Source organism: Diabrotica virgifera, chromosome 8 (assembly GCF_917563875.1).
Source record: "Diabrotica virgifera virgifera chromosome 8, PGI_DIABVI_V3a".
In the NCBI taxonomy this organism is placed as follows: Eukaryota; Metazoa; Arthropoda; class Insecta; order Coleoptera; family Chrysomelidae; genus Diabrotica; species Diabrotica virgifera.
The window spans coordinates 41909001-42053177 of record NC_065450.1 but is presented as its reverse complement, the minus strand read 5'-3'; the positions used below and the strand labels follow the sequence as shown (position 1 = coordinate 42053177).

Below are 144177 nucleotides of genomic sequence, written 5' to 3'. Positions count from 1 at the left end.
AAAAAACCCAGTACCTTCTGCTCTATCACATATACGGGCAAGATAACAACAAAAATAGCCAGATACATAAAAAAGAAAGGAATAACACCAGCTTTCAGAATTAGCAACAACTTAGGCAAATACATTAAGAATGATAATAGCCGAAAGAGAAAGCAATTACACAGTGGTGTTTACAAATTGACATGTGGTGACTGGCACAACCTTTGACAAACGGATAGCAGAACACAAAAGGGCTTTCAACAATAGAAAGACGCATTCTACATACACACTTCACCTTATAGATCATAACATTAGTCAACAAATTAACAAAAAAAGTTGCGACTGATGTTAAAATGGCTGTATCGGGGAGTTTAAAGCATCCTGAATGCGAATTCAAACACCAAAATGTTCCACCACGTATATATTTTGAGTTATCTTCTTCTTAAAGCGCCGCGCATTTCTGCTTATGCATCAAATATGGCTGTTTATTATAAAAATTCTTATATACTATATACTGTTGTAGAATTGTTTTTTTTTTTGTAAAGAAATTCAGAAAAATTAAATTGATCTCAACGACCATAAAATGATAGTTTTTCATCACCCTGTATTTTCATCACCAAAATTGTTTAGAATTTAATTTGCCATTAAGCAAGTGTTTCGGGAAAAAGTGAAACGACTAATAAGTGATTCGACGAAATGCATGGGACATGAACAAACATTTCGGTGATTAGAAAGTGGATATCGTTGACGAAAACAAAGACGGCTTTAAGATCCTTTCCGGGAAGGTTTTTAATGTGGTATACAATTGTATGAGGTTTTAGATGTTAAAGTAGAAAGTAGGAAATAACTAATTATGATACCTCTTGAAAAATGACAAATTGGAAAAGTTCTGTGGAAAAATATTTGTTTCAGAAGAAATGGGTATGAATGGTTTTGAGAGAGGCGTGTTTTTGATAGAGTGGGAAAGATGAGGTAGAAGTGAGAAGAAATTAGGAGTCACAATTTGGCGAGAGACGAGAGGTCACTGTGTAATTAACATCGGGGGAAGGCAGTCCAGTTTTTTTGTTTTAAAAAGTTTAGTAATCAGTGTAGTGTGTGTAATCGGCCTTTGCGAGCAGAATCAAGTTGAAACCAAATTGTCGACCGGTTGAAGAGTCAATTTTCCTTTGTTTTGTCTAGAACGAGTAGCTGATTAATATCTTTTTGCACAAGATATCGAACAAGGAAAACTGAGTAACAGAATTCGAGCAAATCCTGTATGATTTTTGGAAGCAGTCGTGACGAGAGGGACTTTTTCGCAACATCCAGAGAGTACGTGTTTGGAAGAATCAAGGTCGGCGCAATCCAGAGAACGAGGCAGTGAAGAAACAAAAAGGTCAGTCAATTTGTTTATATCAAACCCATATTTGTTTATTGAACTTTTCTTTTACGCAGTTAGTCATTTAAAATTTAAGAAATCAAGTCAAAAGAAGAAAAGTAAATTCTATTAAATTTAGTATGAGTAAATAATAAATTAATTAAATAATTTTTTGTCAAAACAATGAGATATCAGAGTTAGAGTTTGATTAAGTAAGAGATTGTTGCAACAAAGTTTAAATTGAATATTTTTTGAATCACATGTACACGGCTTATTTGATAAAAACAATAGATTACATTTATATGATATTGAGTGTTTTCAATTTCCCTGTTTCCACCCTGGAAGAAGTAAGCAATCAGAAATATTAGAAGCCACAGATCACAGGTATTGTATACAATACAAAATTAGCCCTGAGAATAAAATTGATTGGAAAATTTAATTTGAATTTAGTTTTTGGTTTACATAGGCAGTAAATAAAATAAACGAATAATTAACTAAAGTAAGAATTTGCTAATCAATCTAATTAAATAGATATAATAGAGCATAACAATACATATAAGTTCAACAACACTAGAAACAAAAATTATATTAAGTCTTTTGTACACAATTTTTTGCATATCCCAATTTTCCCATATCACTATTTGGATTAACATAAACACACTTTTATCCTGCATTGTAAAAAACGAGGATAGCTCCTGGTTACAGTTCTTAAATGTTATAAGTTGTCCTGGCTAGTAAATTCCATTAAAAAAATCCATTCTTGTAATCTAGAGCCTATGGGTTAAGCATGTCCTTTGGACAAGTGAAGGTCTCGAACTAAATCATGTAATTCGGCTTTTTGGATGCAATAAGGTGCTTTTATGTCGCTTTCGGGAAAATAAGAATCATTATTTTCTGATACATCATCAGATTCACTTTTGTCACCATACATTTCCAAATCTTTCTCCTGATTTGCCGAGGTCCTGGAACTGGTAAATCTTCTCCATGAAAAACCGGTTTTATTGCTGAGGTAATATCTGGATATTTAATTTTATGCTTGTTCTTCCTTGAAAACCCAGACACTTTTGTCATGCAAGAGTAACAGTCGTTAAAATGGTTTAGAACTATATAAGATTAAATGGTTAGGTTTACTGATTAAGGACTACCTTTGGTTTGTTCTTTATTTAAATGTTAATGTGTTATTCGTAGACATTAGATATTCCAGTTTGGCCAAATTATTCACAATTTTTAGGAAAAACTTTAATTTGATAAGATAACTTAAAAATCATCTCTTTTTTTTTTGAAAAAATCATAACTCAAAAATCTTACGTGTTGGGAACTTTTTACCATCATAATCATATTTAGAGAGCATAAATTAATAAAAACACCATTTTGCATTTGTAAACTAGTGAATCATTCTTTTAATGAACAGTTTCAAATTCTTTATATTCAAAATAAAGGCCTAAGTTATAAAAATGTTGAATGGGTTGCATATGTGAGTCCATATTAAATGAAGTAAAGAAACACAGACTTACTCACAATCATTTAATAATACTTCGACGACCGGTTTCGATCTCTACACTATTCAGATCATCTTCAGGTCGGCGTTACAAGTAGTTAAATGATGCCGTTACAAGGGATGATTTGGGAGTTCATCGATAACATGTTTAAACGTCCAACTTATGCTAATAGGATAGCTAGGTGAGGGACTGGGCAAGTGGACATGCTTCGTAGGTCAAAACAGTAAATTGGAATGGATCCTGAAGGCAAATGTGTGTTGTGAAACAGAGACAGATGTATTAGTTATGGGAAGACAACGTTCGGGTGGGAATGTTCATAAATGTAGCTAAGGTGTAAATAGACTTATTGTAAACACTTGCACGATTGTGAAGGTCTTTGCTCTTAGGTGTTTTGCTATGGGCAGAGGTCGAAGTAAAAAATGACAAATAGGAATAAATATTCAAGTTAGTATTATTCTCAGTCACAGGACTACGGGATGTCATTTATTTTGTATTATTGTAGGTGCCTATCACTTGGAAATCTATGAAATGTAGAGGATTATAAGAAATTAATTAGATAAAAATGATAGATAAGATTGTCAAAATAAAATTGATTGAAAAACTGTAGAATATTAAAGGTGATCTGAGAAAAGGAAGGGGTTTGTTAGAGCTATTGTATGATAGTGTATGTTCAGAAAAAATATTGAATAAATAATTATAGGGTGTAGGCACTTACATTGAGAAATTATTAAAATAAATAAATTAACACATAACACACAGGATTTTTATAACTACACAGACAAAACAACAAGTGATATAAATTTGGATGGGAATAAGTGGCACTACATTTGCAAAATTCACTTAAATAACCGATTTTTAAATTTTCTAAAACTCAAATTTAGTTTTTGTGTTTCATCTTTGAGAGGGAATTTTGACAGTCAAAGAAGTTTGAGATGGGAAAAACGGAAAGGTCTCCTGAGGTACGCAACAAATACCCAAGAACAATCCATTCAAAAAACTAATTAGCGAATCGGACGGAGAGAAGTTTATGACGACCAGGCAAGGACATGGAACATCCAGTACTACGAAGGAACAAATAAAGAGGACAACTAATAACAAGGAAAATAATAGAGAGAAGAACAAAACAAGAGTGACAAAAGCTATTAAACTAGGAACCTGGAACATCAAAACTTTGTATAACAAAGAGAAGGAACTAGAAATGGAATTTGAAAAGGCAAATTTAGATTTTCTTGCATTGACAGAAACTAAGAAGAAAGGCAAAGGAGAAATAGAGCTAGAAAATGGACATTTGCTATTATACAGTGGGGTCGACACAATTGAAAGAGCTGCATCAGGAGTAGGATGCATAATACACTCCAGAAACAGAAAGTTTGTAAAAAAGTGGGAGGCCATATCCGACAGAATAATGGTAATTTAATTTAAACGCAATGAACAAAACAAAAGTATAATAGTGGTGTATGGGCCGAACAAAGACGAAAGAGCAGAACGAAAAGATGTTTTCTGGGAAGAACTATCAATAGCGACCGAAGGAAGTAAAGGATCCATATTAGTAGCGGGAGACCTTAATGGGAGAGTAGGGCAGAGAGATCATGAGTACAAGACAGTAATTGGAATACATGGGGAAAAAAAGAGAAATAATAATGGCAAGAGACTACTCGACTACTGTCAAATACACAATTTAATCGTCACAAATATTTTCTATGAACACAAAGATATTCATAAGTATACAAGGGAAGAACCTAGCAGAGGTGAAAAATCCATAATAGACTATGTGCTGATAGAAAAAGAAAATAGAAGGAAAGTCACTGATGTAAGAGTAAGACGAGGTCCAGAGATAGGTAGTGATCATTATTTACTTGTGGCAACAATAAAAGACGAAGTAACAGAGGATCACAACCAAAGAGCAATAACAAAAGAATTTAGAACAATCAAATCAAACAGATTAAGACACAAAACTTTAGCGAACAAATATGTAAATGTTTTGAACGAAGAATTAGGAGGGAAAATTGGGAAAACTTACAAGTGGAACAAATGTGGCAAACATTCAAAGACACAATTGAATCGTTTATTTCAGAAAGGGGTCAAGTGACTAATTTTGACAAAACGAGTTTTTGGTGAAATTTTTTAATTTAAACGTAAATACAGCTTTTGTTGCAGAAAGGAATCAATTGCTGCCATAGTGTTGCTTTGGCGGCGCAGAGAAATTAGCGTTTAGTGCAGAAAGGGGCCATGCAATGCATGACTCCTTGCTTAAAAATTGTGTAACCACCAACTTTATTTCAGAAAGGGGCCAAGTGCAAAAAATTATTTATTTTTTATAATTAATGTTTTTATAATTATTATAAAAACAGCAGAAAGACTTTGTGGAATACACAAAAGCAACAGTAAACAGAAACTAACAGCATGGTGGACAGAGGAAATCAGAAGACACACGCGCAAGAAAAAGGAGATGTGGAGAAAATATCTAGGTAACCGAACAGAAGAAAATTATAAACAATATAAAGAGCAGCGGAAAAGAGTTAAAAATATAGTAGTAGCAGCAAAACAAAAGCCCTGGAAAGATTTTGGAGACAAATTAGAACACGATAGCAGAAGCAATCAGAAATTATTTTATACGGTTATAAAAGGAATAAGAGGTAATAAACATAAAGAAGTAACATCACTAAAAGATCAGAATGGAGATCTACTGACTGATTACGTGAGCATTATGAAAAGATGGAAAGAATATTTCCAGAAACTACTACAACACGAACCACACAGCACAAGTGAAGAAGATGAAGAAAGAACTGGCGAACAAGAAGTTGAATTTATACCAAACATTACAATGGATGAACTAACTGACGCGATTAGGAAGATAAAAAATGGAAAGGCACCAGATCATGATCAAATTACGGCGGAAATGATCAAAAACATGGGTGATATGGGACTACAAAAGTTATTAGAACTATTTCAAATGATTTGGAGAGACGAACAAATACCTACAGACTGGGAGATTGGTCTGATTGTACCTATACATAAAAAGGGTGACAACAAGAATTGCAATAACTATAGAGGAATAACTCTGTTAAGTACAGTGATGAAAGTTTATGAGCTAATAGTAGAGAGTAGACTGAGAAAAATAATAGAACCAACTTTAGAAGAATCGCAAAGTGGTTTTAGACCTGGTAGATGTACACAAGATCACATTTTAACGTTAAACGATGTAATAAATAAAAGATTATCTAGGAAGAAAAAAACGTACCTCAGTTTCCTTGATATGGAAAAAGCATTCGACAAAATACCTAGATCAAAAGTATGGAAAAGTCTGAAGAACAGAAACATACCAGAGAAACTTATACAGGTAACTAAATCAATATACAGAGACACTAGAAACCGTGTGATAAGTAAAAATATGATATCTGACCAATTCAGAACAACTGAAGGTGTAAGACAAGGGGGAAGCTTGAGCCCGTTACTATTTATTACTTTTATGGACGAAATAATAAAAGAAACAAAAACAAAAGTCAGACCATTACACATAGGGTATAGAAATCTGAAAAGCACAGAGATAGCAGATTGTACATTTGCCGACGATGTAGTAATTTTAGAAGCGACTGAAGACGAGCTACAAAGAAGCGTCAAAACATGGAACACAGTTTTAAAAAAGTATGGTATGACTATGAACAAAGAGAAATCGAAGGTAATTGTAATAGCTAAAGAAAGAGAGGATGTACATGTTTAGGTAAATGATACAGAGATTAGACAGGTACAATCATTTGAGTACTTGGGAGTAACCATTGAAGAAACAGGTAGACAGGGAGCTGAGATCAATAAAAGAATTGATAAAGTGAATAGACTGTACCACGCAATAGGAAAAACAATTATTAACAAGAAAGAAGTATCGAAACATACGAAAATCAAGGTATTTAAGGCTATATACAGACCAGTACTTACATACAGATGTGAATCCTGGGTACTAAATAGACAACAGAAAAGTAAGATACAGGCAGCAGAAATGAGGTATCTACGCAGAGTTCAAGGAGTCACTAGAAGGGATAGGGTAAGGAATAACTACATAAGAGAAAAACTGAAAATCGAGACAATGATGGAGTATGTTGAAAAAAGACAATTAAGTTGGTGGGGGCATCTACAACGACTACAGAAAGAAGTACCAGTTAAAAAGATATGGAAAACGAAGGTGCAGGGAAAAAGAAGTAGAGGAAGACCGACAGAGACATGGAAGGAAGTGATGGCAAGGATTCTTGACAAAAAAGGAATATGGAACGAAGCAAAGGCGATGGCACAGGACAGGAAACAATGGAAGAGATTTGTGCACTGTTAACAGAGCACACGTTAATACATACACCCGAGAGGGTAGAAGGTCTAAAGATTATACAGTGTGTCCACAGTTGGGGTGCCCAAGAGGACAAACTTTTTTATTTTCAATTTTAGGGAAAAATGTCATTCTTGATAAAAAGTTTTGCTTGTTCTAAAACCCCATAAAACGAAATAAAATTCAAGTTTTTCAAACCCTGCTTAATTTTGTAGCCAATTTTATGTAAATCCCTATAAATTTTTGCACTAAGTTCGAAATCGTAACAATAATCTAGTGTTGCCAAGCCATAACGTAGCTTAGTAACTGTCATCTCCGATAAATAATTTGCGAATTGTCATTTTTTTCGACATTGTTAAGCGTTCAATAAAGAATTTATCTTGTGTTAAATTTCATTATTAAAATTATTGGATTAATAATTATTTAATTAATAAATAATTTGATGATTCAAGGAGAACGACGTTAATTTAGTTTAGTTGTTAATTAGCAGCCAAAGCGGACGGTTGTCTACAAAGCTGTGATAACCAAATCTGGTTTCGTTATTCGAAAAACAACAACTATTTTATTGTGTCCAAAAGTGATGAGTGTTATTTAAAGTGTTTGGAGAACTTATCAATTTCACGCGAATTAGATGTACTTGAACATGCAAAGTTTCCGTTTAGTCTCATAAGAAACATTTATGTCATTTTCAAGAGTGTTTTTGTTCCGCAAAAAACATTATATTCCTACATATAGTGCTAATTAGTGAAAAAAAACTCGAACTTTGTGTCAAAACATTCTTCGTTTTGTTGTAAGTGTTGACGGCAGTATAAAGGTGGGAATCACCGCTCCAAAGTAACGTATTATTTCATTATTATTATTTAAATAAATATTGCAATTTTATAAATTTAGAGATTACAAAAGCATTAAGAAAACCGACGGGGGTTAATTTTCCGCAGAGTTGATCTGAAATTAACCCTCTCGCGGTTTTTTTACATCAAATCAAGAAAAATAATAAAAATAAAAAAAAATAAATAAGAAAAGTAGAACAATATTTTATTATACCAAAAACTGTTAACTGTAAATAAGAGGTTTAGTGTTTAGCTTCAAAATTATTGATAATAAAAAATATTATTTAATAACGCATGAGAATATGCTTCAGATCTTAACGACTTTAAACCGTGAGTCAAAATTATAATATTCAGTATGTACAGTATCCACAACAGGACATTACTATAAATCCATCACTAAATTCACTAAACCAATGTGCAGGGCCGTACGCACACATTCAATATGTACCAATTCAACAGTCCTTATATAATAACACAGTTCAGAGTATTCAAAACGTGCAACCGCATTTAGTTCCACAACCGATGCAGCCTTCTACTAGTGCAGCACAATATTATCCTGTAGTACCTGTTCAATCGCAATCCCAAGCTGAATCTGCACCAGATGATTGGAAACACGTACATAACAAAAAAAGAAATCGAATTGATAGCCCGGAAAAATATATTAGAACAACAAAACAATCCACAATAGATGATTACTGGTTAAACTCACCAATATCGACCTCCAACAAATTCTCAGTATTACAAAAAGAACAAAACGATGCAAATCAGGATACAGCTACAGAAGAACAAAACGATGCCAATCAGGATACAACTACAGAAGAAAACCAGAGCCAAAATGCAAATACAACTACTAAAACGCCACCAATATTTGTCTACAGTGTTAAAAATATTACTCCGCTTACCAAACTACAGTGGAACCCCGATAAGTCGGCCCCCGATAACCCAGAACTCCGGCTAACCCGGACCGATTTTTATCAGACAAACATTTCAACAATAAAAATGTATTGCTGTTACAAAATCTCGTAAACCTAATTCATTCATTTGGTGACGTCAATATACGAACGAAACGATTGATGAATCCGACATTACTGAAAATATCAGGGCAATCAGGGTGCAGATGGGACCCTGTCGCGCAATTCGCAGCAAATAAAATAGTCGTATGTTTTTGGCTTCATTTTATTTCGTTTATACATACGCATTTTCAAGGTTCACGAGGTTTTGTACCAACTCTATGTAATATAATATTTGAGAGATAATGGAACCGGATTGAACTACATATAACATAGTAAAAATGACTCATGGTACACCACATTCATTGTCGAAAACAACATGCATCTGTATTATCCTTTATTTTTTTGAAACTGTCTGTGTTAGCATTGTTTAGAAAAGACTATTAAAATTCTTTTTTTAACAATGGTCTTAGTCATCACTTTTATTAAATAACATAACATCAGAGACGGTATTATATGTAGTAAAGTCGTATTATTGTTCGCTTCCGTTTTGTAATCGTTCGTAAATTTATTCAGATTTTGTGTTTGTGTGTCTTTTGTCTATAAGGGCAACAAAACGTAAAAATGTTGTAGTGACAATGGAAAAGAAACTAGAAGCATTAAGTAGAATTGATAAAGGTGAATCTTGCAGCATTATATTATGGTGTCGGTACATCTACAGTATCGGATTGGAAGAAAAATAGAACTAAAATCGAAGAATTTTTTTTTTCAAAATGATAACAAAAGACAGTTTAATCGGTGCAAAGCTAATAAAGCTAAGAATGAGACTTTTGACGACGCTTTGTATGTGTGGTTTTGTGTGGAATGCGAACGTGGTTTACCAGTGTCTGTGTGACAATTATAACGGAGTTTATCTGTAAGCATACCATATTTTATTAATTTTTACCATTTTCTCCGGATAACCCGGATTTTCGATAACCCGTATCGGCCGCGGTCCCAATTAATCCGAGTTAACGGGGTTCCACTGTACTACAAACGATTGCAAAAAATGATTATGTATTAAAGACTCTCGCTAATGACCAAGTAAAAATAATGCCTCAAAATAATGAAGTCTACTCTGTCATAACAAAAGCACTAGAAGACAAAAATACTGAATTTCATACCTACCAACTCAAAGAAGATCGCTCATTCAGAGTTGTACTAAGAAATGTACATCCATTTACAGATATCAACGAAATTAAGGCGGAAATCCCAAGCGTAGGGCACGAAGTCATAAATATCAATAACATTCGTCAATCAGGTACTAAAAAGCCATTACCACTGTTCTACGTTGAACTAAAACAAGCCGAGAATAACAAAGATATATATGAGATCGATTCATTGTTGAACTATAAAGTAATTTTTGAACCTCCACATAAAAAGCGTGTAGTACCTCAGTGCATAAAATGCCAACGCTACGGCCACACCAAAAATTTTTGCTACCTTTCTCCAAGATGTGTTAAATGTGCGGGTAACCACAGATCTGATCAGTGCTCTTACAAAGAAAGAAACAACCAGGTGAAATGCGTGCTGTGTGAAGGAAATCACCCAGCAAACTATCGTGGGTGCTTAGTCCACAAAGAGCTACAAAAAAGAGAATTTCCACAACTGAGAAGCAAACCAACAAGTCAGCCTGTCCAATCAAACCAACACTTAGTAGTCCCGAATGTAACCTATGCTCAGGTAGCAACCGCTGGTAATCAAATACCATCGAATACAGCTCCCAGTCTTCAACAATCCACTGACATGCTCGAACTTAAAAATATGATCAAACAATTGGTAGAACAAATGAGCACAATGTTAAACCTCTTAACCGCTCTCATTGCTAAAAAACCCTAAGATGGAGGCGTTTCTAAAACTAGCTTCATGGAACGCCAATGGCTTATCACAACATACACAGGAAATCAAATACTTTCTACACCTTCATAAAATAGAAATACTGCTGGTATCCGAAATTCACTTTACACAAAAAAGTTACCTTAAAATTCCAAACTATACTATATATACTACTAATTATCCAGATGGATCAGCGCATGGAGGCTCTGCTATTATAGTTAGAAATACAATAAAACATCATAATGCTGGCGAGTACCAAACAAATCATATTCAAGCGACAAATATTGTGGTTGAAGACTGGCATGGACCACTTACAGTATCTGCGCTGTATTGCCCCCCACGACACTCTATCACAAACGAACAATTTAAAGATTATTACAATTCACTTGGGAGCCGCTTCATAGCAGCAGGGGACTATAATGCCAAACATACCAGGTGGGGATCAAGACTAATCACTCCGAGAGGTGAGTTCTCTTAAATATCATAGAGTCAAATAATATGGATTATTCATCAACCGGCGAACCAACATACTGGCCCTCGGACAGAAATAAAATCCCCGATTTGGTCGATTTTGCTGTAGTTAAGAACATCCCTAGGTCTAATATAAAAGCTACATCATGCTACGAATTATCTTCTGATCACTCGCCTATACTATTCACAGTTGGAACCCAGGTACTTATTAAAGAAATATCCTCCTCACTTCATAACAGATGCACACACTGGCCAAAATTCAGATCTATCCTGGAGAACAAGGTGTCTCTAGACATTCCACTAAAAACCAAAGAGGACCTTTTTCTTGCTGTGGAACAACTAACTACAAATATCCAATCAGCTGCCTGGCAAGCAACACCAACAATACAAAATAAATGCATAATAAATGACTGCCCACAAGTTGTCAAAGAAAAAATTTTGCTAAAGAGAAGATTGAGGAAAAGATGGCAACAGACCAGAGATCCTGCTGATAAGCGTAGATTCAATAGTGCATCAAGGGAATTAAAAAAGCTCTTCGAAGATCTCAAAAACCAATCACTTCAGTACTACTTGGAAAATTTAGATTCCACTAAAGATACCGATTATTCGCTATGGAAAGCCACGAGAAAACTAAAACAACCCCAGAAACCGTCACCTCCAATTAGAAAATCGGACAGAGAATGGGCTCGTAGTGCACAAGAGAAAGCAAGTTGTTTTGCAGAGTATTTCTCCGAAGTATTTACTCCCAATCAAGTGAATTCACCTGTGGAAGTAGACATATTCTCATTTCTTCAAAGTCCATATCAAATGAGTTTGCCTATTCCGAAATTTAAATCGTCCGAAGTCATCTTAGCTATTAATAATTTAAACGATAGAAAATCTCCAGGGTACGATCTGATCAGTGGAAAAGTGTTGAAAGAATTACCTATCAAATGCATAAAACTTATAACGTTTATATTCAATGCCATATTAAACTTAGGTTACTTTCCTGATCAATGGAAAGTGTCTCAGATAATAACCATCCTAAAACCGGGAAAACCTCAAGAAGAAACTATATCGTACAGGCCAATCAGCCTCTTGCCAATCACGTCTAAAGTTTTCGAAAAACTATTAGTAAAAAAACTCGAACCCTGGATCAAAAATCTAATTCCAGACCACCAGTTTATATTTCGATCCCATCACTCAACAATCCAACAAGTTCACAGAGTGGTAAAACATATAAATGCTGATTTTGAGGACAAAAGGTACTGTTCAGCGGCATTTCTTGACGTTAGGCAGGCATTTGACAAGGTATGGCATGAAGGCCTCCTATACAAGCTAAAAAGGACATTACCGCACAGCTTTTACATTCTTCTTGAGTCATATTTGTCAGGTAGGTGTTACTTTATTAAATACCAAGATGCAATTTCCAAACTCTATTCTATCAAAGCTGGCATACCACAGGGTAGCGTGCTCGGACCTACCTTGTATCTCTTGTTTACCGCAGATATACCTCCAACTCTTCAGGAACCACTAGACGAGAGACCACCTACAGAAGAAATGATGCTAGGAACATTTGCCGACGATACTGCAATCCTAGCCTCACACACACACACGACCCTATTTATGCCTCGCATCTCCTTTAAGTGTATCTAGACAGAGTACAAGTTTGGTTTTTGGAATGGAAAATTAAAGTCAATGAAGGAAAATCTATTAATGTTACATTTACAACACGAAGAGGAACTTGTCCTCCTGTAACTTTAAACAATCACCAATTACCATCAGCCAACGAGGTAAAATATCTTGGTATTCATTTGGACAGAAGTCTCACATGGAGGAAACATATCTGGACCAAGAGAAAGCAACTAGGTCTCCAATTCAGAAATATGTATTGGTTAATGGGCCGTTCATCAAGACTATCTCTGGATAATAAATTGCTGCTCTATAAGGCAATACTTATGCCAATCTGGACATATGGGTTGGAACTATGGGGAACAGCCAGTCACTCCAACATCGAAATCATCCAACGCTTCCAATCAAAAACCCTCAGAACCATCACTAATGCACCTTGGTACATCAACAACAGAATTATTCATCGAGACCTTAAAACTGATATGGTACAAGAAGTCATCACAAAACGTAGTGCTGCATACATTGCCAAGTTGGAGGATCATGAAAACCAGTTTGCACTTAACCTCCTAGACAATTCCCAAGAACAGCGTAGGTTAGAGGTTCAAACCATTGGACTTACCATTTAGAGTAAACTTTTAAACTAATTAGTTAGTAGTTATAAAATGTAATTATTTTGTACACAACTTTATAAATATTGTACTTTGATTTTGCCAGTGGGTAAAATCTTTCTTGTCCTTAGTCAATGTAATTACTTTTGTTTATTGTTGACACTCAACAGATTGCAAAATACTTTTAAATAAAAAAATAATAATTATTTAATTAATAAATAATTTGATGATTCAAGGAGAACGACAAAGTCTGGCTTCATAATCCAGAGAAGCGAAAGGGTTGTTCTCCCAAGTTATTATTGTTACAATTTCGAACTTAGTTCAAAAATTTATAGGGATTTACATAAAATTGGCTATAAAATTAAGCAGGATTTGAAAAAGTTGAATTTTATTTCATTTTATAAGGGTTTTAGAACAAGCAAAACTTTTTATCAAGAATGACATTTTTCGCTAAAATTGAAAATAAAAAAGTTTTTCCTCTTGGGCACCCCATCCGTGGACACACTGTATATATAAAGAATATATTAGTGTTCTTAGTAAATGTATTATTTATTATAATTTTTGTGTCTTTGGATTTGTCTTCCTCAGGAATAAGATATTTTATAATAATAGTAAGTATATTTAAAGTATTTTTGTATGCTTCACTTGGTCTATTAAATTTGTCAGTATGTATGAGAAATCTTGTAATATGTCAAAGCAAAAGGAATATAGCTCAGTGGTAAAGTGTGTGACCAGAGATCAAGAGGTCCTGGGTTCAAATCCCAGACGATTCATATTCTTTTTTTTGTATTTGGTATCGTTTTAATAAAAAAAATTTAAAAGTGGTAGGTAAAGAAAGTTAGTTTAGCAAATAACCGGTTTATATTAATTTCGTTGAAATCATAATAATAGAAGTATAACTTCTTACGTGCGTACAAAATACACACACATTCTTTTTTTACTATTAGTGTTCACTATAAAAAAAATAGATGTCATCTTCTAACTAAGCAATAAAAAATTATAAACACGAATGAAAGATGGGAAAATAAATGAAATAAATTTAGTATATCACTCTAACAGAAGTTCTGCATTGTTCAAAACTGTTGTTCTTACAACTATTACTTGAATAACTAAATAGGCATAAATTTGCATTGATTAAATGCACATATTATTTTTTATTTCATTTTGGAAATAACAGAACATATTCTACTGAATTATTAATTTATATACTTTATTTTTTAAGTAGCAGTAAGTAATTTTAAATATTATGAATTATTCTTTACCAATTAAAGGAAAATACTGATAAAGAGTGCCTATAGCCGGCAGTGACTTGGGTCCTGGAATACTCTTGAAATCATGTACATATCTTCTTATCACAATATGCCTTCGAACTTTAAATAAACAATTTACTATGAAAACATTTTTCTTAAAAATACTCATAATGAAAACGAAATTTGATGATACTGAAAAAAATTATAACCTAAAATAAAATTCTACTTCTATTCTTTATCATTTAGATTGATTGTTTAATAAAAAAAACTTGTTAAATTAGAGGCCGAGGCCAAGATAGACATTACCCACTATAATAGACGATATTTCAAAGAGCATTAAATAATAAATATTTTTAAACAGAAAAACTTATTTGGAGTAGCTCCTGATGTTCTTAAAGGGATAAACAATTAAAAAAAATAAAAATATAAATAGTTCCCTAGCTGCCTAACCTGAAACTCGTGACTTAAATACTAATAATTAAAGCCTTTACAGTAGTTGAAATAATTAATTACAAATGCTTTTTTCCTGCAATATTAAAATCCATTCAAATAATCCCCAAATTAAAGTTTATTTTATAAAATTAATAAAATGACCTTGACTTTTATTTTATCATGATCATGTCATGTGCTTTGACATTCAATTAATTGAAGTGAACGGTTTGACGTTTGAGAGAAGAAGACGGAGACGAAACAAATGATATGGCAACGCTGAATAAATAATTTCCTTTTTCTAGAACATTGCTGGAACTTGTAGGAAGCCCGTTTTCGCCGGCATTCATTGAAAGAAAATCAAACCAGAGTGTTAAGTGCAAGTTATTATATAAAGGTAATATATCTTACGTATTTTCTAATGTATGAAAGCATTATTAACATAATAATGAGTTAGTTTTTTTGATAAATCTGAACGTTAGGGTTCGACTAACCCGCCATGTGCTTTTTCTAGTACTTTAGTATTTCGTAATAGGTTTAATCTGTACTTATTACTTTTGAAGTACCAGAAAGTAGAATTTCTTTTCTATAAATTATTATATGGCTTTGTTAAATGCCTGTTTAACGTCAATCTTTGAATAACACGTCTATCGAATTTTGCTAAAAACTATCCAGTGAGCTCTGCTGAAATTGAATGTAATGTCACAGAAAAGTTCAGTCACTGATTCTGTTTCTACAGTTGTATTCATTTAGAACATTTTATAAAGTATTTTATTAAATTGTTACAGATGTACCGTCTACCTAACACTGTTCGCTCTGTGGCACTCCGCAAGGCCCACATAAATAATCAAGTTCAAAGATGGTACGCCAAAGATGTAAGGTTTGGATCAGAGGTCAGAGCCCTGATGCTCCAGGGGGTAGATGTACTTGCAGATGCAGTGGCAGTGACAATGGGTCCAAAGGTTTGTATGAAACCTAACCTAAAAGATAGACTATAAAGTCATTAATGATAAATATATTCAATTTACATTAAAAATATTGTTTGAAAATGTTCCAATGTAAATCTTCTAAATTTTATGACATGTGATGAAATTCTTTCATTCCTTCATTATTTTTTATTTGCTTTATTTTTCTCTTCTCTCATATGCAGTGTTCTCTTTTTTATCAGTATTAAGTAAAGTTTTAAGATTATTTATATCATCACCCTCAGTTTGCTTTAATGTTAATCAGTAGTCGTAAACATATTCATCATTTTTAATTACTTGCATTTACTTTTATTTTTCAACTGTAGAATGACCTCCATGATATACTATAAAAAAATTAAGTACTACTTAATTAAAGATTCTGCCAATGATAAGGTTGAAGTTGAAATAAATGAGTTAACGAAGCAAATACCAGAACCTGTTGCCATTTAAATTGTCACTTTTGGCTTCTGGTGAATGATTATGATGTAAGATAGAGATGTAGATTCGTGAAATAAATAAAAACATAAATCAGTTAAAAAATGATCGAACTAAAAAGCTATGGTGACTAGCCCATTAATATCAAAATACAGCTTCTGGACCGAACCATAACCAGAGAGAGAAACACTGCCTGCGTAAAGATTAGGTGGGTGTAGGACGGATGATACAGTGTTTGTCACCAGCTACAATTCGTTCCAAGAGCTCTATATTTTTTAATTTAAAAATTTTACTTTACATAAGTATCAGGCAATATTGTTCTTGAAGTTATTTTTATATATTTGAATCATTTATTGTTGAAAGCGGGTAAGCGCCATTTTCAAATTATAGTAAAAAACCCTTCTCTCTTTCTATATCCATGTCATTTGGTGTTAAAAGGAAGCAAACACTGATGCATTCCATGGATATAGTTTATACTGTGAAACTGCATTTAACACCAAATAATGACAGATGTAGAAAGAGAGAAGGGTAAATGCATTAACAAATATATTCAAATTCTTGCCAAAAACTAACAATTTCTGGATTATACTTATGGCGTTTGGTATTCGATGGTAACTTCTTGATGTCGAATGGTACTGCTGTTTCTACAACTGGCACTGGGGTTCTACAGGCTGTATTCCACCAGCCCTACAGATGTTGGTCGTTGCAGTCTAGGTGATGTGGTTGCAGTCTGCATGACATGTCCCTCGTTGTTGTATTGCTAGCGATTGAGGATTCTTGAAGGTCCCGGAGGGAGGAAGGTGATCTTTATCCCAAAAACTAGAAGATAAAACGCATATCAAACATCAAGAAGTAAAACCAAAATGTACCTTTGCCAAATAGTATCCAAAAACTAGCAATTGGCAAAGGAATAACATAAAATTAATACTGACGGGACTAGTTAAATAATCTGATTTACAAGTGCATTTATTATGTAAGTTCTTCTTTCTCGAAACTCCTTATGCTCCTTAGGGGCGTCGGAGGTTTTATTCATCTTCTATCCATCTCTTCCATTTCTTGCAGTCCTTTGCTAACTCTTTCATTTGTTGATCTGTTTTTCCTTTTTCCTGTCCAATTTCTATAATCTGATCGATCCATCTCTTCCTTGGCCTCCCTTTCCTTCTTTTACCATATCTTTTCGATTCCATCACCTGCTTTGGTAGTCTTCCCTGGTCCATTCTGTTAATGTGTCCATACCATTTTAATTTTCTTTTTTGTATCTTGGTTATTATCGATTCCTGTTTCAGTTTTTGTCTAATATCTTTATTTCTTATTCTGTCCAATTTCGTTTTTCCTGCTATTTTTCTTAGCTGCTTCATCTTTGCTGCGTTTATTGTACTGTCTATTTTTGCATTGTTTACCCATGTCTCACTTGCATATATTAAAGTTGGCACAGAGATTGCGTTGTATACCTTCAGTTTTATTTCTTTATCTATTTCTTCCTTTCCAAATATTGTTTTATTTAGTGCATAGTAGATCTTAATTGCTTTTTTCGCTCTGTATGAGATTTCTTGATATATCTTTCCATCCCCTGATATTATTACTCCAAGGTATTCAAACGTTGAGACTGTTTCTATTATTTCATTTTTGCACCTAAATATCGTTTGGTTTATTTCTTCCCTTTTCTTTTGGGTTACTATCATGGTCTTTGTTTTCTTTACATTTACCTCCATTTTCAAATTTTCTATTTCCTCCACCCATATATTGATTAGATTTTGCATTTTCTCTTTATTGTCTGCTATTATTACTAAGTCATCTGCATATAGTAATCCCTCCATTCTCACTGGTACTAAATTCCTGTACCCTATTATTGACTGTAATTGCCTTGACCTTATTTTAGCGCTCTTCATTACTCTATCCATTACTAATATAAACAAAACTGGGCTTAGAGTGTCCCCCTGTTTTATTCCTCTCCTTAGGTTTATTTTTGGCGATCTGTTTCCATTTATTTGTACTTTAGCAAGTACGTTTCTATACGTTCTTTTTACCACACTTACTATCTTTTGCGGGATTTGCAGATCTTCCATTACTGACCATATTACTTCTCTATTTATAGAATCAAAAGCAGCTTTAATATCTATAAACGTAATATATAAGTCTTCTCCTATTTCGTTTTTCCTTTCAATTATATTTCTCAGTATGTATATATTATCTGTTGTTCCTCTTTCCTTCCTAAATGCCGCTTGTTCTTCTTCTAGTTTTCCTTCCAGTTCTTTCCTGAGCTTCCTTTCAATGATCCCGGTGTAGACTTTATATGCCACTGATGATAAGCATATAGCCCTATAGTTATCACATTCCGCTTCATCTCCTTTCTTGTGTATTGGTATCAATAAATTTTCTTCCCAGTCTTCCGGTATCTTTTCTGTTCTCCATGCTTCCCTCATTATTTCCAGCAGCCAAAGCTTGCCTCGTTCTCCCACGTACTTCATCTCCGGATCGATGTCATTGGCACCTCCCGCTTTTCATATTATGTAAGTTAAAAAAAAGAAATAGGTATTTAAAACTGACCATGTGCTCGTAGACATGGAAGGTTAGGTATAGGAAAAAATGATTATAAAAAATTAATACAGGCTTAGGAAAATTTGTACTTAAAAACTTACCCCAAGAGATGTGAAAGTCTGGAAATAAATGAAGATGTTATGGTCTCATCTCTTTAAATAAATTAATTTTGCCCTCTCCATTATTCTCACTGTCATTGAAATATGACAGCGCAAAGTATAAGGAGATGGACAACCATGTTCCATATTAGAAGACATATCTAGAGAGTAAGAATATATCGTGGGCATACTGGGAAAATCCACTAACTCACAAAACTAAAGTTTTGAGAAAAACGCCTTTAAACATTATTATACCTTATAGCTTACCTCTTAAAAATAGGGTACAGTGGCTGTTCAAGTTTTGGTACCTGGATATGATTTTGAAGGATGTTAACAGGTGGTGTGCACATACATGTACATAAAAATATTTGGAAAAACATTATTTTATTCATGAAAACTTAGAAAATATGGAGGTAGTTGATTTTCTTTGTCATTGAATGTACAGATTTAAGCACGGTGGATGACGAATTTGGAGATATACTGTTTTTCCTGTCAATGTATTGATGATTGTGGATTTGATGGTATTAAAATGTCAAAATTGAAAAAAAAATGGAGTTAGTGGATTTTCCCAGTACGCCCACGATATGAAGTACGTTCAGTATGATGATTTAGATGTTAGATGAAAAGAGATATAGTATATAGAGGATAACAAAAGAGGGCGCCAACAAATTTTTAACGAAGAAAACAGGTAAAACAAAGGTATTAGAGAAAAAAGAATAAAATAATTATTTAAAAATAAAATAGCAAAGATGTACTATTAACAAATTTTCAGCTTGCTATTAATCAACTTTTTTTTGGTACATGGAATCCAGGCTTAATCATCACGCTGAGATGGATGACGTCACTAGTATGATATATGTATACATATGCCAAAAAATCATAATTTAAAAATAAAAATCATTTGGCTTTGCCACTCTATATACTGATTTTATTACTGGCCTTTGTAATACACATTATTTATTTATCTATTTATTTCTAGGGTCGTAATGTAATTATTGAGCAATCATGGGGATCACCAAAAATTACCAAGGATGGTGTTACAGTAGCCAAAGGAGTAGAGCTCAAAGACAAATTCCAGAATATTGGAGCTAGACTAGTACAGGATGTAGCAAATAACACAAATGAAAAAGCTGGAGATGGAACAACAACAGCCACAGTATTAGCCAGGTCGATTGCAAAGGAAGGATTTGATAACTTAGGCAAAGGTGCCAATCCTGTTGAAATTCGCAAAGGTAAATTTTATTATAAAAATATATTAATATGGCATTAACATCTGTTGTGGTTTTGTTTCGTTTCCTACTAAGTTCTATATGATTATAAAATGGATCCAATTTATGAATCAGATCTGATTACGCATTTTGTATGATACAAGAAATAAACTATTTCATGATCATGCCAATATGTTAACACCAGAAAACTAAATATTTAACTTTATTTCAGGTATTATCTCGGCTGTTGAAGAAATCGTTAAATCCCTTAAGTCACTTTCTAAACCTGTCACCACACCAGAAGAAATTCGTCAAGTTGCCACCATTTCTGCAAATGGTGACGAATCAGTTGGTAATTTAATTGCAGATGCCATGAAGAAAGTTGGAAAGGAAGGTGTTATCACTGTCAAAGATGGTAAAACCCTTCATGATGAATTAGACATTATTGAAGGTATGAAGTTCGACAGAGGATATATCTCACCATATTTTGTTAATACACCTAAAGGTAAAAGAGTATAAGTCAAGTTTTATTTGTTTTTAAATAAATTTTAATTTCTAGGAGCCAAAGTCGAATATCAAGATGCTTTGCTTTTGCTCAGTGAAAAGAAAATTTCTTCGGTACAAAGCATTGTTCCAGCTTTAGAGTTAGCAAATGCCCAAAGAAAACCCTTGATAATAATTGCTGAAGATGTTGATGGAGAAGCACTGACCACACTTGTAGTGAACAGGTATGGTTATTACAATATTGTGATTTATAAGTACAATACTAAAGTACTCTGCTTATAGTAAATAGTACCTAGTCAAACTCTTTATCTGTAAAGAATGCTCATTTTGCTAGAGATTCTGATAAAATTGTCTCTCCAGCTAAGAACATGGCGAGTTAATATTAATATATTCATACTTTTTTTTGTCCTATTAATACCTCTTTTTCTGTTTTTTTTTTGTGATTCAAATATTTAAAAACAGTGGCACCCATTTTTTTAAAGAGTTATTGTCTTTACTGTTCTTTTTTTGTTGTTTTATTTCATTTTTGTGTTTCTCACCTTTATGAAAGGCCCTGTCCGACGTCCGTAATCTACCAGGACTGAGCAACCGTACCTTGAGTAACATAATGTATCAGCATTCTAAGTTTACTTTTCATAATTTAGTTCATATAAATATGGTAAAATGTGCCAAAAAAACAATATTGGTTATTAGTTATCTATATTTGAAATATAAGGTAAAGCTTTATAAAGTAAAGCTTTACACATTCCAATGTGATACTTACTGGCGAAAGCACATATTTTTCTGCTCTGTTAATGATGTACAATTTAAGTGATATTTATTAGTGCTTAATGTGTCATTTTGTATCAAAAAATACGTAAAAGTTCAGACCCTATTAATCTGTAAGTTATCTTTCATTTTTATTAGTGAATGTTCCAGAAATTGCATTTATTTGCAATTAGAAGCACATATTCTCCTAATTGAGTGCAACAAAAACTTAAGTACTCTTCATAAAAAGTTATCAGTACTTCTACAAATAATATATTTTGAAGATAGGCCAGTGCTTGATCTAAACTTTTAAATATGTCATGCACAAAATGTTTGTTGGATGTCAGTGGTGGTGAATATTGGGTTTGTGATGGTTGCAGTCAAAATATTCATCATCAATGTGCCAATCTGACTGCATCAGAAATCAGGGTGTTGGAGTTGAAGGGTAGAAGAGTCCTTAAACTTTTTTGCGAATCCTGTGAGGATGGAATTAAAATGATTCCTATGATGAAGAAACAAATAAGTTCTCTTGAACAAAAGGTGGAACAACTTATTGATAAACTTAGCTCACTAGAGCTGCCTAGAGATAATAAAGCCACAGATCTTGATACCATCATCCAGGAAGTTGAAGAACGTAAATTTCGTGAGAATAATATTATTATTTATAACCTTCATGAAACCAACTCTAGCACAGCACCAGCAAGAATTGAAGAAGATATGAATAAAGTTAAACACACTTTAAGCGTGATTAACCCCAACATTCAAGTTAAAAAAGTCATTAGACTTGGTAATGTCAAGAATAATATGTCACGTCCGCTTAAAGTAGTCCTGGAAAATAAGAATGTAGCACTGTCAATTTTAAAAAATAAAAATAAACTTGCTGCATCCAATATTAAGATTAGCTCCGATTCTACCTATCTACAGAGAAAGTACCTAAGTGAACTTCGTACTAATTTGGCAGATAGGGTTTCAAAAGGTGAAGAAAATCTTACCATTAGGTACATTCGTGGCGTTCCAAAAATAGTAATTCAGAAAAAAAACTGAATTCCAGGGGTACCTCCCACATTGTGTCTGGTGAACTAACAGTGTATTATCAGAATGTTAGAGGAATTAGAACCAAGCTTACTGCTCTTGAAGAAAGTGCTGCTACAACTGACTATGATGTGCTTATATTTACTGAGTCGTGGTTGTGTGATGGTATCAGTAATGATGAATTGGGACTTTTAGATTTTAATATATATCGAAAGGACCGCTCTCCATTAACTAGTGATAAAGTAATTGGAGGGGGTGTCCTTATTGCAGTTAAAAAATGTTACTCATCGAGGTCTATTCTGTTACCACATGTTCACTTGGAGGAACTGTTTGTTGAAGTTTGCACTCTGAATGAATGTTATAGAATAGAATAGAATACTTTATTGGTATAGCTTTACAGCTGCCATCATAAAGATGGATATACACGTCAGATATACAACACAATATAGTCACAGACACATAATCAAATACCTATACATACACTTAAATTTTAGATTTAACATAATGTACATTGATAAATATGAAAATTATTAATATTAGACAGAACTCATAACAGCAATCTAGTTGCTAAGTATTCTTCTACACTGTAGAATGCATGTTTACATAGTATACTTTTCACAACTCTTTTGAATTTCACCGGATGCAAAGATCTAACTTCATTTGGAAGATGATTATATAGCCTGACCCCCACATAATCTGTGGACTTCTCAAATTTGGATAGTTTGTGACCAACAGTAACAAACTGATTGGCATTCCTAGTTGAGTATGCATGTAAATCAGAATTTCTCTTGAATGAATGTAAATTATGCTTAATATACAATATGGATTTCAAGATATATATGGAAGGCAACGGTAAGATATTGTTATTAATGAAAACTTGCTTACAAGTATGCCCAAAAGGAATATTGAAGATAAGTCTAATAATTCTCTTCTGTTTAATAAACACTGTGTCTGATTTTGTGGAATTACCCCATAACGTAACATTATAAGTAAGGTGACAATAAACCAAAGAATAATATACATTAATGAGAGTTTTAATACTGAGTGTTCTCTTCAACTGTACTAAAGCATAGAATGAACAATTTAGTTTCTTATTAACATATTCAACGTGAACATCCCAACTCATAAACTGGTCCAAGAATACACCTAAAAATTTTATGTTTGGAATATTTACAATTTCAGGAATAGACACAACTGGCATATTTCGTTTGCATCTAAAATGTATATACGATGTTTTATCAATATTCAGTTGTAGCAAGTTTTGTGTACACCATGTTTGGAATAATCTGATAACCCTTGACACTCTATTTTGAAGCTCTACGTATGTATGTGCTGATACAATCACAGATGAGTCATCTGCGTACATTACAATGTGGTCATGAGTAATATGATCGGGTAGGTCATTGACAAAAATAAGAAATAGCAGTGGTCCCAACACAGATCCCTGCGGCACTCCTACATCTACACTGAAGATGTCTGACCTTTCCTTGTTCAATTCAACATAGAATTTCCTCTCCAGAAGATATGAGTTCAATAAATTTAACATGTTACCTCTTATTCCGTGGACATACAATTTGTTAAGGACAAATTCAAATTTAAGACTGTCGAATGCTCTGGAAAGATCAAAGAAGATACCCACTACAAGAAGACCATCATCAAGATGCCTATAGACAGATTCCATAAATACTTCAGTAGCCCCCTCTGTTGATCTTCCGGATCGAAAGCCATGCTGTTCTGAACACAGTGCATTATTTTTGTCCAAAAACTGTATGATCCTAGTGTAGTAAGCTCGTTCAAAAATTTTTGAAATTACATTTAACAAAGAAATAGGTCTATAATTATCAATACAAGTGTGATCGGATTTTTTATATACTGGAACAATTTTACTTAATTTTAGGTTTTCAGGAAATTCACCTGTGTTGTATACTAGGTTAATTAAATATGCCAGCGGTTCTGATATAACATCCTTGATGTGTTTGATCATTCTTGTGTTTAATTCATCATTTCCAAAAGAATGTTTATTTTTAAGACCACAAATAATATCAAGAACTTCATCAGATGTTACTGGAAAATAAACAAAACTGTCTATAGTCCACCTATGTGATAAAGTACAGTTTTGAGGGTTATTGTCAAGCCTATTTTTTAGTGCATTATTTTTGTCATTGAAATGGCATGCAAAATATTGAGCTAAATTTTTATCATCTGATATTAGTTTGTCTTCAATTTTGAGTTTAATTTTATTAGTACTTTGCTTTCTCCCTATAGTTTTATTTACTATACTCCACATAGTTTTTTGTTTATTATTACTACTTATAATTTGAAGATAATTGAATTCCCTTTTCTTTTCAGCAATAAGATTATTGTATTCCTTCTTGGTAGCTTTATACTCATTCCAGATGTTACTATTATTAGAGTTTTTAGCTTCATTAAATAGGTTTTTTAATTGTTTACTCCTAGCATATATGTCATGATCAACCCAACCTTTACTTTTATGCACGTCCTTACCTATTTTACTTTTAAGGGGACAGTTTGAAGTAATAGCAAAGTTTAAAGTATCCATAAATTCGATAAAAGCGTTATTAATATTACTTTCATTGTATACCTCGTAAAAACCAATCCTCATTAAGTCTTGTTTTAGGATGTCTAAATTATTATCATTTAAACACCTAAAACACTGCTGTTTTATATTAGATTCCATCCTATCCTGATTACGACCTACAACAATGTCAAAAATAATGGCAAGATGGTCACCCATATTGGGTTGATTGACTTGACAAGTATGATTCATAGTGATATTATTAGTAGCAATGTAGTCAATTTTTGTTTTTGTTACTTTATTGTTATTCATGAAAATACGTGTTGGTATATTTGGGATATTAAGAGACAAACCAAACGATTGAAAAAGATCATCTAATCGAAGTTTTTCATTGCTCTGAATTAAGTAGTTGATATTAAAGTCTCCACAGAGATAAATTTTATCAACACGGTTGTGAAAATGACCTAAAATATTAAAACAATTATTTATAAAAGAATCTAGATTGCTGTTAGGCGTTCTGTACACATTAATGACTAGAAATTTACAGTTACTGATTAAAATAGTCACAGCACAACATTCAAAGCTTTCTTCCTCAGAGAATTTACGGCAATCAACGACTGAGACTGCATACTTGTCTGTCCCAGATTTAGATAAAATAAGAGTTCCACCATGTATTTTATTTTTTCTAGTAAAATGGGTTACTAAAGTGTACCCTGGGATATAAATAAGATTAATATTATCCTCATTACACCAGTGCTCCTGAATACATAGAATGTCAGGTTTTTCAGCATTAGAAAAAAGCTCAAGATTTAAAAGTTTGTTTGTTAAACATTGTACATTAACCGAGATTAACTTCAATTTAAAGTCATTTACTATACGTGAAATAGTTGTATTGCTTGAGGACCCACCTAATGCGACAGCGTCCTCCTCATCTTGAAAAACGAGACTAATGCTCCGCTGGGCCAGATTTCTCGCTTCCATGCATTCTTAATTAAGTCTCGTCTAATGGTCACTTTCATGGATGCATATATGTCAGGTTTTTTGGACTGATGGATTTCGCATTTTACGCCATCTAAATGATTTTCCAGGAACTTTTCTAATTGCTCCGGTTTTGTGTCAGGCTTTAGGCGAGTCACATGTAGGTTGATCATTTGTGGAACAGCCTCAATGTTGCAAGGTGACTCGGTACTTCCAACTAAGAACTTCCTCTTTTTTCTATGAGCTACCTGTGTCCACGCACCGTTGCTTGAAGACTCTGAAAGAACCGGAGCATTATTTTCAGTGTTCAACAGATTATGTAAAACAGTTTGAGTTTTGGCTTCTTGCATTGCGGCACTCATTTGTCTTGATGTAATGTATTTTTTTTCATTTGGCACTTCATTTCCAAAGTTTGTCGATGTTGAGGATCGCGCTAGCGTTCCGTCTGCAGGAATTTTAGTCACTACTAATTCAGTTTGTTTACTATTAGTAAGGTCATTAACATTTTGTAGTTGTTTATCATCTTTACCAGGGGAAGTCCAGTTTTTTCTTTTGTCAACGTTAATTACCTTGAATTCAGGTTCTTTAGTTTTTTGTTTTACTTTTTCTTCAAGGAGCTCGTTAGTTCTTTTTAACAATTGATTATTATCAAATAAAATTTTATATTTTTCCTCTTTTTCACTTAAAATTGTTTTTAGAAAATCAATTTCCAACTGTAGGATATGTGCATTTACCTCTTGAGTATGACTTACTGAGTTTCCTTTGGGATTTTCAGATTGTTCACATGTCTCACATACAATTCTAGTATCACATAACTTTATACATTTCTGCTTTTTTCTTGATGAACAAGATAAATGAAAAATACTTCCACATTTTATGCACACTATAACGTTAGTAGTTTTCTGGCAACATTTGAATGCTTTTTCCTTAAAATTCTCATCATTTACAGAGAGGAGTAATTTCACGTGCGCATCGTTCGGCGCCATCTTGAATATCGAATCAGTACAGTTTATCTTCCTCCTAATTCAGCCTTAGGGCCGGTTGTTCGAACGCTAATCAAGAAGTTGATTATAATCAATCATTTATTGTAATCAATTTTCTTGATGGGAATCAAATCGCGACATGAAAAATACATGTAAAACACTAATCAGTTATTGATTGTAGGTAAAACAGTAATTAAAATATAGCCGCAGCTCTTAAATTATTAAAAATTGCTTATTATTATTATTGATTTGTAAGTAAAAACAAGAAATTATCATCAGAAAGAGTTTAATTATGTTTTATTTTAAATTAAAACCAAAATCAAAAAATAAATCAGTCAACATAACCTCAAAATGCGACATCTGTCAGAAGTATGCTTAATCAAATATAATTGTAATTAAATATTTGATAATGATCAGTTTTGATTAGCGTTCGAACAACCGGCCCTTAATATCCTATGAGAATCATTGTATCAGTATAGAATCTGTCTGTAACAATTTTCCTGAACACAAGTTCATTCTAACAGGAGATTACAATCTGCCAAATAGCGAATGGTACCATGATAAAAGAGGTGTCTTTAGTAATAATAGTAACACTGCTACTGATACTTTAGTTGATACTTTTGCATTTTATAACCTATTTCAGCTTAATCACATCACAAATTGCAACGGAGTTTTACTTGACCTGGTTTTTGCTAATGATAATGAAAATGTAACAGTTGAAATTGCTAATGATTATTTATTGCCTTGTGATCGTTATCATCCTGCGTTATCTATTTCTTTAGCTATTAAAGATAATATGCCTGAGCTTCAATATGATAGTTTTGCCTTCAATTTTAGGAGAGGAGACTATGTTGCTCTTAATATGTATCTTGCTAGTATCTCCTGGGAGAATGTTTTAGGTATTTGCAGTGATATTAACGAGGCCACGGAACTGTTCTACTCCATATTGCAGTTTGGCATCCATTGTTCAATACCACGTGTAAGATTAAAAAATCCCAAATTTCCTCGTTGGATGACTAATGACCTAAAATCATTAATATTTAGGAAAAAAATTGCTCATAAGATATATAAACAAACAAATTCTTGGGACGATTATCTACTTTTCTCTTCCTTGAGAACCACATGCAAAGAATTAAGCAGGTCATGTCATGATATTTATATAAGTCAAACTGAATCTAGAATTAGTTCAAACGTAAAGCACTTTTGGAAGTTTGTTAACAGCAGACGCAAAAATAATGGTCTACCAAACACTATGTTTCTTGGAAACACAGTGCTTAATAATGGTGCGGATATTGTTAATAATTTTGCGCAATGCTTTCAAAATATTTACAGAGTAAATGATGATTTAATACAGCCCACCTTAGAATATGAAAAAACAGTGAGTCTGAATTCTTGTAATGTATCTATTGAAATCATATTTGAAAAATTAGCCAATTTAGACATTTTTAAAGGCTCTGGACCTGATGGAATTCCACCCATACTATTAAAAAATTGTAGATGTACTTTAACCCGTCCCTTATATTTTCTGTTTTCTCATTCACTTGATTCAGGTATTTGTCCAAGTTTGTGGAAATCTAGTTTTATTGTTCCTATTCATAAATCAGGTGACAGGAGTAATATAGCTAACTACAGACCAATAAGCATTCTTTCTTCTATTCCTAAAATTCTAGAGAGTATAATATGCGACTCTATTAAAACACCTTTATGCAATGTACTAATTGAAGAGCAACATGGTTTTCTTTCAGGTAGATCAACTTCTACAAATCTTTTACTTTTCACGCAATACATATCTGATGCTTTGGAAAGGAGACTACAGGTGGATGCTATTTATACAGATTTCTCCAAAGCTTTTGACACTGTGAATCATAAATTGTTGTGTAACAAGCTTAAAGCTATTGGATTTACGGGCAATCTGTACAACTGGTTATGTAGTTACCTAACTAGCAGAATACAACTTGTCAAAATTAAACACTTTCAATCTAGTGAAATTTCCGTAACATCTGGTGTTCCACAAGGAAGCCACTTAGGGCCTTTCCTTTTTAATATATTTGTTAATGACATTAAATCTCAAATTAACTCTAAATTTCTGCTATTTGCTGATGATTTAAAAATCTATAGAATTATCGAATCCGTCTTAGATTGTGAAAAACTTCAAGATGATATTAACAAAATTATGGCATGGTGCAATTGGAACCAAATGAGCATTAATGTTGGAAAATGTCACTTTATTAGTTTCTGTAGAAGAATTAACAACCTCTTTTATAATTACAAATTAGCTGAAGAACCACTGAAGGCTGTATCAACTGTAAGAGATCTAGGTGTTCAATTAGATTCCAAACTAATTTTTTGCGCTCATTTTGATTATGTGAATAACCAGGCATTTAAAATGTTAGGCTTCATTATTAGAACTTCTAGATGTTTGCATAACATTAGTTCCATCAGACTGATTTACATTTCCCTAGTTAGATCTGTTCTTGAGTATTGCTCAGTTGTTTGGTCACCCACTTATGAAGTCCATATAGCCAAGCTTGAAAAAGTCCAAAATAAATTCATTAGGTACTTGAGTTTTAAATTACACAAACCTTTAAGTGACCATTCCTACTCAGAAATTAGAAATAAATTAAACCTTCCTAGGCTATCTTCCAGACGGATGTATGCTGATGTTTTGTTCTTCATAAAATACTGAATTCAAAAATTAATTGCAATGATTTACTGTCTCTAATTGACTTTAATGTTCCCTCTAGAGTTACTAGAACATCCCAAAATTTTGCAATTAAATTTTATCGCTGCAACTTTGGTAGGCATTCTCCGCTGAGTAGAATCATTCTAAATGGAAATAGAATAGACCTGGATTTGTTGCTGTGCGCTTCGGAAAATGTTTGTAGACAGTGTTTAAAAAAATATTTGTAATCTTATGTGATTTATATTTGTTATTTACTTTGTATTATTTTAATATTTGTTTTTTCTATATAGCTACATCGCCAATTTTTGTCATACATATTTACTATATCTTTATATTTATTGTATCACTAGATAATTATAATATTTTGTGTATATATTAAATTGGGTGGTACCCCGTTAATAAATAAATAAATAAATAAAAGAGATGGTACTCGGAGATGTTAATTTTGTTTGGGCATATATTTTTTATAAACTAAATTCATTTGAATCGAGCTGTAGCAAAAATAATTTATAATTTCAGACTCCGTATTGGTCTACAAATTGCTGCCGTTAAAGCACCTGGTTTCGGTGACAATAGAAAAGCTACCCTGCAAGATATCGCCATTGCCACTGGTGGTCTGGTATTTGGTGACGACGCCAATATTGTTAAACTAGAAGATGTAAAATTATCAGATCTAGGTAACACTGGAGAAATCGTTATTACAAAAGATGATACTCTCATTCTTAAAGGTAAATATTTTTAGAAGTTTGTTACAATAATTTGTATTTTTATTATTTTTTTTTTATTTATTTATTTATTTCGACGGTAGAACTATTTACAAACGAATACAAAAAAGTAAAAATCATGTACAAAAAACATCAAAAATCAAGGAATAAAAGACAATTAAACAATAAAATTTGTAAAATAACACAGTAGGTATATCCAGTTACAGAAGATGAAAAATATCACATATTTAAATCATTAAACTACCAAGCTGCCTTTTGAAGACATTAATGCTTGGATAGAATGGATCAAGTAGCATCTCATTGCATAAACTGAGCATTCTCGACAAGGGAAAATTTTTTTTTTTTATTTATTTATTTATTGCTTATTTACAATCTACTTCAATACAGTAATAAGTAAATATAATGTATGTTCTTGGCTTGTGGCAGGTGTCGTCCATTGACGACTCTCTGGAATTTACCTAGCAGCTAGGTCTTCTGGCCAAAGTCTTTTCAGACGTCTGTCAACCAGTGGGGGGTTGAATAATTCATCTATGAGATGGTTTGGATGGTCTGCGCTGCGATTCATGTACCTTCTGGAGTGGTCAGCAATCACATCATTGATGAAGGGGATGTTGAGGTCTGCATGAAGGGTTTGGTTTGACACATACCATGGGGCTTTAGCTAACATACGAATAGTTTTTGACTGGAATGTCTGTAGTATTTTGGTGTTGGATGGTTTGCTACAGCCCCACAGCTCGATTCCGTATGTCCACACTGGTTTGAGTATTGTTTTATAGATGGTCAGTTTGTTTTCTAATGAAAGTTGCGATCTTCTGTTGATTAGCCAGCTCATATTTTTAACTTTTAGGTCGAGGTGTCGTCGTTTGGCTGCAATATGTGATTTCCAAGTAAGTTTTTCGTCTAGATGAAGGCCCAGGTACTTTACTTCTGTTTTTATTGGTATAGGTGAATTATTTAGGTGTAGTTGTGGACATCTAATTCTTCGATTTGTGAAATTTACTTGACAAGACTTGTTTGTGTTGACGTTTATTTTCCAGCATTTAAGCCAGTCTTCTAGTTCATTGAGATGATTTTGCAATTTGTTAAATGCTAATATTTCGTTGATGTCTGATGCTAGTATACCAGTGTCATCCGCAAATGTTGCCATTAGTGTATTTTCGCTAATAGGAATATCAGCAGTGAAGATTTGGTAAAGGAATGGGCCAAGTACACTGCCTTGAGGTACTCCGGATTTTATTTGGTGGTAGTTGGATAGAGTACCTTCGTATTTAACTTGGAAGTATCTGTCGGACAAGTATGATTTAAGGAGGAGGTAGATTTGGTCAGTTAGCTGAGTTTTTATTTTAAAGAGAAGACCCTCGTGCCACACTCTATCAAATGCTTGCTGTATATCGAGAAATGCTGATAGACATATTTGTTTCCCTTCTAGGCTCTCTTTTATTTTGTTGACTAATCTATGGCACTGTTGTATGGTTGAGTGATTTGAGCGAAAACCAAACTGATGATCTGGGATAAGGTTTTCTATAGGTATTATTGTTTCTATTCTGTTAAGGATTAACCTTTCGAATACTTTTGATAAAGTCGGAAGGAGACTTATTGGTCTGTACGAACTGGCTTCAGTTAGAGGTTTACCAGGTTTAGGTATCATTATAATTTGTGCATACTTCCATTGCACTGGAAAATAACATAGTCTCAGGAGGCTATTAAAAATAATGGTTATTAAGACGACACCTTTTCTTGGGAGTTTTTTTAAGATTTCGCCAGTTATGAGGTCAAATCCTGGAGCTTTATGAGGGTTAAGCAGGTTGATTTCGTTACGGACTTCATTTGGTGAGAAGTATTTTAGTGGTAATGATAGCTGACAGGGTGCATTGAGGAAGTCTCTAATTTTCTCGTCGTTAATATCGTTGGCCTCTGGGGTGGAGAAGACGGTTGATAGATGTTCTGCAAATCTGTTGGATTTTTCTATATCTGATCGAGCCCAGGCTCCATCATTTTTTCTAATTGGTGATTTCATTACTACCGGCTTTTTGAATTTCTTTGTGGCTTTCCAAAGAGAGTTGTCGTCAAGAGAAAGGTTTGTGACATATCTTTCAAAGGATTCGTTTTTGGCTGTTTGGATAGCGGAATGAAGTCTGTGTGTGAGTCTGTTAAGATTTGTTTTATCTATCGCGTTTCTTGTTCTTTGCCATTTGTGACGGACTCTTCTTCTCTCTTCTACTAGTGTTCTAATATGGAGGGGTATACTATACCTTTATCACCCCGTGTGGGATGCGGGCCGCCCAAGTAGAATTCACCCACAGTATCTCCTGACTTGATCGTAGAAGGCGACTAATAGGAGCAGCATTCCGCTGTCCTCTTCCTTGAAATCCTGTCGACACCTAACCCTCAACGACCAAACCCCGATACCCACCTCAAACTCACCCCGCGTGAGATTGGAGTCCTTTTGCCCGTGGGTGAATGGCAAGGGCCGTCTGGACGTGGGGGAAGCGGGGCATGTATATGTCGCGCAACCTATCAAACTGCGTTCAGAACGTCCAAACCAGACACGCACTCCTATAATAAACACGCACTAGCACGAAGGAAATGTCGTTGCCACCTCCAGGACCACTACCCCCTGAGGCTTGTCTGGAAGCTACAGTCGGCAGCCCCGGCACCAGACTCGGGTGCGGAAGGCCAATAACCTACCCATCTTAAATTTTATATTATTACTGAAACTTTGGTAGAAACAAACCGGACGGATCAAATGTTGACAACTTTGGCATCACCGAAAACACGGACACGATTTGGTTGCTGGAATGTAAAAACACTGTATGAGATTTCTAAACTGGCTCAAGCAGTAAAAGAATTAAACAGATATAAATTAAGCTTTGTTGGTCTATCGGAAGTAAGATGGTTGGGCAATGGTGAACACCATACCCAAACAGGAGAACTTCTATTATATAGTGGTAAAGAAAATGGAAGTCACGAGAGCGGAGTGGGTCTTCTACTCAGTAAACAAGCCAAAAAAAGCCTCATTTCATGGAAACCCATTAATGACAGAATTATGACTGTCAGATTTTATACCAGATACCGTAAGATAACAGTTATTCAGTGCTATGCTCCTACGAACACATCTCTCCTCGAAGATAAAGACATTTTCTACAAACAACTAGAACAAACAACCCAACAAGTAAACAAAGGCGATATCCTAATAGTGATGGGCGATATGAACGCCAAAGTTGGAGAAGATAATATTAATTTAGAAACCGTAATGGGCAAACATGGCCTGGGAGTGATGAATGAAAATGGAGAGCGCTTTACAAATTTTTGCTCCAATCACCGTTTAGTTATTGGTGGAACCATCTTCCCACATAAAAATATTCACAAGGTAACATGGACTGCCCCTGGTCAGACCAGAGAAAACCAAATAGATCACATCGCCATATCAAAAAGATGGAGATCATCTCTTCTTGATGTACGAAATAAAAGAGGAGCAGACATCGCAAGTGACCACCATTTGTTAATTGGTACCATTAAAATCAAGATGGCAAAAAACAAAATCACAAGAAACACCAACAGACCCACATATAACCTGAACAAATTAAAAACTCTTCCAGGAAAACACATGTTTAGGGAGGAGCTTCAAGTAAAAACAAGAGAACGTGAAGTAAATAGCTGGGAAGATTTGGCAAATGTTCTGACAGAAATAGCTGAAGACAAACTGGGTAAAAAAGAGAAAGATAGAAAGGAATGGATATCAGATGAAACTTGGAATCTTATCGAGGAAAGAAAACAATGAAAAAAAGATATCTTGCAAGCAAGAACTGTAGAAGGAAGAACGAACCGACAACAAGAATATGAAACACTAAATAAAGCAGTTAAAAGGAATGCAAGAAGAGACAAAAGAAGGTGGGCTGAAGAACTGGCAAAACAAGCAGAAACAGCTGCACAACACAACAGGACTAGAGAGCTGTACCAAATTACCAGACGATTAACAAAAAATGGGCCCAACTGTTCGAACATTGTAAGATCCAAGACAGGTGAATTATTTACTACCCGCATCTAACCGCTGAACTTTTGCTCCCCATAATCCGAGAGGTGTGGGAAACAAACCGCATTCCAGCGGGCTGGAAAAAAGGTAATATTATTAAGCTTCCAAAAAAGGGCAACCTCACACTGTGCAAAAATTGGAGAGGAATAACCTTGCTTACCGTCATAAATAAAATTTTTACGATCATCATACATAAAAGATTAACAAACAAGGTTGAATTTCGAGCGAATCAAGCAGGTTTTAGACCAGAATCTTCCTGCATAGATCACATTAATACAGTGAGGGTAATAATGGAACAATCGGTTGAATGGAACACACCTCTATACATGGTCTTTGTCGATTTCGAACGTGCCTTTGACAGCCTGTCTCATGCTGCTCTATGGAAAATTTTAGAGCTAAGAAACATTCCTCATAAAATAATTTCCATTATAAAGTCACTGTACACTGAGGCGACGTGCAGCGTGACACACAATGGGGTCAACAGTGACGAATTTGACGTACTTACTGGAGTCAGACAGGGATGTGTGCTTTCTCCGTTTCTGTTTAACATAGCTCTGGACTATGTTCTCTCCAAACTAGACTTCGACACAAAAGGGATACAATGGACGTTAACCACACGCCTAAGTGATCTGGAATACGCCGACGATATCTGCCTGTTAGGACAAAGGTTCCAGGATGTGGCCGACCAATTGGAAACACTATCCACTGAGTCCAATAAAATAGGTTTAAAAATCAATATTGGTAAAACCAAGTCGATGAGAATAAATGCAAGGAACAACACGCTATTTAATATCGACAACAAGCAGATTGAAAATGTGGAGAACTTCACGTACCTTGGAAGTGTCATAACAGAAAGCGGAGGTACAGAAGACGATATTCGTATGAGGATACGAAAAGCTCAACAAGCTTTCAGCATGCTTAACCCTGTTTGGAGGTCTGGAGAATATACTACAAGGACAAAGATCCGAATATTCCAGTCAAATGTTATGTCTGTTCTACTCTATGGATGTGAAACCTGGAAAGTGACAAAATACCTTACAGACAAATTGCAGGTCTTTGTTAACAAATGTCTACGAAGAATTGTTCGTATTTTCTGGCCAAACACCATCAGAAACGAAGATCTGCTACACCTGACCCAACAAAAGAGGGTAGAAAATGAAATCAAATACAGAAAGTGGGGGTGGATAGGTCACACACTCCGAAAAGATAGTTCCAGTATTGCAAAAAATGCCCTAGAGTGGAATCCCCAAGGAAAGAGAAAAAGAGGTCGCCCAGCACAAATTTGGAGAAGATCCATCATGGACGAGATAAGAGGTCAAGGAAAGTCTTGGAATGAGGTGAAGGCCCTAGCGCAAAATAGAACCCGATGGCGCGTTTTCACTGAAGCTCTATGCTCCACTTAGGAGTTCAAGAACATTATATATATACTATACCTTTCATCGATGGTTTTTTCCTTTACAGGAGTAGCTTTCCAAGCGGCCTGTTGTATTTGTTCCGTTAAATATTTTACAGCTTCTTCAATATCGTTTTTGTGCTTGAGTCGAATGTCAAGAGATATTTTATCATTTATTTCTTCTTTGAATTGAACCCAATTCGTGTTACTGGAACATAGCCTTGGTGCAGGAGTTTTCCAAATTATATTGGTACTTAAGGTAATCAAGATGGGACTGTGGTCCGAATGGAGATCAAAACTGGGGGTGATGTCGCTGTGTATTTCAGGTATTCCCTTAGTTATAGCAAAGTCTAACAGATCAGGAATTTTGTTGTTATCAGTGGGCCAGTATGTGGGGGTACCAGTTGTTAGGTATTTCAGGTTATTATCTTGTATGATCTTTAATAGATTTCTGCCTTTTGGAGATATCAGTCTTGCTCCCCAGGTTGTATGTTTTCCATTCCAGTCCCCTGCCACTAGGAAATGTGAGCCAAGTTGTTCAAAAAACTCTCTGTATTCCTCCAGATTGATGGTGTGGCGTGGTGGGCTGTAGATAGAAGCTATTGTTAGTGGAAAGGTGAGCGCATGTACTTTTATGATAGTACTCTGAATTTTGTTGGTGATATATGGAGCAAGTTCGTAGTGTTTTATAGCTGTACGAATTATTACAACTGAACCAGCATGGGCTGTTCCATCTGGATGGTTTGCGTAATAGACAGAGTAGTGTGGAATTTTTATAAAAGACCTCTCAGTTGTGTGACTCTCGGATATAAGTAGGATGTCTATTTTGTTTAATTTTAGAAATAGTATAATTTCTTGCACATGGTTTGTTAGACCATTTGCGTTCCACTCTGCTATTCTAAGTGAGTTAGCCATTACGACGTTCTATTTATCACTGTTGTAAGCATGCTTAGTATCATGCTGTTTTGGTTTATCAATTGTGCAAACATATTTTTAAATTCGTTGAGGAACTCTGTAAGTTTATTTGAAAGGTCTGAATTATTGTTGTTGTCTTGTGAAGAAGTATTAGTTGCTGCAACTTGAGCATATGTTACATGTGATTGGTGTATGTGGTGAGTATTAGTGTTATTATTATTTAGGCTTGCAACTCTAGGTATAGGAATGCTGCTTGTTATATTTTTGTTTTTCGAATTGACTAGGTCTTTATATATAGCACATCCTTTATAGTTTGCTGGATGATTGCCATTACATAAGGCACATGTTGCTGGTGTGTCGCGTGCTTTTTTGCAGGTTTTTGTGTCATGTGATCCTCCGCATTTAACACAGGCGAATGGCCTTAGGCAGTAACTTTTTGAATGCCCGTATTTTTGACACCTTGTGCATTGAACTATTGTATTTTTTATTCTAGGTGGTTCTACTGTTATTATGCAGTTTCGTAGGACTTGTAGGTTAAATATGTTTTTGTTGTTTTCGTTTGGCTCTATATCGACAAAGAATAAGGGCAATGGTTCTTTGGTAACTCTATGTCTAACATTAATTATGTTGCGAACTTTAAAACCCTTATTATTTAATTCATGCGAGATATCTGCTGTGGGTATTGAATGGTGTAATCCTCTTATGACAACTCTATAGGCCCTCTCTTGTTTCGGTTGGTAAGTGTGATGTACAATGTTTTCTTTTCTAAGGTGCTGTATGAGTGTCCTGTAGGTGTCTGAGTTTGTAGGGTTAATTTTTACTGTATTATTTGAAATGGTTTTGGTGTAATAGGTTTCTGCCGCAGTTGCAGTTGAAAGGTTTGCTATCATAGCACTATAGTCAGTAACTCCATAAATATAGATTGGTGGCGGTGAGGGATCTTTTTTGGTGATATTTGTGTTTTGTGTATTTGATAAATTGTCTGTTTGTTCATCTAGATTTTCTTTTGAGAGGGAATCAAATCTGTTTTGTGTTTGGATTTGGTTGGACTTTTCTGAAGTTGTTTGTCTTTTTATCCTTTTTCTCTTATTGGCAACTTGTTGCCAAGGATGTTTATTTTGGTTTTCTGTTTCGTTAAGTTCTATGTCGCTATCGCTATCTGTGTAGTTATTGGTGTTTTGTGTTGATGAGAGTGAGCATTGAGGGTTTGTGGATAATGTTGTGTATTGTGACTGAATAGGGTTTTGAGTGTTTTGAATATTTTGTGCAGTTGATTGACTAGGAAATTGTACTTGGTTTGGTATAGCTATTTGGGTTGGAATAGGTATTTGGTTTGAGCATGACATTTGATTTGTTATCTGGTTAGATGGTGTTTGATTAAAATACAAAAATGGTACTTGCGGTTTTACTGCTGTTTGGTTTGACTGGTTCTGGTTATTTATTGTTGGGACATCCTGTATAGTATTCATTTGTTGATAAATTGGTTGGCCATTATTATCAAATCCTAATAAGTTCCCCGAAGGGAACATATTTCTTTTGTTTGTTTCACTAATCACTTGGTTTTTGTTACTTTTCACTTTAACAATTTTTTGATGCTGATAAGATAATTACTAGTTAATTAGGTAGTTTTACGATAAGGAAGTTCTCTAGCGCTTTTAATGACGGTACATGTTCACGCTTCGAGAATCAGATTGCTACTCGACAAGGGAAAATGGCGAGCATACTCAGTCCTATGAAGAGGAATATAAAAGAGTGCAGTGTGTCGAGTTCTATGTATTGTGTTTAGGTACACATTATCCAATAACGAGGGACAATTAATAGCATTGTTTAGAATTTTAAATAGAAACAACATATCCGCTCTCAACCTGCGGTTCTTCAGTGTAGCAACATTAAATTGAGACATTATTCCAGAATAAATTATATTACTTATTATACTACTGATCTTAGCTTGTTCTCTTATGTTTTTTAATTGTATTCCATTTATTGTTCACGTCTTAAATGTTACCAGAGGATTATAAAGGAAAAATGTTTATTATGGTTCATGCAGTTCTGCCAAAGAGATAAATCAAAGAATAGTTCTGGTTCACGGAGTCACAAATTGTGAAATATCGACTAAATGGATTTAAACATACCATGTCACTCCTAATTTGGAGAATTCATCTTAATTGTAATTTTCAGTACATATAGAGAAATTAAAAATAAAATAAACAAAGTTTAAACAAACCAGCTATAATGTAAATATAATTCAAAACTCAACTACTCAAGGTCGAGATATATGTCGAACAAAAGCCCTTCATTATTGAATCCTAGATGTCCTTCAATTTTTCTAGTGAGTGGTTTCCGTGCAAAAAAACGCCCCACCAAGGTTTGAAGTGTACACCCAAATTGATCTGCTATTTAGGTTAGGCTCAATATGAATATGAAGGGTGCTTAACCATTATTCCAATCGAGCTAAGAGGTCTATTGTGTGGAGAGAGTCAAACCAATTTGATTCCAGTGTCTTGAATGTTGGCTGGCTATCAGTTATAATTTTTATAGATCTCTCTGTAGTTTATCTTCATTAATTTGTGAAAGCACATGACTAGAGCATTAAGTTACACTTGAAAGATAGTAGAGTAATTAAATTACCTAGTCTTTCACTAATACTTGGCCTTGGTTTCCTTCCGTCTACCCCAGCTCCAACGCCTTCATCGTTTTTAAAGCCATATATATTGACCATTATGAGATTCCCTTTGTTTGACTTCCATTCGTCACTTCCTTGAAAGAGGATGGTCACATGCCACATACCCTTGACCTTGAGAGATTATTTCATTATTTTTTTCTATAAATATATCAATATATTATAATTAAAGAACATTTCTTTTGTGGACAGTATACTAATTTTCTTATTTTTATTTGAATTTGTAAAAAAAAAATTTAACACGATGGACAGTGTGTCAAATGTATAAGCAAGTATTATGGCACTATATGTATTTTGCAAAGTAGAATAGGGAAAAATTCAACGTCTATAGATGTTGTGTCACATTACATCAATGGAAATTAGACGTCTATAGACGTTCTGTCCGTCAACGTGTTAAATAATGTTCTTTGTATATATTATTTTATGTTACAATTTCTTATTCTTAATAGGTAAAGGTAAAAAGGAAGACATTGACAGAAGAGCCGATCATCTCCGTGACCAAATCGAAACCACAACTTCAGAGTATGAAAAGGAAAAGCTTCAAGAACGTCTTGCCAGGTTAGCATCAGGTGTAGCAGTATTAAAAGTCGGCGGAAGCAGCGAAGTAGAAGTAAACGAGAAAAAAGACAGAGTAACAGATGCTTTAAATGCAACAAGAGCAGCTATCGAAGAAGGTATTGTTCCCGGAGGTGGTACTGCACTTTTAAGATGCAGTCCTAGTTTGGATGCACTCAAACCTGCAAATAAGGACCAAGAAGTCGGTAAGTACTCTTATTTTTCTTGACATAGCATTATAACCTGAGGTGGGTCTTGGCTGACTGCACAATAGGGTGGGTCACTTGTATATGGGAAAAAAAATGTGTGCAATATTGTTTTGTAATACTTATAAAAGAGTGCTAAATGTAATGCTAATTTGACAGTGAAAAATTTATTTTAATTGAAAATTATCTTCTGCCTCCGGATTGACCTTGAAATATCAGAATTATGTGGAAAATCATTCATTTATCGTAAACGCGTAAAAAAAATATGTGAAAGTTATCAACTTTAATAGTGCTAAAATGGCACGTTGTTGTACCTAAAACTCACCTTTAAAAGTTTTTAGTTGTTCGATGTTATCTTCTGCCTCCGGTTTGACATTAAAATTTCATAATATTAACAAAAACGGAGTAAACAATTAAAACCAAAATTTCAAAGAAAATGTGTGTATTAATACAAAAAAGACAGATATTCAAAGAGATACTATAACTAAGTAGTAGCAAAATCCTTTTTGCTATCAAACTGCGGCATTACTCTGCGAGACTCACAACTTCGCCTTAATTAAGCCTTCTCATTCCGATTTTGTACACAACGTAGTGGATGCTTCTGTTACAGTCTTCACAACTCTCTCTACTGCTTGAGTGTCGCAAGGTAGACGTAAAAGCGACAATTCACTTTCCCCTGCTTTTGCAATGAAGGAATTAAGACTTTCATCAGATACTTTTCTTAGTAGTGGGGGTTCAGGTATTTCTTGTTGCCAGTCAATTAGATCATAATAACATTGTGCATCAAAGTTTATAGTTGGAACTTCGAATAACCTGATTATGTTGTGTTTTACTTTACGAGCCTTCAAAATACGACGTGCAGCTAGTTCCCTAATGTGCTTTTGATGATCAGTTAACATTGCCAATAATAAATTTTCCGGATGCGCGAAATAACTATTTCTTTGTATCACAGGATCAATTATGGCTTTCAGTTCAGGTGAGAGGTATCTTGACATTGAGATTAAGGCCCATAAGTGTCGTGCTCCATCTTTAAATGTGGGATGAGTCTTAATACGAAACCAAGTTGGAGCATAAACTTTCACAATATAAGTGGCTAAAATAACTAGGTTTTCTGAAGGAACCTTTGTCGAAGCATATAGTCAACCATCTTGCATGGGCCATTTTTACTGGTGATTTATTGGCCAAGTGTTCCGGAAATTCTCCAGTCATAATCGCAGACACAATTCTATGTCGATATAATTGATCAGTACTTAAATCTTTCACTGTTACTGAGGGTAAATTACCACTTTTTTTGAAATTCAAAATAGGATTTTTTGCACAAGTTTCTAAAGCCTTCCCTATTGTACCTGAAAAAGTCTGTGGTCCCGCTGTAGTGCCGTCAATAAATTGAAACAAATGTCGAAGTGGCAACTCATTCATATGCAACAAACAAATTATCCACTGTAGGGGTTTATTTAACCGCGTTTCAAGTAAACGTACAATGCCACCATTTTTTCCAGTGTTCACGTTTGTTCCATCACAACCAACAGCTATTAAATCGTCAAGAGACATTCCCTCCATTCGAAAATAATTAGCTAACGAATTTTCTATCGCTTTGGACGTACCAGAAGATGGAACAATATAACCCAAGAACTGGGAATCTGGTTCTTTTATAAGCGAAATATGCTCCTCTTGAATAACGTCTCGGTAGTTTTTGCCTCCTTGTTTTCTGATTACATACGTTTTATCTTTTCGTCCATCAAAGTATAGCGCATGTACTTGTGAAATTTTCTCGTGCGATGTAAGATTTTTTCTAGTTTTTTTTCTTTCCCTTCGTAACTTGCTCTTATCAATCACTGGCACATTAGATTTGGTGTCATGCAAAACTGCTGAAGCAATGGCTGCCGCTGCCCTATCAGACACCCCATATCGGTCACAAGTTTTGGATAATGTAGAATACTGAATAGTTTTTGCAGTTTTTTTCTTAAATAATTGTAATGGAGTCGCAATATTTACAGAAGTGGGTTTAAAATCAGAACACACAGATTCATCTGAAGATGACGTTGAAACATCGAGTGTAGACTGGTAGGAAGTTCCGGGCTCATATATGCTTTTTTTCTTTTTAGACAAGGCTTTTCATTTGTCGCTTTTCTTTTCACAGTTTTTTGCATTTGTTTTGTAGCAACGATATCCAAGTTTCCAATTATCATATTTCGTGTAGTACGTTGATCGATTAAAAAGTTCAACTCTTTTAATGGTACTTTTGTGTCTCTAGAACAGGTACAGTTATTGAGTTCCTTGCATTTACAGCACGAAATATCAAATAGAACTTTGCTGTTGTGACGAAAATCTTCTAACTTTTTCGTTGGAACATTAGGATGTGATTTAAGTATGTTCTGGCACTTTAAGTGATACGTTTTTAACATTTGTGTTACTCTTGTATTTGAAACAATTGGAATATTTGTTTTTGCCCATCTTTCTCGAATTTTTATTGTCACAATGTCTGCTATTTCACAAAAAACTGGCTCTTTTTTAGTACCTTTTTTCGATTTCAGTTGATGTCTTGTCCAGTAGTAAAATTTCATCACATCTTAATAAGTAGGAAGCATATTGTCTTTCATCTCACTGATTGCACCAAACAACGGACTTTCTAACGCTTTTCGAGTACGTTCCATTTCAGCGAAAACGAAAACAGATATACATAAAACAACGACTCCTCTGATAAGCAGCAGCTACACTAACTCACTGACTGCGTTGACGACCGAACGGCGAACACAAAGCAAATGCTGTCTAAATTTCAAGACGACGATGGAGGGAGGTTGAGAGAGGGAGAGTCTCGCGCTGATGCATTCATTTCAGTACAGTTGTGAACAAAACATCACTTTTGTTTGGTTTTGGGAATGCTCTCCAAGGTCTTAACTTTGCACAGATCTATACAAAGTGTAGTGGAGAAAAATTAAAAGCTGTATAAAACACCTTGACACAAATTTTCATAAGCTCTCATTTTAGCACTGTTTTTCTTGATTTTGTGAATACTGAATGTTATCCCGGAGGCAGACGATAGTATTCAATTATTACAAAATTTTTATCACTATTAGAACTGACGGATAGTACAACATTTTTTTCTCTCACTTTTTTATTAGTACACTGTTTTTCCCAATTTTTTGAATATTGAACGTCGCTCCGGAGGCAGATAATGATATCCAATTGTTTCCAAATTTTATAGAAGATTATAAAACAACAGGTACCATCGTTTTATCACTATTAGAACTGACGGATAGTACAACATTTTTTTCTCTCACTTTTTTATTAGTACACTGTTTTTCCCAATTTTTTGAATATTGAACGTCGCTCCGGAGGCAGATAATGATATCCAATTGTTTCCAAGTTTTATAGAAGATTATAAAACAACAGGTAACATCATTTTATCACTATTAGAACTGACAAATAAAAATAATATTTTTTTGACCCACCCTACTGCACAACTCACTTCCATTTTGAATGATTGTCCATGATAGTTGGGTCTCTGGGTAGCCCTATTGTTCTTAAATATGACTAACGTTTATATTATCCCTCCATCATATTTGTGCACCTCCTTCTTCCTATCGGGGCTCGCTCCCAGATTAACAGGCGGTCGTTAGGGAATCTATGGACTATTATAATTGTTAGAGTATTTCAATGTAAATTATAACATCTAGCAGCAACTAAAAAAAGTAAAGCTATAAACGATATTAATGTAATGAAATTTAAATTTCAGGTATACAGATTGTAAAGAGAGCTTTAAGAGTACCTTGCATGACCATTGCTCGTAATGCAGGAGTAGATGGAGCGTCTGTGGTAGCTAAAGTAGAACAACAACAAGGAGATTATGGTTATGATGCGCTCAACAATGAATATGTAAACATGTATGAAAGGGGAGTTATTGATCCTACCAAGGTAAGATTTTATTCGTTTTTTCAGTAGCAATTTATGTTGTAAATTTCATGCAACTTTATTAGTCTAAGAGCTGGGAGCGGATTTTGTGCGTGATAAGTAATATGGAAAAACTATACGGGGATATGTTGAATTAGTTGTGTACATGACTTTCACCAACGGCCGGAAACCAGAGTTGGGGCCGAGGGGAGTTATAAGGGGTCAAAGTCGCGGATTTTATTATTTTTTTTATGACGCTCATGATCGAGATAGTGCACCAAAATTTGGGAATAAGTAGGTCATGACGTAACTAAGTAAAATCTCCAGGAGTGGAACGCTGCGTGGCCGACAAAAGGGTGGGGCAGGGGTGAATATAAAAAAATGTAAGGGGTTTTTTGCGACGTTCGTGATTGAGATAGTGCACCAAAATTTGGGAATAAGTAGACCATGACATAACTAAGTAATATCCCCAGAGGCGGAAACCAGAGTGGCGGACGAGGGTAGTTACAAGGGGTAAATCGCGGTTTTTATTATTTTTTTTTGTGGCGCTCATGATGGAGATAGTGCACCAAAATTTGGGAGTAAGTAGGTTATGACGTAACTAAGTAAAATCTTCAGGGGCAGAACGCTGCTTGGGGTACAAAGGGGTGGTAGGCAGGGGTGAGTATAAAAATATCTGGGGGTTTTTTGCCGTTCGTGATCGAGATAGTGCACCAAAATTTGGGAATAAGTAGATCATGACATTACTAAGTAAAATCTCCAGGGGCGGAACGCTGCGTGGGGGACAAATGTTGTGCCGAGTCCCAAAAAAAAAATAATACACACTGCGACTTTGGCCCCTTAAAACTACCCTCATCCCCAACTCTGGTTTCCGGCTCTGGGGATTTTACTTAGCTAAGTCATGGTCTACTTATTCCCAAATTTTGGTGCACTATCTCAATCTAGCACGTCGCAAAAAACCCATTATATTTTTTATATTCACACCTACCCCCACCCCTTTGCCGGCCACGCAGCGTTCCACCCCTGGAGATTGTACTTAGTTACCTCATGACCTACTTATTCCCAAATTTTGGTGCACTATCTCGATCATGAGCGTCACAACAAAAATAATAAACACGGCGATTTTGACCCCTTATAACTACAGTCATGCCCAACTCTGGTTTCCGGCTCTGAGGATTTTACTTAGTTATGTCATGGTCTACTTATTCCCAAATTTTGGTGAACTCTCTCAATCACGAACGTCGCAAAAAAACCCCTAATATTTTTTGTATTCACCCCTACCCCACCCCTTTGTCGGCCACGCAGCTTGCTACCCCTGGAGATTTTACTTAGTTACGTCATGACCTACTTATTCCCAAATTTTGGTGCACTCTCTCGATCATGAGCGTCACAAAAAAAATAAAAATGGCGACTTTGACCCCTTATAACTACCCTCATCCCCAACTTTGGTTTCCGGCTCTGGGGATTTTACTTAGTAATGTCATGATCTACTTATTCCCAAATTTTGGTCCACTATCTCAATCACGAACGTCGCAAAAAACCCTTTATAATTTTTATATTCACCCCTACCCCCACCCCTTTGTCGGCCACGCATCTTTACGCCCCTAGAGATTTTACTTAGTTACGTCATGACCTACTTATTCCCAAATTTTGGTGCACTATCTCGATCATGAGCGTCATAAAAAAAATAATAAAATCCGCGACTTTGACCCCTTATAACTCCCCTCGGCCCCAACTCTGGTTTCCGGCCGTTGGTGAAAGTCATGTACACAACTAATTCAACATATCCCCGTATAGTTTTTCCATATTACTTATCACGCACAAAATCCGCTTCTATCTCTCCGACTATATAGGTGTGGATCCCGCCTATGAAGAAAAAGTTGATTAATAGCAAGCTGAAAATTTGTTAATAGCTTAAGGGTGTCTGGTCGGATAAATTTTGATATATGGGAACACTGTAACAGGGGAAGTTTTAATTGTGGAACAGGTTAAAAATTTGGAACGGCCAGACCACGAAAACAGCACATTTATTTTGTCTGACAGAACAGACTTGAACTCTCCGAACAGATATTAAACTCTCATGCAAAAATCAGACTGCTATTTATCACCTGTCATAATTCCTGTCATTTGACATATTCTACATGTTCCACTCATTAAAACGCCTATTTGGTAATAAATAGCAGTCTGATTTTTGCATGCGAGTTTAATCTCTGTTTGGAGAGTTATAAGTCTGTTCTGTCAGACAAAATACATGTGCCGTTTTCGTGGTCTGACCGTTCCAAATTTTTAACCTGTTCCACAATTAAAACTGCCCCTGTTCCAGTGTTCCCATATATCAAAGTTTGTCCAACTAGACACCCTTAAGCCATTACCAAATTTTCAGCTTGCTATTAATCAACTTTTTTTTCATACGCGGGATCCAGACCTATTATTAAAAATTTAGTAGAATAAAGTCAATATGCATATAAACTTTTTATGCAAATCGCAATATACAAATGTAAGATTAAAAAAACTCCAACAATTTCTGCTCAAATCCACATCGAACTCAATATATTTTGATATTAACCCGGGAGCAGTCGCGCTCACTTCTCACGTAAGTAGTCGCGCGATGAGAAAAAATCTAACAATATGAATTTAAATACGAATTTAAAATAAATTTGTATTTTATAATATTCTTATTTACTTGTTATGTTAAAAATATCTATTTCTAACAATTTAAAGCTATGTAATTGGTTCTCACCAAAGCCACAAATTCCACAAAAGAAAATTTTTAAAAATTCCCACGCATTCTTCCTCGAGGCACTTATGAATGGAATTTTTCATCAAGTTATCACGGAAAAAGATAAAAGTTTTTTCTAACGGCGCCAAAGCTCCCGGGTTAAGTACCAGTGACCTGTTTATAGGACAATAAAATAAGCTTTGGACCAGTGATTCAACAATTTATCTTTCATAGATTTATTTATGAATATTGGTTGTAGTAAACATTACTCAACATTAATATTCCATTAAACAATGAAAAAGTGCCAATATGAAACTTATTATTAAATGTGTAAATCTAAAGAAATTTACTATTTTATTGAAAAATAAGCCACAATTGAAGTTGGAAATGAAATTTATTGACGTTAAATTGTGGCTTATTTTTCAATAAAATAGTAAATTGCATAAGATGCTACAAAGAAATAGCTTCAGAACAATAGAGGTCCCGTCATTTGTCTAGGCACTAATTTGCATTATGGCGCATGTAAAAATGGTTTAAGAACCGTATTTAAGTTAGTGATTGGGTAGTGATATTGAAATTTTATTACTGAGTAATTAAAATTTTTTATTGCTAAGATGTGGCTTAGGAAGTAGCTTCAAATTTGGCTTCTATACAAGTACAATAATATGCAAATTAGTGCCATCCCAAATGACGGGACCTATATTAATCTAAACAAAGTCACCAATATTTATAATTTTTTATTGACCAGGTATTGGTAATGTAATCAAACGAAATTTATAATTCAGTTGACTACAGCCTAATATATGTATACAGTCCGTACAATATAGATACCATTGCATGTCATTATCTACGTCAGAGATCTAAGTTGACATTGTTGCCCAATTACAAAAAATTCTGAATTTCATTTTAAATCAAATATATCACATAATTATTACGGAAGTGGATTATACAACAAAACAAATTAATATTCAATGTAAATAAATAAAAACAGAAAACAAAAATTAAGTTATAATCTTACGTTAAAGTAAATAATAAAACAAATACATATTACGAAGTTATAATCTTACGTTAAAGTAAATAATAAAACAAATACATACTTATAAAAAAGAATAAAAACAAATCTGAAGTGTCATCACCGCAACTGTTAAATAAATGTTACCAATTTATGCAAAAATGTAACCCTTTATTCGATCGCAGTTAGAGTGTAATCCGAACAAGTGTGCTTTATAAAAACGCTTTATATTCCACCTATACAAATTAAACGAAACAAGTTACATTAATAGAAATCTTCCAATATTATTTCTACGCGTATATAATAAAATATGTCTAATGGATGTAATTCCAGTGTACTCGGCTAAACGATTCTAAAAAGGCTAAATATTTCGTGTGGTATCATGTTACGTCACTTGCTATGACTAGAGATTTAACATATCGGAAAAAACGGGAAAAACAGGTTTTTTTCCTTTTTTTTTCCAGACCATTGGAAAAATTGGAAAACATGGAAAAATTTGAATATTTTTTAATGGAGATTTGAAACGTGAAAAAATACAAATTTTAAAGTTTTTTAAATATATTTTGTAAAATATATGAAGAAGAAGAAGAATTTATTCAAAATTAGGTAACCCTAATATACAGTTAAAATTGAGATATTTTATAATATGTATATACAATTTAAATTATTTGACAATAGAAAAGTGTTATTAAGATACAATATCCAAGTCATAATAATAAAAATAAAACAAAAAAACACTTAAAATATTCCATTACAATACAAGCATTAAAAATACTACATTACTCAAAATATTACATTAAACTACACGCAGTTAAAAAACACATTTAGAAGCCACATGAGACATTAAATACGATTTGCAACATAATTCTTTAAATTTTTCCTATACATGTTCATTGAGGTCTTCAACTTGAGTTCCGTTGGCAACTTATTGAAATTATCAAAACCCTTATAGAGAAGTGAGTTCATAGCACCTGTAGTATTGGTTCTGCTGATGTAAATATTATTAGAATTTCTCGTAAAATAAGGGTGAATATCTGAATTGTAACTAACAAGATCGAGAAAATATTTAGGTGCCAATCCATGTACAATTCTAAAAATCAATATCATGGTCAAATAAAAAAGACGTTGCGATACCGAAAACCACTGCAAAGTATTCAACATCAATGTGACAGGTGTTAATCTACTTGTACGTAAAATGATCCTCATTCCACGATTCTGTAATTTTTGTAATTTGGATAGCTGGTTAAGATTTAAAAGATATAAGATGGATGCACAAAAATCAAAATGAGGTTGGATTATCGATTTATATACAGTGATCCTTGACTGAAGTGACAAATTCTTAGAAATTCTTGTAAAGAAATAAAATTTTTTTGCTAGTTTTTTACACGTATACTCGAGATGCTTGTCGAATGATAGAGTATTATCTAATTGAAAACCAAGATATTTAATTTGTGTCACTAGTTCAATTGGTTCCCCATCAATGTTTAACATTATATTGTTAGTATTAAGACTCCTATACTTAAATTTAGATGTAACTATCATGGCTTTGACTTATGTAACTACTTTGTATATTGACATCAATAAACTGAATTGAATTGAATTGAATGGCTTTTGTCATACTTACGTTTAATTTAAGTTTATTAAGTTTTAAGTATTTAGACACTGAACATAAAACGTGATTCATTTTGTCAACCGCCCCTTCAATAGAACTATCGCTACAAGCCAAAAGGGTATCATCAGCGAAAAGGTTAATAAATTCACAGTTCACAAACAAATTTATATCATTTAAATATAATATAAAAAGCAATGGTCCAAGTACACTACCCTGCGGTACACCAACGTGGATCGGAACAAAGGATATGTTGCATTTACAATATGCCAAGCAGCTTTCATATTGCTCGCATTGTCAGTCACTATTAAAAAAAAATTTTGTGGTCCTATTTCTTGAATAACTTTGATAGGTTCATTACTTATATACGTTCCCGATTCTTTTTCAGTGCCACGATAAACAGTTGCACAACCAACACAAGATATATGAGGATATGTTGCATTTACAATATGCCAAGCAGCTTTCATATTGCTCTCATTGTCAGTCACTATTAAAAATAATTTTTGTGGTCTTATTTCTTGAACAACTTTGATAGGTTCATTACTTATATTATATGTTCCCATTTCTTTTTCAGTGCCACAATAAACAGTTTTGTAAAATAAAGGTATAGGCGTATATATAACAATATTGATTAATCCATCTCCGACTACATTTGTCCAACCATCTGTTACTATTGATAAACTATTGGATTCAGAAAGCTTTTGACTTCGGTTTATCTGTACACATTCATACTCGGCATTAAGTAAGTTGTTGACAGGGCGTAGGGGCTAGGTATTTGGTATGACGGTCTTAACATTTTAAAAACCTCTTCCCAATATTTATTTTTGAAAAGAGAAAAAGCAGCACCAGAAGCATAAAGAGCGCTAGCTAATGTTTCATCAATTTTAGCAGACTCTGAAACGGCTATCTTATCGAAAAACCTGCTCAATGTTTGTTGGCAGCTAGCTTTGTTGCGTTTTACTGGTGGTATTACTAGAGATTCGGAAGATGATGACATTGATGACGTGTCTTTGCTAGTTAAAGGGAGGCTAGTATCATTTAATGTTTCTAGCAGGATATCTTAACCGCTTTCTTTTTTTTTTCTGGCGTTGAAAACTTCGAACTCGATTGTATTCCATTGCCATATTTTTGTTTAATTTCCAGAGGACACTTTGAACATTGGTTTAATATATGATTCGTCATGCGAGTTGCGTTTGGAAATGCATATTTAAAACAAAAAAACTTACACACAGCCTTGGACTTTTTATCTATTTTTTCAATATCAAATAATGTCCAAATATCTGAAGATGGTCGAACCATATTGTAAATAAAATATCTTGCTGCACTTCATCAACTGATCAAATTCTCATTGTAATTGAATGAGTATACAGTATATTATACAGAATGAGTATACAGTATGTTATACAGATTATTTAATTCATAGGAGATTCTGACCAATAGAAAGCTACATAAATCTAAATTAAATCGATAATTTTTGATAATTTCCCGTCGTCAAGTATATTACGTCAGATGCCCTTTGTTGCTACGAAAAAATACATTCAGTGACATTAATGACAATTAATGTTTTAAAAATTATAAAAGTGATGACTTTCAACCGTCAAATTAATATTTATAACAACTGTGTGTTTAATTGTACTAATTTGTACTTACATAAACAAATTACAGTAAAATTTTGGTGTTGAACAGTTTTATTCATGAAATAATCACAACAAATTGCACTCGATCTCTAAAATTAATATAGAATTTTTGCCCTCGTGACACTTTGACATAATTTCACTCGAAAGTGTCACTCGGGAAAAATTCAATAATTTTAGAGCTCTTGTGCAATTACTACTGATAATTTAAATCTTCAAAATTAGTAATAGTAATAAAAATATGCATGGAAACTGAAATCACACCTTCAAAACACTAAAAGCTATTCCAAATTTATAAAATATTTACTTACCAGAAACCAGAATAAACACTTTGGTCAAAATCTAACAATTTTCAAAACAAAGATAATCAATTATTTTACAGCAAAGTTTCACTTTGTTCACGCATTGACTGCGGATAAGGCTAAACCACAGTATATAGAGATTCCCTCTTTATACTGTGGCTAAACTACTAAAATGCGCGCTTTAAAATTAACAAAACGTGCCATTCTTGAAGAATCTCCGAAATTAACCATAGTTTTCCCGGAATCACCGAAAATCGAGGGGTATTTTATTTACCGAGAACTAATCCTACAGAGCCGTGCAAGTACTTCTGTTTGATTCACATTGATGATAAATTCAGTAACTAAAACACTTTTTACGTGTATAACAAATTTCAATTTTTCCGAATTTTTCCATTTTTTCCTGTTTTTTTCCGGAAAAAAACAGGTTTTTTCCGGCACCCAATTTTTCCGGAACCCAATTTTTCCGGAAATTTTAAATCTCTAGTTATGACGCGGATGACGTGCAATGGTATCTACAGTAGGAAAAATGAAAGAATACCCATGAACGAACATATAAAACACGCTGTATTTTCCTGTCACCGTGTCACACAAAAAATTGGCCAGCGCAAGTACATGTAATAATTATTGTTACATGTACTTGCACTGGACAATTTTCTTTGTGACAAGGTGACAGGAAAATAAAGCGTGTTTTATATGTTCGTTCATGGGTATTCTTTCATTTTTCCGACTGTATATTGTACGGACTTTAGGTAAATTTCTCTTTAAATTTAAACAAATTTTATTAGTTGAAAAAAATTTTAGTGATATATAAATAATATGATGCTGCTCTATAATGGGTTAATGTAACCAGATATGCCAGTCTTTCTATCCGGTGTTGAGGAACAGAACACCTCTATTTTTAAGTTATATTTTAACTAAATTAATGAGTAAAATATTTGAATTGCAGGTTGTCCGAACTGCCATTGTAGATGCCTCCGGTGTTGCCTCTCTCTTGACCACAGCTGAAGCAGTCATCACAGAAATTCCAAAGGAAGAACCAGCCATGCCCGCCGGCGGCATGGGGGGAATGGGAGGAATGGGCGGCATGGGGGGAATGATGTAAACCCATCTTAAACATACTTTCAATAGACTGTTCTAACTTAAGTCGAGTGTTTGCCGCGAAAGTGGCAAGTTGGACAGTATCTGTCAAAAGGTTCCATTTTCGTATTTGGCAGACCCTTTAAATACTTTTTTATACTGTTTGTTGTGCTACATAAATTCGTGTGAAGTTTTCTTATGTGTACCACGAATTAAATTGCGTGAATGAGAAAGTAAGAGCCAATTATTTTAGTCTCGTATAGTGATCAGAAGTGGTTTTAGGGGGTTGTGAGATTATGTACGTGGCTCCTTAAAATCAATTGTGATTGCTGAACTGATCTGCATTTAAATCCGATAGAATGATCGATATAGTTTATATGACCTCAGATGTACCTATATTGTTGTAAATATATTGTTACTTTTTATTCAAGTGTTTTATTTTGAATTTCAACAGTTACACGCAAAATGAGATTGAGTTTTAACCAACTGTGACAGCTAAGACATATAGGAGGGGGTGTTCGACAGGGATGTGCGCTTTCCCCTCTTTCATTTAACATTTATTCAGAAGTCATATTTCAAAAGTCTGTGGAAGGTGCAGAGATGGGAATCAAAGTGAATGGAGTATTGATCAAAAACATACGATATGCTGATGATGGTGTCTTAATCTGTGACAACATAGCCGATCTTCAACAACTTGTCACTGTAATCAGAGAGTACAGTAATTGAATGGGATTAGAGATTAATATCAAAAAGACCAAATTCATGATCATCTCCAGAAACTTGGATGCACTTGAAAACTCCATCATAACACTAAATACCAAGTCCATTGAAAGAGTGAGCAAATTTAAATACCTGGGAATGTGGCTTTTTGAAGACTGGGCATTGGACAGGGAAGTAAATTGTCGCATTGAGTAAGCTTGACAAGCTTTCGTAAAATTCAGGAAGCTACTGACCTGTTCTGAATTCGATCTTCGACTAAGTGTTATGTATGGGTGGTGCAGCTATATGGCGTAGAGGGCTGGACACTCAAAACAAGGGATAAAAGCAGATTAGAAGCCTTCGAAATGTGGCTTTATCTCGCCGTATCCCAAAGATACCATGGACGGAGAAAGTCACAAATGTAGAATTGACCAAGAACGCCAACTTTTCTAAATCATCAAGAAAAGGAAAACGGCGTGTCTGGGTCACATCATGCGAAACGAAAAATACCAGTTCCTTCAACTTATAATCGAAGGTAAGAGAGGAATAGGGCACAAGAAAATGTCCTGGCTCCATAAGGCAATGGACAGGGATTAACTAAATACAATCTCTGATACACATTGCAAGAAACAGAGAGTTAATGGAAAATGTGATCGCTAACATCCATTAGTGGATTTGCATCTGAAGAAGTGAAATAGTGTAGGCGCCAAATAGAGGTCACCGTGTCCTTTTCAATTCTGATGGACAAACTCGACGGTTTCTTAAGAATTTTTGGCTGCTGATTACGAATTTCAAGGGTGGATTTCGATCCGAGTGGTCAAAAAATTGTATAAACAATTTAATTGTTTATAAAGCTCTGGCTCATAAACTAAAAGAGATAAAAAATAATGTTTCAAATAAAATTTGTTCGTTAATAAAAAACGAAGAAAAAAGGTTTACTAAACTTAAATCCAATAATTAGAACTCAAGATATTGTAAAATTAGTGCACAATGCAAATTGCAAAGTAAGTATTTTTCGAAGCTTTATCGATCGTAACTCTGCTTCCGCTCATGCAAATGAACCTTAGAAGGTTTCATTTTAAAGCTCCGTTAATAGGCTTTCAAACAGAGTTTGTTAGATTACTTGATCTTCATTTGTTTTAAAGTTATACCCATTTGAAGTAATAATTTTCTTAAGAAAATTGTACATTAATTTGTTTATAAGGGTTTCAAGCAAATTTAAGCTATAAACATTTATACTTTAATTAACAACAATGATAGAAGAACTCAAAAGGAACATTCCTAGCTTAAGAAAATGTTTGTAAGTTTATTTTTGGCTAAGATATCGATATTTTAATAGTGTGCTCTGAGGCGCAAGATCGGCTCACCGCGTAAAGGTTCACGCGCTAACTTCTCGATGCAAATTATAATTTCTATGTATATATTATACGTTATTTTCATTTTTGAAGATCCTAATAAAATTTTATCCTATATTTCTAATAATTAAATCATCATACTGTAACCTCGTATCACCTTTCATTCTATTTACTTCGTCTTCTATTTTTTGTACTAAATGAGAAAAACATTAAAAACTAATATTTCAGAGAACTAAAAAGTTGATATTATTTATTAATACTATTTCTACAAACTTTTTGTTTAATGCATCTGAATCGAGATATATAAGTTCTTAGAGCAATTTTTACAGTTACATGGTGGACGGTGGTACTAAGTCCGTTATTGTACGCAGTAAAACTAAAACTTTCTGGGGCTTCAGAGTCTAATTATCTATATGATATGATATAATCTATATCATATAGATATCCAGTAGATAGTGGATAGTATCCTTATAAAGTGGATCTAGTTCTTTTGCAGCATCATTAAGGCACGTCAATTATGTGTGTATACCGCCACAACATAAATGCTCGTTTTATATGCAATGATGATGCTGCAAAATAACTCGATCCATTTTTATATAGGTATCACATATCGGCTCATTTGCATGCGTAGAAATCGAGTTACGATCGATAAAGCGTCGAAAAATACTTGACTGTGATTCGATGTTGCGCCTCATAGCGCGCCATTAAAATATCGATATCTTGACCAAAAATAAACTTACGAACATTTTCTTAAGCTCAAATTATTCCCTTTGAGTTCTTCTATCATTATTGTTAATTAAAGTGTAAATGTTTATAGCTCAAATTTACTTGAAATCCTTATAAACAAATTAATGTACAATTTTTTTAAGAAAATTATAACTTCAAATGGGTATAATTTTAAAACAAATAAAGATAAAGTAATTTAATAAACTTTGTTTGGAAGCCTATTAATGAAGCTTTAAAATGAGACATTCTAAGGCTCATTTGCATGCATAGAAGCCGAGTTATGATCGATAAAGCTTCGAAAAATACTTATTTTCCAATTTGCATTGTGCACTAATTTTACAATATCTTGAGTTCGAATTGTTGGATTTAAGTTTAGTAAACGTTTTTTTCTTCGTTATTTATTAACGAACAAATTTTATTTGAAACATTTTTTATCTCTTTTAGTTTATGATCCAGAGCCTTATAAACAATTAAATTGTTTATAACAATTTTTTGACCACTCTGATCGAAATCCACCCTCGAAATTCGTAATCAGCAGCCAAAAATCCATAAGAAACCGTCGAGTTTGTCCATCAGAATTGAAAAGGACACGGTGACCCCTCTGGCGCCTAGACTAACAGTTGCATGTACGATGAGTGTAACAGGGCAGTATGTGCCATCATTCTTTATTATTGCACACAAAAGACTAAATTATCTTTTGATAAAGGGCTCTCCAACTGGTTCTGCTTTGACTGCAACCAATTCCTGATACATTAATTTAGTTGTCTCTTCAATTTTTGAAGCAATTTCGCAAGTATACAAATCCTACTGCTGAAAGTCCAGTCCTATGAATTTTCGATAACCACATATCTCATACTACTCTATGAGGCCATCACTTGTCAAAAAAATAATAATATCCACTTGCTCAGCATCCCACCCGAGCTCAACCACTGGACAAACTTTTTTAGATCACTAAAAGCTTATTATAGTAGGGGAGCAAAGTATGCTAAATGTGCAGTCACTCGAGCGTTATGGGGACCTATTGGGTTGTGAAGAGTAGGTCCTAAAACCAAAAAAAAATTTATTATTATTTATAATATTAAGTATATATATTTAAGTCTAGATTTAAAAAAGTAAAGTTTTCCATTTTAGTGGGCGCTTGCCATTTTTTAATTCAATTTTCCATTTCCAACAATCGTTTTTTCCAATTATAACGCCATCTATCCATAATTTGAAAAAATGTTTCGAATAAAAGTTACTTACTTATTTTTACATAAGGAATCCAAATCTGCAATAAAAATGGGGGCTCCTATTTAAGATTTTAAAGTAACCCCACCTCCGTGGGGGTCGTGTTTGGTGCCATTTGATAGATTTTTCAAAAATATTGAATAAGTATATTTTACAGTTTTTCGATCTGATGTTCATTTCGCGAAATATCACGGGATTCCTATTTAAAATATTAAATTTACCCCCCACCCCTCTCCGTGGGAAGTCGTGTTTGGTAACATTCGATAGATTTTTAAAAAATATTGAGAACATATTTTTTAGTTTTTCGATCTGTCATTCATTTCGCGAAATATTCGCTTGTTTCTTGTGAAATTTGGGTCTCACCCATTTCCTTACGCCCAGCTCAAATCGTCAGATTTTTGAAATATACACTCTTTTGCATGTACATACTTAACTTACTGTTGTTCTGAAGCTATTTCCTTGTAGCATTTTTATAATCAACTATTTTCAATGGGAAATAAGCCACAATTTTACCAAAAAAAAAATGATTTTATTAACGTTTCGAACCCCAAATCGGGTTTTGTTGTCAAGATACAAAATACTACTAAAATAAACAAAAATGTTGTTGCTAAGTAAAAAAATTCTTCTAATAATTAATAATTCTTCTTTTTTTTATTAATGGCTTTGACATAGCCAATTAGCCATACTATTTGTTTTTTTTTTGTATGGTATTACAATAACAATTTTAAGTTAATATCTAAGCCTACTTATTATCTAAATTTACAGGGTGTTATAATATATTAATGGATACATTTTTCAATTTTGTGTGATATTTTTACAATTTTTAATTTTATTATCTAAGCCTATTTAAAATTTAAATTTACAGGACGTTACATATTCGTAAAGACATTGTAACGTCTGCTTATTTTTGGAAAAATAATTTTGTTTAAATTGACAGGTAAAGGACAATTTAGATCAATTAACTTTTCATACATTACTTTAATATTTTGTCTACTGTCCACACTCCAATATGAGGTGCTGTAGATCTCCCATTCCACCACAGGCACAATATGGGTTATCACATCACTGATACCTATGCTGTGTTTGTATGCTGAGGTTAGTGCGTGATTTGACCTCATTCTGTTTATTGTTTTTATAAATAGCCTATTTGATTCTTGTTTAAACCATCTCTCATTGGGAATTAGTGGTTGGCAATTTCTAAAATTTATTCCCGTTGTATACACATTGCCAATTTTGTTTGCAATGGTTTTTACTGATATTTATCTATATCGGTTACTGGTAGAAGTATTTTGTTTATGGTTCGTTTGGTTAAAGCTGCAGATTTAGCTAATTTGTCGACTTCTTCATTTCCAAATATTCCAGAATGTCCCAGGTTAGAACCCAACAAATAATAATTGAACTGCCCGAGGAAGTAATATCATAATATAGACTCTTAATTTCTATCTCAATGTGGTTTAGATTTTTTGTCGATTGGATAGAAGTGAGTTTGTCCACAATTCTTCTACAATCGGTGAAAATGATATAATTGTCCATACCAACAGAGGCTATATATTTTAACGCAAGTAATAAAGCTGATAATTCGGCAGTATATATTGAAGCTTCATTAGGCAATCGGCATGATTCTTTGTATTCAGAATTCCAGTGATATATTGCACTTCCGGTTTTATTTTGAATTTTGGAGCCGTCAGTAAAAATATATTGAAACATAGGCCACCTGTCTTTAATTATTTTGTTGATAATACTGCCTGGAAGGTTTGAATCCATGTAATTTGTTTGTATTACCTTGGAAAAGAGAGTTTCAGGAGGTTTAGTGTAAATTAGAGGTATTTTATTTTTGTACATTTGGTCTTCATACATTGTCAATTTCCTGTAGCTTTCAACATATTGTATGTACATTTTGCTTCTACATCATACAAAATTAAGAAAAAACGGTTTGTCAAAAAATAAAAAAAAAATATCAGGGGGCAAGCCCCCTTATGACGTACGGGCATGAAATCAGAGTTATGCCTATTCCCAGTCCGGTAGAATACACGTGTAAAATTTCATAAAAATCTGTTGAGCCGTTCTCGAGTTATAAATGGTGTAACTAACATAACTCGACTTTCTTTTATATATATATATAAACGTTAATAAAATAATTTTTTCGGTAAAATTGTGGCTTATTTCCTACTTAACTTACCTTATCTTAATCTGACAATTTCGAGTATTTTTAAGGACAGATTTTTTTCAGGCCCCCCTTAACGAACTCCCCTGTGTTAAGAGCCAATATATGGTAGAGGTACATCTGCAGGGTACCAGGTTTCTCCCCATATGATAATCTGACGCGCTTGAGTAACTGCAAAAATCCCCGCTTGGGCTCTCCTACCATTATGATGATAATTGGACCACATCTTTAATCCCGGAAAGTGATCATAGAATACCATATCACTGGATTATGCAAGCAGGTCTACGAGACAACTGCTACTATAGAAAAGGTTGTTAATGGGTTTACAAGTGACAGGCATTTTCCCTTTAGACGAAAATATTCTACTGAAGATTTTTACCTTCTTCAGTAACTGAACAAGAGCAAGAAGTAGATGATATTGAGTGAAATAATATTAAGAATTGTGTTTGATGAAGTCAGGAAAATGAAGCAGAATATTAAAAATCTGCCAGATACAGTTAATATTTCAAGTATCCTGGAAGCTCCAAAGATGAAATGTCTGATTACATTATTGTCATCATTTCATTGCCAAAACTAAACAAAAAGAGAAATTGTCAAATTCATGTAGAGGAAATCTTAGAGCTACAGAGAAGAAATACAAAATTGATGAAAAAAAAAATGAGAGCTTAGAGGTCAATAAAACAGTATGAAAAGTATTTGAAGAAAAAGAAAACTAAATAAAAATTCATATGAATATTCTTCTGACACTGAGGCATGATACTACCAGAAAGTGTTTCTGAAAATGAATTATCTGAATTATGTCCTGGAGAGTTTGCTATAAGTGTTTTTGAAAAATAAAGGATCAGTATTTGGTAAATTGTTAATTTTTATATTTGCAGCAACAAGCATTAGTTGTCCTAATGGTCCAACAAATTCAATACGTATCATCGTGGCATCTACACTCCTGGTGTAGTGATTGCCACCCTCTTTGGGATCTTCTGATTCATTTGTCAAGGTGAATCAGTCCACATTAGTATTTTGGTTTTACAATTGGTTGCGTGACTTGGCATCTACAAATTTTTCTCCATTCGTTCCTGGTTTTTGCTTATGGTTACCCATTCCCTAACTCCCATCTTCTTACAGTCCTCGACTATCTGGTTTTGGGCCTTCCTAACGATCTCCCTGATACAGGTCTCCATTTGGTAATTTTTTTGATAATGGCTTCTGGATTTCTCCTTTCTGTATGTCAATATGTATGCTGTAATAAAAAGTATGAGAAAACAATTTTGCCCCCCACGTACCCTACGCTTCCATTTCAGTTAGGTCCAGTGGTCGAATTGGAGCGGAACACTATCCCAGTTTGTGAAATCAATGTTTCATTTTGTAAAACGAACTTTTACTTATAATGTTCTGGTACAGACCTGTTTACCTAAATTGAAAAGGAAATCTGATGCATTCCGGTTTGTAAGTCAATGTTAGGTCATGTTTAATCTCTTTGTTACCTGTATCATTTATTTAAAGTATACAGTAAATGTTAACACAAATCATAAAATACAATATATGATATCATATGCAGTGGGTTCTTGTCACAAGTTAGCCACTAACTTAATCCTCTAGCTCTGGAGATTAGGTTTAATTGAAGGGCTTAATGTGAAACAATGACAAGCCTCAAAAAGGTAAAAGTAAGATATTTGACTTTGAATGTTAAAAATAATATTAAAAAATCCAGTAGCACCTTTTATTGTTTTAGTTTAGATATTTCGATGCATCATGGCCTATGGGACTATAGTTGACAACAATATTAATCATATTACTTGAAACTCGAGAAAAAACAGCCTTTATTAAAAAAAAAGTGGTTTGTTACATTATTCCATTAATAATAAATACCCAAATTGTTGAATACCCAGTAAAAATAAGCAACGGCAAATCTAGGGGATTTTTGTTATTGTATGATGTAGTTGGAAACAATGTTATATAAGTGTCAGATGTCAACTGTAAGCAAAAATATGTGTCAAAGAAAAATAAATGTTGATTTTGATGTTTAAGTTATTTGTAGAATTATTGAGTTTTCTTTTAAAATAAAACTGACTAGAAGTACTTCGGTGTTTAATTAACATCCACGCAATTCTGCAAAACATCAGGTTATGGCCCAGATCACTTGTTTTCGTGAGTATTTCGCCAGTAAAAAAAGTCAGTGTTGAAGAGCCTGTGTCGGTAGTTTGCCGCGGCCAACGAAAATAAAAAAGAAAAGCTGAAAAAAAGGTGAAAAAGAAGCTCGAGTATATATACATAAAAAAAGAAAAACATAAATCCGAAAAATGGAAAATTCATCGGCTGCGTTGAAACTTAGTGGTGGTGACAACTGGGTAGCCTGGAAATTTCAAACAAGGGTAGTGCTAAAAAGCCGTGGTTATTATGACATAGTAATAGGAAAGTCTGTGAGACCGAGCACTACTGGAGATGACCAAAAGAAATGGGATGCTGGTGATTCAAAAGCACAAGAATTTATTGTAACCAGAATAGAGCAAGGCCCTATGACACACATTTTATCCTGTGAGACCTCGAAAGATATGTGGACAAAGTTGAAGTCTGTCTACGACAAAGAGTCAGAGGTGAGCATTCATTTAATGCAACAAAAGTTTTTTCTCTTGGAGTTTTCATCAGGTAAAAATGTTGCCTCATTCATATCACAGCTTGAAGAGATAAAAAATAAGCTAAAGCAAGCTGGTGAAGAGCTGTCCGATAAAATGATCATGACAAAAATACTTATGGCATTGCCAGAGGAATATAAGCATTTTCGGTCCGCATGGGAATCCGTACCATCTGATAAACAAACCCTAGATGAACTTACATCAAGACTACTTATCGAAGAAGAAAGAAGTAAGTCAGCACAGGGCAGCACAGCATTGGCGATGAAAAGTGATACAAGCAGAGAATTTAAAGGGCAAAAGAAAACCAGGTTAAAGTGCCATTTTTGTGGCAGAGGTGGCCATATTGCGAAAAATTGCTTTTTCAAGAAGAAAGAGAGAGATAATAATAGCCAGAAAGACATAAAAGTATGCAGTCAATGTAAAAGACGAGGACACAACTTACAAGAGTGTTGGTTTAATAAAAATAAAAATGAAAAACAACAGACAAGCAGAGAAGAAAATAAAATTGACAGTAATGCATTCATGGTATATACTGGGAGTAAGAAAAATAAAAATGAATGGTGCTTGGACACAGGAGCTAGCGAACATATGTGCTGGAATCAAGATCTGTTTGAAGAATTGATAGAGATAAGCTATAAAAAACAAGTAAAAGTCGGAAATGGAGAAAAATTACCAGTTAAAGGTATTGGAAAAATAACTCTATGGGCATTTAATGGTAAGAAATTTATAAAGTCAACCCTGTCAGATGTATTATTTGTGCCAGATTTAAAATTTAATTTATTCTCAGCTGGATGTGCCTTAGATAAAGGTTATAAGATGTTTTCAAACAATGAAAAATGTGAATTTTATAATGACAAAGGAGAAATAAGAGCATTGGCAACACGGGATAACAAATTATACAAAATGTTATTCTCACAAGAACAAAACACTGAAACCTTTGCAAATATTTTAATTTCGGAACGCACCCCTAACGAAAACTTGTCTGACGGTCAAGTTCAAGAAAACAGCTGTTTAGTAGATGTATTTTTATCAGAGTGTAATTCTGCAAAAACAACAGAAAGTTTGAGAGTTTGGCACTGCAGACTAGCACATCAAAATACTACATATGTGAGAAACTTTTTAAGGCAAAATAACATTGATTTTATAGACGAAAAATTCGTGTGTGAACAGTGTTTAACAGGTAAACAACACAGAATACCATTCAAGTTAAGTGAATCAAGAGCAAGTGAGCCATTACAATTAGTGCATACAGACGTATGTGGCCCTATGGAAGAAGAGTCTTTAGGGGGAAATAGGTATTTCCTGTTGTTAAAGGATGACTATACAAATTATAGGTACGCGTATTTCATGAAAAATAAATCAGAAGTTAAGAAACACCTTAAAAATTTTATATCATTAGCCGAGAGAGAGACAGGCTACAAGATGAAAACTTTACGATCAGATAACGGTTTAGAGTTTATGAACCAAGAAATAAAGGAGATGCTTGACTATCAAGGCATAAAACATCAGAGATCAGTAGTGTATACGCCTCAGCAGAACGGTAGGGCTGAGAGGGAAAATAGAACCCTAGTTGAATCAGCCCGAACTATGATACAAGGGCAAAAGTTGAATAAAAACTTGTGGGCAGAGGCCATACATACAGCAGTGTATGTTTTAAACCGAACAGGCCCTAGTAGCATAAAAAATGTGACACCTTATGAATTATGGTACAAAAAGAAAGTCAATAATATTTCTACACTCAAGAGTTTTGGTTCTAGAGTATCAGTGCATGTCCCAAAAGAGAAGAGATTAAAATGGGATGCAAAAAATATGTTTGGTTTCTTTATTGGCTACAGTGAGGATGTAAAAGGTTACAAAATATTTGTCCCAGACAAAAATAAAGTTGAAATTCATCGAGATGTCATATTTTTGCCCGAGAAAACCATAGAAATAAAAAATGGGGAGACAGACATGAATAAAAACATACAGATGATATGTGAGGAGATAAAGTCAGAAGAAGATGACAGTGAAGCAGAAGAACCTCAAAATAATAGAGAAGAAAGCAGTGAGAGTGACCTCGAAACTGATAGCAGTGTTGAAGATGTGAATGAAATAGAGCAGGAGCATGGATATGACCTGAGAAGACATATAAAAAGACCCTCAAGATATGATGATTATGTTCTGGATGATGACGAAATGAGTTTGTTGACTTTTAGTGATGATGAAGAACCCCAGACGTATGATGATGCAGTGGCCAGTAGTGAGTGTAAAAATTGGAAGAAAGCTATGCAATCAGAAATAAATGCGTTGCTAGAAAATGAAACATGGGAGTTTGTGCAAAGTAGTGATGGTCAAAAAGTCATTGAGTGCAAGTGGGTGTTCAAGAAAAAGAAAAATGAAAATGGTAAAGTAGTGAAATATAAAGCTCGTGTGGTAGCTAGAGGTTTTCAACAAATTGGTATGTTTTTTAATGATATTTATAGTCCAGTAGCAAAATTACCATCAATAAGGATTTTCTTAGCCATGTGTAATACTTTTGATATGAAAATTCATCAAGTAGATGTTTGTAGTGCATTTCTAAATGGGGATATTAAAGAAAATGTTTTTATTTCACTCCCAAAGGGATTTAAAGAAAAAGAGGGCACTATTTGCAAATTAAGAAAATCCTTATATGGTTTGAAAAGTTCACCTAAAAATTGGAATGACAAATTTCATAATTTGATGCAAAATTTGAGTTTTTCAAGATCTGAATATGAATATTGTCTTTATATTAAAGTAAATGAAAAAGGTAGGATATACATTTTGCTGTATGTTGATGATTTGCTGTTGGCAGGTACAAATGATCAAGAAGTTGAGAAAATAAAATACATTTTAAACAAAAACTTCAAAATGAACGACTTAGGTCAAATAAAACATTTTTTGGGTATGTGCATAACTCAAAATTTGTCTGAAGGCAAAATAAAAATTAATCAAACTGTTTACTTAAAAAATGTTTTGAAGAAATTTGACATGTCAAGCTGCAAACCATCAACAACACCAATGGATAATAATTTTCACCACAATTTTCTCAAACGAAAAAAATCTGAGAGCATAGAGATAGAAAAGAAATGTAGAGTTGCTATAGGATGTTTGATGTATGCAATGTTATGCTCAAGACCAGATTTGTGTATAGCTATAGGTATATTAAGCAGGTATCAAACATGTGCAAGTAACGATTTGTGGGTAGCAATAAAAAGAGTATTGAGATATATTCAAAGCACAGTTACTATGAGTTTGATATACTATAAACATAAATATAAACAGGAAAATTTGATAGTAGGGTACTCAGATTCAGATTGGGCAGGTGACCGTACTGATAGAAAATCTACATCAGGATATGTATTCAAAGTTTTTAATTGCACGGTGTCATGGGCATCACGGAAACAGTCTACAGTCAGTTTGTCCTCTACTGAAGCTGAATATGTTGCACTAAGTGTATGTGTGAGTGAAGCATGTTGGCTAAGATACTTAATGTATGATTTAAAAATAAAACCTGATTATGTAGCGGTTCTAATTCATGCAGACAATCAAAGCGCTATAAGGGTTAGTAGAAATCCGGAATTTCATAAGAGACTAAAACATGTTGATATTAGATTTCATTTTGTACGAGATAAAATTAAGGAAAATATTGTTGTATTAAAATATCTTAATACAAGTGACCAACAGGCTGACATATGTACAAAACCATTAGGTTTAACTCTGTTTAAAAAATTTAGAGAGTTGCTAGGTTTAGAATAAAAAATTAATTTAGATCTAGGAGATTTACCGTTGAGGGGGGGTGTTGAATACCCAGTAAAAATAAGCAACGGCAAATCTAGGGGATTTTTGTTATTGTATGATGTAGTTGGAAACAATGTTATATAAGTGTCAGATGTCAACTGTAAGCAAAAATATGTGTCAAAGAAAAATAAATGTTGATTTTGATGTTTAAGTTATTTGTAGAATTATTGAGTTTTCTTTTAAAATAAAACTGACTAGAAGTACTTCGGTGTTTAATTAACATCCACGCAATTCTGCAAAACATCACAAATTTTAGATATATGTAGGTTCAGAATGTTCTATTATTGACTGAGTTCGGGGTGGTTTCAACACTATAGGTGTTAAACAGTGTTTATTTCTTTGTCTCCATCAACTTGTTGGAATTTTTAACAGGTGTGTTTGGTTTTTATTGATAGACTTTGTTCATTATCCTACAACCAAATGCAATAATGTAACAAGCCACATCATAAGCCACTACATTAACCTTGAATGGTAATAATGTGACAAGCCACATTTAGGAAAAAATTACATATCGCTGGATTTTCACTATTTGTGTTACTTCTAGATTGTACATAGTCAGGATCACGGGCACTGTCATCGAATGTCAAGTCAACTTTCCTATTTTTCTTTCTAGAATCGTCAGAACTCAATAATTATCCGAAACGCTTCTTCCCATGTTCGCCATTTTGATGTGGCTTGTCATTATGTCGAGTAGATACTAGAACAAACTAGGCATATGCAATAGTGTGACCATAGATTTATCGGGCCATCTATTAACGAAGGGCTGAGATAATTTGTTAGTGCTTGTTATACTATTACTTTAACCAAGAATAACACTAACTCTTTTTGAACTCATGTGTGGTTTGTCATTGTTTCACATTAAGCCCTTCAATTCATTAACAAGTCTACATTTATATAAAAACTATAATCAAAATATATAACATCTTTACAAAAGAAAAACAAGCTACATAATAACCATCAGTCAATAACCAACCAAAAGATCTTAAAAATCGGATACTCTTCCTTTTCTCTCCCAATCTCCATACCGCGTAGGCTCAGGACCTCTGGGGCCCCCTACTTCCCCTGTATGTGGATTAGTATTATTTGGCCAAGGAGGCAAGGGCTGCTCTTCTTCATATGGATGTTTCCCCATTTGTTCATCCAACTTTCCAATAGGTGTTTTCTGTTGCAATTTCTTTCTAAATTCTTCCACTCTTGGAGAAATCGGGTTCTTCGAAACTGGATCTTTGCCGGATGAGAGGTTCATGACAGAATCTAGAAAATATATTGGAATAGATTGATTTAGATATTCCATAAAATAAATATTTTATAAAATAAATTTACCTTTCCATGTTGAATGTAAAGGTGAAAATGCAGAATTTCGCATTGTACGAAGCATATACATTAAAATACTCATCTTTAAAAATGTAAATTTTTAATTATGAAGAAAAAAAGAAATTACAAATATTACAAGGATTGAAGGATTGACTGATTGACATTTGCTGATCCGTCATGTCATCTCCAATGACAAATGACAACCACATTATTTCGATTCGATGTGTACGTGTAAACGTAGTAGTTCTTTTACTCTGTCGTGTGGTTAGTCTTTTATTTTCTAAATGTTAGCTTGACTGTCACGAGAAAGAAGAATTATAACCTAATAGAAGCTTTTTGACATTTCGGAAAATCAACAATCCAGTTTTCATTTTTCAACGTCACTAGATTTAAAATTTTTTAAGTATAAAACAAAATGTGGGAACTTTTTAAAAAATTAAGACGATTCGATGCGTACCCCAAAACATTAGAAGACGTAAGGATACAAACATATGGAGGCGGCGCAAGTAAGTTAATCCTATCACAGACACATAATCTCCTAATTAATAATTGTTTTATGTTTTAGTTACTATCGTTAGTATTATCATAATGACTTTACTATTCTGGTCCGAGTTTTTAAATTATATGACGCCTGATGTTACTGAAGAATTATTTGTGGATACGTCTAGAAGTCCGAACATTCAAATAAACATAGATTTTATCATTCCAAAGATATCCTGTGATTGTAAGTTGCTTCCGCTATTTTAAGTTTTAGCTGTATTAAGGCAATTATTACCTTATCAAAATAGTAGATAACAGGACGGAGTTTAACAATTAGTCATATTTCTCGTTTACGGTACAAACACAGTTTAATCCATTAGGGCCCAAATGATTTTTTTTCAAATTTCAAAATTTTTAATCATACAAAATGATCAGTAATCTTCTTCTAACGTCGCTACAACCCTTTGTGACTCTTGGCCTGCTTAACAATGTTACTCCATTCTGCCCTGTCATAGATACTTTCCTTTGATACTGCCTGATGTTCATGCTTTTAAGATCTCCCTCTACGTCTTCTATCCATCTTTTATAGAGCCTTCCACTTGTTCTATTTCCTTGGGGCTTCCATCTCTCGATTACTTTCACAGCTTGATTATCTGGCATTCTTTCTAAGTAGCCAAGCCAGCTAAGTCTTTGTGACTTTACAAATCTCAAAGTTATTAGTAATATTGTTCTTAACATGGACATATTTATGAAAGTGTTCTAAACTTACTTCTAGTGCATAGAAATCCGCCTACTTAAAAATTTGGTCATTTTTGATGTCTCATATTTCCTAAACTTGTTGGCTGTTTTAAGTGATTTTTTTAATATATAGCCTGATTCTTTAACAATACCGCTCTAATAATATTGTTGCTAAACAGGTAAATTTTCATTGTATACCGGGTGTACAAATCAAACTGTTTTATTCTCAAAGTTCGCATCACCCTGTGGAATATTCTACCATTTATAAAATACTGAAATTAAAACGTAACTATAGCCTAAGGTTTTCTTAACATTATGTTTTTTGATTCATTCGTTTATGTTGGATAATAAAAAAGTTAGGTACTTTAACAAATAGACATGTTCTTCATCAATACACAGTGTTTCTAAATAAGTGCGACAAACTTTAAGGGGTAATTCTGCATGAAAAAATAATGACAGTTTGCTTTATAAACATATGCTTGCAAATGTTTCGTTTCCGAGATACGGGATGATGAATTTTTTTTACAAACTGACATTTTATTTATTGCTCTAAAACCAGTTGAGATATGCAAATGAAATTTGGTGGGTTTTAAGATGTAGTTATTGCACATTTTTTGACATACAAGTAAGAATTTAATATTCACCATTAGCGCACACAAGGGTAATATGACAATCATATTACCCATATGCACGCTAATGGTGAATATAAAATTCTTAATTTTATGTCAAAAAATCCGCTATAACTATCTCTTAAAACCTACCAAATTTAATTTGCATATTTCAACTGGTTTTAGAGCAATAAGCCTTGGAAGAGGGACTTCAAGTTGATTCAATTTATACTGACTTTTCCAAGGCCTTTGACAGAGTAAATCATGAACTCCTGATTCAAAAGCTTAGCTCCTATGGCATAAGTGGACCTTTGTTGCAGTGGTTACAGAGCTATTTAACTGAAAGATTTCAACAGGTCCGAGTGAACCACTTTTACTCACAAACTTTTTCAGTTAAGTCAGGTGTACCACAGGGGTCCCATTTGGGTTCATTACTCTTTAATATATTTATTAATGATATTACCAAATGTTTTCACGATTGTAACGCCTTGCTAGTTGCTGATGACCTAAAGTGCTTTAAAGTTATACAAAAATCATTATGATGCTGCCATATTGCAATTAGAACTGACTAACCTCTCTGCATGGTGTTCACTTAATGGTTTGAACCTTAATTCCAGCAAATGTCATGTAATTAACTTTTACCGTACTCACCACCCAATATTATCAAACTATTACATTGAGGGCCAATTGCTCAACACTGTAAGTAAAATCAAGGACTTGGGGATTACACTGGAAAATTCTCTTTGTTTCAATACTCACATCATCAACGTCATTCAAACATCTGTGAAAATGCTGGGTTTTGTAAAAAGAACAACTGTGATTTTACAAACATATCCAGTATTAGAGTTCTTTACTTCTCCTTGGTCAGGTCTCACCTCAAGTATTGTTCTTCAGTGTGGTCCCCACACTACTTGGTCTACATTAGGACACTTGAACAAGTCCAAAATAGTTTCTTCCGTTACATTGCTTTTAAGCTTCATACCTATCAAGATAACACTGTATGGCAGCATCAACTGCAGGTCCCCTGTCTTGCAAGCCGGAGAAAACTAAGGGACCTTTTGCTATTATTCAAGATCTTAAATGGTATGTAGTTGTTCTCAACTACTTATTAAGATCGCTCTGTTTGTACCACCTCGCACCACTAGACAAGTGCGAACATTTTATGTACCATTCCATAGGTTTAATTATTCACTTTTTTCGTTCGTACCCAGAGTCTTGAATTTAGCAAACTCCCTTTACAATTTACAATTGTTCGACAACTCCATCAGTCGTTTTAAAAGAAATTTACATGGGATCAATATTTGAGTGAAACATCTGTAATTTATATTACATATTTACTTCTATATTATATTTATATTTCTGTATGTCTGTTTTTTATATTATATATTATGTTATTGTTTTTATCTGTACACTATGTATTTTTGTAACACTTTATGTTCAATTTAAAAAATGTAATGTATTTTTATAAAATTGGGCTTGCCCGTAAAAATAAATAAATAAATAAATAAATTGTCGTCAGTTTGTACGAAAAAATTCAACATTCCGTATCTCGGAAACGAAACATTTGCAGACATACGTTTATAAAGCAAACTGTCATTATTTTTTCATGCAGAATTACCCCTTAAAGTTTGTCACACTTATTCAAAAACACTGTGTATTGATAAAGAACATGTCTATCTGTTAAAGTACCAACTTTTTTATTATCCAACATAAACGAATGAATTAAAAAACAAAGTGTTAAGAAAACCTGAGGCTATAGTTGGGTTTTAATTTCAGTATTTTATAAATGCTAGAATATTTCACAGGGTGATGCGAACTTTAAGAAGAAACACAGTTTGATTGGTACACCCGCTATACAATGAAAATTTACCTGTTTAGCAACAATATTATTACAGCGATATTGTCAAAGAATTAAGCTATAACATATTAAAAAAATCACTTAAATCAGCCAACAGGTTTAGGAAATACGAGACATCAAAAATGACCAAATTTTTAAGTGGGCGGATTTCTATGCATGTAGGTTTAATTTTATCAGTTTACTCATGTTGTTACAAATAAATTTACAAATAATTTATTCAACCACTTAGTTATTATACAATATACATATAACAGACCTAATTAATATACTTATACTGACTGATTCACCTGGAGGCAGACCTAGACACAAGGCATCTGTTTGTCGGATACCTCCCACTGATATCAGTCAATATAATATACAATGTACATATAATTTATTAAATACACTGTCTATAATATGTATAAACTAAAGTAAAATATAAATCAAAACATTTAACAACAATAGCAAATCGACACATTTCTTTTTAGATTTTAACTGTCTATGTGATTTAGTTTTTTTTTTTTTTATTAGATGATTATTAGATGATTAGATGAATTGTTAGTACACGGAATCAACTTTCGTTGGAATTTTTTCCTAGGGAAATGGATGGAATATGACAGCATTATTTATTTCGATGAGATACACCAAAAAAAATTTAATCCAAAATGATTCAGGAAATAGTTTTTTGTAATAAGTTATTTGTTAAGACGGTTTTACATTATGCAATTCTCATGCTTGGCAAGAGCCATGCAAGACATATTATGCAACTGTGCATGCCTATGCGTTTTTTTTTTCATGCAATTCCTGTGCTAAACGAAAAATTAAAACATGTTCTATTTTTAGTACTATTTTGATGTAAGTAAATCCCTGTCAAAATTCATGTTGCCAATATAACAAATTTTATATTTTAGAATAAAACTAAACCTTATTGTGTAACTTTAAATGATATTTATTGGATGTAATAATTATTTGTGACTTATAATTGAATATATTCAATGCTAGACTGAAATTTCCAAGTAAATATCTATTCTAATATCTAAGTAGAAGTAAAAAATATTTTAGTATATTTCTTTTGTTAGCAACATTGAAAGTGGTATCAAAAATTGCACAGAAATAGCTCTGATGTAAACAGATCAGGCTAGGCAAGAGATATGCCATGCAAGATTGACTTGCATCGCATAAGACTTGAATAGGCTAGATGCAAAGCTGCTTTTAATGACAATTTCAAATTAAAAATTACAAAAAGTAAAAAAATTATATACTTATTTCAGTTTAAAAATGTTACTATAAGTTCACAGGAAGTACGAAAAACACTCGAAAAGCTGAAGAACAGAAAAGCTGCAGGTAATGATGGAGTACCAAACGAATTACTGAAATATTGTGGAGCAGCAATGACAGCACACTTAGCAACATTAATTAACAAAATCATAAAACACAATAAAATACCAGAGGAATGGAGAATGAGCGAACTTATTCTGCTATTCAAAAAAGGAGATAAAAAACAGCCAGAAAACTACAGAGGTATCAACTTGTTAAATACTACCCTAAAACTTACAACTAAAATCTTACAAGACGTAATGAATCAGAGGATAAGTTTAGCAGATGAACAACAGGGTTTTCGTACTGGAAGATCGTGTACAGATGCAATATTCATCATAAGCAAATTACTGAGAAATCACTAGAGTATAATAGACCAGCATTTCTATGTCTGATTGACTTGAAGAAAGCATTTTACAGAGTAAGACTCAAAGATGTAATCCATCTTCTGTATAATAGAGAAGTCCCTCTAGATATCATAAAAACTATTGAAAACAGCTACCAAAACAACAAAATGGAAGTCAGAATAGATGGACAACTTACAGAACCTATAGATATAGGCAGCAGAATAAGACAGGGAGACTCATTGAGTCCTATGCTCTTCAATTTAATCATGGATGAAATCGAAAACGTCAACAAAGGAAGAGGATATGGAATGGGAAACAAAAAAGTAAATATACTCTGCTACACAGACGACGCAATATTGATAGCCCAAGATGAAGATAGTCTGCAAAGATTAGTCCACAGATTTAACATAAGAGCAAAAGAATTCAATATGACAATTTCATCTCAGAAAACCAAAACAATAGTAATCAGTAAAGAACCAATCAGATGTAAAATAAAAATTGATGGTATCAGTATTGAACAAGTAATGGAAGTAAAATACCTTGGAATTACATTGTCAAGTTATGGAGACCTGGACAAAGAAGTGATAAATCAAGTACAAAAAGCAAATAGACTGGCAGGATGCCTTAATAATACTTTATGGCGAAACCGACATATTAACACTGAGATGAAGTCAAGAATTTATAAAGTCAGTGTAAGACCAATAATGACATATACATACATCAGAAACAAGACCCGATACAGCCACAACACAAAGACTACTGGAAACGGCAGAGATAAGAGTACTGAGAAGAATTACAGGAAATACACTGAGAGATCGAAAGAGGAGTGAAGATATCAGAAGACAATGTAACATACAGTGTTAAACGAATGGACACTAAATAGAAAAAACAACTGGAACAACCACATAACCAGAATGGGTGAGACACGTGTGGTCAAAATAGCACGCGATAAATCACCATTCGATAGAAGGAATATTGGCCGACCGCACAAAAGATGGAGTGACAATCTTCCATAGAGGTATCAATCCGCCAATGAACAAGCAGAATTGCTTATAAAGAGGAAGAAGAAGAAGAAGTTTGAAAAATATATAGAATCAGTTAAAAATTTTGGTGTGGTAGGAATTAAAAAAAATATATCTGTCTATGCTCTGCTTATGATGGTACACTGCTCACCTAACATATCAAGTATGTACTACTCTTGATAATAAGGTCTAATATTCACGATCAGTTTTAGTGATTGTTTTGCTAGTACCTATCTATAAAAGTCAAAATTATAACAGTATATGCTACTTTCACAAAAATCCTAAAATTCGTAGCTGAATCTAATAAGCTTGCCACATATAAATCATCATCATTCTCTTTGCCTTATCCCTATACAGGGTCGGCTTCCCTAATTGCATTTCTCCACACAACTCTATCTTTAGTCACATCGATGTCAATCCCCTTTACCAACATGTCCTGCCTTATCGTCTCCCCCCAGGTCTTCTTTGGTCTTCCTCTCCTACTCCTTCCAGGAATCTGCACTTCAGCTATTCTTCGTATTGGGTGATTAACGTCTCGACGTTGAACATGACCAAACCATCTTAACCTATGCTCTCTCATTTTGGCATCAATTGGTGCCACACCTAGACTTCCCCTAATATACTCATTTCTAATTTTATCCTTCTTTGTCACTCCACTCATCCATCTAAGCATTCTCATTTCCGCCACATGCATTCGTTGTTCCTCTTTCTTTTTCACGGCCCAACATTCTGTTCCGTACATCATAGCCGGTCTTATGACTGTTTTATAGAATTTTCCCTTCAGCTTCATTGGCATTTTTCTGTCACACAACACACCACTCGCTTCTTTCCACTTCATCCATCCAGCCCTAATTCTACTGCATGCATCTCCATTACTCTGTAATACCGATCCTAGGTACTTAAAACTATTGCTTTTCACAATCGTTTCACCATCCAAAGATACCATTTTATTTGTAGTAACTCCATCTTTAAATGAACATTCCAAATACTCTGTTTTTGTCCTACTAAGTTTTAAACCTTTTTCCTCCAGAGCTTGTCTCCACTGTTCCAGTTTTTGTTCTAAGTCTCTTTCACTGTTTCCTACTAACACGACATCATCAGCATACATTAAGCACCATGGAATGTTACCCTGTAGTTTCGCTGTTATCTGGTCCAAAACTAATGAGAATAAATACGGACTAAGCACATAGCCTTGGTGCAATCCTACTTTCACATGAAATTTATCAGTCTCTCCCACACCTGTCCTAACACTAGTCGTTACTCCCTCATACATATCCCTCACAATCTTTACATATTCACCAGGGACTCCTTTCTTATTGAGTGCCCACCACAGAATCTCTCGAGGAACTCTATCATATGCTTTCTCAAGATCAATAAATACCATATGAGCGTTTGTTTCTTTACTCCTGTATTTTTCCATCAACTGTCTTATAATGAAAATTGCATCTGTTGTTGATCTACCCTGCATAAAGCCAAATTGATTCTCGGATATTTCGGTCTCTTCACGTATCCGTCTATCAATTACTCTTTCCCATATTTTCATGGTGTGGCTAAGCAGTTTTATAGCCCTGTAGTTTGTACATTGTTGTATATCTCCCTTGTTTTTGTAAACAGGTACCAGTATACTGCTTCTCCATTCGTCTGGCATTTGTCCAACTTCCATAATTCTATTAAATAGACCTGCTAGCCACCTTGTTCCTGTCTCTCCCAATGCTCTCCATACTTCCCCAGGAATATCATCTGGTCCTACCGCTTTTCCTTTCTTTATTTTTTGAAGCGCTTGAGCCACTTCCTCGTTTGTTATTTTGGTGACCATTGCTGCTACTGTCTCCGTTGACTCTACAGGCTGTCTGTCAAATTCTGCATTTAATAAGCTGTCAAAGTATTTTCTCCATCTCTTTTTGACATCCCTTTCGTGAACTAGTATTTTATTATTTTCATCTCGGATACATCTAATCTGATTAAAATCTTTTGCTTTCTTTGCTCTCTGTTTGGCTATTTTATATATCTTCGTTTCGCCTTCCCTGGTATCAAGTTGATCGTATAGGTTTGAATACGCCTCTGCTTTGGCTTTTGCTACTGCTACTTTCGCTTCCTTTTTCGCCACCATATAGTTTTGAAGATCTGTGTCGGATCTGGTTTCTTGCCACTTTTTATATAATTTTCTCTTCTCTATTATTTTTCCTTGTACTTCGTTTGACCACCACCAAGTCTCTTTATCCTCAAACTTTTTTCCTGACGTTTTCCCAAGTATTTCAATAGCAGTCTCTCTAATATTACTGGCCATTTTTCTCCAAATTGTATTAGGGCTTCCTTTCATGTTCCAACATATTTTTTCTACTATTCTTCTCCTGAATAGACCTTCTTTCTCATCTTTCAGCAGCCACCACTTGATTTTTTGTGGTCCTCTCCGATATTTTTGTTTAGCTTCGCTTTTTACTTCGATGTCCAGAACAAGCAGCTTATGTTGTTGACTTACTGTCTCACTAACTATTGCCTTGCAGTCCTTGCATTCACGTATGTCTTCTTTCCTTATCATGAAGTAGTCTATTTGGGATTGATGTTGTCCACTTTTGTAGGTAATAAGTTGAGTTTCTCTCTTTTTAAAGAATGTGTTAACAATCGCCATATCCAATGCTGTTGCTAATTCAAGCATGTCATCTCCAGCTTCATTTCTAAGCCTAATCCCCCATGTATTGTTTCATATCCTGTCTTGGTTTGGCCCACATGTGCATTGAAATCACCTCCTATTATAACTTTCTCCTCTGCTGGAATATCACTCAGTACGTCTCCTAATTGATCATAGAAAGCTCTTCTTTCATTCTCACCCAGACCTGTTTGTGGAGCATACACACACAACATTCAATACCTCTTTATCAATTACAAATTTCGCTGACATCATTCTATCACTCGTTCTTACAACTTCTACTACGTTATCTTTCATTTCACTATCACCAATTATACCTACTCCATTTCTAGTGTTACTACTCCCTACATACCACAATTTGTATCCTTCACCTAGTTCTTTCGCCCTTTGTCCTTTCCACCTAGTTTCTTGAATACAAGCAATTTGAACTCTTCTTCGTTTGAGCGCATCCACTAACTCCAGACTCTTACCTGTAAGACTACCAAGATTCCAAGACCCTATCCTGATTTTTCTAACCTGTAATAGTGTTCCCCCTGAGATAGTCCTCACCCGGAGATCCGAACGGAGGCTCATTTTACTTCCGGAACATTTTACCTCAGGAGATGCCATCATTTCAGTATATGTTTTTATTGCGTTGGAGAAGGTCTTTTCATTATTATGGCCTGAAAAGATCTTTTGGATATTTGATGCCTGAATGCCTTTTCTATCAGCACCATACCCTGCCTTGCACGTTTAGCCAATACACCACCAATGCAACCAAAGTGCAGTATTACCCCACACCCGCCCGCATTTTTCTGTATAGGCCAGGATCCCTACTGTAAGGACTGCCCTATAAGCCAATGTATTGTTGCCCGTATCCCGCCACTAGGAGGCACGTACTTTATTCGGGATACCTTGCCACATATAAATGCATCAATGAATTATGTCCATTCACATTCAACAGAATACTGAAATGCTGCAAATTTTGATAACGCTAAGTACCAGTGTTCTATTTATAGATCAGTAAAATAAAACTGATAATGACGATCCAACAATTTATATTTCTGAGGTTTATTCATGAATATAGTTTGTAATAAAAATTAATCAGGAGTAATCCAATAAACGATAAAAAATAGCAGACATCGACGGGTTTTTGACAAAACATCGTAAGCGCCAATTTAGCCAAAATGGTTTTTTAGCTTAAATGATTGCTTACGATAGTATATTGCTGATTAAAAATTATTTGTCCCATACTGACATCCTACGTGTCTAAAATTGTATTGCATTTTTATCGTAAGCACCACATTTCAACTTCACGTTGCGCTTTTTATATCGTAAACAACAAGGTAGTACCGATAAGTGATCGCAAACGACATAAATAATGTCGGTTACGTTGCATGTTTTGTCGCTTACGATAAGATTAAATGACCGATATGACCGTTAGATGACCCAGTGTTGTCTTAAATGTGTGAGAAATTGGCGCAAATTTTATTTCGTTGGAACAATTTAAAACGAAGATAGTGGCAGTTTTGATAAAATCTCTTGTGCAATATTTGTGTTAAGTTTTTATTACTTGTTTTTATGTTTTATTGTTTAAAACAGTGCACAACCTCCACACAAAACAAATATTGATGATAAAGACAGAATTCACGAATTTATAAAGAAATTTATAAATTTCTAGGACTAGTCTACCAAAATCATTTACAGGACAACGAAGAGTGCAAAATGTTTTTCATTTCAGAACAGAAACTCGCCAAGGAAGATGAGTTTTGTTTTGTGTTAGTATTTCGACCTCTAGAAAGAATTAAATACTCCTCATCGTATTAATAACATGCTATTATGCTATTCGCGAAAATATTCATTTTTCAACGAAACTATGGAGGCGGAGCCAGAAATGCATTCTGCTATCTATGGATGATACTATATACGTGGTATGATTGCTTCACACGTTTCTTAAAAAATCTAAAAACATCCGTAAGGTTAAAATTGATTTTATTCTTCCTGGGCACACATACATGCCTGCGTAGATGCAGTCCACGCTACAATCAAAAGGCTTGTTCATAATGGCACTGTTTGGGCCCCTTGCCCCTTTGAATAGCCTAAAATAATAGGGGCCGTTCAACTATTACGTAACGTTGGTTGGGGGGGGGGGTCAAAAATCGCGTTACGTAATACTTAAACGCTCCCATACGAACTGCTAGAGTCCTAAAGCTTTCGAGATTTGAACTATAAAGCATTCTGATTTTAAATCTTGGAAAACTTTTGCAAACACTTTATTTCCCTAGACAGTACAGAAAACTACTGATGGATATAAGTTTCAAATAAATCGACTTAGAACTGCAGTTTCGGAAAAAGGACAAAACTTCATAAAAATCAAATATTCGAATAGCAAATGAGTTTATTTGGCCTATCCCATGTAAATTTAAAAAGGGTTAATAATTAAATATTTATGTTTATTTTCAATATCTATTAAATTTGCCGTTTTCTCACCGCAGGTATCTCTCCGTTTATGAGAATGGCTAATAAGCTATAAAAGATAATATGCGATGTTATAAAAGTCAAATTCTTAATACAGTGGCAGAAGCTGATGAAGAAGATCAGAATGTCACATATAATTAATACCTACAAAATTTAATTTTTTTGTGCCAATTTTTGTTAATAATAATATTTTTTCTTTTAAGATACTTACGTTATTTATGACCATTCATTTAAAGATTTATCTATCGTATGTTTATCGTAAGCGACAAGATTCAATTAAAATTTTCACAAACAAGGTCTGACGAAATATCGTATGTTACATAATTTAGTAAAATAATGTTGGTATAAATAGTTGGTAGAAGAAAAACTCGTCTCCTGAAATAAGTGTGTTTTGTCGCTTACGATGTTTTGTCAAAAACCCATCGATATGAAGCTTTTATTATTAAATGTGTAAATGTAAACGAAGTCAGCAAATTTGTCTAATGTTTATAATTTTTTGTTGTACGGATATTAAAAATATAATACAACAAATATTATAGTTAAGTTTACTACAGCCTAAAATATCTATGGACATTTTTTCTTTAAATTTAAACAAATTTTAAGGGTTGAAAAAAGAGTGTGTGTACTTTGTACGCACGTAAGAAGTTATACTTCTATTTTTATGATTTCAATGAAACAAATATATGTTAAACATTTTAATTGTATTTTTATTTAAATATTAATCTAATTTTAATACTTAAAATAATACCAAAAATTAAAAATAACGTTAATACGTCATTTTTTATGAACTGGAGCGTCCCCGCAATTGCTTTTCTCGTGAGGAATCGTATAAACTCTAAAAAAACGTCGTTTTTCGACAAAAACTTTATACTATAATTTTTTATGGGCTATGGCCTTTCAAGTTTCTGCTGTGTTTTCGTCAAATTTTAAAATCATTAAAAATGGTAAATTCTTGATAAATAATATTAATCAGTCATTTTTTAACGAACTGGAGCGTCACAGCAATTGCTTTTCCCTTAAGGAATCGTAGAAAATCTAAAAAACGTCAGATTTTCTATACAATATCAATAGAAGTATAGGTAACTTCTAACGTGTGTACAAAGTACACACACATTCTTTTTTTCTATATTAATAAGTCCAAAAATATAAACTGCTCGTCAAAAGTTAGGGATATAGAAAATTCTGCTGAATTTTTATAATAGATTTTTTCGTGAACAGATTAAAGGATTCCGCTAATTTTTTTTATTATTTTAGACTTTTCTTTGGTATTTACACAGTTATGCAAAGGTTTACTCAAACTTTTTTTTGTACTTGTACCGGGTGGAAGAAAAGAAATGTTTTTCTTATGTTAAGTTTGAGACGCCCTGTAGGGAGGACGAGGTACAAATGGGAGTATATATCGAAATCGTATTGTAGTCTTTTGTTTTGTGAACATTTTGTTTTTTGAATGTCCCTGATATCTTTAGAAATAAAAAAAATAGACGGTTTTGTAATTTAACAAGTGTTTTAACCGAAACAAAAGTTTGAGACACCTTGTAGGGAGAAAAAGGCACAAAGGTGAGTATACCTCGATATTTTGTTGTAGTCTCATATTTGTGAATATTTTATTTTTTTAATTTCTCTGATATCTTTAATAACAAAGAAACTAGACGATATTACTCTTTAATATGTGTATTTAACTGACGACATGCGTCACATCACACATGTGAAACATAGAAAAACATATTAAAGAGTAATACCGTCTAGTTTCTTTGTTATTAAAGATATCAGAGAAATTAAAAAAATAAAATATTCACAAATATGAGACTACAACAAAATATCGAGGTATACTCACCTTTGTGCCTTTTTCTCCCTACAAGGTGTCTCAAACTTTTGTTTCGGTTAAAACACATGTTAAATTACAAAACCTTCTATTTTTTTGTTTCTAAAGATATCAGGGACATGCAAACAACAGCATGTTCACAAAACATAAGACTACAATATTATTCTGATGTATACTCACATTTGTACCTCGTTCTCCCTACAGGGTGTCTCAAACTTAACACAAGAAAAACATATTTTTTTCTTCCACACGGTATAAGTACAAAAAAAAAGTTTGAGTAAACCTTTGCACAACTGTGTAAATACTAAAGAAAAGGCTAAAATAAAAAAAAATAGCGGAATCCGTCTGTTCGCGAAAAGATCAACTATGAAAATCAGCAGAATTTTCTATATCCCTAACTTTTGACGAGCAGTTTATATAAAAACTATTTAAAAAGTCAGTCGAACTATAAACTCACTTTTAGACCAGTAAGGATCTGTTTTTAGATGGATGTGAGAGGTGGCATTCAGATTTTTGCGGATAAAGTTAGGTGATAACTTCGTTAATAATAATTGAATTATGCTCCTTCTCAAATATGCCCGGAACATTAATAAAAAAAAATAAAATATTTAAAAATTTCGTTTTTTTTTTCTACTTTTTTTGCTTATAACTTAAAAACTATTCATTTTAGAACAAAGTCGTATGGGAATAAAACAAAGATAATTAAATTTTCTATCAGATGCGATTGGTTAAAAATGTCTTAATTTATCACCCTTGCTTCAAAATAGCAATAAATATAAAATAAGGAGGCAAAACAAGCCTGTCCTTATTCAATGATTTCCCATCACTTAGGTTACACTTGGAACCTTCCTAATTCGCTTAGAAAATTTTTGTAATGTGCTAAAACCGTACACCAAATTTCATTAAAATTGACTTACTAGATTTTGCATAATAATTTTGCAATCTAAACTTTTTTTAAAAAATTAAAATTTTTTAAATTCTTGCACAACAAAAACTAGAACATACAAAGATTTGTCAATTTTTTTACATATAAAGAAGTACTCTACCTATCTAATGCACTTTACAGAATTGAAATCGGATTATTTAAGCAGCCTCAGCAATGTTTTAAAGTTATAAACAATTTTTTGGCTTATAAACAAATTAGTGCTGTGGCCAGGAGGGGGTGCTACGGGCTCCTTTATTTAGATGGACTTACCCAAGTTTTTTATGTATTTTGACCCGTATAACACGAATTTTTTGGATAACAGTTGATCCGGATGTCGATAAGATTGTTATAAACAAAGAACTTGAGGAATTACATAACATCGATTTTTCGCAAAATAAAACATTTTTTGTATTACTTGGGTAATTCTAAGCAAAAAATGTTCTTACAAGTTTTTTCGTAGGATGCATAGTTTTCGAGATAAACGCGGTGGAACTTTCAAAAAATCGAGAAATTGCAATTTTTGAACGCGAATAAAGTTTGATTAAAAAAAATAAAATAGCAATTCTGCTGACAGCATTTGAAAGTTTAAGTCAAATTATACCGGTTTTAATTATTTGCATTGCTAAAAAATATTTTTTTTATTATTAAACAAAGCTATTTGTTTATAAGCCAAAAAATTGTTTATACATTTAAAACATTGCTGAGGCCCCTTAAATATTCCGATTTTAATTCTGTAAAGTGTATTAGATAGGTAGAGCACCTCTTTAAATGTAAAAAAATTAGCCAACTTCTAAATGGTCTACTTTTTGTTCAGAAAGATTTTAAAAAATTTGAACTTTTTTAAAAACATTTAGATTGCAAATTTATTATGCAAAATTTATTAGGTCGATTTTAATGAAATTTGGTACACAATTTAAGCATGTTACAAATAATTTCCTAAGCGAATTACTAAGGTTCTAAGTGCCACCAAAGTGGTTAAAAAATATTGTATTTTTACTTATTTTGCCCCCTTATTTTGTATTTATTGCTATATTTCAGAAAAGGTAATACCTTAAGACATTTTTTACCAGTCGTATATCATACAAAATTCAATTATCTTTATTTTATTTCTCTACGACTTTGTTCCAAAACGAACCGTTTTAAAGTTATAAGCAAAGAAAGCAGAAAAAAATCGATGTTTTTCGAATTTTTTTTCGATATTTTAATTTTTTTATTAATGTTCCGGGCATATTTGAGAAGGGGCATAAGTCAATTATTATTACTGAAGGTGTTACCTAACTTTATGTGCAAAAATCCGAATGCCACCTCTCAGATCCAAAAATAGACGTTTTTTCGCAGATCCTTACTGGTCTATTTTGTCTCTGTTCTCACAACTTTTAAAGCACAACTTAACAACCATAACCATGATAATAAAAATGACAACACATTCTTTAACCGCCGCCACATTAGATAATTTTTGACATGTCGTTGGAATACCCAATCAGAGCACACGTATAACGAATCTGCGCGTAGCACCAAAAATTTTGATGAATTCGCGCACATTTACATTCACTCCCAATCACGCCTAAAGAAGTATAAATTCACAAATAAAATTTTCACTGATCTATAAATAGGACATTGGCCTATAATGGGTTAATGTGTGTATATTTTATTTCTTGTTTGTTACTATTTTGTTTGTTATCCAATAAAATTTAGTCTAATCTATTGTCACAATTATTTTAGTTTTAGCGTTAGACGCAATGGATTCTTCAGGAGAGCAGCATTTAGAAATAGATCATAATGTATATAAGAGAAGATTAGATCTGGAAGGAAAGCCTATAGCTGATCCGAATAAAATTAATATCACTATATCCAAAAACACAACGGTGAGTTTAACAGTTTATTCTTCTTCTTTTGGCATCATAATCCTGGATGGGCCATTGCCTATCTGGCTATGTCCTTCCATTCAGATCTCTCTTATGTCCTTCTCCATTGTCTTATGATCATGGTCTTCAGGTCGTCTTCCACGTCAACCAACCATCTCGTTCTGGGCCTTTCTTTTTTTTCGCCTTCCTATCAGCTTCCATTGTTGGAAGACATGACTGACATGTCCCAGCCATGACAGTCTTTGACTCTTTACAAATCTTACAATATCATAACCTTCATTCAATTCATTAACCTCGTCGTTTTTCCTGATTCTCCATGTACCGTTTTCCTCTTGCACCGGGTTATATACCCTTCTCAGTATTTTTCTCCTGAATGTCCTGAGATGGGCTTTTTGCAAAAAAAAAAAAGGTGAAAATCAACGTATTTATTATTGATAAACAAAAAATAAGCATAAAACAAAAAATATCTCGACAACTTTACCTTAAGAAATGTCTAAAGAAGCTATACAAAATTCCAGGTAGATCGGTCAAGTATAGTTTTTGAGTTACAGTATCTACCGCCTTTGTAAAGCAGTTTTGAGAAAAACGCATTTAAAGTATTGTCAACTTTTATTTTCAATTTCTTTTTTGTCTGTCAGATCGTACAATGATGCACACCGGAATATGTTTTTGAATCGCGGAGTAATTTACAAAAGAGAATGGAAACAGCTGTTGACCGTTGTTCAATACGTTCAAGCGCGCTGGCGCAAACCTGCTGCAAAGCGAGTCGTAGGTAGGGATATTCAACTATATGTCCCTACCTCCCTACCTTAGACTCTTTTTGCAGCAAGCTCCCGCCAGCGTGCTTGAGCGTAGTGAAAAAACATACTCCAGTGTGTATCACCTTACGATTTGACAGACAAAAACTAAATTGAAAATAAAAGTTGACAAAACTTTAAATACATTTTTCTCAAAACTGCTTTTTTCAAAGGCGGTAGACACTGTAACTAAAAAACTACTTGACTGATTCACCTGAAATTTTATATATATTTTCTTTTGAGATTTCGTAAGGTACGCTGTCGAGATATTTTTTGTTTTATGCTTATTTTTTTATTAACAATAATAAATATGTTGGTGTTCATCCTTTTTTTTTTGCAAAAAAATCGTTGTTTTGACTTCTGAGTGATACCAAAAAGTCAAAAATCGTTCAAACTAAATAACTCGAGAGTGTTACCTCGAAAAATTCATAATCTAATAAAATCTTTTTGAATTTTTTGTTTAACATGATCCAATTATGAGTTCTGATGTCCACCGCAAAATCCATTGTTTTTTGAAGTGTCTTTAAAATTTGCCACCGTTGGCTTATTTTTCAATTTTTTCCTTGAATCTTTTTTTTTAAATATTCTATGAATTGTACTGAATATACCTATTTAATTCAAAGATAAAGTAATTCTACATTACTTTAAAAATAAATTCACAAAAATGTGCTTGAAATGTTGATTTCAAACCCTACGCCCTCCTCCCTTAACCCTTAAAAGCCCAACCTTTTATAGGTTCCATGTACGCCCAAGGGTGGGTAAAAAATGTCCACCTCGAAAATAGCTACTATATTTATTGAGAGTTATTGGAAATGGATTAAACTTAAGAATCTTATGCTTAATAAACACAGCATTTTTAAAATATTAATATAAACAATTTGCAAACCTTACAACAAAATTACAATGTACATCCAAATTAACATACCAGTAAAAGCCATTAATTCAGATTTGTCGATTTTCTCCACATTCTTCCTTTCAGCCTCCTCATTGGCGGATAATTATGTCGATAATTATATGGATTATGTTCCTACCAACGAAAAATTATAGAGAAACCTTTAGTAACAAGTTTTACCAAGGGTGTACTTTTCATGCCCATCCATATTTAACTCAAGATATTACTTTTATTTTCAAAAATATCGGTGAAACCAAATTAACATTCGATAAAGGGCTGTATTTTTAACAATAAATAATTTTTGAAAAATTTTTAAACGCGTAATAAATATGTTACAAGGGAATACGCATTAGGTGGACATTCTTTACCCACCCTTGGGCGTTTAAGGGTTAAGGATAGCTATGACAATATTTTGATTAGACAAGACGAAAACTGCGGGTTTGTTGGAAAAAATATTCCCATGAGATTTTTTGCATAATCACATTCGTGAGACACCCCAGAATAAGGTTCAAGAAGTCGCCCTCGCGAGAAGTGGTCCAAATTTTTTTTAATCAAATTGCAAAAATAAATTGTTTCGGCCCCCACAATATTTTTTTTTAGGTTTTTTGGGCCATTCAATTTAAAATTTGAAAAACGCGACTATGGTCATTTTTAAGACTTAACTCCGTTAAAAATTATTATTATGAAAGCCAGAAAGTAACTAAATCAAAGTTTAAAGCCCCCCCTACATGATCCTGAACAAATTTTTGTCATTAATTTATTACTAAAGCTGTTATTTTTAATTATTAACAATGAGCGGTAATATATTATTCATCATCATCAGCCTCTCTCAGTCCACTGCTGGACATAGGCCTCCCCTGTTTGTCTCCAAAGTGTTCTATCTTGTGCTTGCTGTACCCAGTTTTTTGTTGTCCTTCGTAAGTCATCTTGCCATCGTGTTGGTGGTCTTCCTCTGCTACGTTTATCGGCTCTTGGTCTCCATTCAACTAGTTTACGAGACCATCTCCCGTCCTTCATTCTGGCAACGTGTCCAGCCCATTTCCATTTTAATTTACAGCTTCTTTCAATGACGTCTATGACTTTGGTCTTAGCTCGTAGATCTTCGTTTCTAATCCTGTCTCGGAGAGTGGCCCCTATCATTGATCGCTCCATTCTTCTCTGCGCTACTCTTAGCTTTTGTGCGTTTTTCTTTGTGAGCGATAATGTTTCTGCACCATAGGTCATCACCGGTAGCACGCATTGGTCGAAAACTTTTTTCTTCATATTAGTTGGAATGTCACTCTTAAAAACGTTCCTAAGAACTCCGTATGCTGCCCATCCTTGTATTATTCTTCTGGATACTTCGGTTGTTTGATTGTCCTTGCCTATCTTAATTTCGTGACCTAGATATATATATTTGTCTACCAGTTCTATTTGTTCATTTTGTATTTCAAGGTGTTTACTTGGTACTAAGTTCGTCATATATTTTGTTTTTGTTATATTCATTTTTAAGCCTATTTTATGACAGGCTGTACTAAGTTCTTCCAACATTTTCTTTGTTTGTCCCAAATCGTCTGCAATCAGGACTATATCGTCTGCGTAGCTTAGGTGGTGTAGCATTTCTCCGTCCACATTTATTCCTTTGTCATCCCATTCGAGGGTTTTGATCGCTTTTTCTAGAGCCGATATGAAAAGTTTAGGTGATAAAGTATCACCTTGTCGGATACCTCTTTGGATTTTTATTTGGTTGCTGTTAGCGTGTAGTTGTATCGAGCTTGTCGCATTTTTATATATATTACATATTAGCCTCGAATATCGGCTATCAATGCGGCTCTCGTTTAGTGCCTCTATAACACTGTCGAGTTCTACTGAGTCGAATGCTTTGTGGAAATCTACAAATGTTAAAACTAAGGGCTTGTTATATTCTATGGATTTTTCGATGAGTTGTTTTATTGTTTGGAGATGATCGTTGGTTCCAAAGTTTGCTCTGAATCCAGCTTGTTCTCTACTTTGATATAGGTCTAATTTCTTGTCTAATCTTGTGGTAATTACCACAAGATCGTATTGCGCGGCTGTAAATGTGAGTGCGAGTAAGATGCACCATTGACTGCCTGAATGGCATCTCTCTCGCACTCGCCATTGACGGCAGCCTAATACGTGCATGGCGTTCATTAATTATTATTACTTATAAATAACAGATTAGTAATAAAATAATAGTATAATAAAATATAAAATAATAATAGTAATGCAGAATTGTAAATATTTTACCTTAATTTTTAAGACTCCTGTATATATTTTTTCTTTAATTATTAGTACAAATCGACAGATGTGGGGGCGTATCTAATCGACGGGTAGTTTAGTGAGAAGATTGTGTTTATTTTCAATCGTTTGGAATCGGACTTTAAGATAAACAGTAGCCGCCTTGACTAATTTTATAGTTTTCGTTTATTGGAAAAAGTCGGTACATACTTTGATTCAATTTTAATAGGTTAGTTCTCACGAAAGCGAATTAAACCATGAGAAGAAATTAGATGTAAGAAAATTTGTTTTAGCGTAGGGATGCGAGAGGCAGTTGATTTTGAGATTCTGAGGAAAGACAATATTTGGCTATAATCGAAAGGACGCGCAGTTTAAGACGTATTTATATATTGACAAGCCGGTCATATACAGGGTGCGGCAAAAGTCAGTTCCCGCTATGTATTCGTGCATAAGCGCGATAAGTACATGCTAACAATCGGCCTCGCTTAACAGGTGTTCCCTACTGTTTGTAGGGTTAACCTTGAGTTTCGTTCATCTGCCTGTCGCGTGTTGCTGTTCGTTGTGAGTGTCGGTGCGTTGTTAGTAACGACAGGTAACGAGTTAAACATGCAGGCGGGCGGCAAGTACACGAAATAAGGACGCGTTTTTCTTTTGCGATTTCTTTTTATGGGGTCTGCTGAAGAATAATGTGTATGCTAGGTGACCGCAAGCTCTCCCACAGTTGAAGACAATTATTGAGGAAGAATTTGAACACCTCCGTCAGAACAAGGCAATTCTCAACCGAACATGCCGTAGCGTTGCGAGCCGTTGTGAACGTTGTATCGAGGACCAGTTCGAACATAAAGCTTAGATTTTTATATGCACCTTTGTAACCCAAATTTACGACTTAATTAAACGTTTTGCATTTTCATTTTCCGATATTTTTCGATTGTGCAAATCGGGGAACTGACTTTTGCCGCACCCTGTATTAAGTAGATAAACGCGATTATTTCAAAGACATTTTCTTTGTGAGAACTCGTAAAATTTTAGTCGCAGTTACACAAACACTTTTACATTTTGTCAATTTAATATCATCTATAATTTAGTTATATATTTTATTAATTAAAACTGTTAAACATCACACGGACTTTTATTACGATTGTCTTTAATGAATCCTACAGTAATAACAAAAATTTCTTCAGGATCTTGTAGGGGTGGCTTTAATCTTTGATTTAGTCACTTTCTGAGTTTCATAATAATAACTTTTAACCGAGTTATTAAGCCTTGAAAATCGCCATTTTTCGTTTTTTCAATTTTAAATTGCTTATAACTCGAAAACGATCAACTTTATAGAAAAATTATAAGAGACCTTTTTTGACCAGAATGGTCCAAGAACCCTAAAAAAATTTGTCCGGGCCGAAAATATTGATTTTTGAAATTTGATTTAAAAAAATTGTTAAAAAAAATTGGACCACCTTTCACGTGGGCGACTTCTTGAACCATATTCTGGGATGTCTCACGAATGTGATTATGCAAAAAAAATCTCATGGGAATATTTTTTCCAGCGAACCCGCCGTTTTCGCCTTGTCTAGATAGGCAATGGATACAAGTAATATTTGTCTATGTATGAAATTTAATAAAAAAAATGTTTCATCCGAAAAGCAGATGGGTGAAGGTCGACCTAGATTTGGATCTCGTACTATAAGAATATCTCTTTTACAGCAGCCCAGTACCAACAAAACAGAGTGCGGAAGCTGCTATGGTGCGGCGGATCGTTGCTGCAACACATGTGAGGAAGTCAAAGAAGCGTACCGTGAACGCAAATGGGCTTTGGATAACATCGAATCCATATCTCAATGCAAAGATGAAAAATACAGTGAAAAATTAAAAACCGCGTTCACGCAAGGTTGCCAAATTTATGGTAGCCTAATTGTGAATAGAGTGAGTGGCAGTTTCCATATAGCACCAGGAGAAAGTTTTAGCGTTAGCCATTTGCATGTTCACGACGTCCAGCCATTTTCGTCTAGTGAATTTAATACATCGCACAGAATAAGGCATTTATCATTTGGCGATAGGATAGAAAGTCATACGCACAATCCTCTTAAAGATATAGAAGTTTTTGCAAGTGAAGGTAAGTTTATCTGATATCTATTATTTCCCTTTTATTATCCCAGAGAACGGCAGTACTCGCCAGTGGCGCACAATCCTCTACATGCGACACTATATTATATGCACATTTTCGATTTTCTAAATCTGACTGAAATAAAAAATGGGCCAAACCCCATCTTAAAGTTTAGGAAAAGGCCCATATATCATCCATACCTATATCAATCATCTATTTTGGTCAAAGAGTCTCGATTTTACGGCCTTCTCCATTTGGAGTCTGTTTTTCGTTCTCCTCCCCAAAACTCCCAAAAATGTATGTACGATCTCTACGGCTTCTGATAGTATTGATCATTATCTTTCCAACGCATGTCTAATTTTGAAAATCGGTTATACCATTCAAAAGTTACCGAGCTCAGAAATGTTACTCATTTTCTATTTAAAAAGGGGAAAATGTTTGTGGATATGTGTGTGGAAAAGTTACACCAATCTGAATTTTTTTCTGTTTCAAAAAGGGGTCAGGGTCGATTCAGAACCGGTGTACTTTGTGACTTATGACCACCCATAAGACACCTATAGTATTGGGTAGGTACAACAGAGCATATTTTTTTTGTGAATGTATTTCAGGTTCAAAGAGATAGGAAAACCGTAAATAGGTAGACCAAATCGGTATCGCCTGAGTTTAGCTTTCAAATGGCGTCTAAGTGGTCAGGATCGAACATACACACGGCTCAGTATAATCAAAAACTTGGAAATTGAACTTTGAAAATTTTTGTTTTTCAACAATTACTCAAAATTGCCACTTAAGAATTACGCCAATAACTGAGCGTTTGTAGGAGGACTCCAGATGCGTCTTACGATGTAGTTCATTTTCCAGTCATCCCAATATTGTTTTTCAATCTATTCCGAATAGAAAAAAATCTTCGATGGACACAAAGAATTATATTGAAAAAATAAATATTGGGATGGCTGGGATATCAACTTGGATTGCTCTATCACAAGTTTAGTGTCGTTACCACTAGCCCATTAGTGCGGTAATGCAGCAAAGGCATTTATAACGCTTATCGTGTAATCGAGAAACATTACATTCAAGTTCATACATTTAATTTATAAAAAACTCTTGATACAAGAATAAAAAACCGCTAAACGGCGTAAAAAGGAGTGGCGCATACAATATTCCAGCTACAAAAGATCTGATATGAATATTACATGGCGCTAAAATGTATTTTTATTTTGATGCAAAACAAAATTCTAGTTTTATTTTGTAAGATTTTTCGATAGAATTTACTATATTAGAAGTTAAACGCGCCACAAAAGAGTACCTTTGATAAAGTTTGCAGTGTGAGGCTCTTTTGTGGTGTTTTTTGTAAACCATTCATTTTCCAGATAAAGGGCGTTGAAGAAAAAAAAATTATACATTTTTTACGATTTTGCCGAAACTACTGGTAACATTGTAATACAATTTTATACGAATATGTTTTGGAAGCTGATATATCCCATGAATTTGTTTTTATATCTGACTCTCATACAGGGCGCTAGTTACAAGGTTATTCGTACCAAATATTATCCAAATTAACTTTTTTAAGGGCAGAATTATTAATCAAAATTCCAAGTGAACTTAACATCATACAATTTTACACCAAAAAGGTACTCTTTGTAAAACTCGATACTATGTAAGTATGTACCTACTGTTTTCTGAATATTTTGATTTGAAAATTATGAAATAATAACCGATGCTGGTATAAAGTAATGATAAAGTTTAAAAAAAATCACAAGAAGAAAATTAAACTAAATACTAAGAATATAAAATTTAATTAGAGTAAGTGTTCAAAATGTCCCCCGTTTTCACGAATACACAAGTCTAAAGAATCCATTAATCTTCTAAACGGTTGGGGATCACCTATGATGTGGTGAAAGTGACAATGAATTCTGTCTTTCAATTCTTGACGTGAATTTACCACTGTAGCATAGACTTTTTCCTTAACATACGACCCAACTGTAGTCTAAAGGATTAAAATCGCATGACCGAGGAGGCCAATGAATCAGAGCTTCTGTACCTCTACCAATCTATCGATTCAGAAAATGGTTATTTAACCAATTACGACACCTTCTATCAAAGTGTAGTGGAGCTCCACCATGCATATAAAATAAAAATCTTCGCTCATTTAGCCTTAAATGTTCTAGCTCGAATAAGTGATTGTTTAAAAAATCAAGGTACACATCACCATTTAAATTTCCAGGTAGAATATGATGAGCTATTAATTTGGTACCCAAAGTTTATGAGTGTTTATGTTTATGTGTCTTTTGATTTGTAAATTCTCATCACACCAGTAGTGTGCATTATGGGAGTTCAACATATAGCCCGATCAAAGAACAATCTGACCCAAAAAAAAATAAAGAAAGGATGAAAATTTGAAAATAGGTAGTTGAAATTATCTATTATCATATAAGAAAAAGTTTACAATGCTACAACCCCTCCATTTTACAAAAATGGAGTGGAATACCCCTTCTCAGGGGTGAAAAAATATACATTCAAAATAAATAAATTGGATAAAATGACTAATTCTAAGCAACTTTTGTTCTATAGATTTTTTTCTCTAAGTCAATACTTTTAGAGTTATTTGCCAGTGAATATGTTCATTTTTAACAAAAAAAAACATGTTTTTGGACGGATTTTCGCAAATAACTCAAAAAGTAAGTATTTTATTGAAAACAATATTCTTACTAAAAATATAGCTTATAAAAAATTGAAAAAAATGGTGTATGCATGAAGTCACTTACTTTTAATGTTAGAAGTTTTTTAAAAGACAAAAATAAACCTTTTTGTTAAACACTTTAAAAAAGTTGCAATAAGTTTTCCCCGAAAAGTGATTTTTTTTTGGTTATTTCACGTTTAGTCCTGTCGCCGGGGGGTACAACGGCCTTCTTAATTCAGATGGACTTACCCAAGTTTTTTTATGTATTTTGGCCCGTAGAACACGAATTTTTTGGGTAACAGTTGATCCGGATGTCGATAAGATTGTTATAAACAAAGAACTTGGGGAATTACATAACAGCGATATCTCGAAAAACAAAACATCTTTTTGTATTTTTTGGGTCATTCTAACCAAAAAATGTTCTTCAAGTTTTTTCGTAGGATGCATAGTTTTCGAGATAAACGCGGTTGAACTTTCAAAAAATCGAAAAATTGCAATTTTTGAACCCGAATAACCTTTGAATGAAAAATAAAATAGCAATTCTGCTTACCGCCTTTAAAAGTTTGAGTCAAATTATATATGTTTTGAATATTTGCATTGATAAAAATTTATTTTTTGATTGTTAAAAAAAGCTATAAACACATAGTGTTTCCCGTTCCTAATACATGCGTTTTAATGCATGCTACATAGAAATAGGCCCGCTTGCACTTCTACCTCTGCTACCTACTCGTTCGATTTTAAATGAGAAATCATTGAAAACATCACTCAAGCACTAGCTGTTTATAGCTTTGTTTAACAATAAAATAATAAATATTTAGCAATACAAATAATTAAAACCGATAAAATTTGACTTGAACTTTCAAATGCGGTAAGCAGAATTGCTATTTTATTTTTTAATTAAAAGTTATTCGGGTTCAAAAATTGCAATTTTTCGATTTTTTGAAAGTTCAACCGCGTTTATCTCGAAAACTATGCATCCTACGAAAAAATTTGTAGGAACATTTTTTGGTTAGAATGGCCCAAAATATACAAAAAAAGGTTTTGTTTTGCGAGAAATCGCTGTTATGTGATTCCTCAACTTCTTGGTTTATAACAATCTTATCGACATCCGGATCAACTGTTACCCAAAAAATTCGTATTCTACAGGTCAAAATACATAAAAAAATCTTGGGTATGTCCATCTGAATACAGGAGGCCGTTGTACCTGGCGACAGGACTAGTTGAAATATTCGATTTGAATTTGACGAAGTAGAACGTACTTCTCATTAACTACAACTCTACTTCAACTGGGTCAACAGACTTCATGCATACACCATTTAGTATTTCACTTTCTTATAAACTATATTTTCGCTAAAAATATTTTTTTTATAAAATACTTACCTTTTCAGTTACTTCCGAAAAACCGTCCAAAAGCATGTTTTTTTTTGTTAAAAATAAATATATTTACTCGCAAATAGCTCGAAAAGTATTGACTTGTGAAAAAACTCTATAGGGCAAAAGTTGCTTAGAATTAGTAATTTTATCCAATTCCAGACTTATTTTGAATGTATATTTTCACCCCCAAGAAGGGGGTATGCCCATTTTTGTAAAAGGGAGGGGAAGTAGAATTGTAAACTGTTTCTTATATAATAATAGACAATTTCAACTACCTTTTCCCAAATTTTCATCCTTCCTTTATTTTTTTGGAGGTTTTTGTAAAGTTTTGTTTTGAAAAAGTGGGATTGGAGGGCTGTCCTTTCTTGCAATGTTTCACAAAAATCCACTCTGGCCGGTAGATCGTCTCAGACAAGAGCTCTTGGACTTCTGTAATAACAAAGACATAGCTGCTGCCCTTGAAGTACCTGACAAGTACTTGAGGATGACATATTTGTCTTGTTGGGAAAACTTTCCATAATTTGTGGAAATGTCTTGTTTGGAAAAAATTTTTGGAAATGTTTTTGGTCGAAATAACTACGGAAGTGACTAGAGAACCTAATTCTCAGCAAAAACTGTTCTATAATTTTTTTTTTGAAAACTACGAATATTTTTTGTAGTGCTTGAAAAGACCTTTAAAATGAGCACTGTTAAATGTCGATTACATTAAAACTAAGCGAGATATGGTGCAAAAAATGGATGACCATAATACATTTTAGGGAAAAATCAGAAGTATTATTTAACCCCTTATCCACCAGAATTTTTTAAATAAAACCTTAACCCCCACCTTTAAATCAAAAATAGGTTTAACTTGAAAAAAATTTAATACACTCTTCTACCTAACAGTCGGAAATAAATTCTAAAAATTTATTGTATAAATAGTAAATAATCACAATTCATTCATACTAACACTAAATATGATGACATTTTATGTAAAACAGTGCAAATTTATAAAAAATGTCTTCAACACCTTAAGCCAGATCCAATTGCGAGGAATGTTCCAAATGAGCCACCTCCTTGAAGCATAACTTTGCCTACACTATTCACAAGTTCTCTTCCTCGAATGCCGCCCCTAAAAAAATTTAAATGAATTAAAAATTGGGTTTCGTAAGTCCTAGATTTTCAACCAAAGTGATCGAAAGTAGAACCGTAAGTGTAAGTCAATATTTAAACTCTTCGTGTAACTTTGTTGTCTGACTGATATACAATTTTACTAATTTTGAGTCATTTTACTAAACTTTCGGTCATAATTGTTTAAACAGAAACGACTTCAACACTTGAAGTAAAGATTCAAGCCCGACTTTTCAATACACTTCCATTGATAATATGTCAAATGTACTATTTTTGCGACTATAATATGGTGCTTCCGGTCAAAACTTTTTAACCGGAAATGATATAAAAACCAAAAGTAAACATTTTTGTTCTCATCTTGTTAAGGCACATAGATTAATATATCGTTTGTACTATTTTGTTGATGTTAAAACGGTACTTCCGGTTGTAACTCTAAAACCGGAAGTCCTAGGTCAAATTTCTCACCTTTAGTACAATCCTTGGGTTATAAGCTTTCATTCGACACCACATTTTTGTCATGTCAAGTAGTCCAAGATGTGGGTAAAAAACAGGCCGATTTCAGGATATAATTCAGGAATTTTTGAAACATATCAGGCGTTGTAAAGGAAGATGTCAGGAATAACTTCAATAAAAATGTAACACCTAATTTTGGGTGCCTAAGGCCATTCTGAAAAATTACTGGCTGCTGAAAGGCTAAGCGCATTTACATCATATAAATGCATATCTGATTAATTAATAATTCACAAAATGATATCCTCTGGTCAAGTTCTAAACCATCAATCCAACTTAAAGTTAAAAATTTTGTTGGTTAACCACAACCCCACTGTTGACCTTATATTGTGAAATGCACATTTTTTATTTTAGGGTAACCACTGGTTATCTCTTAACCACAATGTACCTTTACTTGGTGAAACTGAGCATTGATGTTTAGAATTGAAAGATCTTCATTTTAAAGCCTTATAGAATAAAAAAATATATTTTTACAATAAATAATGCAATCGCAAAAACAAACATTGTGGACCTTTTGCGGGCTCTTTTGCATTAACAAATTAATGAAATTAAACTTACCATTACTACAGTTGTAGGATTTTTAATATCCTACAACTTTCTATTTCAAAGTTCTAAAATAAAAATATCCTAAGCAGCAGAATTAAAAATCTATAAAAATTGCAAATTTTACAACTTATAAACGTTATAAATAAATAGGCAGTCAAAGTTAGATGTTAAGCCAGGTACACATATGGGAGACAAACTGAATGCGAACGCTATAGTCTTATCATTTGTATGGCAGGATGAAGTTGTTCATTAGTCACGAACCACAGCCTGTCAGTTTTTGGGAACCAGAGAACACAAAGGAAATTCGCAGTTCAGTTGGTCAGCAGCAATATTGTCTGTCATCTGATTGAGATTGTGTGAATGACATGTTCCTAGATATTAAGAAACGTGAGAAAAAGTAAACTGATTAGTAGTATTTTTATTTTTGATAAACAAATCAATGATGTCTTTATTTGGGGTGGCATCGGCAGGAAGAGCTTAGATTTGCAGACCCTGCTGATTCTGACATGGGAGCCTGGTGCCGCCTGGGCCTCAGAAACACTGAAGACCACGTTCTTATGGGCTTGGTCCGTAAGATAGGGGCGATACAATGGACCCACCGTAGAAGGTCCAAGTGTTCTTAAGAGCTCACATGGGCCCTGCTCCGATGTACAGCGTATTCTGTAGAAAATTGAGCAGTGTATTTTGAAGGATAAATACTTATTATTTACATGCTGTCACTGTCACTCCCAAATCTTAAAATTTGTCAGATAACTTATTCTGTTCAACCCAATGAACTTCAAGAAGTGTTGCTGGCTAAATGGGCGCAGTTCCCAAAGGCCATAAAAGAAAAAAAACCCAATGAACTGTCAACACAGGTGGAATGGGCATGAAGCGAATTGAATGCCTCCAGGATGAGAGAGCAATAGCCAGGGAAAGAGGGAAGATAATCGCCATCTTTCGTAAACAAACAAATTGATAGTGGTAGCCAGGGTTGCCAGATTGGGGTATTTTTCTACAATTTTGGAGTAATTTAAAAGCGTCTATGGGAATATTTCTAAGCAGAAATGGTTGAGGGATTTTTTTGGGGGGAGAGTTATGGAAGATTTTAAGGGGTCATGGGAACTTAAATTTGCGAATGTACATAGAACTGTATATTATACATTCATATAATCGAAGAAGATTGGACCTATGAATTATTTCCAGGGCCCTCTGTTGATAAGTAGAATAATTTTGGTTTGTTGTTCTCTACATTTGACTACTAATTTATTAAAATGCGGAAAACATTTTAATTTGGGGGCTTTCAGCTTAATTTGAGAGAATTTCAGTTCTAAGTGGGGGATTTATAAAATCACATCTGGCAACTCTGGTGGTAGTTGTAGCAAATTTTCCCTGGCATGCTCTGTCTCTCTCTCTAGGACCTCTAACTTGTATGATGTCCTAGGTCAAATTTCTCACCTTTAGTACAATCCTTGGGTTATAAGCTTTCATTCAACACCACATTTGTCATGTCAAGTAGTTCAAGATCTTGGTAAAAAACATGCCGATTTCAGGATATAATTCAGGAATTTTTGAAACATATCAGGCGTTGTAAAGGAAGATGTCAGAAATAACTTCTATAAAAATGTAACACCTAATTTTGAGTGCCTAAGGCCATTCTGAAAAATTACTGGCTGCTGAAATGCTAAGCGCATTTACATCATATAAATGCATATCTGATTAATTAATAATTTACAAAAGGATATCCTCTGGTCAAGTTCTAAACCATCAATCCAACTTAAAGTTAAAAATTTTGTTGGTTAACCACAACCCCACTGTTGACCTTATATTGTGAAATGCACATTTTTTATTTTAGGGTAACCACTGGTTATCTCTTAACCACAAGGTACCTTTACTTGGTGAAACTGAGCATTCATGTTTAGAATTGAAAGATCTTCGTTGTAAAGCCTTATAGAATAAAAAAATATATTTTTACAATAAATAATGCAATTGCAAAAACAGACATTGTGGACCTTTTGCGGGCTCTTTTGCATTAACAAATTAATGAAATTAAACTTGCCATTACTAAAGTTGTAGGATTTTTAATATCCTACAACTTTCTATTTCAAAGTTCTAAAATAAAAATATCCTAAGCAGCAGAATTAAAAATCTCTAAAAATTGCAAATTTTACAACTTATAAACGTTATAAATAAATAGGCAGTCAAAGTTAGATGTTAAGCCAGGTACACATATGGGAGACAAACTGAATGCGAACGCTATAGTCTTATCATTTGTACGGTGGGATGAAGTTGTTCATTAGTCACGAACCACAGCCTGTCAGTTTTTGGGAACCAGAGAACACAAAGGAAATTCGCAGTTCAGTTGGTCAGCAGCAATATTGTCTGTCATCTGATTGACATTGTGTGAATGGCATGTTCCTAGATATTAAGAAACGTGAGAAAAAGTAAACTGATTAGTAGTATTTTTATTTTTGATAAACAAATCAATGATGTCTTTATTTGGGGTGGCATCGGCAGGAAGAGCTTAGATTTGCAGACCCTGCTGATTCTGACATGGGAGCCTGGTGCCGCCTGGGCCTCAGAAACACTGAAGACCACGTTCTTATGGGCTTGGTCCGTAAGATAGGGGCGATACAATGGACCCACCGTAGAAGGTCCAAGTGTTCTTAAGAGCTCACATGGGCCCTGCTCCGATGTACAGCGTATTCTGTAGAAAATTGAGCAGTGTATTTTGAAGGATAAATACTTATTATTTACATGCTGTCACTGTCACTCCCAAATCTTAAAATTTGTCAGATAACTTATTCTGTTCAACCCAATGAACTTCAAGAAGTGTTGCTGGCTAAATGGGCGCAGTTCCCAAAGGCCATAAAAGAAAAAAAACCCAATGAACTGTCAACACAGGTGGAATGGGCATGAAGCGAATTGAATGCCTCCAGGATGAGAGAGCAATAGCCAGGGAAAGAGGGAAGATAATCGCCATCTTTCGTAAACAAACAAATTGATAGTGGTAGCCAGGGTTGCCAGATTGGGGTATTTTTCTACAATTTTGGAGTAATTTAAAAGCGTCTATGGGAATATTTCTAAGCAGAAATGGTTGAGGGATTTTTTTGGGGGGAGAGTTATGGAAGATTTTAAGGGGTCATGGGAAATTAAATTTGCGAATGTACATAGAACTGTATATTATACATTCATATAATCGAAGAAGATTGGACCTATGAATTATTTCCAGGGCCCTCTGTTGATAAGTAGAATAATTTTGGTTTACTGTTCTCTACATTTGACTACTAATTTATTAAAATGCGGAAAACATTTTAATTTGGGGGCTTTGAGCTTAATTTGAGAGAATTTCAGTTCTAAGTGGGGGATTTATAAAATCACATCTGGCAACTCTGGTGGTAGTTGTAGCAAATTTTCCCTGGCATGCTCTGTCTCTCTCTAGGACCTCTAACTTGTATGTTGGCTGCAATCTCGCTTCACTATTTGAATGGGACGAGGCCATTCCATCCGTGTTGACAGTTCATTAGTTCAACCTCAAAAAATGGCTGTTTGTTTGTTTATTTTATTATTTGTCTGTCATAATAAATATAATATAATGTCAGACCAATCATACACTGCTCAAAATGATCAAATCTTACTAAGAGTCATATCAGTTTTTTTAGGAACCAGCTGTACCATACCATACATTTAGAATGTTACTTTATGTGTGTATGTATCCAAAGTGCATACGCATTTGACATGTTCCCTGTTTGAATTTCGTTTATATATTTATACAGGGTGATTGATTAGTGGGATAAAGCTCAATAGATCCGCTATAGTAATAGATAGCAATAAAAGTTAATAACAAAAATTTTAGCCACCTTTGCGCTTCACATTACAAAATTAGTTAGAATGTGACAGGGTGTTCGATATCATAGTGGCAGACCAAACTTATGTTTTTTTAAATGGAACACCCCATATTTTATTTTATATTCGAAATCCTGTTAACTCCCCCATCACAAAAATATGAATGTTTGTTATGTTATACAGGGTATTTACAAAGTTATAACCAATGTTCTACGAAAATCGTAATAAGTTCAGCTCCCTGTATAAATAAAAATAAGCAAAACAGCAATGGTTTATTAATGCCACATTTTTTTGCATAGGTATTGTCAAAATTTTCAAGAATGATTTTCAAGAAACGCAAGTACATTATTTTCTCAGTAATTTTAAATGGAACACCCTATATTTTATATCACTATTGAAAAGTACCATTACTGTACTTAACTTTTAGATAACATTCCCCATGTCTAAATTTATTAGTTTTTGAGATATTTTCAATGGACCAGTAGCATGGCCACCCAAATCACCAGAATTTAATAAACTGGACTGATTTTTTTGGGGTTAAGTTAATAATGAAGTTTATAAAATACTTCCAACAACAAGGTATGAGGTGAAAAATAGAATACAAAGTGTATTTCGATGTATTAATTTACAAATGCTTCGTAGAGTAAGCTGATTCAATGATCGTTTTTAGGCGTGCATAAATGTGTTAGGAGGTAATTTTGAACACCTTATGTAATTAAATATTAAAAATATTTTAAAAAGTAGCTTCTAATTTTTTCAAACATGTTTTTTTTGCCAAATTTGTTACTGATAAATTATTTTTCGTTCTTTATTTGTTACAATGTTATATTTACATACAAAAGTAGTGTTTAATTGTCTTCACAAAATGTTGTATTTTGTGTTTTGTTTTTTTGTAAAATTTATTACTAATTTTCTTTCTTTATTTGTTACATTTACATTAAAAAGTAAGTTTTAATTGTTTCAAAAATGTTGCATGTTTTGGTTGTTTTTTTTTTGTAAAATGTATTGCTAATAAATTATTTTTATTTCTTTACTTGCTACATTTGTTACATTGATTACTGGATTGATAATCAGTAATCGCCAATTGTCAATTCAGTCATGGCTTACTTAACATTTATATAAATTTAGACACCTAAAATAATTTGTTCTGAAAAATGAAAATATCTTGAAAACTAATAAATTTGGACATAGGGAATGTTATATAAAAATTAAGGTACAGTAATATTACTTTTCAATAATGATATAAAATACAGCTTGTTCCATTTAACATTACTGAGAAAATAATGTACTTGCGTTTTCACTTACCCTGTTTTTGATATAAAGAAAATTAGCAATGTCAGTAATTCTTGAAAATTTTGACAATAAATTAAAAAGTATGGCAATAATAAACCATTGCTATTGTGCTTATTTTTATTTATACAGGGAGTTGAACTTGTTATGATTTTCATACAAAATTGGTTATAACTTTGTAAATACCCTGTATAACATAACACACCATATTTTTGTGATGGAGAAGTTAACAGGGTTTCGAATATAAAATAAAATATAGGGTGTTCCCTTTTAAAAAAACATAAGTTTGGTCTGCCACTGTGTTATCGAACACCCTGTAACATTCTAACTAATTTTGTAATGTGAAGCTCAAAGGTGGCTAAAATTTTTGTTATAACTTTTATTGCTCTCTATTACTAGAGCGGATCTATTGAGCTTTACCCCACTAATCAATCACCCTGTATGTATATTTACACTTGCACAGATGGTAACGAAATATTTTGCAAATTACAAATTAAATGAAATGAATCATTCACATGAACTTCACACAAGTGTTGGTTCGTCGCTTTCCATGGATTGTGATGAGTTCGTTGTAAATATATTTTCAACGAACTGTACGTGAGCAGTTCGCAAACAGTTCGGATCGCATATATGTGCACCCAGCTTTTCATTTGAATATAAGTTATTCCTGACATTGTCCCTTACAATGCCAGATAGGTTTCAAAATTCCTGAATATTATAACAGGTTTTTATACTCACAGGCTGCACTAAATACACTATTTACTCACCTGAGAGCCGAGAATCCACCAAACAATGCTCCACTAGCCATTCCAACACAAAATCCTAGAAAGAATCCCATTTTCATTCTATCCATGCAAGATGGTCCTTGTCCTTGTTGTTGATAAACACCACCCGGTACTGGCATTTTTTACAAATAAATTGAAGGGGAATCTAAAGAAATTTAAAAATGATTATTTTTTATATTCGAAAGTGTTTTATTTGTACATGTGATTATTAAAGAAATTAAAGTCCTACTCTAACTTCATAACTATTACAAGATGTCTTCTGTCACTGTCACTGTCAATGCGTCAAAGTCAAATTTTTTATGTTTTATCATGGTATCACAGAACAGATACCGTCTGTACGGTCTGTACAACATAGATATCGTTGTACGTCATTATGTACGTAATCGTAGGAGATCTAAGATGTAAGTTAACATTATTGCCAAATTACAAAAAAATCCTGAATTCATATCAAATATATCACAACATTATTGCAAAAGTGGATTATATGTACAATAAAACACAAATTAATATTCAATGTAAATTTTTTTTTGATATACTGCATTTTTACAATCTACTCTAAACACAAAGTAATAAGTAAATAGTCTGAAAGTAAATTAACGTGAATTAGGTACCATCCAGTGACGGTTCTCTAAGTATTATTCTTTATTGTGGTAGGTCGTCTGGCCATATTCTCTTTAGTCTTCTTTCAGCAAGTGGTTGGGTGAATAAATTATTTATCAAGTCGTTGGTGTGGTCAGTGGTGCGATTTTGATATTTTATTGAACGATTTTTTATTAAGTCCTTGATTAGTGGGATGTCCAGATCATTGTGGAGTGTCTGGTTGGATACATACCATGGAGCTTTACTTATCATACGGAGAATTTTGGATTGGAATGTTTGGAGTATCTTCGTATTTGAAGGTTTACTGCATCCCCATAGTTCTATTCCGTAAGACCAAACTGGTATAAGTATAGCTTTGTACAGAAGCAGTTTATTTTCAAGAGATAACTGAGACTTCTTGTTAAATAGCCAGTTCATATTTTTTAGTTTAAGATTTAATTGTTTACGTTTAATTTTAATGTGCATATGAGTTTTTCATCCAGATGCAATCCCAAGTATTTGACAACTGGCTTGATGGGAATCGGAGTATTATTTATAGAAACTTGAGGACATGTAGATTTTCTGGTTGTAAAAGTAATTTGTACTGATTTGCTGGCATTAACATTTATTTTCCATCGCTTGAGCCAGTTTTGTAATTGATCTAAATGATTTTGAACTTTTTGTGATGTTACATTAGGGTCGACATCCACTGCTAAGATTCCCGTATCATCGGCAAAAGTAGCTAATAAGGTATCATTTCTGGTTGGAACGTCGGCTGTAAATATCAGATAGAGAAATGGGCCGAGAACGCTACCCTGTGGTACGCCAGATTGGATGATGTGGTAATTTGAGAAGTTGTCTTCAATTTTGACTTGGAAATATCGGTCAGTCAGATACGATTTTAGAATAAAGTATAGTTGGTCTGTCATGTGTAATTTTAGTTTATAGAGGAGACCTTGATGCCATACCCTATCAAATGCCTGTTGTATATCGAGAAACACTCCATCGCAAAACTTTTTTTCTTCAAGAGTTGTTTTAATTATATTTACTATTCTGTGGCATTGTTGTATGGTTGAGTGTTCACGTCTAAATCCGAATTGGTGTTGTGGTATAATTTCGTTTATGGGGACAACTTGCTCGATTTTATGTAATAGTAGCCGTTCTAATACTTTCGACATTATTGGGAGTAGGCTTATCGGGCGATATGAATTTGCTTGTATTACGGGTTTACCAGGTTTCGAAATCATAGTAACTTGAGCTAATTTCCATTGTATTGGAAAATAGCGAAGACGTAATATGCTGTTGTATATTACTGTTAATAACACCACTGCTTTTCTCGGTAGCTTCTGAAGTAATTCTCCTGTTATCAAATCATAGCCAGGAGCTTTCTGAGGATTTAGCATTTTTATTTGTTGTCGAACCTCTGTCGGAGTAAATGTTGTCAGAGGAAGAGATAGTTGACATGGAGTTTCGAGGTACTTTTTTATATCGTCATCTTCATCGTCATTGTTTTCTGGTGTTGAGAATACAGTTGCAAGATGCTCTGCGAATACGGTGGTTTTTTTCTTCAGTTGTGCGGGCCCAGGTCATATCTGTTTTTCTTAAAGGTGAATTTGTTATTGTCGGCCGTTTAAATTTTTTTGTAGCTTTCCATATAGAGTGGTCTTCACGTGAGAGGTTCGAAACATAAAACTGGAAGGAGTCGTTTTTTTCCTCATGTAGTGCTCTATTTAGTCTATGACTTATCCTATTAAGGTACGTTTTATTTAATGGATTTCTCGTTTGTTGCCATATGCGTCGAGCTCTTCTCTTTTCTGCTACAAGTTCTCTTATATGGAGGGGAATATTATGGTTTTCTTGCACACTTCTTTGACGCTGCTGTGTTGCTTCCCACCCTGCTGTTTGTAAAGCTGTTGTTAAATAGTCTACTGCTTCCTCTACCTCTTGGTTTTCTTTTATCCTAAAATCTAGTCTAATATTTGTATTTACAGAATTTTGGAAAATATCCCAGTTTGTTTCTTTAGTTGTCAGTTTGGGTGGTATTCTTCTCCATATTATGTGTGTGCTTAAAGTTATTATTATTGTGCTGTGGTCTGATGTTAAATCGAAGTTTGACTCTATTGCACTATGGATGTCAGATATCCCTTTTGTTACAGCAAAATCTACCAAATCTGGGATTTTGTTGGCGTCCGTAGGCCAGTATGTGGGTTCTCCTGTTGATAAATATCTTAAGTTATTTTGTTGAATAGTATTCATTAATGCTCGACCTTTAGGTGCGATTAATCTGGAACCCCATGTGGTGTGTTTGGCGTTTCAGTCTCCTGCTACTATGAATTCAATGTAAATAAATAAAAATAAAATAGAATTAGAAAACAAAAATTAAATAATCTTAGGTTAAAAACAATTGGAGCCGCTTGTGTGTGCAGTATAAAGAGGTAAAATAGAATAAACAAAAACAACACTTTTTCCATTACTTATTTACGTTGATATGTTTTGTTACAACTAAATTTTCAAATGTTAGTCAATCATATTTCTTCAGCGTTATTTATCTTTCAGTTTTCTGATCGATAGCGATCAGATAGAGATCAATTTCCTTTCCAAACATTTCTAATTTAGTAATTCCTGCGTGTTTATCGCATAAGCAATTGGAAATATTGTGTATTTTTTTAATTGTTTAAGAGTAAATAAGGACTTTTGGTTATGAACATTCATTTTGTGCGATTGTATTATTATTTTCGTGAATTTGTGAGGTAAGAATGTCAAAATATTTTATTTACTCTCAATGTTCATGTTTTAAGGTTGGGTTAAGTATTGCTTGTTTAAAACTTCATTTTTTACTGTATTTCGTTGTATTTTGCTGTTGTTTTTATCAGAGTTATTTTAAAATAAATCATTCCATTTATTTAAGTGTTGTAAGTTGAAAAATATTGAAATTACTACATCCATCTATTTAATAAAATAGTTATGTTCTTTGCTCCAAGCACATTACACTGAACAAAAACTATGTTTTTGTATTATTCCCTGCTAAACTTTCAGAGAGACAGTGGATAACACAAGTAGCACAGAACGGGTTTATTAAGTATTTTAAGGATGCTTTAAAACTGTAGAATAAAACTAAAATTAAAGCCATTTAGTTTTTAAGTAAACCGTAAGGTTGCAATAAACCCGCTTTCAGCATAAAAGAGCCCACACTGAAGGAGGTCAATAAAACCAAAATTAAAAACCTTCTTAAAACTTTGTTGCAACAGGTTTTAAAGCTGCCGTAGGGTACTTTTAAAACCATGTAAAAAGAACTTGTAAGTGCACCCAGTTTTATAGCAAACTTAAAAAGGTTTCTTAATTGAGACTTTTAAAGACAGTTCACCTTATTATAAACATAAACTCTAAATTAAAATTATTCTTTAAAACCATATACATAGGCCAAAAATTTTTATATGTGTTATGGTAGGTACGTACGTATTTGTAACCATAAAATAATAAAAAGTACTTAGGTAATTCGGACTGTCAAGATAGAAAAATACTTGTGCACCCAACTTTATTGATAATGTTAACAAAAATAGGTCTAAAAAACTTCGGCGCACAAAAAATTTTTGACTTTTGGCGGTTAAAAAATAATAATAAAAAAAGAATGTGTGTGTACTCTGTACGCACGTAAGAAGTTATACTCTATGATTTCAACGAAATTAATATACTTTAAACAGTTTATTTATATTTTTACTTAGGAACAACATTTTTGTTTAATTTAGTAGTATTTTGTATTTTGACAACGAAACCCGATTTGGGCTTCGAAACGTTAATAAAATTATTTTTTCAATTTAATTGTGGCTTATTTCCCATCTAAATAGTTAATCATTTATATTTTATTTAAATATTAAACTCATTTTAATATGTACTTACTACTTTTCAAAAATTTTTATTAAAACAGTACCAAAAATTAAAAAAATAAAAGAATAAAACACACACAAACACATTGAAAAATGCCACAAATGATTTCTGAACAATAATTGTCGGAAAAAAATTGAACTAAATACCTATTTTCTGAAAAAAAAATTATATAATAAATATACTACAATCATAAAATGTATAAAAAAAAACAGAAAAGTAAAAGTTTCTAGTGGGGTTCGAACCCGCTTAATTTTAATGCTTTTGCATAATTATTTATTACTAATAAATGCATTTTTTATTTGCTTTTTTTAAACCATGTTGAAAATATAGCTCATGCTCTTCCATTTGACATTTGTGGAATGGTTCTAACGTCATTTTTTTCTGACTTATTTTATTGCAAAAAAAAATGCTCTCTGAGATAAACAATTCGAATAAAAGTTAAACAACTAAATGAATCGCTTTGAAATTTTTATCACATATTAAGCACAAAAGAACCCTCATTTGACAAACATTTTAAACCTGTACACTAATTTTTACAACAGTTATTGCGAAAATATTTTTTTTCAATTCCGACCTTTTTTCGCAATTATATTAACAATAAATGAGTATCAAACTTTGTAGTATGTCATTTTAAAGCTTTTTGCGCAATCTCAAAGATATTTGTACTAAAAAAATCATAAGTTTCACTGTTTTCCGCAGTTAGTATTGGAACTCATTCATCTTACACTTCTACCCACGGAGACACCTGCATCTTGTGGGAAGATCGACGAACTATACGGTTTAAACTTTTGACAGTTCTGAATTTAACCAAATTATTTTGATTTTTGTAGAATATTGAAATATTGAAATATTAAAATACAACAAAACATAGAGTAAGAGAACAATATATTAGGTGAATATTGAGAGAAATTTTGATGATAATCAAATTATGTAAATCAAAGCATTACATGCTATTTTGATAGGTTCATTTTAAATTTTCCAAAAAGGTAGGTACCTATGTAATTTTTATTAGGATACTGAAACATTTACAATTATTACGTATCTGTCGCTTTTAAAAACTATTTAAAAAGTCACTACAATTATAAACTTGCTTTTTTCTCTGCCATCACAACAATAAAAACTAATATATTGTCCTTTTCATGATCATTTTTCAGTGCGTAACAAATGATAGGAAAAAGGGTAAGTCCGTGATAATACACATTTATGACATTTATTCTAACATGACATTTTAGTTAAATCTGACAGTTGTCACATTTTATTTTCAATTTGGAATAAAAACAAATCAAATGTGTTTCTTGCATTTATAAAATGGTATTTTCTTTGATTTGTATAGTCTTATAAATTATACAGATTATATTTGTAATATTATAATCTAATTAAAAAAAAATTATTTTTTATTATGGCGCCATCTATCGACAACTAGAATAACTAGAATAAATGTTATAAAAATGTCACCGACGAAATGTAATCACCGACGTGCCTTTTTTTCTGTCACATACAATTTAATGCGTTAAAAAGAAATCGAAAAACTGTGACGCACTGAAAGATGATCATGAGAAATACTGTACACAATATTTGTTGATCCATAATCTCCAACAATTATTGACAGATGATTTTAACACCCAATACGATCCCTTGTAACGTTTGAGCGACTAAATATACTGTCATATATAATGATAATTGACTAATATACTGTGGGTGTGCGCATGCGCCAGAGAATGTAAAAATTCACCCTCGTGCCTAAAGAAGTATAACTTCAAAAAAAAATTAAATCCGAAAAATATGAATTTGAAAGAAAAATACTTTTATCTACAATTTTAATGTTAAAATAAATCGAATTTATGTCTTTAAGTCATCTATTTATAATTTTTATGTAAGCCTTATATTGTAATCTATCATGGCTTTCAGCATCTCGAGAAAGCAATATGGCCGAAAACAAAATAAAACTAGGAAACTTCAGATGACGTCGTAAGACAGAAGCAGCTGTCTTATACCCGCTTTACACCAACATTAAATTGAACAAGAAATTGACCAATTTATTCAAGGCCAAATTTGACGTGTTCAAAAAACAACAATTTGACATCCAATTTTGTTCGTTATTATTATTCGTTATTCACGTCAATAAATTCGTGAATTTCTTTGAAGTCAAAGTTTCTTTGACTTCAATAAATTGAAGGAACTTTGAATAAATGTTGTAAACGTGTCAATATTTTCAGTAGTACCAATGCAATGACACAGCATAATAAATCTAGTTAAATCTAATTAGAATTATTATGCTGTCACAGTGTTCTATTTCGTCAATTTCTTCACGTGAAATTGATAACGAACAAACTTAGATGTCAAAGTGTGCTTTAACACGTCAAATTTGGCCTTGAATAAATTGGTCAATTTCTTGTTCAATTTATTGTTGGTGTAAAGCGGGTATTCGCTCTGAGCGTTAACAAAGTGTCAAAGCAAAATCGACCGACCTGCTCATGGTGGCGGTTTTTTGAAATTTTATCAGGACGCTTTGTGTATGTTTAAATGAGACATTTAAAAAAAAATGCCGTGTCACGCTAGTGATATTATGTATTAATATAAACAGAAAATAAAAACGCACTTCTGATATAAATTCTTCTATTTCAAATATTGATTATCAGTTTGATTTTGTATTGGCTCCCCTCTACTTACAGTCACGTGACACGCTGTCAGATTTGGTCAGGACGTTTTAACATTGAGTCTTATAGGATTATTTTGTTAAACTTGACTATTTTATTTTGTAGTGATAATAACCGAATACAATTGTTAGAATTCATTAGTTATTAATTTATACTGTAATTTATAGTGCAACAAAAATATTTTCTTTTTCGTTAATAAAGATTTATTGACATAAACTGCGATAGTGAGGTTATGTATACAAAATCAAACTGATAATCAATATTGGAAATAGAAGAATTTATATCAGATTAAGTGCGTTTTTATTTTCTGTTTATATTAATACATAATATCACTAGCGGGACACGGCATTTTTTTTAAATGTCTCATTTAAACATACACAAGGCGTCCTGATAAAATTTCAAAAAACCGCAACCATGAGCAGGTCGGTCGATTTTGCTTTGACACTTTGTTAACGCTCAGCGCGAATACATAACCTCACTATCGCAGTTTATGTCAATAAATCTTTATTAACGAAGAAGAAAATATTTTTGTTGCACTATAAATTACAGTATAAATTAATAACTAATGAATTCTAACAATTGTATTCGGTTATTATCACTACAAAATAAAATATTCAAGTTTAACAAAATAATCCCATAAGCAGTGGTGTCATGGTGTGGGAACGCGTGGGAACGCCGTTCCCGCACTGGTTAAGAAAAGAAAAAAATAATAGAGAATTTAGGTTTTGTAAACAAAAATTAGCAGTGCGTTCCGGCACTGCGTTCCCGCACTGCTAATTTTGCCATGACACCACTGCCCATAAGACTCAATGTTAAAACGTCCTGACAAAATCTGACAGCGTGTCACGTGACTGTAAGTAGAGGGGAGACGCACGGAGCCAATAATGGTAGTGCATTGCCTCTGAGTTGTAAAGAAACATAAACTGTCTTTTTCACTTCTATCTTTACTCAGATTTGAGTATTAGTAACTTTCGTTCGAACCCTTTTTTCCTAGACGAATGAAAGCGGAATGTGACTGCGTATTGTAGAGTCCTTTTCGCTTTCTGTATTCGTCGTCTGTTGTCTTATAAATTGTAAGTCACAGATTGAGGATGTACCAGAAAGATGTTCCAACAAGAAAAGTTTTCAGATTTAAATAATTATTTACCATTTTAATTTTTATTATAATGTTGAATTCTGTATCTGAGACTTTTCGCTTTTATTTAAGAGATGTCACTGACGCATCCCAAAAGTGGATCTTTAAAATTCCACATAAATAGACAGTTTGGTTTCGTTTTGCTTTAGAGGTGTGTTCCTCCGATGACGTCGTACGACAGACACTCATGTCTGGAGATAGTGCATCGCCTCTGAGTCAGTGGGAAACATAACCTGTCTTTTTCACTTTTTTCACAAAATAAAACTATTTAGTCTATCGACAGAGAATTGTTAAGATCAAAGGGTTTTATTTTATACCTTTCCAAGTACATATATCCTACATAAAAGCATGGTTGCCTTGGAATCAAAACCGTGTAGTTTTATGCTGCTGTCAATAATGCCACTCGATTTTAATGTGAATCTAACCTTAAAATCGAGGCATCGTAGTGCTGTATTCTTTAAAAAGTAAGCCGTTATGACCAGTTGGTTTATATTTTAAGTACTTGCGACTTATTTCTTCCATACTAACTGTACTTCCTGTTTTTACAACACACTACACCACTGTTTCGCTCTAAAACAAATGGCCTACCATTTTGGACATGAAAGAACAGGGGATGAGTTTACTTTTATTATTTCTAACAAGTTTAATCTTTCTAAGATAGTTTAGTCTACTTTAGTTTAGTTTAGTTTAGTTTTTAAGATAGTTTATAAGTTTCTAACATAGTTTAGTCTTTACAATAACCAAATTGATTCAGTTAAGAGCGTTCGGTTTTAATACAGCCTACTAATTGCTTTTAAGAAAGCAACTTTAAAGAAAACTAAAAAATAGCTTTAAGGAATATGATTTACTGTGTAATTAGTTTTTTATTTTATTTTTAGGCTCTACAATGTTCCAGTACTATTTAAAAATAGTTCCTACGGCTTATGTTAGAAGAGACGGTACCATTATTAGTTCCAACCAGTTCTCAGTAACGAAACATCAAAAGGTAGTTTCTATTGTGAGTGGGGAATCGGGGATGCCAGGTATATTTTTCCAGTACGAACTTTCTCCTTTAATGGTAAAATATTCTGAGAAGGAAAGATCTTTCGGTCATTTCATCACGAATCTCTGTGCAATCATAGGTGGAGTGTACACAGTGGCAGGTTTACTGGATAGATTTTTATATCATTCTATAAAAATTATACAGAAAAAAATTGAATTAGGCAAATTTCATTAAATTTTATAAACGGAAGTTGTGTTTTTTTAAGCATAAACTTCGAATAATCCGCTCAATGGCATCTATACTTCTTTCGCTTCCAAGGTAAGCTAAGACGCCTGATAGGTGGGTTTGTCGTATCGTCGCAGCTTGTCACTGGTTAGAAATTAATTAAAATTGGTTAACCAATGACAAGCTGCGACGACACGACAAACCCACCGATCAGGCGTCTGAGCTTGAGCTTACCTTGGAAGCGAGCGCAGTATAGTTTCATCACAGCACATAATAAATAACCATACAGAAGCGAAACTCCTGCCGAAAACGGTAACATAATTTTCATGCTCATGTGTCAACGTAACTGGTGCAACCTCACTTTTGCGACTGACGTGACAGTTGTTTATAGGTAAATTTTATATTTATATATGTTTTATTTTATATTTTATTTATATTTTATAGTTAAATTTTATATTTCATATTTAATTAATAACAATAACTTATCAAAAATATTACCGAATTTGGAATGGTTTATTCCTTAGAACATCAAGTTCTATTCTGTAACTGGTGCACAAGGTCAAATATTTCGGTCCCAACAAAATCAATGGAAAATACAGTCAGATTCGCTTCTGTGTGGTTATATATTCTGTGATCACAGTATTAAAAACAAACAGTAGTGACATGATACTATAAATAACAAGATAGGATCTTCCCGTACCGCAAATACGTCCGAGTTCGCGCATCGCATGACATAACTGGAGACCGGAATTTGAATTCTTGTTGTTAGCTTATAGTCCAGGCTGTATATCGTCGTCCCCGTTAGGTAACATATTCCGATTCGTGCACAAACTCACTTAAAAAGAGTTCCTTATAACAAATACAGAGAGTGACGGGAGGTGCCGCAGTCGGAAAATTTTTTAAACAAATTAAAAAAATGAATTTTTTCACTTCGTAAATTTTTTTAGATTCTTTGGGTCATCATTATGAGCCAAAAAGGCCTCTTGTAATTTTTCTCTAAAATTGACTTGTTGAGTTATAATACTCGATTTAAAATTTGAAAAACGCGAAAATGGCCATTTCAAGGCTTAATAACTCGGTTAAAAATTATTATTATGAAAGTCGAAAAGTGACTAAATCAAAGTTGAAACCCCTCCCTTCATTACGGCAAATCCACAAAATATAGGGCTAGGTATACTAACTTTCTCTGCTCATAAACCACCTTACAAAGGTAATTGTATTTTACGGCTTTTTTTAGAAGCAAATACTTGTATTAGTGAGCCTTTGTTGCTCCATTGAATTTCTTAGAAATTTTTTTACTATTTTTAATTTGCTAAAACTTCTTTCTCCCGAAGCAACTGATACTGGGATAGTTAGAAATATTTGTAGGTAGTCCTGTTGTGATATCTCATCAAGTTTATTTTTCAAAATTATGTCAAGAGTTGTTGAAGCATTTGCATCCTTCAAGCTAGGATCTACTGCCAAAGCATGGTTCTTGAAACTTTTAATTTCAAATACAAAGTCTTTTTTGTTCATGTCTTTCTTGTACGTATGCGCCAATAGGCCTGCCTACGTATGGGCAGGGGCAATGTTAGCCGTAATCGGCAATCGCGATTACGTTCTGAATGTGTTAAAATGCAAAGGTTCACTGTCAGTACAACTGTTTAAAAAATTTATGGTACTTACTAATTTAGCATAATGTTGTTTGTCTTACTACTCAAGTTTTTTGAAACCGTTTAAATCTGTTTTTTTGCCGTTTGCAAAAAAATTTGCCGCCCCCTCGAATTCTAACTAATTTTGTAATATGAAGCTCAAAGTTTGCTAAAATTTTTGTTACTAACTTTTATTGCTATCTATTACTATAGCGGATCTACTGAGCTTTATCACACTAATCAATCGCCCCGTATATTTTATCTTATTACTTCTGCTACCCAATCACGAATTTTTGTCTCCATACTGTTTTAGAATGTTGTTAAACTCATTAAAAGAACTAAATAATTGTCCACACTCCATACTTAATTAAAAAAAAACACACTAAACAAGTAAAAATAAGGAAGCTCTTTATTTATAAATCAATATTAAAGTGTAAACATAACGCGATTAGACAAATTCTGACCACACTCTGACACTCGCGATACTTACAGATACTTAATACCACAGCATACACGCGGCTCAAATTAGCGTGTACCAAAAAACCCAGTAGTACACGCTAAATAAATTACGTCACTGACTTGATGACGTTTAAGCGTGTACCTAACTTTTTTATTTGAGTACACGTTAGCGTGTACCTAGACACAGCGGTTATATACTGGAGTTTGATGTTCTGTGTTTATATCGTTTAAAAAAAAGAAGCGGGAATGAGGTTATGTATAAATAATTTGAAAGTCAAACTAAAAGTCAAGTGTTTTTATTTCAACCCTGAAATCTTTAAAAACTAATTTAATATCCTCAATAATAACAATAAGAACAGTTTTAAAAATGGACTTACTAGGATCAATAATGAATTCAATGGATAAACCACCAAGTTTAACCGAAAAAGAAAAACAGTTAAAAAAAAGTAAGTACAATCAACCTAATTCAAACTGGAATTTATCATTATTTTTCCTTATAGAGAGGAAAGAAGAAATTGAAAGACGCCAAAATGAAGAAAAAGATAAGCTAAAACGGTTTAAAGATCGAGTGGAAGCAAAACTTTTATCACATTTTAAGGATACATCCAACCTTACTTTAAAATTTGAACCCATGGACCAAATATGTAGAAGCATAGTGTAAGTTTTATTTGAAATATTTATTTATTAAAGACATCATTTACAAAGCTACACCTTAACACTCCATCGGATGGGTTAAGCCTATCAGTGCATAAGGTTTTTGATGTGATATTAACTTTCTTGTATTGCATTGGCTGTAACTTTAAATATTGTGTACAGTCGGAAAAATGAAAGAATATTATTACACATATTATTCAGATTATTAATAATCTCTCTCTCGTTTGTTATTTATGGAAAAAAAACAGCAAATACAAAATATGTGATTGATGTGATCGTTCATGGGTATTCTTTCACTTTTTCGACTGTAGACAACTTTATTCTGTCTCTGTCAGTGTTCGACATAAGTTAGGGTCACTGCCAATTTATTCTCAAACTCATTTTGTTAGTGCTATGTACAATTTTATGTTGATTAAAACCTTACATCACAGGTTTTACTTTATCATTTCAATTTAATCAACATAAAAATGGAGAAGTATTTTAAGACCCAAGAGGTTCGATGGGGATCCATCTCTGCAATCAACAGCCAAGGAATGGGACTATTGGAAAAGAACTTTTATGAACATTTTGCCTGGCCAGGTTGTTACCCCCGTTGTTTCTGCTGATGGTTCTGCTGGACACTCCTAGATATTAACAATATTAAGCTACAACTGTTAATAAATCATATTTCGCCACGAGTATATACCTTGATAAGCGTAATATATAGGTTACATCATTTTTCAAGAAATGGCAAACTCGCAGAAAATGAACTTTACATTGCTGCTATAGAAGCTACTTTTGCATTCCATATTGGGACGGTGCAAGTTAGGAAAAGCGACACCTGGTTTCATAGCTCAGCAACATTTTTCGCACTTTTAATTATATTGGCCAATCATATTGGTCCTGGTTAGTGGACAATTGCCATAACCCATGGGGTTATGGCCCACAAAAATTATAAGAAGAGAAAGTAATATTAAGGTTATGTTTAGTGAGTTGAGAATATTTCCAAGCGAATATTCGCGAACATTGGAAAGTTTCCGATAATATTCGCATATAAAAAATGGGAATATTCTCCTGACCACGAATATTCCCGGAAACTTTCAATGGAAAATTCTCGAAAATATTTCCGAGAACTTTCAAGAATGTTTCCGAGAAGTTTCCATAATATTTCCGAAAATTTTTGAAAATATATCCAAGAGCCTTTTGGACATAAAAGTAATTGACGTAATTTGAATTTACATGGAAGTGACGCTATTTAATTCACACGGCCGGCGAACCTATACCACTTCCAAGTACAAAAGGAACATTGTTTTGAACATTACCTTCATTATTTTTATACTAAAAATGCCTTAAGCTATACTAAAATCACAATAAAGATGTACTACATATTAATAAACAAACCAAGACACGTTGAATGTTACGAGAAACACTCCCGAATCGAGAATTACAATGTATAAACTTTGCAAATCATGATTTGGGATTTACAATGTATTAACATTGTAAATCATTATTTGGGAGTGCTCCTCGAACATTCAATGTGTCTTGGTTTGTTTATGTCTAGTTCATCTTTGTTATGATTGTAGTATAGGTATAATGCATGGGAATATTTCAAAAAGAAATAATAAATAAAAAGAAAAAAATCAAAACTACAATAAAGTTATATTTAATATTAAAACTTCCTGTAAAAACTAGGTGGGGTTCAATACTTAATTGTATAAATAACCTTATTGCGTCTAAAAGTGCTTTAACGATGCTTATTGCTTATGGTGATAGAGGGAGAAAATTTAAAATGTTCACGGAATGTTAAACCGAACTGTCTGGATGATGAAATATTTTGGATAATGTTGCAAAAAGTAGCAGTTGTTCTAACATAAATTTGTGTGGATTAGGTACTTGATTGGAAGGCAATATGTTTAAAATATCCCAGGTTGTCGAGGCATTTAAGGATGCAAAAAATATTTTTACCGAGAATATTCCATTACTTCCAATCAGTAAGTCTGAGGAAAAGGAATGCTTATCTAAATTAGAAAAAAGAAAAAAATTGCAGTGAAACCTGTGCACTATGCTGCAAACTTTCTTGATTCTTCTTTAACAGGACAAAGCCTCACTGGTGAAGAGCATATATTAGCTATGCAGTGTATAGACAAGATATTAATCAATCGTTCCAACTTTATTGACAAAAAAAAACATTTTTACAGAACTAACGAAAGTTCTGTGCAAAAGCAGACCTTTGGTCAATGGATTTTATTTGGCTACAGCACAGTCAGTAGATTGTATAAGTTGGTGACAAGGAATGTGCACCAAAACTTCTTTAAAAGATTTGGCAATTACAATACTGGGGTTACCAGATTACTACGCTGAAACAGAGCGTAGTTATAGCACATACTCTTTCATACATAATAAAAGAAGAAATATACTGACTATTGATAGGTATACTTAGGTAAAAGATCATAAACATGGAAAAATGGTATGTGATGAGAGTCTTTATATAACTCATCTGTTGGAACCAGAAACACTCTAAATCCATATCAGAAAATGAAAGATTAAGCGAGACGGAGAGAGACTCTTCATTATATTCTCTTCATAATACAGAGTCCAGCTTGTGTGAAGAAAATGTATCTGATTCACAAGAATATACTCTTACTTATTTATATATTTTAAAATTATAATTTCTAAGGAATTTGTAGTTTCTTTTGTTATTATTAGTTAAGAAAAAAGTTTCTGCTTTAATACTCTATAGGAATAGGTACAGATTACCTGAAGTAAGTTCCTATATAATCAATTTTGGTTTGTTTACTGTATGTTTTAATATATTTTTTAATAAAATAACTTTTTCAGTTTTAATTTTAATGACTAATAACAAATATTTAGAGTATTTTTTTAAATTAAGTTAAATAAATTTTAAGTATTTTTGGATATTTAATTTTTGAACAGATTTTTTCTGTAATCGTAATACCACAACAATAAGTAAAGCTAACTACTGATTTGTATAATTTATTATAATAATTTTAATAAAAATGCAATATTTCCATAGGTTTCCGAAAGTTTCCAATATTTCCGGAAACTTTCCGGCGTTCGAATCTTCCCGGAAATTTTACTAGTTACGTTATTAAAACGTAAACAGTTGTATGTAGTAAATAAAATGAATGACTAAAATGCACTACTACAAGCAAAAAACAATTACAGTCGGAAAAATGAAAGAATACCCATGCGTCATCGATGATATGCATACGAATCAAATCAAAAATTTCTAGTCAAAACAACTTCTTAACTAAGTTATATGTACTGTAAAAAAACGGATGTGACTACTACCCCACCGTACGATTTTTCGCTATGTAAATGTGTCAAAAAATTTTTGTGACCTATATATTTATTGGTAATAAATGTGACTTTTACTACCGTAATTAATTATTTGATATAGATTAAGAACACAAAAATAATGAGTAAGCAAATATTTATAGTATTATGAATTTCTCCATGTTAAAGTTGCCGGACGTAAATAATAACAGGAATTTAAAAAATGTCATTTATGTCAGCTGCATTAAGTGACTTAAATGAAAGTAAACTTAATGAATTCAGATCATTTGGTATCCAGATCATTTTCCAGACATTATCTGCAAATAAATGTACACATTCGTAAAAATATACTAATCTGTAATTTTATACACTATGATTGAAGAGTCAGAGTCATGACTGCATATGAAGTCATTTACTCCATAAGAATATGTGTATATGTTACCGTTTAAACCCGATTTCAGTTAAAACCCGAATTTACTAGGAAAAACTAGCTTTAACTATGCACTTTAGACAATTCTAGTTTTAACTAGTCAAAACTAGATTTGATTGCTACATTCAGTTAAAACTATACTAAATTTACAATCAAGATGCAGTAGAAGAAATAAACAAACCAAGACACGTTAAATGCTACTAGGAGCACTCCCAAATCATAATTTACAATGTATATTTATAGTAAATCCCAAATCATAATTTCCAAAGTTTATACATTGTAAATTATGATTTGGGACTACTCCTAGTAGCATTTAACCTGTCTTGGTTTGTCTATTTCTACTGCATCTTGATTGTAAATTTAGTAAACAAACGGATTTCATTTAGAGTAGTTTATACTAGTTCCAAATAGTTTTTTCTGGAATTACTACTGAATACCAGTTAAAATTGTTGCGAGAAGAGACAAGTAGTACGGCTTATTCAGGGTAGTGTTAATGACGAAGGCGGCCGGTTGGTAGCAAACTAGTGTGTGCAACTGTTGATTGTTTTGCATCGTTTTTATTATTTATATTACACCACTGTGTATGTGTATCATTCACCATGAGTGATAATATCAAAGTTCAGATTGAGAGCAGAGATATAAGAAAGTGAAAAAAAAAACGGGTTTTGGAAATGATTTTACAAATGGAAGAGACAGAGAAGAAATAAATTCACTGCAATATTGTAACCAAAAGCATATACAATAAATTAATGGTCGAAGTACAAGATGTGGAACTGTCTGCCAAGAAAAAACCATTACAAAATCGAAGACTAAAACAATTTAGAATTGTTGAAGTTGGCGAAATAAAGAATCTAGCTTCTAAAATTGATCCCATCAAATATTATGTACCTGCCGAAGACATTTTTTACATAATTGAAGCAGCCCACGGTGCTAGCCAGGAAATAAGCAAATATAACAATTGATATGATCAATAGTTTTATACCAATGTGTGAAACCTGCCAACAGAAGAAGAGTAAAAATATAAAAGCGAAGAGGGGTCTTGTGTCGAAACCTATATTGCATTCAGAAATGAATAGTCGCTGTCAGGTAAATTTGATCGATATGCAATCACAAGAGGTTCTGCTCTAGATCGATAGAGAACTACTCTAAATGAAATCCGTTCAGGATTTCTAGTTTTAACTGAATTTAGCAGTCAAATCTTGTTTTGACTAGTTAAAACTAGAATTGTTTAAAGCGTGTGGTTAAAACTAGTTTTTCCTAGTAAATTCGGGTTTTAACGGTAACATATACAATGACAGCGTGCCCGTGAATGTGTTAACCATATTGACAGATGATTACTTACAAATTTTATTGACTTATTTTAATTAAATAAATACCTACCAAACCAAAAATACAATGTAATATCAAAATGGCTTTTAAAAGAACTGAGTTTATTCAAATAAATACGACTGATTATTAAAATTTATAAACTCTACCGACTCTAACCCAGTTTCACTGTCAAAGTGACAGAAATTGAATCTGTCAGATTATAGTTGACCAGCACGATTACTCGAATAGTAGTTTATACAATCATTATCTCTACTGATGTTTAATGTTTTTTCTACTAAATTAATATAACTTAGTTGAACAATTGTATCGCCGTCTCACTCTGTCAATTATAAATATGTAACTGAATATGTCTTGGATAACGTTTTTGCTTAGTAGACAACACTTAATAATGTATCTCTCTCGTTTGTTATTTATAGAAAAAGGCAGCAAATCCAAAATATGTGCTTGATATGATCGTTCATGGGTATTCTTTCATTTTTCCGACTGTAATTAAATTTACTTTTATATAATAATTGCATATCATATCAATATTGTGGAGCAACATATAATCTTTGTTCTTCATTGACAGTAGATATGAAATATATGTCAATTTGACAATTTCAACTGACAATGAATTATTTAAGAATGTTGCAAGATTTCTCCGCTATTCGTGCACAATCGTTTCTCGTATCCCCTCCAAGTACTTACACACAGCGAATAGCAATGCACGATATATGTTTTAAAACATCTGATTTTTCCGCAAAATTAATATCGAAGATGTTTAAGCCCTAATTCGGGTCTACGTGTACCAAGTGTGAAACGATCATCACAGGAGGGATTGCACCTATGGCAAGAGATTAACTACAAAAGAGCTAAAAGAATGCAATCTTATCATATTCTTTTATCTCATTCAAAAATTGCACTACTTACTAATTTTTTTTTACTTTCTAGTCATGAATTAGCTGAGGCATGTGGTCTGCTGTCTTTTGCCTTTGGAATTGATGGTGTTGATAGGTATATAAGAGTATACAAGAAAGAATATCCTCCCTGTGAAGATGAATTAGCTGCAAGGAGAAGAGGTGAACCTTGGAATGAAGAAGTTAAAAGAAGACTAATTGAAAAAGTTAGTTAAATCAATTTTTAATTTTTCATCTTTGAATATATTGACCACTTTAGTCAAAGCATGTTATAGATTTACAATAATTGTTTATAACATTATTCATTTTAGTCATTAGTCACAAATCTTTTACTTTATATACTCCATCTAATTTACTTACCGTTGCACGTCATCCGCGTAATAGCCCGAGACGTCACATGATACCAACACGAAATATTTAGGCGGTAGGTGTGTTCTTTTTTAGAATCACTTTGCCGAGTACACTGGCGTTACAGCCACTAGGCATATTTTATTATATACGCGTAGAAATACACAATAATATGTTTCATTTAATTTGTATAAATGGATTATAAAGCGTTTTTATGAAGCACATTTGTTCGGGATACACTGTAACTATAATCGAACGAAGGTGATATTTTGGCATAAATTGGTAACATTTATTTGACAGTTGCGGTGATGACACTTCATATTTGTTTATATTCTTTACTATAAGTATTTGTTTCATTATATTTACTGTTTTTATTATGTACTTTAAAGTAAGAATATAAATTAATTCTTGTTTTCTATTTCTAAAGTTTTTATTTATTTACATTGAATGTTAATTTGTTTTGCTGTATAATCCACTTCCGCAAAAACTGTGTGATGTATTTGATTTAAAATGTATTCAAGAATTTTTGTAATTGAGCAACAATGTCAACTTAGATCTCTAACGTAAATAATGACGTGTAACGGTAAGTAAATTAGACGGACTGTACCTATATGGATTGGTTACACCAAATTATATTTTTTCATGTTTCTATGTCAGAATATATATCAATAATCCTACCACAAATATGTCTCACCTATTAGTAAAATACTTACTTACTTAAGCCGTCCTCTTGTACCTTATGGTGTCGAGGTAAGTGGAGAAATCAGACGTCTCCATGCCTTTCGGTCAGTAGCTAGTCTTTCTGCTTCTCTCCACCCAATATTTCTTTTTACGCAAGCCTTTCCAATATCTGCGTTCCACGTTCTTGCTGGCCTGCCTCTTCTTCGTTTGTTGTCGGATGCCGCTTTCCGTACCCTCTTTACAGTTCTACCTTCACTCATTCTCGCCATATGTCCAAACCACGATAACTGTTTCGTTTCAAGTCTGTCTAAGGTCCTTCCAATACCGCACCTTTCACGTATGTCTTCATTTCTTATACGATCACGTCTGGTCACCCCGGATACCGCACGTAAAATAATAAACTCAATATCCCAAAATTATCTGAGAAACAATCTAATCTTCATTCTGTAGTTGTTCCATTATACACTGACGGGTAAAAAATTTAGATCACAAGATGAATTATACACGTTTGATGCCTCGAATTTCCAAAACCTGTTGTCCGATTTGAGTGATTTTTTTAGTATGTTATAGCTTTATTATTTAAGAATCTCAATGTGGTAATATGGTTGTTAGACAGGTAAATGTCATTTTATACCGGATGTAACAATCATGCTGTGTTTTTTCCTTAAAGTTCGGAACACTCTGTGGAATATTATAGCATAGATAAAATATTAAAATTAAAACTAAATTGTAGCCTTAGGCTTTCTTAACATTTTCTTTTTTGATTCATTGGCTTATGTTGGATAATAAAAAAGTTAGGTACTTGAACAACTAGCCACGTCCTTCATCAATACAGGGTGTTTCTAAATAAGTGCGACAATTTTTAAGGGGTGATTCTGGATAAAAAAATAATGACCGCTTGCTTTATAAACATATGTCCACAAATGCTTCATTTCCGAGATACGGGATGTTGAATTTTTTCTTACAAACTGACAGTTTATTTGTTGCTCTAAATCCGGTTGAGATATGCAAATGAAATTTGGTAGGTTTTAAGAGGTAGTTATTGGGCATTTTTTGACATACAATTAAGAATTTTATATTCACCATTGGCGTGCATACGGGATGTATCTAAAATATTTATACCCGTATGCACGCCAATGGTGAATATAAAATTCTTATTTGTATGTCAAAAAATGCGCAATAACTACCTCTTAAAACCTACCAAATTTCAGTTGCATATCTTAACCTGTTTTACAGAAACAAATAAACAGTCAGTTTGTAAGAAAAAATTCAACATCCCGTATCTCGGAAATGAAGCTTTTGTGGACATATTATCTTTATAAAGCAAACAGTCATTATTTTTTCATCCAGAATCACCCCTTAAAGTTTGTCGCACTTATTTAGAAACACCCTGTATTGATGAAGAACGTGGCTATTTGTTCAAGTACCCAACTTTTTTATTATCCACCATAAGCAAATGAATCAAAAAAGAAAATATTAAGAAAGCCTAAGGCTACAATTGAGTTGTAATTTCAATATTTTATCTATGCTATAATATTTCACAGAGTGTTCCGAACTTTAAGGAAAAAACACAGTATGATTGTTACACCCGGTATAAAATGACATTTACCTGTCTAACAACAATATTAACACATTGAGATTCTTAAATAATAAAGCTATAACATACTAAAAAAAATCACTCAAATCGGACAACAGATTTACGAAATTCGAGGCATCAAACGTGTAGAGGCATCTAGTGACCTAAATTTTTTGCCCGCCAGTGTATGTTTGTACAAACGTCATGATCCATTTGCAAAAAAGTTAAATCAAAACATTCAGTGAAACGTACGTCGATATGTAATATCATTGATATGTACTGTCAATGTAATGACAATTTGTAGGTTAGAAAATATTAGACCCGTGTTGAGCTGCCCCCCCCCCCCACTTGCAAAAATTAAAAAACAAATAGCCCTGATTTATGAGCTTTCATATTCCGCAAACTAAAAATTTTGAGCTCGTTCCAGTGAGCAGGAATTTAATACTTTAGTGGGGGGGGCTGAGTCAGCCCCCCCCCACTACTTAAAAATAGGAATATTGAATCGGTTTTTGCGGCAGAATTACGAGCTATTTATGAGCTCTTGAAATTATATAGTTTCGATTATTGAGCTCATCCCCTTCACCCCCAAACAACCCTTTAATTGATTTAACTTAAGAGAAAAATGCTGAGAAAACTTAAAATATATCGTATTGCGGATAGAATTCCTATAGCTTATATACTCTAAGAATAAACTATTAAATCACGTGCATTTCGATTATTGAGCTACAACCCCTTCGCAAGAAAACCACCCTATCTTCCCGGCTTAAGAGAAAGTTGTACTTAAAATGCAATAAATTAATTATTTCGCTACTACATATCATTTAATAATTTATAAGCTTCCAAATTACGTGCATTTAGATCAGTAAATTGCAATTTATTTTGTATAGTGCAGTCACTGAAGGTAAAAATCAACGATTACCTTCAATTTCGGTGAACCTTCATCGATTTTCACGAAAATTGGCCAGTGGTTAGAGGATACGTCAAGAAACAAAGGTGACATGGTACCACCTTGCACCTTTACCCTGAGGGTGGATACCGCCCCTTCCCGGGGGTGAAAATTATTTTATAAAAAATAACTGCACAAATCAATAAAAGAACAAATTAAGAGCAAAATTTATTATATAAAGTTATTAAAATAGGTCAATACTTTTTAAGTTATTAAAGATCAAAGATTTTAATTATTCGTGAAAAAAATGCATGTTGTGAAGCGGTTTTTCGTAAATCACTGAAAAACTGTAAGTTTTTACAAAAAAGTTAATAGTAGTTTAATTGGTATAGCTTATATTCTAAGAATAAACTCTTAAATCACGCGGCTTTCGATTATAGAGCTACAACCCCTTCGCAAGAAAACCATCCCATATTCCCCGGCTTAAGAGAGAGTTGTACTTAAAATAATTTAAATTAATTATTTGGCGACTACATATCGTTTAATAACTTATGAGCTCGCAAAATATACGCATCTCAATTATTGAATTGCCATTTTCTTTCTATAGTGCAGTCACTGAAGGTAAAAATCAACTATGACCTTCGATTTAGGTAAATATGTCACACCTTCTTGGGGGTGAAAATTACTTTATTAAAAATAGCCCCACAAATCGAGAGAGGGACAAATTGTAAGCAAAATTTGTTATATAATGTTATTAAAATAAATCAATACTTTTTGAAAAAAACTCACACAGAAGTAAATAACTTCGAGATGTATTCTGGTATATAATCGTTTATTTAAAAACTATCTAAAATGTCATGGATTGCAAAACGTTTTCGTTCTAATACAGAACATCTTTAGTGCATTCTGCCGAGTAGTTTGAAACTAGCACACTAAATATATTGGTAACCCCATAATATATGGTTTACATAATATAATTTGGTAAAATTTTATGACTACAAGTCGATGTTGATAGATATAATGGAACACATGCTAAAAGGGCACTATGTTTCCCTGCTCGAAGATGCTAGGTACTTGCCAATTCAATGGGTACAGACCAACACAAAAATTAAAATATTTGATCTTTAATAACTCAAAAAGTATTGATTTATTTTAATAACATTATATAACAAATTTTGCTTAGAATTTGTCCCTCTCTTGATTTGTGGGGTTATTTTTAATAAAGTAATTTTCACCCCCGAGAAGGGGTGACATATACTCCCGGCTAAGTTGTTATTGTTAATTTTCTTTCTTGACGTATCCTCTATCCGCTCACCAATTTTCGTGAAAATGAATGGAGATTTACCGAAATCGAAGGTAATAGTTGATTTTTACCTTCAGTGACTGCACTATAGAAAGAAAATGGCAATTTAATAATTGAGATGCGTATATTTTGCGAGCTCATAAATTATTAAACGATATCTAGTCGCCAAATAATTAATTTAAATTATTTTAAGTGCAACTCTCTCTTAAGCCGGGAATATGGGATGATTTTCTTGCGAAGGGGTTGTTGCTCAATTGAAAGGCGCGTGATTTAAGAGTTTATTCTTAGAATATAAGCTATACGAATTAAACTACTATTAACTTTTTTTGTAAAAACTTACAGTTTTTCAGTGATTTACGAAAAACCGCTTCAAAACATGCATTTTTTTCACGAATAATTAAAATTTTTGATCTTTAATAACTTAAAAAGTATTGACTTATTTTAATAACTTTATATAATAAATTTTGCCTATAATTTGTTCTTTTATAGATTTGTGCAGTTATTTTTTAATTTTCACCCCCGAGAAGAGGCGGTATCCACCCTCAGGGTAAAGGCGCAAGGTGGTACCATGTCACCTTTGTTTCTTGAGGTATCCTCTAACCACTGACCAATTTTCGTGAAAATCGATGAAGGTTCACCGAAATTGAAGGTAATCGTTGATTTTTACCTTCAGTGACTGCACTATACAAAATAAATTGCTATTTACTGATCTAAATGCGCGTAATTTGGGGGCTTATAAATTATTAAATGATATGTAGTCACCAAATAATTAATTTAGTGCATTTTAAGTACAACTTTCTCTTAAGCCGGGAAGATAGGGTGGTTTTCTTGCGAAGAGGTTGTAGCTCAATAATCGAAATGCACGTGATTTAATAGTTTATTCTTAGAGTATATAAGCTATAGGAATTATATCCGCAATACGATATATTTTAAGTTTTCTCAGCATTTTTCTCTTAAGTTAAATCAATTAAAGGGTTGTTTGGGGGTGAAGGGGATGAGCTCAAAAATCGGAACTATATAATTTCAAGAGCTCATAAATAGCTCGTAATTCTGGCGCAAAAACCGATTCAATATTCCTATTTTTAAGTAGTGGGGTGGGGGGCTGACTCAGTCAGCCCTTTAAAGTATTAAATTCCTGCTCAGTCGAACGAGCTCAAAATTTTTAGTTTGCGGAATATGAAAGCTCATAAATAGCTCATAAATCAGGGCTATTTGTTTTTTAATTTTTGCAAGTGGGGGGGGGGCAGCTCAACACGGGTAAATATTAGTGGTCTCATTAGCGTAAAAAATAAATACTTACCGGAAGTAATTCAAATAAAGAGAGCAACAGTTAGCCGTTCTAACAATAGGGAACTTGCATAAAATTTTAAATTCGAAAAAACTGCAATAAATCACAACAGAACATAATTTAAAACATAAAGATATCAAAGAAAAAGAAATTTTTTTTTGTCCTTCGTTTGGCCCCTAAAGACGATTAAAAATTCAAATTATAACAGCCAGCCCAAAACGCGCCCTCATTGGTCGTGAGGTCTTATCATTGTAGTATTGGATGTCCTCGCCATTAATTCGTTAGGTTTGGCATTCGTTTTGACACTGACATTCAGTTTTATAAATATTTTGGTAGTTGCTACTTCCTACTAATATTTGAGTGTTTTTGTTAAGACAATTTCGAACTAATATTAAGTGTCTTTGTTAAGCAGACAACAGATATTATACTTACGATAAAATGATCTTGACATACATGGAGACCTTGTGTATTAACTGAAATATCTTGAACGTGTTTTCGGCATGCAAGTAATCACTTTAAACGCTTTTCTTATTGGCTGGTAATCCAATAAATATTTTATTGGGGTTTTTAATAGTTGTACTTTTAGAAAATAGCACTAAACAACACTTATAGTGTTTTCTTTTATTTTCCATAGTAAACCTTCTTTCCTTTTCTTCAAAAACTGTATCAAACTACAATCTCAACAAACTGGTGGGTATAGATGACATAAGATATATGTACGGGTATACGATAAATGTCATTAAAATAATAATTTAAATATAACCATAAACATAAATAAAGTATAATTATGTGACGTCATGGATCGTTTTTCTAAGTTATTATGAGTGTTTAAAGCGTGGCATTTTGGAAATCTCATTTTTAAACAAAACTGAACATAAAAAATGTGCAAGTTCCCTATTATGTTTGAAAATAAAAATTACAATGACATATACAAAGACTAAAAGTTTAAATAATATGAAAAACCCAATAAACAATCAAATACAAATAAACCAATAACTACAACAAATGCACTAATGCCACTGTCACTGAAAGTGATAAACGTCAAAATTCATAGTAAACAAGGTATCAACGACATGCCATATTGTTTATCCGTGTTTAACTTATTATTGACAAGCAGCTTAATTTTGCGATACTAGTTTCTTTGAGTAAAAAAGCGACCTAGTATAAAAAGTGTTTAGTGAATAATTTCATGCATGTGCAAAGATACAATGGAAGAACTATATCAATGCATGTTCCATCAATCAATTTTATTATAAAGAGTAAACTGTTTTTTTATAGCGACGACTAGATAATTTAGATGACCAAGAACAAGAATGCTCTTCCAAAAAATCTAAAAAGTTCATACCAAACTCAAATTATAAAGATAAGTATGTACACCTTATTGGTGAGGATGCAGCTTTAAAGGCTGCTATGAAGACGCAAACTAATAAATCCTATGGATATGGTAAGTGTATTATAAGCAGCAAAATAAAACACCATCAGTTTTAATCTAGGTTAAGAACATTAGAACATTATTGGTACAAAAATTTATTGGTTATAATGTGACTGTTTAGTTTGGCTTGCCATTTCAACATGAATAAGCTGAAGCCTAAAAAATGCTTCCATAAGTGGTCTATATCATATTGCGGAATACTCTAGATTCTTCTAATGGCATGCCACAGATCTTCTAAGTTTGCTGGAGCACGTGGCGATTGATTTTGGTTTCGACCTACCACATACCATACATGTTCGATGGGTGACAAATCAGCTGATTCAGGCGGCCACTCCAAAATATGTATACCAGATCTTCTTGTATGAACTCCATGGTTTCACAGGCAATATGAGGTCTTACGTTATCCTGTTGAAAGATCTCATTTGGAATATTTGTAGGTAAAGACGTAAAACCGGTTGCAGTACTTCACCAATATATCGTCCAGCTGTCAGAGTGCCGGTAATAAGAACTAGAGGTGATCTGCTTCCCAAACATAGCACCCCTTACCATAATGCTTGGTTGTCTTGCTGTATGGCGTTCGGCAGCCAAGTCTATATTTCGTCTCTCACCTCGAAAACGTTTTACCCTTATGCGCCCATCAGAGTCACCGAAACAAAACCTAGATTCATCACTGAAGCAGACAAAATACCATTGACCATTCCATTTTTGCCGAGCTCTGTACCAATCTAAGCGTCAAGCCTTAATTATGCTGTGGTGTCAAAGGTAACACTAACTGTGCCAATCTAAGCGTCAAGCCTTAATTATGCTGTGGTGTCAAAGGTAACACCAAAAGCGGACGGTAAGCTCTCAGTCCCATTCCAAGTAATCTTTGATTAACTGTTTTTCTTGGGACTACCTCACAACACCAAAATTAAGACAGATATTTGAGGCCTATAGAATCAAAACCTGCTAGATCCATTTTTTGAAAGTTTTCAGGAAACTAAAAAAACATTAAAAATGTAAATTTCCCAAAAAGTATCCGGCACTTCTTAATTAAAGTGGCATCAATAAATGTCATAAAATGGCACACTAATTTGCTATAGTCATTTTTCTGCATACCCCTTACATCTTCAGAAATTTGTACTTTTAGTTTGGATTTAGCAGATTTTGATTTTAAGTCCACATAATATTGCTCATTTTCAACTGCTTTTATACGCAATTAATACAATATGGGCCGATTGTTCGAACGCTAATCAAAAATGGGATCAACTGATCATTACCAAATATTTAACTATCACCAACTGTCAATGTCATCTTTGTTTGGGTTTATGAGATTTATTAATCAATTATGTTAATAATTATTACAGTTGAGTCCGGGAATCTTTACCCGTGCGTCATCATTTAAAGCATACGAAATAAGTCGATGATAAGTCGGAAATTGAAATTTACTTGCGGTCACTTACTGTCACTTGCTGTTGCGTTTAGTAAATTTCAATTTCCGACTTATCATCGACTTATTTCGTATGCTTTAAATGATGACGCACGGGTAAAGATTCCCGGACTCAACAGTATGTTGATGATACAATGATAATTAACATAATTGATTACAATCAACTGATTGACGTATGAATGAGGGGTGTTGTTATTTGATGGTTGTTAAGGGTACTTAATTATAATCAACTTCTTGATTACCGTTCGAACAACCAGCCCTAAAAGTAGGTATTGAATCATTTTGATTGGAAAACATACAAAATATACAAGAAAAAAAAACTATTTTATTGTTCGTAAAACTCTGGACATATAGACCAAGAGGCAGCGCTGAAAAATCTCTTTAAATTTACCTAAGCTAGATTTTTCACAGTTGATTACTGTGAGTGTGTAGAGTAACATACTGCGGTCGGTCAAGCGACACGTAGAACAGGGGTTACTGAGAGGGTATCAAAGTTGCTTTCCTACGAAGGTCATTAAATCCATTTACTAAGGCTGAAAATCAATACACGCATTCTAAATTAAATATAAATAAAAGTTATTATAGTCGGTCAGTTGAATGACGGGACAGAGCCGGTCGGTCGGCCCCAATAGTCTATTGAGGAAATGAAGCATTTTGGCTCGCAATTTTGTCGTCCAGCATGGATTTACTTGAAATTTTCACAGAAGGTAGGAAATAGTCCAAGGATCATTTTCTATATCATGCCGCTATCATACGCTAAAACCTTGGGGTGGTTGCCACCCCATCTCGGGGGTTGGAATTTTTTATTACATTTTAACCATGTAATTCGATGGAAAAAGTGATTCTAAGAAAAAAATGTTTTTTACATTTTCTTCGTAAAACTAATATTTTTCGAGTTATTCGCGCTTGAAAATAACAGTTTTTCGATGAAAAAATCGACTTCTTTAGAGGGTTTTTTTGAGAATACCTCGAAAAATATTCTATATATTTTTGGCGATAAAAAGTTTCTTCAAAAATGATTTTGTTTTAGTTTTAAAGGGTTTTAAAGAGCTATAAGACTCTGTAAATTAAATTCCGTAAGATCCCTTAGTTTTTAATTGGGGTGGGTTTAAAGGGCTCGAATAAGTGGGTGTTTGCTGGTAAATACAGGTTTTAAACAGCTATATCTGGCTAACTATTCACTGTAATGAAAATCTATGCGCAGGGTAATGTTAGTCATTAAAAAAGCTACAATTTAGTAGTTTATAATTTTTTTCGTATCTTCAGTATTTTCGGAGATATTTTGAAGTAAAAGGTGAAAAATACGAAATTGCAAAAAATAAATTTTTCTTTTAAACTCCAATTTTTCCAAAATTAGGCATTTTAAATAGGTCAAACTCCTTAAGTGTATCGATAATATAAATATAAAAGGAACTACAGAAAGGAGAAGATTAATTTTGAATTAAGAAGGTAGTTAACCTAATTTTCATGCTAGAAACTTTTTATTATTTTTTTTTGAAAGGTCTAATTGTATACTTGAAAAAACATTATTTAAGTTTTCCTTGAAAAATGCAAATTTTTCCCATTATTTGGCTTTGAATATTTCAAATTATGCATTTGACGAAAAAAGCTAACTTTTAACATGCCGTATCTCGGTTTGTATTGGTCTTAAAGATATTATGTGAAAAGAATTTGGTTTGTGTTACTAAAAGATACAATTTTGATATCTACAGTTTTTTTGATTAAATGCATATTTTTCGAGGTATTCTCAAAAAATCCTCTAAAAAAGTCGATTTTTTCGTCGAAAAACTGTTATTTTCAAGCGCGAATAACTCGAAAAATATTAGTTTTACGAAGAAAATGTATACAAAATTTTTTCTTAGAATCACTTTTTCCATCCAATTACATGGTTAAAATGTAATAACAAATTCCCACCCCCGAGATGGTGTGGCAACCACCCCAAGGTTTTAGCGTATAATATAGAAAACGATCCTTGGACTATTCCCTACCTTCTGTGAAAATTTCAAGTAAATCCACGCTGGCCAAAAAAATTGCTCAATCGACTATTGGGGCCGAGCGACCGGCTCTGTCCCGTCATACAGCTGATCGACTATAATAACTTTCATTTATATTTAATTTAGAATGTGTGTACTGATTTTCAGCCTTAGTAAATGGATTTAATTACCTTCGTAGGAAAGCAACTTTGATACCCTCCCAGTAACCCCTGTTCTACGTTTCGCTTGACCGACCGCAGTATGTTTCTCTACACACTCACAGTAATTAACTGTGAAAAATCTAGCTTTAGTAAATTCAAAGAGATTTTTCAGCGCTGCCTCTACATCTAATAGCAGGGTTTGATTTTACATTAACATTTCAGCGGTTTTTTGAACAGGATTTAGAAGGTTTTGAGCAAAAGTCTTATGCCTATAGATTAATAGATACTTGAACTTTGAAATTGTGTAAAAAAGGGAAAAAGCCAAATTTAGGATTTACCAGGTTTTGATTCTGATGGGCTCATTTAGATATTAATGGTCATTCGAAATAAATTAAATGGCCACTTTTTACAAAACGAAACGATGTGTAGAGGTGGGAACTGATATATTTTTGTAGAGGCTTTGTAATTAATGAGACATCAAAAATGTCCCAATTTTAAGATGGTGCGTTAATTTCTTGGAGAAGTGTATTAATGACGTGATTAAAATGCTTATTTTGTCTTTTCAGTACCTAGTGAAAATAAAAAGGATGTTAGATCAATTGAGCAGACGATGGCTGACATAATGGCTAAAAAGAAACAAAAACTCCATACCGATCCAAGTGAAAGTTCCTCTAGTGCGCTTTCAGAGACTTGAACCTCGCAATAATTCGAATGTAATTTAATGTTAATTATCTTATTTGTAAATTAATTGTTGAGTATTATCTTAGATGTAATTTTAGTTCAAAGAAATATTTTAAAATACTTGTGTTTTTATTTTCTATAACCACCCTTATCAGTGGCGTTACAGCTCTTTATGAGCCAAAGCCTTCTTCAGAACAATACTCCATTCGCCCCTGTCTCTGGTTACAACTCAAAGTTGTAACGTCTGCGCCACAAACCTTGTTCTTTTATGCCTCCATATATTCGTCTTAGGGTTTTTCGCTCAAAACGTTTGAGCAGTTTTTGGTCATTCTGTGTAAGTGACCAAGTTTCTGAACCATATGTTAGCACTGGTCTTATTAATGTTTTGTAGACAATCAATTTAATTTTTCTAGGTATTTTTGAGGCCATCTGTCTTCTTAAGTCATAGTAACACTTATTGGCGAGTACTATTCTTCTTTTAATTTCTTCACTGACATTGTTATCTTTAGTTAGCAGCGAGCCTAAGTATATGAAGGTGTTGACACCTTCCAGTTCTAGGTCGTCAATTATTATTATTCTTATAGGTGTCGAGTTGCTTGACCTAGTGCAATAGATATATTTGGTCTTTTGAACATTTATATTTAGTCCCATTCTCTGTGCAGATGCTCTTAACGACCGAAATGCTTTAGTCAGAGATTCTGTGGACCTACCTATGATGTCTATGTCATCTGAGTATCAGACAATTTGTACTGATTTGGTAAAGATAGTACCATTCGTATTAATCTGGGACTCTCTAATTATTCTTTCTAATGCCAGGTTAAATAAGAGAAACGATAGTCCATCATCCTGTCTTAGTCCATTTTTGCAATGGAAGGGTCTTGAGAAATCGTTTTGGATTTTTACCATGCTCTCTGATTCTGTGAGTGTAAGTTCAGTTAATTGGACAAGATGAAGCGGTATTTGAAATTCTACCATAGCAAGTAGAAGTTTACCTCTATTAACTGAGACGTATGTGGCTTTGAAGTCCACGAATATGTGGTGGGTGTCGACGCCGAACTCTAGGGTTTTTAAAGGATCTGCCTCACTGTAAATATCAGGTCCGTTGTTGATTTATCAGAACGAAAACCGCACTGATATCCTCCCACTATTTGTTCGGCATAGGGGAGGAGTCTTTTGTACAATCGGTACGTTGGACAACACATAGAGTTATGCCTCTATAATTATCACACACCATCATGTCTCCGCCTACACGATAGACAGATGATATCAGGCGGATTAGTAAAAACTGGCAACAATCGGCACAAATCCGTGAAGTGTGGAAACAATTGGGGTGACCTATGTCTAGCAGTGGACGTAAATTGGTTGGATGATAATGATGATTATGTCTCCCACTTTCTCATAAAATAGATCTTTCTCCTCGTCTTCTTTATCTTCAGTTGGAGCATGGACATTGATAATGCTGTAGTTAAAAATAATCTGCACCTTATTCGCAATCTACATTATTCTTGGACTTATTGGGTCGAAAGCTATGACCGTTGATTTTACACGTTTGTTTAGTATGAACCCTACGCTAAAAGTGTGATTGCTTTCATGTCCGCTGTAGTTTAAAGCGTATGAACGTTTCAAGTAAATAATCCAATATCATTAGCCTTATTTCGTTTGCCAAGTCGTCGACAAAAAGACCGTTCGGCTAATTGTGAATTTTCCGTAACGTAAAAATTGTTTACGGGAGAGGGGTGTTACCTCACTGCACAACCCCTTTTTCGGAGGACAATTTCTCCTTTCTTCGTCAGCCCTGACCCCACCTTCCACTGGGGTTGGTTACCCAGTCTCCAGTAGGGTTGCTCAGGTTTATCGGGGTTCACCCATGTGATGCGGGTCACACTTCTCGGACGTGAGGATAGGAATTGAGTAAAAGAGGCTAGAGGTGTTATCTGGAAGCAACACCTTATGATGCGCATCACTACATAGTTTTCTATAACCGCGAGACTTTATAGAAAATCGAAACAGTATCACTTTTCAGGAAAGTCATTTTTGAAACATAGGGGAGACCGCGGATGGTTTGGACCGGGGATACAATGGACAGGAAGGATCAAAATTTCCAGTGCGATCGATTGTACGTATTGGCAACACCATGAGAGATTAGCTGACAAAAGCGTATGACCTTCGCTCTAAAATTGCAACTTTTACAGAGTTTGTTTACTTTTTGAAATTAGTGATGTAACTTTTAAAGGTAAGCACATAAGTTTTTTCTGTAACACGTTTTCATGTTTTGTATTTGGCGTTCCATTGGCATGCAGTAGCGAATAGTGGGGACATATTTATGTACAGTCCGTACAATATTGATACAGTTGCACGTCATTATCTACGCCAGAGATCTAAGTTGACGTTGCTGCCCAATTAAAAAAAAATTGAATTAATTTTAAATCAAATATATCGTCGTCGACACAAGAAAACCGCGTAACTCCAATTTTAACTTAAAATGAGATTTTACTGCCATCCATTAGCCTAGTGATGAGCAGAACAAGACCAGGCTAGTCTTGTTCTTGCAAGCTTGGTCTTGCACTAGCCGCTCTTGGTCTTGCTTTTTTGATAGTAATAACTTGAACCAAACAATTTCGAATAAAATGTACATTGAAATAAATAAAGATGTGAAGAATGAAACTATATTTTTTGCTTTAAAATTTTAAAAGAATGTAGACTGTAGTTTCAAACGGATACCAATTTTAACATTATACATTCACCTAATTATTTCATTAAAAAGTATGTTTCAAATATAAAGGTTTATTTTCAAATTTCAATTTTAAGTTGAATTGAGACACAACCTGCTTTTTATACATTCAATAGCATATGATATAAAAGAAAAAAAAAGAAGAAAAAAGAAAAAGTTATTAGTTACATTTTATTTTATTTGGAGGAAATACGCGCTTTATTTAATTATACATACCTACTTATATACAAGGCAAAAGCAAAACTGTGTTTTTATGTGGAGAAAAAAAATTAAAAAAACCTTTAATTTTAACCAGATGTAAAATTCCTATTGAAATGATGTATCGAACGTGAACACTGAATTCTCATTAAAAAAAATTATTTTCAGTTCATATGAACGTTCAACCTATAAAGTTTGTACACATACTTAGTAAACATTCTGCATATACAGGGTGGCTGTATAGTGTGACAAAGCTCGATATCTCGGAAACTGTTCATAATAGGGAATAACTGAAAATAGAAAAATTAAAGAAAATCATTTTCCGAAGAATCCAGTATCACTCAAAAAAATTTCATTATTTTTAGCTTTTAAGTTCCAATTAGAAACAAATATGGCGGAAAATCTATTATACTGGAAACTGTTGAACTGTCATAGGAATAATTTTATTTCTGTTTCTACATATACGGTTTTTTAAATGTCATTTTTGGGTACTACAGAAACGACGTCGTCAGTATTCTTTTCATGAAATGTGTTCTAATACGACAGTCTAATACGGAGCATTTTTTGTTAAATTCGATTGTGCTCCCCTTTTTTTGACGTTCGATTGCATTTTTTGTTATTTGAGTGAGAAATAATTCAACTTCCAACTTTCGTTGATTGTAAAAAATTAATCCAAAAAATAATTTTAAAAATTTCCCAGTATCGGAATTTTTGTCATTATATTCAGAAACTGAACCTAAGCTTTGGACTTTGCGATACCAAGCTTGACACATTACAATCGACAACCAGTTATTTTTTATTCAGGCCACAATGCTTTCACAGCACACAGCCACAATGCTTTCACAGCACACAGCCACAATGCTTTCACAGCATTGTTAATCCCTTTTCAAAATCTATTATATTTTTTGGTATTGATTTTAAATTTAACGACCTATATTTTTCCTCGATTATGCGAAAAGAATTGAAATAAGTGTCAGTATTTTTATTAGACAAAAAAGCGAAAACTACTGGTACATAAAAACCGTTTTTAATGGCATTTTTTTTAAATGGATTACCCTATCTATAATTACATTTTTTTGTCTTACAAGTAATTTCAATTGTCCTTGTACTGTCGCCGTTTGAAAACTTGCCTTCTGGACACTTTGAAGGTTGAGAAAATGCAAACCGTTTGACTTAATCAAAACGACTTAAAAATACAACCAAAATATTAAGTATGTATGTATTTTAAAAATTCGATATTGTTTAAGGTTTATTACAATGTCAGTATATATTACATATTGAACTAAAAAAATAAAGTTAAATAATAAAAAACCAATTTCGCAAAAAAGTTCAAGAGTCTTGCAGGTTGGTCTTGGTTTTGCAACGTTCGGTCTTAGTCTTGAATACCTGGTCTTGGTCTTGCAAACCAAACAGCGGTCTTGGTCTTGCTGCAAGACCAAGACCAGTCTCGCTCATCATTACATTAGCCAATCGCCTATTCTAGCCATCATACAAATAATAAGTCATTTAAATGTAGATTTCTAATTTTACAATGTATACTAGAAACGCAGGTATGTCCCTTGTCAAAATATTATTATGTTAGTAAAACACGCAACTCCCGCGCATTTTCTGTTAAGTCAGTTAAGTGATTATTGCCGTTGATTTGATTTGTTTTTTTGGAGTGACATAGAGGTTTTTAAGTTCTAATTTTACATCTGTAATGAAGTAAGATCAAATAAGTTGAATTGGGTAATAAATGTTTTTTGTACGAATTAAAAATAAAGGGATTTTTGTTGCTTTACTTTAAACTATCGCTGGAGTTACATGGTTTTCCATATTTTATTTTATGAACCCATGTTGGAGTTATACGTTCTTCTAATGTTACTGTTTTTATGCTCTCCTGAAAAATTAAGGAAAATGGAGTTACCGAGTTTTTCTTGTGTTGACGACGATATCACATAATTATTGCGAAGTGGATTATACAACAAAACAAATTAATATTCAACGTAACTAAATAAAAACATTAGAAATAGAAAACAAGAATTAAGTTATAATCTTACGTTAAATTAAATAATAAAAACAATAAATATAATAAAAACAAATACTTATAGCATGTTATACCCATAAAAAATATGAAATCCTAGGAATATTTTCAAAACATTGTTACGGCGGCGGTACTCTCCAATAAAAATGATTCAAGAGTGAAAAAGCCTGCAAGGACAGTTATTTGCGGATACGACCATGAGCGTACCAGCGGCAGGGGTAAAGGACTTTATAAATACTCTTAGAATAGGATTAGTTGGATGATGATGTAAATAAAACAAAAAATAAAAATTTTTAGTAAACTTTACTCAGTTCTTGTATAAAAACATTTTTAACATACAAATAAAAATTATCCATATTCTTCTTTTACACTTTTCTTCTTCTTTTTCTTCGGCGGGCTAAAATCTACAGGTTCCTCTTTAATTTTCCTTTTCTTTGCTTTTTTAGGACTCTCAGCATTTTCTTCTTGGTCATTAGACATATTATCGAGAACTGGATCTAGTTTTTCTTTTTTTATTTTTGTTTTTCTTGCTGGAGGTATAAAGTCATCAGGGTTAAAAACGTCATTCATTGATATGTCATTGAATATTTCACTGTTGTTTGTTTCAACTTGCCGTTTCTCCTTTTTTATTTTTTTCTTTGGGGAAATTGAGCTAACATTGGGACTAAAAGAATCTTGAGAGGATGTGACATTTGGCAGCATGGTACTATTGGTAAGTGACCTCCTGTCTTCTTTTGCTTTTTTATCTTTTTTACTCTTCTTGGGATTCAATAGTTTCTCAATAGCATCAAGGAGCTTCTTTTCCACAGCTTCATCAAGCTGTATCTTGTCTTCAAAGTTGGAACCAAATAGAGGATGGCGATTTTTCAATGTACCTGGTAGTGGTACTGAAGATTTCTCTATAGTTGGTATATTTGGACCTTTGTTAGGTTTTACGTACTTCTCCATGACTAAATTTCTTTTAAATTCAATCAAATGGGGTTTTGTACTTAAAACAAATGTGGGATCAGGTATTTTCGATGTATGTTGTATAACAAATTTTTGACCCCCTATCGTTACTTTGCTTTTTCCTTCAAGATCAATGCTGACATTCAAAAGACCATTAGCATCTACACTTTTAGGGATTCTTAACATGTAAACGTCACAAGAACTCTTCAACTTAAGTTTTGTTTTAATAGGACTCGTTTTAATATTGGGATATAAATCCTTAAGGGACTCTTGTGATGATTTTGTCTGAAAAAAAATTTAGTATGTTAGTATTTTACGTTGACGATACTTGATTAAAAATCTGAACTTTTTTTCATATTGTATCACATGGGCTAAAAACAACATCTGTTATTTATACTAAGATATGTACACAGTGTATATAACTGTATCACATTTTTTTTATAAATTTATTAAAATATCTACATATTTTTAGCCTTATATATAATGGTAAAAGACGTTTGAAAAAGTCAGTAATCCCGTTGATTATTCTGATGTGTTTTTTATAATTTTTTTGTTTTCATTTATTCCAGTTATTTTTAGAACTCTTTAGCGACATACATATTAGTATAGTATAATACTCCGTTGGTGGTGCGACAATACCTCCTATCTGCTTTTTCATGAATTTTGTAAGGGAGATTTCAAATTTTTTTAGGGTCATCTCCTGTTTTAATATATTTTTTGACTTATTTGTAGTAAATTCAACTATTTGTTTACTACAAAACAAGTCAAAACTTACATATGAAAACCCTAAACGTGACCCTAAAACAAGTTTGAAATCTCTCTTACAAAATTCATGAAAAAGCAGATAGGAGGTATTGTCACATCACCGATGATTTATGGATTACTGTCGAAAGCCTATATGATCAACCAAAAAAGAAGATGTATTTGGTGATTTTTAGAGTGACTTTCTTGGGTGTGAATCTGTCTTTTTAGTTTACTCCTCCTGGTTTAAAAACAAACCATAGTATAATATAATATTTATGGATTACTACTGAAGGCCAACATGATCAAACAAAAAAGAAGATGCATCTGGATATTTTTCTAGTGACATTATTGAAGTGAATACTTATGTCTTTTAAGTTAACTTCACCTAGTTTAAAAACAGGGTATAGTAACTATTTTGTAGTCAACAATAATTCTAAAACAAATCATTTATTCTAAAAAATAATTTGGAATAAGAATCTTAAGCCCTTTAAAAAAATACTTACTTTATTTGGAGATACGTGAATGTTTTGAAGAATTTGGACTTTGTTCTCAATTTTTTCCATCACTAAAATAAAAATGTAGTATAAATAAAGTGACTTCTTACAGTCTTAATGTAATCACCATTTAAAAATTGTTATGGATGGCTGCTCTAATTATTGGACTGATTATAGAACCGACTTAGCAAGGAAAATCTGAACATTTATTATCTAAATCTTACTAAAACAGCATCTGATCGATTATTGGTTTGAATCACTCATTGGGCAAACTGCCTTTTTTGAGCAGGGTATCTCTGTTCCCTTAAAGTGAATTCTTTAACATCAACCTTGTGTCATATTAATTTTACAATCTATTATTATCAACATTTAGAATCCTTATAAAACTAGTAAATATTTTTGAAAAAGATTAAACGCAGAATGAAAGATTATATTATTACTGAGGACCGAAGTCCCAAAATAAACAAAAGAATGTGTGTGTTCTTTGTACACATGTAAGAAGTTATACTAATATTATATGATTTCAACGAAATAAATATACTTTAAACGGTTTATTTGTATTTTATTTAAATATTAAACTAATGTTAATACTTACCACTTTCAAAAAAATTTTATTAAATCAACACCAAAAATTAAAAAAAAAGAATATGAATTGTCCAGATATGAACGTGGGACCTCTCGATCTCTAGTTGAATGCTCTACTAATGACCTACCACGGCTTTGTTTACATTGCTTTTCGGACTTAATTACAATCACAGTGAGAAATAGATCAAGTGAAGTATAAAATAAAAATGTTTTAATAATACTTATTATCTTACTCCCGAGGAAGACAAATCCAAAGACCCAAAAATTATAATAAATAAATATATTTAAGTACTAAAAACGCTAATATATTCGTTTTGCACCTTATTTGCGCTGATACATATCTACATAAACTGAAAGATTTAGCAATTAAGTCCATACTGTCTGTGCAGAATAATAAAAATTTACTCTCAATAGCGCCAAAAGAAGTATAACTTCAAAAAATTTATTTTACATAAGATATTTAAAATTAAAAATTACACTCAATTTTCTCTTATTTTTTGACCAATGTAACTTATTCAAATAAACACTATAGAGGTTTTCAGGGACTTTTGGCCCTCGATAATGTAATCTTACATTCTGCATTTAAATTTTTCAAAAATACTAATTAGTTTTCTCAGGATTCGAAAAAAATGAATGCATTTAGAAAGCATTGGCCCGAAATTTTGCGCCTATGCTCTTAAAGGTTTTATTAACCAAAATATACCTAGTTTCAACTACTAATAGAAAAACATTCTGAAGAATTGAAATTCATTTGAATGAATTGTAAATTTTTTAAATAATTTATACTATCATGCATTCAAGTTTTTAGTCCTGTCGCCAGGGGGGTACAACGGCCTCCTGTATTCAGATGGACTTACCCAAGTTTTTTCTATGTATTTTGACCCGTAGAATACGAATTTTTTGGGTAACAGTTGATCCGGATGTCGATAAGATTGTTATAAACAAAGAAGTTGAGGAATTACATAACAGCGATTTCTCGCAAAACAAAATATGTTTTTGTATTTTTTGGGCCATTCTAACCAAAAAGTGTTCCTACAAATTTTTTCGTATGATGCATAGTTTTCGAGATAAACGCGGTGGAACTTTCAAAAAATCGAAAAATTGCAATTTTTGTACCCGAATAACTTTTGATTAAAAAATAAAATAGCAATTCTGCTTACCGCATTTGAAAGTTCAAGTCAAAGTATATCGGTTTTAGTTATTTGCATTGCTAAAAATTTATTATTTTATTGTTAAACAAAAGTATAAACACCTAGTGCTGGAGTGATGTTTTCAATGATTTCTCATTTAAAATCGAACGAGTAGGTAGAGTAGGTACAAGTGCAAGCGAGGCTATTTCCACGTAGCATGCATGTAAACGCATGTATTAGGCACGGGAAACACTATGTGTTTATAGCTTTTTTTAGCCATAAACACATAAATTTTTAGCAATGTATATATTCGAAACCGATAGAATTTGACTTGAACTTTCAAATTCGGTAAGCCGAATTGCTATTTTATTTTTTAGTCAAAAGTTATTCGGGTTAAAAAATTGCAATTTTTAGATTTTTTGAAAGTTCAACCGCGTTTATCTCGAAAACTATGCATCCTACGAAAAAACTTGTAGGAACATTTTTTGGTTAGAATGGCCCAAAAAATACAAAAACATGTTTTGTTTTGGGACAAATCACTGTTATGTAATTCCTCAACTTCTTTGTTTATAACAATCTTATCGACATCCGGATCAACTGTTACCCAAAAAATTCGTGTTCTACGGGCCAAAATACATAATAAAAACTTGGGTAAGTCCATCTGAATACAGGAGGCCGTTGTACTAGTTTTTTTATCAAAATGTCGTGATTTACACAATCAAAAGCTTTGGCTTCAAAAGCAAAAAACAGTGGCAGTGTGCAGATTATTGTTTAATGCTTGATAAACCTCATGTAGTACAGAAAACATGGCATCTGTGGTACATTTATTATTTAAAAAGCCGAATTGATTTTGTGATAAAATATTGTTATCAACGAGAAAGGTCATAAGTCAGGCTTTTATGAGTCTCTCAATAATTTTGGAGAGTACTGGTAGTAATGCAATAGGTCTATAATTAATATTTTCACCACCCTTATGAAGAGGAATAATGATGGCCGTCTTTAGGCACTCTGGAAATTTACCTTTCTCAAAATAATCATTAATTAGAGAGATGAGGACTCCCAACACACTGTCTGGTAGATTTGAGAAAATTTTTATGGATAGTCCATCGGTACTACATGAAGATTTGCTTTTGATACTATTGATTGTTTGGATCAGTTCAGATTTATCAACCGGTCTTATAAAGAAATTCGAGACCTTTCTTGAATTGGGGAGATAGGAAATGGGATCTTGTTGTGACACAATAGTTGATGTTATATTTTTACTTACATTAACAAAGTATTCATTTAGATTTTCTGGGTCTGGAAGGGAAAATGTTTGAGCTGTGTGAGTTTTATTTTGAAGATTGTTTATTATGGACCAAGTTTCTTTTGCAACACTTTTAGAGCTTCTCAGACGATTTTGATAGTAAAATTTTTTAGCTGATTTTATAAGTTTTAAATAGATTGCCCTGTACTTGGTGATATTCGCGGTGTGCAAGTACTTGGAAGGGAGATGAGAAACGATCGTGGGCGAATAGCGGAGAAATATTGCAACTGTCTTAAATAATTCATATTGTCAATTGAAATTGTCAAATTGAAGTACATTTCATACCTACTGTCGTTGAAGAAGAAAAATTATATATTGCTCCACAATATTACAATATTGATATGATATGCAATTATTATATAAAGGTAAATTTAATTAATTGTATTTTGCTTGCAGTACTGCATTTTAATAACTAATTTTATTTACTACATACAATTCTTTACGTTTTAATAACATAATCTGAATCTTATTTTTTCTTATTATTTTTTTGGACTATGGCCTTGACAATTATCCAGTAACCGGACTAATAGAATTGGCCAATATAATTAAAAGTGCGAATAAAGTTGCAGAGTGTAGAAACCAGGTGTCACTTTGCTGAACTTGCACGGTCCCAATATTCAGTAACAGAGACCTTGGTAGTAAATTTTTTGATGTACAGTAGTAAACACATATTTTTGGCTGATATGCAGACACGCATTTGGTAGTCCAGAGTTTGTGATGTTTTGGCTTAATTGTGATTAAAGGAAATGCTTTATGAAGGTACAGACAAGCTTATTCAAAAGTCACTGAAATTATTATCGACGTTCATAGAAGAAAAGGGTCTATAGGGTTATAAGCGAAACCTCATAATACCTACCCGTGTTCATTATAGAGGGAGTATACTGTATATTTTATTCCGTTTTGTGCACTTTTAGGTTAAAATTAAACATTAATTGTAGATACTTACAATTGTCATCCTCGTTTTTGTCGCTTATGCTAATTCTAGGAGACTTCTCACCATTTAGCACATTATTTACAGGTTCTACTTCATTGCTGAGGTTATCACCAGATTCCTCATCTTGCACAATTGAATTTTCAAATGAGTCTAAGGCTTCTGTTTTAAGATTTTTGTTTGTAAACGACTCATTTAATTTGCTAGCATCATTTTGTTTTTGAGACTTTTTAGGTTTTTTTGGTTTCTTAGTAGATAACACCAAACGTTTTGTTTCATTCAGTATGGATTCAATGGTGGATTGTTTCTCTTTTTCCTGATCAGAATCACTTGATGAAACATGTTCTTTTTTTTTCTTTTTCACTTTTGGTGTAGCTTTAGGCTGAATTGTAGTCTCATCTTCCTGGATTTCTTTTTTTATTATAAGGGGTTTAAAGGGCGTGTTTGGGTTTAGGGCTTCACTTGTGGAGGCTTTGGATTTTTTTGATGGCTTCTGCTCATCTTCGCTATCACTTACAGTCTTGCGTTTGACCATGGTCAATTAAGTCTATTATGTTCAAAAATAGGTCATAACATTGGTTTAGTTTTCATTTATAAGTAAATCTAATTTTGACGATACACGCGTTTACAACTACAAATATTCGCTGCTACAATTATAATAACAAATAAACCTTTTTTATATTATATTTCATGAAAGCCAAACATCTCGATGATAAGATGAAAAAAGAAAAAGTGAAAAAGCTTATTGTTAGGTTAGCTACACGCACATATGTAATGAATCTTCTTTTTAATCGGCCTTAAGCATAATTACATAACTGGCTATTCGGGTTGGATGCAGTTGCATAATAAAACCAGAGTGCGTCCAGGGAGAGTGTAGCCAAGCCCGGAAACCACAGCAAAATATGGCCGCCCTCAGTGATCACTGGTTGCCCTAGTCGCACACAAAAATATAAATTTTACATAACTGTCAGTTGTAAAAAGAAGATTGAGGTTATATAGAGAAACCTTAGAGAAACAGTGCAAAAAATGAAAAAATGCAAAATTATATTTTGATTAAATTAATGTTATGTTCTTTTATTAGAACTGCTTGTTTTGAGAAAGTCTGAAGTGCCTATAGATAGTGCAATATTGATTCGGAGAAAAAAGACGTTAATTCATAACAGAAACTATTAAATGAATCTGAACCAAATCATTGTAAACAAAATTCTGGTCTCATTATGGATGGGCTGCAGTGGAGCTTGCAATAATTGGTTTCACACTGATTGTGTAAAAATATCATTTGCTTCTTAAAAAGCTAAAACGGTATTGTGATAATTCTATAGAAAAGGTGAGAGTATGAGTTTAAGTCATTTAGGTTCGGATGTGTGGAAGATAAGAAGCTGGTCAAAATAGTAAAGCAGAATACATAGCCTGGAAGGAGTTAGTATGGTTATTGTTAATGAAAAGTATAAGCATTTATCAGTTATTCTGCACGTGGATTCTCCCAGGCATAAACTGTTGCTAGAAAAGGGGGAAGATCAGATGAGGATGCTGGAGCTAAACTGGTCTGTTACTTACAAGATTAGTTTTTGTGATAATTTGCAAAATGTGTTTAGGTGCCTCTTTTAATACTAGTGACATAACCAGTGTTTAAACATGGATTAAAAAATAGTGTGTGTACTTTTATGTATGTAAGTTATACTTACAGTAGACGCCCTCTTAACCCACCCACCCTACACCTGTTTGGATGATACTATTTTTAGATTAGAGGTCATACAAGTTTCATAATTTGTCTTGTGAGTGATATTGTTAATTACATATGTATATACACATCGACATTCCTTTCACTTTATATTTTGACTTAATTTGTTTAAAAATGAATCATGACCCATGGGAAAAGTTATAGCGGACGGACTATTATATGTACATACTACTTTTCTGTTTATAGATCATAAAATATATATATTTTTAATAGAGTTACATATGTAATGTCTTTCTGAGGGTGGTTTTAAAGATTTTCGGTTTAACCAACTTTTTGATTATCTGACCTATAGGCAGCTCCCGTCATGGTCGGTTAAGAGAGCGTCTACTGTATATATGATTTCAACTATTTCAAGGAAATAAATAGATTCAAAACAAACAGTTTATTTGTAATTTATTTAAATATTAAATTAAATTTTAATACTTACTACTTTCCAAAAAATTTCATTAAAAGAATAGCACAAATTAAAAAATTATAAAATATATATTTACTAAAAACACCAATATATTTTGTTCACACTTTATTTCCACCGATACGTAACTTGAAAGATTTAGCAACTAACTTTATATTGTCTGTGTGCACAATAGTGCATACTGTTAGTTTTATAAAAAACTCACATTTTTCCCAATCGCACCTAATAACTTCAAAAATAGAATCAAGCTAGAAACATAAAGCATAAACGAACTTATAGGTGTTTA

General features: G+C 33.2%; 7 protein-coding genes across 8 annotated transcripts in view; 3 read left to right on the top strand and 4 right to left on the bottom strand.

Annotated features, from left to right (window-relative positions):
* Positions 1 to 14939, bottom strand: part of LOC114336405 (cytochrome P450 302a1, mitochondrial) — a 77452-nt gene extending 62513 nt beyond the window's left edge. The window contains exon 1 of the mRNA XM_028286763.2: positions 14755 to 14939. Coding sequence (XP_028142564.1) covers positions 14755 to 14911 — 157 coding nt within the window. The 5' untranslated portion in view covers positions 14912 to 14939. The remainder of the gene's footprint in view (positions 1 to 14754) is intronic.
* Positions 14940 to 15377: 438 nt separating this feature from the next.
* Positions 15378 to 53054, top strand: LOC114336404 (heat shock protein 60A). Its single transcript, XM_028286762.2, has 9 exons — positions 15378 to 15568; positions 15960 to 16133; positions 20187 to 20439; positions 20648 to 20920; positions 20975 to 21143; positions 30398 to 30606; positions 40074 to 40385; positions 44122 to 44300; positions 52499 to 53054. Exons 2-9 carry the CDS (start codon positions 15960 to 15962, stop codon positions 52652 to 52654), a joined length of 1725 nt encoding a protein of 574 aa, XP_028142563.1. The 5' UTR covers positions 15378 to 15568; the 3' UTR covers positions 52655 to 53054.
* Positions 53055 to 66117: 13063 nt separating this feature from the next.
* LOC114336402 (succinate dehydrogenase assembly factor 4, mitochondrial) lies at positions 66118 to 66722 on the bottom strand. The gene is made up of 2 exons (XM_028286760.2): positions 66552 to 66722; positions 66118 to 66482 (listed from the first exon to the last, which is right to left on the bottom strand). The coding sequence occupies exons 1-2, from the start codon at positions 66622 to 66624 to the stop codon at positions 66211 to 66213; spliced, it is 345 nt and encodes a 114-aa protein (XP_028142561.1). The 5' UTR covers positions 66625 to 66722; the 3' UTR covers positions 66118 to 66210.
* A 94-nt stretch (positions 66723 to 66816) lies between these two features.
* LOC114336400 (endoplasmic reticulum-Golgi intermediate compartment protein 3) lies at positions 66817 to 110239 on the top strand. 2 transcript variants are annotated; one of them, XM_028286757.2, is made up of 5 exons: positions 66817 to 67048; positions 67108 to 67266; positions 82465 to 82607; positions 88239 to 88644; positions 109887 to 110239. In XM_028286757.2, exons 1-5 carry the CDS (start codon positions 66958 to 66960, stop codon positions 110222 to 110224), a joined length of 1137 nt encoding a protein of 378 aa, XP_028142558.1. In that variant the 5' UTR covers positions 66817 to 66957; the 3' UTR covers positions 110225 to 110239. The 2 variants fall into 2 exon arrangements, with proteins under 2 accessions (XP_028142558.1, XP_028142557.1); XM_028286756.2 differs by having other exon boundaries at positions 66820 to 67048; positions 88236 to 88644.
* Positions 93531 to 101031, bottom strand: LOC114336403 (reactive oxygen species modulator 1). Its single transcript, XM_028286761.1, has 2 exons — positions 100735 to 101031; positions 93531 to 93797 (listed from the first exon to the last, which is right to left on the bottom strand). The coding sequence occupies exons 1-2, from the start codon at positions 100869 to 100871 to the stop codon at positions 93689 to 93691; spliced, it is 246 nt and encodes an 81-aa protein (XP_028142562.1). The 5' UTR covers positions 100872 to 101031; the 3' UTR covers positions 93531 to 93688.
* A 2315-nt stretch (positions 110240 to 112554) lies between the features above and the next one.
* Positions 112555 to 130768, top strand: LOC114336401 (sperm-associated antigen 7 homolog). The gene is made up of 5 exons (XM_028286759.2): positions 112555 to 112751; positions 112806 to 112962; positions 118925 to 119096; positions 126251 to 126416; positions 130534 to 130768. Exons 1-5 carry the CDS (start codon positions 112673 to 112675, stop codon positions 130659 to 130661), a joined length of 702 nt encoding a protein of 233 aa, XP_028142560.1. The 5' UTR covers positions 112555 to 112672; the 3' UTR covers positions 130662 to 130768.
* Positions 130769 to 135884: 5116 nt separating this feature from the next.
* LOC114336399 (transcriptional regulator ATRX homolog) lies at positions 135885 to 142637 on the bottom strand. The gene is made up of 3 exons (XM_028286755.2): positions 141754 to 142637; positions 137796 to 137857; positions 135885 to 136833 (listed from the first exon to the last, which is right to left on the bottom strand). The coding sequence occupies exons 1-3, from the start codon at positions 142271 to 142273 to the stop codon at positions 135949 to 135951; spliced, it is 1467 nt and encodes a 488-aa protein (XP_028142556.1). The 5' UTR covers positions 142274 to 142637; the 3' UTR covers positions 135885 to 135948.
* Between the last annotated feature and the right edge of the window lie 1540 nt (positions 142638 to 144177).

What these genes read in the sequence shown, in the direction of transcription:
- LOC114336399 (XM_028286755.2), bottom strand. Translation starts at nt 142,273, where the DNA reads ATGGTCAAACGCAAGACTGTAAGTGATAGCGAAGATGAGCAGAAGCCA. An exon ending in CAAAAACGAGGATGACAATT is followed by an intron (nt 137,858 to 141,753) that starts GTAAGTATCTAC and finishes TTTTTATTTTAG; the next exon opens with TGATGGAAAAAATTGAGAAC. An exon ending in TTCACGTATCTCCAAATAAA is followed by an intron (nt 136,834 to 137,795) that starts GTAAGTATTTTT and finishes ATTTTTTTTCAG; the next exon opens with ACAAAATCATCACAAGAGTC.
- LOC114336401 (XM_028286759.2), top strand. Translation starts at nt 112,673, where the DNA reads ATGGACTTACTAGGATCAATAATGAATTCAATGGATAAACCACCAAGT. An exon ending in CAAATATGTAGAAGCATAGT is followed by an intron (nt 112,963 to 118,924) that starts GTAAGTTTTATT and finishes TTTACTTTCTAG; the next exon opens with TCATGAATTAGCTGAGGCAT. An exon ending in AAAGAAGACTAATTGAAAAA is followed by an intron (nt 119,097 to 126,250) that starts GTTAGTTAAATC and finishes GTTTTTTTATAG; the next exon opens with CGACGACTAGATAATTTAGA.
- LOC114336400 (XM_028286756.2), top strand. Translation starts at nt 66,958, where the DNA reads ATGTGGGAACTTTTTAAAAAATTAAGACGATTCGATGCGTACCCCAAA. An exon ending in TCCAAAGATATCCTGTGATT is followed by an intron (nt 67,267 to 82,464) that starts GTAAGTTGCTTC and finishes CAATTATTTTAG; the next exon opens with TTTTAGCGTTAGACGCAATG. An exon ending in AGAAGTTTTTGCAAGTGAAG is followed by an intron (nt 88,645 to 109,886) that starts GTAAGTTTATCT and finishes TTTTATTTTTAG; the next exon opens with GCTCTACAATGTTCCAGTAC.
- LOC114336402 (XM_028286760.2), bottom strand. Translation starts at nt 66,624, where the DNA reads ATGAGTATTTTAATGTATATGCTTCGTACAATGCGAAATTCTGCATTT. An exon ending in TTTACATTCAACATGGAAAG is followed by an intron (nt 66,483 to 66,551) that starts GTAAATTTATTT and finishes TATATTTTCTAG; the next exon opens with ATTCTGTCATGAACCTCTCA.
- LOC114336403 (XM_028286761.1), bottom strand. Translation starts at nt 100,871, where the DNA reads ATGCCAGTACCGGGTGGTGTTTATCAACAACAAGGACAAGGACCATCT. An exon ending in GGTGGATTCTCGGCTCTCAG is followed by an intron (nt 93,798 to 100,734) that starts GTGAGTAAATAG and finishes AAATTTTTTTAG; the next exon opens with GGGCGGCATTCGAGGAAGAG.
- LOC114336404 (XM_028286762.2), top strand. Translation starts at nt 15,960, where the DNA reads ATGTACCGTCTACCTAACACTGTTCGCTCTGTGGCACTCCGCAAGGCC. An exon ending in ACCACACTTGTAGTGAACAG is followed by an intron (nt 21,144 to 30,397) that starts GTATGGTTATTA and finishes TTATAATTTCAG; the next exon opens with ACTCCGTATTGGTCTACAAA. An exon ending in GAGTTATTGATCCTACCAAG is followed by an intron (nt 44,301 to 52,498) that starts GTAAGATTTTAT and finishes TTTGAATTGCAG; the next exon opens with GTTGTCCGAACTGCCATTGT.